Consider the following 136,533-nt stretch of genomic DNA (forward strand, 5'->3'; position numbering starts at 1 on the left):
CAAGTGAAAGTTCTTTGAAAATGATTGTGAAATGCTAACACACATGCACATGGTGTTGTTCACGTGGTGGTGTTGGCACATTTGCAAAGGAGAAAGAGTTGGAGTTGATGTTTATCAATTTGGGGAAGCAAGAAAGGCTTTTCGGTGTTCTTCGGAGATTAGGTTGGCTCTTGGAGTGAAATACTGTTTTGATCCATTGTGTTTTGGATCAAATATTCAGTTGGGTTGTGTAGCCCTCTGAATAACCTTTCCATAGAGTCCAAGATCACCAAGTTTGGACATTGGAGCTAAGAGTTATGACCGTTTTACCGAGATACATTTCTGCTGGAAATAGACCTGCGGACGGTCCGCTCTTTGGGGGCGGACGGTCCGCCGTTATCTCGGATGAGCTCGAACAGAACCTTTTTTGGCTCTGTTGGTGGTCCAAAATGAACTGTGGACCGTCCGGTCCATGGGGGCGGACGGTCCGCCTTTAAAAGCTGAAACGGGCGCAGAAACTTGTTAGTTCTGTCTTGGGTGTCCAAATTGTACCACGAACGGTCCGGCCCTTTGGGGCAGACAGTCCGCCTCCTACTGAAAATTCTGGGACAGAAACACTGCGGTTTCTGTGTGTGCTCACTTTTTGAACAGCGGACAGTCCGCCGGTCACTTCCAGATTTAGTCAGAGACGTTTGCAAATCGGTTGGTTCGAAGTTTTGAACCGCGGACGGTCCGCCCCAGGGGTGCGGACAGTCCGCCCGGGGCTCTAACGGTCGATTCTGACACATAATCATTGCAGTTCTAGCCGTTGGTTTTGAATGGCGGATTGTCCGGTCTCTGTGAGGCGGACAGTCCAAGAAAGCTCTGTTTTCACGGGATTTGAGTGTAACGGCTAGTTTGGGGCCTCCCTCTATAAATAGAGGGTGTGGCCGGCCATTTGAGGTTGCTGAGCACCTTGGGGACTTGGTGTCCATGTGTGAAAGTGCTTGAGAGCCCTCTACTCACTCTAACTTGATAGTAATCATCCGATCGAGTGAGAGAGCGATTCTAGTGCGATTGCTTTGAGAGATTGCATCGAGTGGCACTAGGTGATCGTGTTGCAAGCCCGTGTGCTTGTTACTCTTGGAGGTTGCCACCTCCTAGACGGCTTGGTGGCAAGAGGCTCTGTTGAAGCCCGCAAGAAGATTGTGCGGTGCTCCGGAGAAGAGATTGTGAGGGGTATTGTGCTCACCCCGCGGGAGCCGCGAAGAGCAACTCTAGTTGAGCGAGACGTGAAGAGCAACAAGTGGTTCGGCCGGATCATGTGCTAAAGCTCGGTGTGGGCACTCCACGTGGGAGAGTGTGACTTGAGAGTCACCACTAGCAAGAGGATCGGCGGCAACCTTGGAGCTTGTCTCAACGGGGATTAGCTTGGTGGCAACCAAGTGAACCTCGAGATAAAAATCACCGTGTCAATTTTGTCTACTCTTCTTGATGGTTTGCATTCTCCAAATCACAAGCCTTGTATTTACATTCATATATATCTTGTGCTTGTGTAGTTGCTCTCTAGTGATTAGTTAGCTTGTGTAGCTTGCTAATCATATTCTTGCTTGTGTAGCTAGAAGTAGAGATCCTAGTGTAACTAGTTAGCTTGTGTAGTTTAATTAGTTGCTCTTGCTTAGATTGTGTAGCTAAGCAAGTTGAGCTCTTGGGTTTGGATTGTGTATCCTTGTCCTTGAGCATCTAATGAGCTTAGGTTTGGCTTTGTGCTTTTGCTCATTAGAATTGTGTAGGAGCTCCCCTTGTTTGTGAATTACTAGTGCTTAGGCTTGTGTGGCTTGGCATTAGAATTGTTAGGAGAGCTCTTGCTAGCTTGGCACTCCATTTGCTTTGTGTAGGATCTTTTTGGAGGTGCCTTAGAGTCATAGTTAGAGGGGTGAAGTCTTGGCTAAGCGAATAGTTTCAATTCCGCATAAGTTTCGGTTAGCCGGCGCAATTAGTTTTAGAAAGGACTATTCACCCCCCTCTAGTCCGCCATCTCGACCCTACAGTCTTGTACTATTCGGATTGCCATGTGGCCAACCTTGCTGTTGCCTCATCAGCTTCCTTTGTTCAACTCTTCTACGATGATCTGCATCGGACCTCGCATACTTCTCTACTTCAGTGTACAGGAGAGATGTGAGGCTAGCTGGCTCGGTAGTAGCCCGGCAATGCACTTCTCTATTGTTGCCTTTTCTGAGAAGTTTGGTGTCTGCACTTTCTTCTGAACGAACCTTCGGAGGTAGTCAGGTAGAGGCTCCCGGTCCATCTGGAAGCATTGGAATTCTTCTGCAGAGGTTATGGCTACTTTCTTGAAGACTTGGAAGTCTTGCTTTAGCCTGTCCCTGAGGTGGAACCAGCATGTAATTGACAGTGGGGGGAGGTAGGAGTACCATGTTGCGACTGGACCCTCGCAAGCCATGATAAACGATTTGGCCATGATGGGGTCATCTCCTCCGGCCGAGGCTATTGTTGTCTCGTAAGTCATGAGGAACTGGGTTGGATCCACAGAGCCATTGTACTTTGGCAACTGTGTGGGCTTGTAGCCGAAGGGCCAGGGTGTGAGCTGAAGCTGTGGGGATAGCGGTGAAGGTGGATCGAAGGGAGAGTTTGGTCGGTAATGCTGCTCTTGATATTGGTTTTGCTCCTAGCGAAGGTTGTTGATTTGGGCATGATGGGAAGCTTCTATTTGACCTGCATCTTGGTGACTCTCGCAAGCCTTTTGGAGTTGCTCAACCTCGGATTGCATCTTGGCAAGCTTGTGTCTGGCCTCGGCCAGCTTCTTTGCCTGTGTTACTGCCCGTTACTTTGTTGCCAGCTGAGCATTGAGGTTGGCTTTTTGCCTCTCGAGGGCCTAGAGCTTGAGAGCAGTTTGTGTGTATTCATCTTTCTGCTCGGGTTGTGTGTCGTCATCCTCGGTGAACTCTGTGTCTTGGTTGATCAATGCGGCCTTGTTCTTCTCTTGACCAGGACGCTGCACCTGGACTTGCATGTCTGCTCCAGTGGTTTGGGCAAGGTTTGTCTCTAGGGGAACAACAGTTTGGACTACGACGGTGTGGAGGTTTGAAGTTTCTGCCTTGGTGGTGGGTTGGTTGGTGTTCTTTCTCTTTGTGGGAGCCATTGGGATTGTTTCTCGAACTGGAACATGGTGGGCGCCACTGTTGAGATCTTCGCACCCGAAGATTGCAAAGATACCAAACAGACAAAGGAAACTAAATACTCAGAGACCTTCAGATAATAACTCAGAGAGCTTTTTCTAATGATCAAAAAGTTGTTATAGTGTAGAAAGCTGGGGGTATTTATACCCGCAACCCTCGCGGTACATTTACATCCTTGCCCATACATTTCACCTTATATCAGCACTTTCGGAGCCCCTAACTAGTTTTTTCTCGCTTAGCAGTTGAAGAGTCGTTTACGTCACGTAAGCTCCTCCGAGTCATAATCGGCACGCTTCCGCCGGTCCTTCGAAGGTTCCTGGGGCTTGGGGGCGTTTCGTTCTTGGGGCCATGTCCTGTCAACTCGGGATCGGAGGTCGTTGGCGTCTTCAACCTTCGCTCACAGGTAGCAAGGGGACCTTCGATCGGACCCTCGCGAGAATGTACCTTCGGAAGAGACCTTCGACCTGTGAACCAACAGAAAGAGCGGCAGATGAGCCGAAGGTTATGGAATGGGTTAGTAGTAGTCGTTATTGCTCCTGTAACCTCCGGGTATGGCGCCTCCGGAGGTAGCGATCCCCAACACAACAGTAGTTAATTTCTGCTACTTATACCCCACAAGTACATGTGTGTGCACAATATTCCTAGCATGACTTTTTGCCCAGGAACACAAAATCCATAAACTAAACTTGTTTACAGATTTGCTGTCCGCACCTAGAAGCTATTATGTCATATACTTGGCCTGTCAGAACATAGAAATAGAGAGGGTGGACCTACAGAATATTATGCTGATTGTTATTGGTTCGTGGATCCAAAGGTAGCAGCCCGACCTGCTACGTAAATGGACTGCACCGTCACTGGAAGCGACAGGCGAACGGCCCTCTATCAGATGCTCGTGTTTGACCAGCCGATAGCACGAACCCTGAATAATCCTAGCTGCTGCAGAGCGCAGACCCCGCGAGGCGCGAGCAGAGAGTTTGGCTGACACGTCTCTGATCCTTTGCGTCACTGCGTGCATACCAGCGAATCGCATCGGCCGGGCAACCCAGAGCTACCAAGGTCAGACTATTATCGAACGGAATGACGGTGCCCAACCCGGGCAGGCACGAATGAGGGAGGTGCCAGAATGACGCCTCGGCAGCGGCAGAGCGAACATCAGCAGACAGCTCCCTGTCCTCAGCTCTGAACCTGACGAAGACAGATGATGTTCGGGCACCGCGTATCCCCCCCCCCCCCCCCCCCCCCCCAGGAAGTCGCTGCGTACCGCAACCACTCCGGCTGATGATCAGATGAACAGCATGACATATAACCTGCTGTAAGCAAGGCCGAAACACACTGGCCAGATCATCGGTTTGTTATAGTCAGTTTATAGTTTTTAGTGAACCAAGGAGCAGAAACGTGGAGATGAATGAGCACGAAGTTGACAATGGAGACGGCATCTATTTGGCGTGATGGTAGTACTTTGATACTTACAACGCTATGATGCGTTATATTACAAATGTATACATTTTGCTGCCATTCAAAATGCAAAAATAAGTGTAAGCAGGAGGAGGAGGCGAGATTAAAAAACTCGTGCTCCCACACAGGCTAATATACAACATGTTAGTACTTCATTCGTTTCAAACTGTAAATCGTGTGAACTTCGTACTAGGTGAAAGTTCTTTATTGGAAAATTCTGACCAAATTTATAAATAAAGAAATGTATAAATATCTCTAGTATCAAACTAGATTAGACCATATTTGGGTTAATTGGATTCATGCCATTACAATTATCCGAGTTCACTGAACTGCCATTACAATTCGTCATATTAGAATCATGCCATTACAATTTTACAACTCTACGAAGCATGCCACTACGTACCCCTTCGTTGTGTTTCTGAAAAATTTTGGACCAAAATATCCTTGGTCTTCTTCTTCCTCTAATCCCCTTCTCTCCTCCATCTCTCTCCATGGCGTTCGGATCTCCGATGGTCGCCCGATTGCTAGCTCTCGCGGAGGGGAGGTCGCGCTCTAGCACGGCCGTCGCAGCGAATGCCCACACGCTGCTGGGCACCCGAACCTCGCGCGCAGGCCGCTCTCCGTGCGTCGCTCCGGCGCCGGTGGCCCCGCCCTTGCGCGGCTGCGACGCCGCCGCGCGCCGCTCCCAAGCGACTGCGCCACGCAGTGTCCCAGCCCGCCCGCCCGCAGCCTCGCCGCCCTCGCGCACGCCATGCCCCGAGCATCGCGCCTGACCCGCCGCACGCTGCCTCGCTGGGGCGACGCCGCACACGCCCGCTACTTGGGCGCAGCGCATGGGTGAGCCGACTGGCATCCGCAGCAGCAACGTGGCCGACGCCTTCCCCTTCTTCAGCAGCTTGACGCTGCTCCCTTCACCGCCCTGCCAAGCAAACCAGCAAGCTCCCCCTCCACCCACCTGCTGCTGCTGCCGCCGCCGAGGCGAACCATCCAAAAACCCAAGCACCAGGCAGGAATCGCCGGCTGCGGGAGCAAGCAAAGCATCCCTACCCCAGCATCGGATCCGCGGCCTGTCCATGGCGGATCTGGAGGCGGCGGAGACGGCGTGGCCCCCCGGACCTACCTCCTGCTGCGCGCGCTGAATCAATACTCCCTGCGGAGGGGTCTGCTCATGGAGAGAGAGAGAGGAAGGGGAGAGGGGATGAGAGGAAGAAGAAAGATAGGGGTATTTTGGTCCATAAAATATAAGAAACACAGCGAAGAGTACGTAGTGGCATGTTTCGAAAAGTTATAAAATTATAGTGGCACAGTTTCAACATGACGAATTGTAATGACAGATCAGTGAACTCGGAGAATTATAATGGCATGATCCAATTAACTCTAAATATTTTCATAGTGCATTTATTGATACTATAGATGTTAATATCTATTAAAATTTGTTCGATTTCAAATAAATTTAACTTAGAGCAAAGCTAAAATCACCCATAATTTAGAATGGAGAAAGTACTTGCTAACTGCCACGAGCACATTCAGAACCACTATGCCACGAGCAAGTAGCGCGTATATTAAGGCACATTATTGATAGTTGGGCACCGTTGACACTGTCTACTCCTTCCGTTTCAAAATGTAGCATATGTTACCTTGCACATAAACCCTATACGGCTGATCAAACAGACAGCTTACGTGGGTTGTAACTTGTTATCAATGGTGAAACACCTGGCCAGACCGGTCTAGTCAGTCTCGTTTTCAATTTACTCTACCAGACAAATGAACGCAAATTGACAATAGAAATGTTGGTGTGCTAGTACGCACGACGTTAGGTGTATAATTTTGTATGTATGCTATGTGATGCGGTGCATTTATATTTAAGCAAAGATCTCGTTCAAAAATCAAAATGCATATGCCATCTAACTATCGCAAAAATCTGATTTTCAACCTTCAACTACGAAACCGGACAACATAGGCCATCTAACTGTCAAAACCGAGCAAATTTGAACCTTGTGGTGGTTTTGAAGATGGTTTTGTATTATCTAAAAAATTAAATAAATCTAATTAGATTTAAAAATCAAAACTAATTCACTTTAAATCAGAAAAATATGAAACTAGTACCAAAATTTTTCTAAAAATGTAAACTATCTATTATTACTCCATTTGAATCTTAGTTATTAAAAATAATAGGCATAACTGCAAGTAGCCAAATATTATGAACATAAAAAATTAGATCTGAATAGCTCACAAGTCATGTGACAATAGATAGATTACATTTTTATAAAACTTTTGATACCCATTTCATAATTTTTTGACTTACAATGAATTACTTATAAATTTTTAGTGTAAAATTGAATATTTTTAATTCTCACAAAATGGAAAACTACCTTCAAAACCACCCCAGGGGCCAAATTTGCCCGGCTTGACAGTTGGATGGCCTATGTTGTCCGGTTTTGTAGTTGAAGGTTGAAAATCGAACTTTTATGTTAGTTGGAGGGTATAAATCGGACTTTCCCCTTAAATTAATGTAAGCAGCAAGTGGAGATGAACTTCGAAAGCTACACGAAAGTACTGTGCTAGCTGCCTTTCAGCGCTTTTGCATGCACGGTGGCTAAGGATAGCTCTCTAGAAGGCCAAACGGGCGTGCCTTATGGCCGCAATGGAGGTGACACATATATGGTCCGACACGATAGATTTAGTACCAGTGCCAGCACAACACGATTATGGTGTCGTGCGTGGGCTAAAATTCTAGCACACGGTCCGGCACGGGCATAACACAATTAATGGCAGGCACGGTTCAACATGACCTACAAGCTTTTCATAAACACAGCCCATCTTCTCTGAACCCTAATCCCCATCTCTCACTCCCTCGAAGACATGAACCAGTTGTCTCTCTCTCACGCCTGATCTTTAAGTCTCTAAGCGAGGCACGATGCCGTCGCGCCCTCACCTTCCCAACCACTTCGTACTCCTCTTTCGCGCGCACTCTCCTGTTCCTCTCTCACGCGCCTGAGCCTCTTTCGCGCATGATGACATCGGGAACGGAAACGGGAACGGGAAAGTCGGACGAAAAAACAAAATCGATATTACAGGATATCGGGAACGGAATCCATCGGTCGGGAGCATGCCGATTACGATCGGAAATCGGTAACTCAAAATGGGAAAATGCATACAACCACTTCAAACATTTAACTCAGATAAAATAATTACAACTATGCATAAATAATATGGAAACAAGACTCGTATAACTAAGCAACACAGGTAAAGTGGATCACGAATTCACAATTCAGGTTGTAACACATGCACACAACAATTCACGTTTCCAACATAGCCAACACAGGCGATGACGACAAATACGGGAATTCCCGTGGGAATTTTCTCGGCTGAAAATGGAAACCGTGAAAACGGTCGGGAAAACACCCCAACCATTTCCGTTTCCGTTCCCGCCCGTTTTCCCGTTTTGTTTTCTCATTTTCCTGTTTTTCCCACGGAAACAGTTTACGGTCGGTTTAGACGGTAAACGGAGCCGGTCGGGACGGGATTTTCCTGTCCCGTTTTCAACCCTAATGATGAGACGACTCTGCTCCTTTTAATTGTATAAGATAAGGCTGTGTGATGACATTCAAGCCTGTAGATGGAACACACTAGAACAATAATATTATATTATTGTAATTTAAACGAACTCCAATATTATTAGAATATAAAAATACAACAATATTTTTATTGAATAAAAACTATTGCAGAAAAAAATCAGCTGCGACCCATATAAACCTTTCTACCGTAACAACGCACGAATATATTATTTACTAGCACACGATGTACAACTGTATCTCAAAAAAGAATGCAACTTTCACTTATAGCATTAATATTTTTGTTATAAAATAAGTGTCATTAGATTAATTATGTAATATATTTTATATTAAATCTATTTGGAAGCATAAACATTATTGATCTTTTATATAAATATAGTCAAACTTTAAATTATTTGACTCTTCGAAAAGAGGGAGTTGCATTTTTTGAGACGAGAGAGTAATAGTTTTGGCGTCACTAGGAAGACATAAGAGTATGCGTGTGTGTATCTGTCCCAGGATTTCAATATGCGAGCGTGTGATGAGAGCCCTGCTGCTGACATGTGCAAAACTGTCGGTCGCTTGACAAACTGCTGGCGGCCGGATGTAGCCTGAAGCTCTTGTCAACGAACTTAACAGCCCAACTTTTTTTTTTAAATAAAGGCAGGAGCACTGTCACATCATATAAGAAGAAGCATTTGTACATAACGTGTCGAAGCGAACACCATCACCACACGAACAACGCACGCAAATAACCACACAACAAAATACTATATCGCCACAATCTGGGAGAGGAGTCAAAAGTAAGTCATCGCAAACCGCGCCGTCATCACCAACGCTGTGCCACGCTAAAAGCCGCAACCCACTGCAAGCTCAAGAGGCCACCTGAACTCCTCCACCATGGGCTATCACCATCGAGCCGCACACACGATCGTCGATCTCTCTGCTCCGGCGTTGCTTCGGCAGAACACTCCTGTCGCAGCACCAATGAAACCACCATCCTGGCCACTCTGCGTGGGGGCCTCACCTCACCCACCGCCTCACACTCCTCTGCCAAGGACTCGGATACCTGAGACTGCTCTGAGAGCAATACCTCCACCCAGACGTCACCGAGATCACCACTGCACCAAGCGTGCCAACTCAAGGCTACACACCCAAGGCCCTCTGCGCCTCCCTGCCAACACGGACCAAGCGTACCACCACAGCCGCAACGCACAAGGCAACACAACCAGCCGACCACCACCACTGCCACAGATCGAGACGGGTCTCCAGATGCGGCGCCTCCAAGAAGGGCACGACGCCAATGACGCCATCGTCACACGTCCACAGCGGACTGGGATTTCACCCTGGGATCTCCGTGCTGCAAGGACATGGTAACCCTCAATGATGCCCCCAGCGGGGAAAGCGACGCCCCGAGGGCGCCGCCACCATTGCCACCAACGGTGGAGGCTTGCGCCTGGAAAACATCATTCCCGTTGCACGCCCTCGACCAATGACAGAAGCCTGCACCCCACCGCAACCACGACACCACAACCGGGAGAAACCCGGCACAGCCCGAGGCGCCACCACGGCACCACCAGCAAGCACTTGTCAGCCCCGACCCACCACCAAGGCGGCGCCGGACCAGCAACGCCGTCGAGGAGGAGAAGAAGGGCACCACCATCTTGCCGAAGCGCCTGTTGCCCGCACGCAGGACACCTCCAGCCCCACCAGCTCCTAGCCGACAAGGCCCGGAGCAGGCAGACCTAGCGGGTCCCGGCCGCAGCCATTGCCGGTGCCACTGCATTGGCCAGAGCCGTCGCCGGCTGCCAACTCCCTGCGCACTCCCACGCCGCCCGCCGCCGCAGGAGCCCACCCGCGCCAGCCACTGTCGCCGCCCCCTTCAGAATGCCAGCAGCCGCCCCCGCCACCCACCAGCGCGCCGGATCTGGATGCCCAAGCCTCCGCCGCCGCCAGGACGCCGGCGAGAGGCGCCCCGGGCGACCGGACGGCCACGCCCGCCCCAAGCCGCCGGAGGAAGGGGAGAGGGTGCCCGCCGCCGCCTTCACCGCGGCCGCGCGGCTTGCCGGCGGACCGCTCGGGCGGCGGCACGGCTGTGGGGGCGCGGGAGAAGCTGGGCGGCGGCAAGGGTTGGGCGCCGCCGCCGCCGCTCCGCCGCCCTCGTGGGAGGCGACGCGAGCGGCCGAAAGGGTCCAACAGCGCAACTTTGGTCAGAGGTAGTTTTGGCAACTATAGAGCTGATTATTGCTGCGAGATGCCGCATGCATGCATGCGCTTGTCGATGGCGGCGGCCCGAGTTCAGCTGTTACATCATCCTGCCAAGTCAAGGTGCAGAGGTGATCATCCTCGGCCTTGGCCATTTTTCCATGCCGAATATTTGTTCCAGTTCCAATGGCAACGCCTGCGTTAAAACCCCCAGCCGGCAGCGACGCGCTTCACAGGCACAAACCCAGGGCCCCCTTCCAATCCCTCACTCCCTCGCTGGCTACTCTAGCTGGTTCGCTCATGGGCAAGCACGCCCCCGCGGCGCCGCAGCAAACGCACGCGTTTCCCGCCTGGGCGCGGACGCCCGCCGCGTGCGAGGCGGCCTACGCCGTGTCGGCCGCGTGGGGCCTCTCGTCCGACGAGGCCGTCGCGCGCCGCGAGGCGTACGGCCCCAACGAGCTCGGCGAGCACCCGTCCCCGTCGCTCCTCTCGCTGCTCCTCGCCCAGTTCGACGACACCCTCGTCCGCGTCCTCCTCGCCGCGGCCGCCGTCTCCTTCGCGCTCGCCTACCTCGACGACGCGGCCTCGTCCTTCGTCGAGCCCCTCGTCATCTTCCTCATCCTGCTCGTGAATGCCGCCGTCGGCGCGTGGCAGGAGACCAGCGCCGAGCGCGCGCTCGCCGCGCTCAAGGAGATACAGTGCGAGCACGCCGCCGTGCGCCGCGACGGTGTGCTGGTGACCCGCGTCCCGGCGAGGGAGCTGGTGCCCGGGGACGTCGTCGAGCTCCGCGCCGGGGACAGGGTCCCCGCGGACGTGCGCGTGATGTCGCTCGTGTCTTCCACGCTGCGGGCGGAGCAGGCGTCGCTCACCGGGGAGAGCGAGGCGGTCAACAAGACCGCGCGCGCGGTAGCCGCGGAGGACGCGGAGATACAGGCCAAGGAGTGCATGCTGTTCGCCGGCACCACGGTGGCCAACGGGAGCTGCGTCGCCCTCGTAGTGGCCACCGGCATGGCCACAGAGATCGGCCGCATCCACAGCCAGATACACGACGCGTCGCAAGCCGACGACGACACGCCGCTCAAGCGCAAGCTCAACGAGTTCGGCGAGGCGCTCACCGCCATCATCGGCGCCATCTGCGCGCTCGTCTGGATCATCAACATCCGCTACTTCTTGACCTGGGAGTACGACGCCGGCAGCGGCAGGTGGTGGCGGCCCACGAGGGTGGGCTTCTCCTTCGAGCGCTGCGCCTACTACTTCAAGATCGCCGTGGCGCTCGCGGTGGCCGCGATCCCGGAGGGCCTCCCCACCGTGATCACCACGTGCCTCGGGCTCGGCACGCGCAAGATGGCGCACAAGAACGCGCTCGTGCGCAGGCTCCCCAGCGTGGAGACGCTGGGCTGCACCACCGTCATCTGCTCCGACAAGACGGGTACGCTCACCACGAACCAGATGTCCGCCGTGCGCCTGGTCGCAATGCCGAGTAAGGGAGGCGAGCAGCTGAGGAGCTTCCGTGTCGAGGGCACAACGTATGACCCAACGGACGGGCGCATCGACGGCTGGCCGGAGCCTGGCGCCATAGACGGGAACTTGGCGATGGTGGCGAGGATAGCCGCCGTCTGCAACGACGCCAGCATTTCGATGTCCGGGCACCATTATGTGGCTAGTGGAATGCCAACGGAAGCAGCTCTGAAGGTGAGAATTTCTGGTCTGTTTCTTACTACAAATTTGAATTAGCTGTTGAAATTTTCTTTGATTTTGTGGAGTTTGGACTTTGATTCACTGAAACTAAATATAGCAAAGTGAGTAAAAGTGCAAGCTAAATTTGAAATACCATCTAAACTGAACAAAATGGTCAAGCACGGACTATATAGTGACTTTGGAACCTAAAAGGGGAACCTTAGTCCAATGATATCGAAGAATATGTTCAAAAGTCTGCAGCTCAAATGCTTCACGATATTCTGTTTCAGTGGGGGCAAAGTGTAGCAGAAGCTGGTTCCTTAGCATCTATATATTGACATGTGATTAAACGCCAAGTTGCAATTTAGGTGAAAATCTGCAATCACTACTGATTAGTCGACTTAGACCACTAGATGAAATGTCGACTTAGACCACTAGATTGAGTTTATACAAATGCCAGACATCTATGTTCATGATTCATAAAATGAAGTTGAGTGACATATGATACTTCTGCTATAGTGTTTGATATCCAATGCTACTGTACACGTACTTGATTGATGCGTATTTACATGACAATTTGTGCAGTTTCTAATATTTATTTTCTGGTCTTGCTTTCTTCATTGAGAAAAGGTTTTGGTGGAGAAAATGGGACTCCCTGGTGATTCTGCGTCTTCTCTCAAATCTTCTGAATTAATGTGTACGAGAGCTACTCTTTAGTTTTCCTTTCCAATCTATTTGTAAGTCACATTGCTAGAATAAAGGACTAAGAATAACAATTTCTTCTTCTCCTCCTTTTATCAAAACCAGGTTGCTGCCAGTGGTGGAATCAAATTTATTGCAGGGTTGCAACTTTGGAATTTGACCGCACACGTAAGTCCATGGGAGTCATTGTTACATCACACTCAGGAAAGAATGCATTACTTGTCAAGGTACTAGTATCTCTTATGGCATTGTTTTTATCGGCTCATCTGACATAATGTACTGCAAATATATTCCAAAACGTCACCATATAAGTTATGAAAATGTAATTGGGATGTAGCTCTATCAATATTATAAGCCAGTATGACATTATTCACAGTAAAGCATTTGCCAATACATATGTGTATCAAATCCTGAAAAGCCACTAATATAAAATAGACTAAACTTAAGCATTGCAACACAACCATGACAGGGAGCCGTGGAGAATCTTTTGGAGAGGTGCACCTACATGCAACTGCTTGATGGCACTGTTGTAGAGATGGACGACACATCTAGAGGCCTCATTTTGGAATCGCTCCGGGAGATGTCAAGGAGTGCTTTGCGCTGCCTGGGCTTTGCATACAAGGATGAGACCCCAGAATTTGCCACCTATGACGGTGAAGAACATCCTGCTCACAAGCTTCTGCTTGATCATTCCAACTATTCATCCATTGAGAACAACCTAATCTTCGCTGGATTTGTTGGTCTAAGGGTGTGTTGAGTTACTATCTTCATTGTCATACAATTCACAATTCAGCAATCCTGCAAGACCTCTAATAGCATCCGATTTTTATATATGACAGGACCCACCGCGTGAAGAGGTTCCTGGAGCAATTGAGAAATGCAAAGCTGCAGGCATCCGTGTAATAGTGATAACTGGAGATAACAAGGAGACAGCTGAGGCTATCTGCCGGGAAATAGGAGTTTTCAGCAGGGATGAGGACCTCCGCGGCAAGAGCTTCACAGGGAGAGAGTTCATGTCGATAACTGATAAGAAATCTAAGCTGAGACAGCAAGGCGGGCTCTTGTTCTCCCGAGCTGAGCCAAAGCACAAGCAAGAGATCGTAAGGCTGCTAAAAGAAGATGGGGAGGTTGTTGCCATGACCGGAGATGGCGTTAACGATGCTCCTGCCCTGAAGCTGGCTGACATTGGCATAGCGATGGGCATCGCCGGCACCGAGGTACCTTTGATAATGCCTTTTCTCACAACCCTTCAGTTTAACAAACACTTGGTGGACCATGTCTGATGAAAGGAATTAAACTGACTCTTTTCATGTAGAAAGAAATATGCTTCAATTTGTTTTGTATATATTTCCTATGTCTTGTGGGCATCATCCATTGTGCCAAATCTGTTATTGTTCTGATAACGAATGAAAACAGAAGAAAAAAAATTAGGTGATTTTTTATTAAAAAGAAATAAGTTCAGAATCTCTCGCTAGCCTTTACTGACTGCAGTATATATGCGCCCAATATTTAGTGCTAAAATAAATATTGTAAAAAAAATATCAGTTAACGTCCCTCGGCCATTTTTTTTAGTTTCATGGTGCACTTCATCACTTTATATCACTCGAAATCAAAGCTCAAAAGAAAATTTTATTTCCAGGTTGCTAAGGAAGCATCTGATATGGTACTAGCAGATGACAATTTCAAAACAATTGTCGCAGCTGTTGGTGAAGGAAGATCTATCTACAACAACATGAAAGCATTCATAAGGTTTTCAGCATCATCGAGTCCTGGTTCTCGTTAAAAGTTGTACCTTCAAGTTGCTATATCTTAACATGTCATTATTTTTTTGTATGACTAAATCAAAACAATTGCTTGTATACATATAAAATAGCATGTAGATTGTTCACTTACTATCAGGAGCTGTTGTTGCAGATACATGATCTCATCAAACATCGGTGAGGTGGCCTCCATATTCCTTACAGCTGCCTTGGGTATTCCAGAAGGGCTCATTCCTGTTCAGCTTCTATGGGTTAACCTTGTCACTGATGGCCCACCAGCCACTGCACTGGGGTTTAACCCCCCAGATAAGGATATCATGAAGAAACCTCCACGACGAAGTGAGGATTCCCTGATCAGTGCGTGGGTCTTATTCCGCTACATGGTATGTGCTTCCAGTCTTCCACTACCACCTGAAACCTGTAGGACAGTAGCACAAATCTGAGAAGGCTGAAATTGCTAAAACTTGTAGCGAGGATTCACAGTAACCTGAATTCTTGTCTGATGAGCAGGTCATTGGGCTCTATGTTGGTGTGGCAACTGTTGGTGCATTTGTCGTCTGGTACACACACGGATCTTTCCTGGGGATAAATCTTGGCGCTGACGGCCATACTCTTGTGACATATAGCCAGCTCTCGAACTGGGGCCAGTGCTCCTCCTGGGAGGGCTTCAAGGCAGAACCGTTCATCGCAGGGGATCGTGTGTTCTCCTTTGACGCCAATCCCTGTGACTACTTCACCGAGGGAAAGGTGAAGGCCACGACGATCTCCCTCTCCGTGCTGGTCGCCATCGAGATGTTCAACTCCCTGAACGCGCTGTCTGACGATGCAAGCCTACTGACCATGCCCCCTTGGGTCAACCCATGGCTCCTCCTGGCCATGTCACTGTCGTTCGGTCTGCACTTCTTGATCCTGTATACACCGCTCTTCGCGTCAGCGTTCGGTATCGTGCCCCTGAGCTTCAATGAGTGGATACTGGTCATGGTCGTGGCGTTTCCGGTGATCATCATCGATGAGGTCCTCAAACTCGTGCGGCGGTGCATGCTTCGCCTAGGTAGACCGTCCATGAAGCTCAAGGCCGACTGAACCTCCCCCCTGAACTCTGAATATGTGCTGAAACGGGTAAAGGTAGACATTAAATTTGATCAGAGTATGGCAGGAAAGCTAAAGTACAACAATATGTGTACATATTGGTCTACCATGTGCATAAGTAATTACCACAAGTCGCTTCCAAGCAGTCCTCCATGTAACCCAAATTGCTGAGATGCCTTTTTTTTCACCATTATTTGCCTTATGACACCCTGCAGATGGAAAATATTTCCTAGGTCTGATGATCACTTAGGTCTGCTGACCGACCCAGTAGCAGGGATGGAGAACACAGGCGCCCGTTGGCACGGTGGCCAAACAAACAACCGGACCGGGGGGGGGGGGGGGGGGGCGGTACCGGAGCCGGAGCAAGGGTGGACGGTGTGCTGGCGCACGGCGGACTCCGATGGATCGACTGGATGGAAGTGGATGCAAGCGGCTGGTCTGGAAGTGTCTCCCCTGTCAGTCTGCTGTCCGCTCTATATTTGTCCTCTCATATGTTGTTCAGATTGAGGTATGAAGAGTATCAGAAAGGCAGAAACTTGCTTTCAGAAAGCCCGGCTAATGGAACCCCACAACCAGAGTCTACCAGATCATTGAAACGCGGGCGTTATCAATTAGTCATATAGAAAATATCAAGATAAATATTACCTGAAAGCCAACAGCCTACACTATAACAGAACCTGATGATCACCCAATATCTTTATTCAGAACCAATTCAGGGAAGGAACCAAGCAAAGGAGCAGGATAGCTCACGCTTGGCCTGCTGCTTACAGGGCCAGATGGATTAAGCGAATTACAGCACGCATCAACAAGTACGCTGAGTTGCTCACAAGATGCTTCTACGGGGTTCTCATTTGGTTACCCAACCACGCATAAAAATCTAAGAAGCCGGATAGTGACGCTGATCCACGAACAAGCACGCAGCTCTTCTGAAGAAGAGCAACTCTAACAGATTGATTTTTCTCTTTTTTTTTATAGAGAAATCTTCCATCACAATTTTAATTTATTGGAGAGATATGCTCCAGCAGATTGATTTTTCCCTTTCCACTTTAATTCATAAGTCGTCAGGATATTCTCATGCATGTGAATTTTGTGGCTAGAAAAAATGGATATAAAGGGAGAAAGAAAGAGAGAAGATGAAATTTCCCTTTAAAAAGGAGAGGGGAGGGAAATAAAGGGGAAAGAAGAAAAAAAAAATCAATCTGTTAGACCTAAATTTTTCCCCCTAAATCCCCTTTATGGCTAAAAAGTAGAAACAACCACCGTCTGATCCCAGCTATGCCATGGCTTTACAGGTCACAGCACCAATAAGCTTATCAATACCATCCACAAAGCAACCCATCCGTGGTCAAAATAGAGCATGGAAAGAGCAAGAACCCAAAACAAGACTTGGTAAAATGGCAACAGTATTTGAATTCCCTTACTTTGCGACACAAGAAATCTTGTTATCAAAAGTCTCGTCGGCAGCTTCCGAAGAGAAGGAAAGAGTGAAACAAGATTTACCACAATACATAGACATATATTAGCTAAGCCCTGAATCTGTATAGTATGATCAACATGACATTGAGGAGAAATCGAATGGGATATGACTGTATTCCCATGTCATTGGGCACTCCCCGTGGTCTTCTAGAGCTCAAATTCCTCCTCACGGAGCGCCATCTCTGCAGCTTCCTCCTCATCATCGTCGAGGGCAAAGTATTGGTTCCTCTCTGCTGGCCTGAACATGTAAAACATGAACATGTAGAATGCCATGGTGGCCACCTCCTCAGCCACAACACTCACCCATCTGTACTTGTAGTTGGTGATTGTCTTGAGGGCATACACAATGATCCTTGTGAAGTACAAGTATCCAATCACGACGACATAAAACTGGCGGAAGAGCGTGAGCTTGGCAAGGGTTCTGGCCGCCTTGCCGTCTGTCTTGGATGACTCCCGCAACGAGCGCATCGACCACACAACTGGGAAGAGCACAGCGCAGCAGCAGGCAACATCAACAAACAGGAAGATCTGGTTCCATGTCACCCATCCCTGCAAGAATGGCCCTGTCTCGCCGACCACAGCAGCAGCGATGTTAGCTGCGACCTGCAACGGGATCACCACCATGAGCACCTTCTTCTCCTTGTCCTGCAAGAATGGCTTGAGGAACGACCACCCGGTCCCGATCAGAGCGATCACAGCGAACAAGATCACACCCTTGACGAGCTGGAACAGGTAGAACATGACGTCCCAGCCGTGCGGTGTCCCGGCGGTGCGGATGTAGTGCTGGTCCTCGGCCGCCGAGATGCAGTAGAGCATACGCGCGACGAGCAGGCCGGTCATGAGGTGGTGGATGCGGTGCGCGGAGAGGCGGTTGCGGTGGAGAGTGATGTAGAGCCAACCGGCCAGGAACGCGACGTAGCAGACGGCGAAGAAGGCGTAGATCGCCGGGACGGAGGCCATGCCGACGGAGAGGAAGTCCTTGGTGCCGTCCGGGTTGGTGTTGTACATGTCGGTGCGGACCTCCATGGAGACTTTGGTCTCCTGCGCGCAGCTGGCGAAGAAGAGGCTGTACTCGTCGGGGTGGGTGATGGGGAAGGCCTTGTTGTAGTTGCCGGCCGCGTCGAGGTCGGCGAAGGTGAAGAGCGGTATGACGTAGGGGCTGGAGAGAACGCAGTTGGGGGAGGACTCCGGGTTGGGGTTCAGATCCGTGGGCGGCGGCTGCTCGTAGATGGCCTCGAAGAGCGCCTCGTCGGAGAGGAGGAAGAAGCCGAGCTGCGAGGGGTCCGGCTTGGCGAGCGTTGAGGTTGAGGAGGCCCTGGCGGCGGTGACAAAGACGGACACCATGCCGTGGGGGCCGAAGCCGAACTTCTCGAAGAGGATGGAGCCGCGGGGGTCGTCCCTGAAGAACTCCTTCTTGATCTCCGCCACCGCCGGACGGATTAGGACCCCGGCGACGGCGAGGAGGAGGAGGGCCGCGCGGGCGGCGGCGGCGGCGCGGGCCATCGCGGCGAGATCTGGGTGGAGCGAGCGTGGGGGAGGGGAGGCGAGGCGAGGCGAGGCGGAGCGGTGGTGCGCGACGCGAATTGGCCGGACGGACGGGCCGAGGGGTGGAGACTTCTCTCCTTTCTGGTGGGCTTTGGGAGGGTGCGGGGCGAGGGGCCCATGCGGCGTCGGATCCGCTTCGAGATTGGTGACGCCCGTGTGGTGGGAGACTTTGACCGGGGGGCGACGCTTAGCAGGGAAGCAACGCCGGGGCGCGTCGTGTCGGTTGGAGCGTCCGATCGTGATCGCACGGCGTAGGTACGGCCTCGAAGCACGCTGCCGGCCAATGAGATGCCGGCGAGGACGTCTATGGAGTGCGATTCGCAGCTGCTAGGAAGGTTGGCAGCAATATCTAGAAGGACAAATAGGTTGACGAAGAGACGACGGCCTACCGGGTCAAGCAAAAATTTTGTCTCCAAAATTTTTTTGGCCAAAATTTTTTGTCTCCAAATTTTTTTTGGACGGGGCCATTTAGTTCCCAAAATTTTTTGGACAAAATTTTTTGTCTCCAAATTTTTTTTTGGACGGGGCCGTTTAGTTCTCAAAATTTTTTGTCTCCCCTTTGAACACATGCATGAAATATTAAATATAGTTAAACAATAAAACTAATTGTACAGTTTGAATGTACACGATGAGACGAATCTTTTGAGCCTAATTAATGCGTGATTAGCCATAGGTGCTACAGTAAATCACATGTGCTAATGATGCGGTCAAATGCCTCAAAAGATTCGTCTCGTGGTTTCCAAGCGAGTTCTGAAATAAGTTTTTTAATCAGTGCCCGAAAAGCCCTCCCGACATCTAGTCAAACAATCGATGTGACCTTTAAACCAAAAAATTTCACTAACTAAACACCCTCCAAGTTGCCCGACGTGGCGGAGACGCCGAGACCGAGAGCTGTGTCTGCTTCAGGCCAGGGCCTCCAAACGCGGCGGCGACCGGAAGATCGACGAGCTAACTGGAGTAGATGGACCAGAAGAAAGTTGGGTCTTGTTTGGCTATTCCACGATTTTAGCGGCATGTTTTCCGAGAAGAAAATCTCGCATGTATGGTGTACTAAATGAAGTCTATTTGTAAAAATTTTTTAGGGATGGATGTAACTTTTCGCGACGAATCTAATGATGGTAATTAATCGATGATTGGCTACAGTGATGCTATAATAACGATTCTCTAATCGCGCGGTCAAAGGACTTGTTAGATTCTTTAAAGTCACTAGCACGGAGTTCTGAAGTTGGTTTTGTAAACTGTCTTTGTTTGACACCATAATTTTTAGAAACCAAGTTTCCCCGCTTTATTTCACTGAAACAAAGCACCGAGTGTCGCAAATTCTGTTACAGCAAGTTCAAGTTCAGTGTATTCTAAGCGCGCCCACTATCAAGCAAAACATTATAGCTAGGCTGTTCCGTGCTTAGCCTCTCAACAGGGCAGTTTGGAAGCTGAACAATAGGTTGTTCAGTTGGTGTCCTGACAGCTTCTGAAGCCTTCCCAGCTGATGGCCCCAAACTTGACGAGACCAGCTCCCTGGATCTCGGAGGCCCATCTTGCAGACGTAGTGGTTGGCGCAGTTTGAGCTCCAGCGCCTCCAAGACACTCGCCAAATCCACCAGATACGCCTCCTTGCATAGTAGTTGCCAGTTCCTCAAAGTCCCGAGCAGCTTGTACAGTAATACCTTCTCGCTTCGCCATGTCTTTCCCTGAAAACAAAGATCATTGCGTAACTTCCAAATAGACCACATTAATGCGGCACAAGTCATGTTCATAATAGCATGTCTGTTATTACTCAGCCACCATCTAGCCACCGATTCATAATCAGCACCAAGATTAACATCAAAAATTTCAGAGAGATGGCGCCACATAACAGAGGCAACACAGCAACCGAAAAAAAGATGATGAACAGATTCATTTTCATTACAGAAGAGGCAAGTAATATCCTCAACATGTCTTCTTTTGGCTAAATTCGTTCTAGTTAAAGTTTTGTTGTTAGAAAGCAACCAAAGGAAGATGTGAATCCTTGTTGGCACACAAAGCTTCCAAACAGCCGGCGTATGTGCTGGTAGAATACCCCTGAAACTAATAGTTCTATACATACTTTGCACAGAAAACTTTCCACTGCCATCAAAAGCCCAAAAGATAGAATCACAATCCTCAGTAAAGGTGATTGATTCCGCAATAGAAACTAAATCCAACCAGGACAGCATAAGTCTGTTAGAGATCCTTCTCCTAAAGGAGATTTTCAGCTCATTACCATCCCAGACCTCAGCAATGCTAACATTTTTTTCATTTGCAATAACATAGAGTTCCCAGAATTGAGTGGCAAGACTACAATCGCCCAGCCAATGATCTTCCCAGAATCTAATGGATTTACCATCCCCAACCTTCCACCTGGCCCCTAGTGTAGCAGCCTTACTAGCTCAGAGGACTCCTTTTTAAAAAGGAGAGACACCTACTTCAGGACAACAGAAAATATTTGGTTTAGCAATATTATATTTGTGGTCAATGATTTTTTTCCAAATTATTTTGGTTTAGCAATATTATATTTGTGGTCAATGATTTTTTTTCCAAATAACATGATCACTAAGGTGATATCTATTAATCCAGGATGCTAATTGTAACAGCCCACGGGCCAGATGGGCCGGGCCGAATCCCGGGTTACTGTAGCTCGGCTACTGTAACGCCGAAAAAAATACTGTAACGTCGGAGGTTTAGTCCCATACTGAGAAGAGAAGGAAACCCAGACCAATTTAAATACCGAGCCCTGGGAAGCTAGTTAATTCCAGATCGATCCTTTTTGCGCGAAGCAAGGATGAAAGCGCAAGAGGATTAATTAGCAGGTGTGGTTTACTCAACATGTAGAGTAGATCTTAGCCGTTATCCCAGGCCGGGTCGTTACAGTGGTATCAGAGCCGACTCTCGCGGTTTCATGCCACATACGGGCAGAAGTGTGCGGGCATGAGCACGGGCGCGTGCGGGCGCAGATGCCACCGGCATGTGGACAGACGTGTGCGAGGCACGGACGTCGCATAGGGACCGTTGGCACTGAACGCATGGACGTGGCACATGGGACAGTTAGCACTAGACGTATGAGACGTGGCCAAGAGAGGAGATCCTGGTATTTAGGTTGGTCTGGTACTCGACGAGGACGTCGAGTCCTAAGGGGGGGTGATTGTAACAGCCCACGGGCCAGATGGGCCGGGCCGAATCCCGGGTTACAGTAGCTCGTCTACTGTAATGCCGAAAAAAATACTGTATCGTCGGAGGTTTAGTCCCATACTGAGAAGAGAAGGAAACCCAGACCAATTTAAATACCGAGCCCTAGGAAGCTAGTTAATTCCGGATCGATTCTTTTTGCGCGAAGCGAGGACGAAAGCGCAAGAGGATTAATTAGCAGGTGTGATTTACTCAACGTGTAGAGTAGATCTTAGCCGTTATCTCGGGCCGGGTCGTTACACTAATAAACAAAGATTAATGTTTCTCAAATCTGGAATATCCCAGCCCCCAAAATCCTTTTTCTGAGCTAAGCTTTGCCAATTAGATAAGTGGTACTTACTTTTATTTTCAGCATCATTCTAGAGAAAGTTTGCCATTTGAGAATTAATGTTCTCAATGGTCCATTTAGGGAATTTGATCACTGAGAGAAGATAGATAGGAATACTTGCTAGACATGATTTCAATAAGATGAGCTTCCCTGCAGGAGACAGAAGTTTCCCCTTCCAACCCGCAATCCTTTTAATCAGCTTGTCTACAACAGGTTGGATATCTTCTCTTTTCAGATTGGTGTAGTGAAGGGGAACCCCTAGGTTTTTGATAGGAAAATTTCCAAAATTGCAGCAAAACAGTTGTAGGGTCAATATGGCGGACTAGAGGAGGGGTGAATAGTCCTTTCTAAAACTAATTGCGCCGGCTAAACGAAACTTATGCGGAATTGAAACTATTCGCTTAGCCAAGACTTCACCCCTCTAACTATGACTCTAAGGCACCTCCAAAAGGATCCTACACAAAGCAAATGGAGTGCCAAGCTAGTAAGAGCTCTCCTAACAATTCTAATGCCAAGTCATACAAGGCTAAGCACTAGTACTTCACAAACCGGGGGAGCTCCTACACAATTCTAATGAGAAAAACACAAAACCAAACCTAAGCTCACTAGATGCTCAAGGACAAGGATACATAATCCAAATCCAAGAGCTCAACTTGCTTAGCTACACAATCTAAGCACGAGCAACTAATTAAGCTACACAAGCTAACTAGTTACACTAGGATCTTTACTTCTAGCTACACAAGCAAGAAAATGAATAGCAAGCTACACAAGCTAACTAATTATTAGAGAGCAACTACACAAGCACAAGATATAGATGAATGTAAATACAAGGCTTATGATTTGGAGAATGCAAACCACCGAGAAGAGTAGACAAGATTGACACGGTGATTTTTATCCCGAGGTTCACTTGGTTGCCACCAAGCCAATCCCCGTTGAGACAAGCTCCAAGGTTGCCGCCGATCCTCTTGCTATTGGTGACTCTCAAGTCACACTCTTCCACGTGGAGTGCTCACACCGAACTCTAGCACATGATCCGGTCGGACCACTTGTTGCTCTTCATGTCTCGCTCAACTAGAGTTGCTCTTCGCGGCTCCCGCGGGGTGAGCACAATACCCCTCACAATCTCTTCTCCGGAGCACCGCACAATCTTCTTGCGGGCTTCAACGGAGCCTCTTGCCACCAAGCCGTCTAGGAGGTGGCAACCTCCAAGAGTAACAAGCACACCGGCTTGCAACACGATCACCTAGTGCCACTCGATGCAATCTCTCAAAGCAATCGCACTAGAATCGCTCTCTCACTCGATCGGATGATTACTATCAAGTTAGAGTGAGTAGAGGGCTCTCAAGCACTCTCACACATGGACACCAAGTCCCCAAGGTGCTCAGCCCCTCAAATGGCCGGCCACACCCTCTATTTATAGAGGGAGGCCCCAAACTAGCCGTTACACTCAAATCCCGTGAAAACAGAGTTTTCGCGGACTGTCCGCCTCACAGAGACCGGACCGTCCGCCATTCAAAACCAACGGCTAGAACTGCAATGATTATGTGTCAGAGTCGACCGTTAGAGCCCCGGGCAGACTGTCCGCGCCCCTGGGGCGGACTGTCCGCGGTTCAAAACTTCGAACCAACCGATTTGCAAACGTCTCTGACTAAATCTGGAAGTGACCGGCAGACTGTCCGCCATTTAAAACATGAGCACACACAAAAACCGTAGTGTTTCTGTCCCAGAATTTTCAGTAGGAGGCGGACCGTCCGCTCCGAAGGACCGGACGGTCCGCAGTTCATTTTGGACCCCCAAGACAGAACTACCGAGTTTCTGCGCCCGTTTCAGCTTTTGAAGGCGGACCGTCCGCCCCCATGGACCGGACGGTCCGCAGTTCATTATGGACCACCAACAGAGCCAAAAACGGTTCTGTTCGAGCTCATCCGAGATAACGGCGGACCGTCCGCCCCCTTGAGCGGACCGTCCGCAGGTATATTTCCAGCAGAAATGTACCTCGGTAAAACGGCCATAACTCTTAGCTCCGATGTCCAAATTAGGTGATCTTGGACTCTATGGAAAGCTAATTCAGAGGGATACACAACCCAACTAAATACTTGATCTAAAACACAATGGATCAAAGCAGTATTCCACTCCAAGAGACCACTTAATTTCCGGAGAAAACCGAAAAACCTTTCTTGCTTCCCAAAGTTGATCAACATCAACTCCAACTCTTTCTCCTTTACAAATGTGCCAACACCACCATGTGAACAACACCATGTGCATGTGTGTTAGCATTTCACAATCATTTTCAAAGGATTTTCACTTGATCTCACCACGCCACTCGATCCTAGCAACACCCCTCTTGATAGTACGGCCATCTATCCTAAATCCGGTCATGCACTTCTCTACACAACCTTTGACCGGTGAAAAAAAATGCCCTACAAGTCATACCTTTGCCTTGCGCATTTCATTTCATCTTCCCAAATGTTGATGCCACACAAGCACCAAACTCCATCAAGCCTTTTGATCATCTTCATGAGTCAACACTTGGCTTGATCTTTCTTGAATGATATGATCCACTCCATATCATCACATGACCTCTTCGGTCCATCGATCTTGACCTTGCTCGCTCTTCACCGTTGCCTCGGTCCATCGGCGCCAAATCTTGCCCAAGCTTCACCGCCTCGCGGTCCCTCGCTTCAAAGCCTTGACTTGACCTTCTCCATTGCAACCGGTCCATCAAGCCAAGCCTTGTCTTGATCTTCTCCACTTTGGTCACATAACTCCATGTCATGTCTCATATGCAATGAGCTTCTCGATCACACTATATGAGCATAGCATTAATTCTTAGTCATTTCTCCTCCATGGCACATGTTGCTCATACTAGTGTCTTTGTGTGGACTAATCTCCTGTGTATCTCAACATAAACACTGATTAGTCCACCTAAGTTGTCACTCAATTACCAAAACCAAATAAGGGCCTTTCAACAGTCTAACAAAATTATTATCTTCCTCTTCAGAGGTTCCTAACGTCAGCAGATCACTGTGCTAAAAAACGTCAGCAGATCACTCTTGCTATAATTAACTTTCATACCCGAAAGATTTTCAAAACATGCTAGTAGCCATTTAAAATGGGCAGCCTTAGTGATATCATTCTTAAAGAACAAGAGTGTGTCATCTGCATATTGCAGGCTGACCACCCCACCTTCAAAGGCCTCTGTAAGTAAACCTTCAATAAGGCCTAGATTTGCTGTCTTAATCAGCATTTTAGTAAAAACATCCACCACTAGGTTGAAAAGAAGGGGGGAGAGGGTCTCCTTCGTTTGACACCATAATTAACGGTCAAAATATCACTTAGCACGCTAAAATCCTAGCATGAGCCAATCGAGACCTTGGGAAGTTAGGACGTGAGCACTTGCATATGTGCGGTGTGCTAAAAAAATTGCATATATGCTGGCAGTTCATAGAGGTGAATGTAGGTGTGTTTGTGAATGTGTGGCTCGTGTGCCTTCCGCGGTTGGATGAGGCTGGTGCCATCACGGTTTTGGATTCACGCCTTTGTTGCGGGGTCTCCTGGACGTGTCCGTCCGCTTCGGCACCTCCGTCGATTGCATTGGGCGCTCTGTGGCGTGCGGATGAAAACGGTGGCGGGGGCAGCGAATAGAGCACGCACGGCGGAGATGAGGAAATGGGTTTGAGCCTTTGAGGAGGCACCATGCCACCATCAATAAGGATTTGTTTAGTCCATTTTGTATTTTGTATTTTTGTGTTTTTGGAAAGAAATTTTTAATATTTGAAGTAAACTACGAAACGAATCTAATGAGACTAATTAATTCATCATTAGAGCTTATTTACTGTACCAATTTAATGTCTAATCACTTTCTAATTAGATTTATTAGATTCGTCTCGCGATTTACAGTCTATTTGTGTAATGTGATTTATTTTTTAACTATATTTAGTATACCAAGCGATTTATAAAAATTTTAAATTTTACGTTTTAGAACCTAAACCAGGCCTAAGGGTCGGTGAGGCTGAGCCGCTGAGGCGTCGGCGCGCCCCTACGTGGCTATGTCCGCCCGCCGGGCTCTCCGCGCCGACGAAAAGAAGTAACGCGTGCGAAAAGGAAGCACGCAATGGCCCATGGACCGTGCTTATCAGGTTGGTGATGGGTACCTGGGCTCTCGCGGGCTTTGCTTTTGTTGATGGAGAATGTAGAGGAGAGAGTGGTCCGGCCGGGTCTCTATTTTATTAGGTGGGCCGCGAAAAAGCAAAGATGGACTGTGGGCTGCGAAACGGAGGCCGCGAAAACAGCAAAGAGTGGGCCGAGAAACGGAGGCCGAAGCAGCCGCAGAACTTGTGACCCGTCCCCTCTCAAAAAAAAAAAAAACTTGTGACCCGTCCCCGTTTTCACCCGGCCTCTTCCAAAACTCCTCGAGCCACCTGCTTGTGAGAAAACGGCCCTACGTTGTTGTTGGATCATCGTTTCGTTCAAAACTAGAAATAGGCGCGGCTTTGCCGCGCCCTCCCGAAGACCAGCTCAAAGTGTATACCTTATGACCTAAAAGGATTACAAACCTCCTACACAGTTTTTTTATGATTATTATACGGTACAATTCAGACAATCACAACACATGCACACTCACCCCTATGAATACACATACGCAAATCCTACTCATATGAGTATCTTTGAATACTGAGCTGGCAAATCCTCGAGATTGACTTTAATAAATACCCCGTATAAAATATTTTTTATAATTACACAATAAAACTCAGAAAGTCGCAATAAACGCACACTCACCCTTATAAACACACGTACACAAACCCTACCCCTATGAGCATCTTCGAAAGACTAAGCCGGCAAATCCTCGTGATTGACTTTAATAGTCACCCGTATATAGTATTATGTCTTTAATAAGCAGATTCGTTGCTATTGATAATAGACTTAGGTAAGCAAAAGTAGTATTTCTTTATTCATATAAAAAATGAAGGCAGTAACCGAAACTTTCATAGCTAATGAGTATATAGAAAATCTTTTCTGAAAATTTGAATATATTCAGATTGAGAGAACATTGAGGTGCTTTATTTATCACAAGATAGCTAATGAGTATATAGATTTGGCAAGCACCGTTCACTATACAAGATCTAAAGAAGTACAATGCCAACAAGCAGGTAAGGCAAACGTTTTATGAAAATTCTAGTAATGAGTAACATAATACGTATCTCTGACCTACAATATGAAAAGAAAAGTTCAGTCTCGTTAATGCTGTTACAGCGGTGATTGCCGACTGCAGACCGTGCAGATTCTTCAAGTGGCAGCTGTTACAGCGGCTGATCCTATTTGCAAGCATATCCTATTCGCTGCAAAGATGAATCGGCGTTGTACTTGGTGGCTACATGCAGCTATGTGAAAATGGTCTGGCGACAGCTCGCATGGTGGGGGACTTTCTCCTTGCCTACAGGGCGACATGCATGCGTGCGGAAGCATCCATGATTTGTGGGAGCAGCTGGTTCAGGTGGGCAACGGCAGACCTCGAATCGCACATATAATCCACGGGAGCGCTTCATCCGGAGGTAGGTGAGGCCCTCTGCCCCTCTTAGGATTCCTTCCGCGCCGTCGTGTCGATCTGCAACTGCAGCTGTGCGAGCTGCGGAACCGTGGCTCTGTTTTGTGTGGGAGAGGAGGGTGGCCTGGTGGAGGACACGACAGTAGTGGAGTGGGGGCGCCTGGGGGTAGGGGCGGGCGGTGCGCTGGCATGTCGACGGCCGCTAGCTGAAGCACTGCGCCTGCGCGAGGACGGCACGCACGGGGAGACGACCCGAGACGAAGGCTCTGGAAACCGTAGCCGCAATGCTCTTTTTTGGACGGTCCGATCAAGATCAAACGGTGGCGAATACGAAGTGACGTGGCCGAATAAGGAGCAAGAGTCCATGGAGCTGATTTCGTTCATTAGAGATTAGAGATTACTTGTATTTTCAGGTATCAAAGCTGGCCCAAGAGTGGTGATTATATTTTGCATTTGGTCAATAACTCAATACTGCGTCCCTTCAGTTCTGGTCGAGTGATCGGGGAGGAAAATGTGAAATGTGGGAAGGAAGCAGACCCGGATTTTGAAATTGAATTTGGAGTGATCTGAAGCTGAGCCGTTGCCTCCTTTCCTGTGTGCAATGCTTTGCAGTGCTGGTGACCATTTTCACTTCATGGTGGTCTATCCTCTCGAGTGCATTGACCCAGGACCCAACTACGCATGTCTCGGCGTTCCCTCGAATCCACGTCCCTCTCTGGCTGAACGTGCAATGGAAGCCACGCCAGATTTGTTTTTTATTTCGAAAGGCAGCGCCCGATTTGGTGTCTACCGCAATCTTCTCTGCCTGTCAAATACAAGTCTCTGCTGCACTCTGGTATCAAAGCTGGCTATAGCGTGTCGCCGTGTCTTGTATTTGGTCAATCTGCAGTGAGAACGCTTCCTGGCAGCATGCTGTTCTTCCTGGAGGAGGATTTCACTATTTCAGATCCCAGCTATCAATTTTTAGAAGAAAAAGAAAAAGCGAGTCCTACAGTCAAAGCTGATAGCTGCATGTAGCCAACCTAGGAAAAATGTTGCTCATCTGTACTCAGGGGTGGAGCTAGGAATTTATTTTTTTCATTATTAAGGGGGCCAACCATGCTAATTTATATAAAAATTTAATCAAAATTCAAAATTTCAATGTAAATTTGGGAGCCAGGGGGCCGGCCCCGGCCCCCCCCCCTGTCTACGCCCCTGGCTGTACTTCCCCATTTTGTTGATCAGTGTTAGGTTCTCTAACCCTATCTTATTATGCACTGCCTGGGAATGCCCAGCAGGAAATCGACCCTGGTCAGATGATATGGTTAGATTTTGTCCCTTGATATCGTGAAGTTGGAGTTACTGAAAAGGAACTGTCAAAGACATTGTTGGAAATAGGTGAGGTTCTCTCGGCCATGTAGTTAAATCAGGCCATCTGTTTGGTGCAAGATTCATGCATTGAACATTGTACAACAAGGCAACAACAATTTGAATTTGCAATTCTGAGGATCTGATCTTGTAACATGATCGTCGTCGGTGAAGCTAGTCCTCGAGCCATTGTCCGTTTTATTCTTAGTAGGAACCAGAACATGAATGAATTTCTCAGCTAGTTCTGAAGAAAATGTCCGAGCTGAGCTACCAGAACCAAGTAGAATCGAAGGCACAACTCGCCAAGTGGTCCATCTCTCTAGCGTATGCGCTGCGTCAGTATGCAACACACATCCTTTCCCGAAAGCAGGAGTGGCGTGTTCAGTGCAAACACAGGACAGGTAGCATGGTGTTGGTGCGTGTACCATACTGTACAAACATCGATAAAACAAAATCTCCACAGCTGCAACTTTTAATAAAATAAGCGTTTTCCCTCCTTGAAGAGAGGCATTTGTTCCATCCGTCTAAAATAAGTTATCTTCCCAAGCAACTAGTTCCGTCACATCGCAGAATATGTCTGCTGTACAAAGCAATCTTGCGGGGGTTTTTTTGACACGTTCTCCATCAACAGAACCTGCTTAATGCCATAAGCAACACGGAGTAATCATGATCAGCAGAATCTGGAGAAATAAGCAGCAGTCAAAACTCATCACAAACTTTCCGTCTGTAGGTTACTAGAGAGACCCCAGAATTGCTGCGAGAGCAGAAGCTCTGTGCTTCGGTTCCAAGTTTGGAGAAGCGGCAAAGAACACCTCGACCTCTATGAGCTTTGAGGGACCGAAACTGGCGACCAGAGGGGGATGAATGGGAGCCGATTAAAATTTCTTCGAAATTTGAAAGGTCGACCTATGTCTCAAAATCACCGCAAGCCCTCGAAACTAAGTCAGCGAGAATAGCTATGAACAAGCTATCTCGAAGCAGAAGACCCAGGTCACAGCGCGGAAGCAAAGGCGAGAGAAACTTCTCAAACCGCAGCACAACACACACAGACCGGTCTGACCGGTGCACTGGACCGGTCTGACCGGTCGGACAATTCAAACTCAGAGTGACCGGTCTGACCGGTCTCGCCCACCGGTCTGACCGATGTCGTCCAGGAAACCCGCAAACAAACCTTCAAACCACGAATCTCGAGCAACCGAAGTCCAAATCCAACCAAACTTAGAGGAAAGCTTCGTAACCACCCCGTGAACCTATCCCCAAAAGATCTCACCCAAAAGATTCCCGGATAGAGAGAAATCGAGGAAGGATCAAAGAGGATTGGGGTTTTCTCAAGAACACAAAATCGCCAATTCGTGAGAACCCATGATTCCAGAGGGTTTGGCTCTAGGCTATATGCATAGGAATCGTTCCAAAGAGTTCATCAAACCACGAAATCAAAGGTTGTTCTCCTCCAAACAAGAAACACACCAAAAGAGGAGAATTGAACCCAAAACGCAAGAGAGAAGGGGAGGACGAGATGCTCAGCACACACAAGTGAATCTCAAACAAATTTCATCCATTAATCTCAGAGGAATTCACCTATACAAAGGCTAGAGCCATCTGCCCATCATCCACCCTCTAGATTGGAGAGAAAAGCTATAATCTAAACTCTCTTTGCGTTGGAGACCTTGGCCCTAACCTGAGCAGGGGGAAGAGGGAAGGAAAAACCGAAAAGGACTCAAGAGACTCGAAGCCCTCCACCTGGAAAAGGGGGGGCTTATATACCCGGCTGCTGCGGCTAGACCGGTCAGACCGGCCCAGGGGACCGGTCAGACCGGTCGGGTCTGCAGCAGCCCGTTGTACAGACTTGATCGACGGCGGAGCTCCTTTCTTCGACTCGAAGTCTCTGATGCGATGCCGCCACGTCGACGAAGTACCGGTCCGCGGTTTTGGAGGGTCCGCGAAACCCGGGTAAGTGGCCGGTTTTGAGAAAACCACCAAAACTCCACGCGCGGGAAGATTCCCGCCTCCACGCCGTGGCCCTAGACGCCGTTCCTGCCTCGGCCTTCTGATGGCCCTAGACCCCGCCCGACGCCCGTCACCTCCTCGCCCGCAGCGAGGCCCTAGACGCCGTCGACGCCCGTCACCTCCATCAGTCCCGAGACCGATGCCCGTGCCTCCACGACTTGATGTCTTAAACCGCCGTCCGCCTCCTTGGTTTTGTGGCGCAAACCAAGAAACCCACCTTCCGTCGCCGCTTGCGCCCTCGATCCAGGAGTGGACGCCACAGCTGCCGCCCGATCCGAGCTCCGGTCCCGGCTGCCCTTCACCGCCGTCCACCGCACGGTCCATCGGCCACAGCACCTCCACGGTAGCTCCCCGTCGACACTCGACGCCCGTGTACCTGCAATCCAAAGACCAAGAGTACGATCACACCGCACGGTTGAGAATTCACTCATCACATGCAGGATAGAGTACTCACATTCCTCAATCTCCCCATTGATGAGTGCATTGTCAACACACCACAAACGAACCAAGAGAAGTGAAACCAGAGAAGAACAAAGAAGCACGAAAGAGAAGAACTTAAGCAAGTGACGAAAATCTTAGAAAGGCAAGAACAGTCACTTACTCAATCAAAATCGATCCCTTAAGACAAGGGCAACGGCTCGACGCAATCGATCAAAAACCAAAACATGACTCCTCAAAGACAGAGGTAGCTCTCGACGCAGTCATGCTAGAAGTGGAAGGAAAACGAGAAAAACCAGGAGCCAGAAACAGAGCAGACACTCCCCAAGCAAAGTTTTTCCCTCACACAAGTGCAACTCTCCCAAAATGATGCACTCCCAAAACCCTGTGCATAACAAGTTTTTCAAGAATCAAACAAGTCTCCCCCTTGTTCGATCACTTCTCCCAAAAATTCTCCCACTTGTTGGCACATGCACACATCAAGCCTAAAAAGACCTAAAGCTCCCCCCTGAAGCTGAGACTCCCACTGAACAGATGCTATGCAATGAATGCAATGCAGGAGGTGTAAGTGAAAGCATTCAGGGATACAAAGATATAAGCGACATCTAGTCACAAGCACGTGTGCATCCATAAACAAGACCTGTATCTAGCTCAACAGAGTATATCAAATCAGTCTAGAGCTAGGCAAGATCAGTTTAGGAGAAATAAAAACATCACCCATGATCTAGCACTAATAAGTAGGGAATGGAAAGCAATGCTAATCATACTCATACATGTGATCCAAACTCAGCCAAAACAAGTTGCCAACATTCATTTTTCAATCAAATTTATAGCAATCAATTCTTAATGCCAGGGGTTGAAAGCTTGTCATGCTTTACTTAGCAACGAGGCCAAGCCTATGCCCAAAAAAAATCAGAAGCTTAAAGCACTCGTTTCAGTTATGCATAGCCTTGCCCGGGTTCTCATAAGTGCAAAGTGAGCCGTCCCGAAAGCTTGATCAGTGCGACAAGCAATCCGACCTAGATCTTTTCAATCCATTTCAAGAACAGTTCAAGCAATTTTATCAAATTTAGATCATTTCAAGTATGAATTGTTGAACGAAAAGCTACACTAGCATGAATAAGATAGCAAAGCATATCAACACACCTTAACATGCTAGTAGCCAAGACAGGGTGATCATGTTTTCAGATTTTTCAAATCAAAATAGCTTAACTCAGATGATGTCATATACACAGTGGAGCAAGCTATACATGATCTAATTTATCAACTTACACTAGCAGCCATTAGAAGATCATAGCAATGTATACAAGAATGCTAGTGCAAGTGAGGCAATGCAAAATGCAAATATGTACAATGCATATGCACAATGCAACTACCAAACCTAGAACAAAGAGAAGGACAAGTAAAACCTACAAAGCTAACCAAAGAAAAGTCAGCGATCAAAAGGGGTAACAAATCCCAAGCTCCCCTCGCAAGCGAGCAAAGGTGTCCTGCTCTAGCGGTTTGGTTAGGATATCTGCGGTTTGCCTCTCTGAAGGGACATGGATCAGGTCTATGTGTCCTCTCTCATGGTTGTCTCGCAGGAAATGGAATCGGATGTCTATGTGCTTGGTTCTGGAGTATAGGACAGGGTTCTTTGCAATGCTAATGGCTGACATGTTGTCTACAAAGATGGGAACCCTACCGAAACTCAAACCATAATCCTACAAGGTTTGCTTCATCCAAAGGATCTGAGAGCAACAGCTAGTAGCGGCAACATACTCAGCTTCTGTGGAAGAAAGTGCTACGCTAGCCTGCTTGCGAGAGGACCAAGACACCAAAGATGTACCGAGAAATTGACAAGTGCCGGATGTTGACTTGCGATCCAACCGACACCCACCGAAATCAGCATCAGAAAAGCCCACCAAAACCAGAGAAGAATCCGCAGAGTACCAAAGACCAAATTCAGGGGTGAATTTAAGATACCTGAAGATGCGTTTCACCACCTGCCTGTGGGAGGTGCGCGGAGAAGCCTGATACCGCGCACAGAGGCAGACGCCGAACTGGATGTCCGGTCGCGTCGCCGTCAGGTACAGGAGAGAGCCGATCATGCTCCTGTACTCCTTCTGGTCCACCGCCTCGCCGTCCAAGTCCTCATCAAGCGCCGTAGGTGTGCTGATCAGAGTCGGCTGAGGAGACAAGTCACTCATGTCGAACTTCCGCAGCAAGTCTCTAGTGTACTTGGCTTGATGGACAAAAGTGGCCTGAGGAGTTTGCTTGATCTGCAGCCCGAGGAAGAACTGCAACTCACCCATCATGCTCATCTCCAACTCCCTGGACATATGCTCAGAAAATTTAGAGACAAGAGCGTGAGAAGAGCCACCAAAGATAATATCATCCACATATATCTGAACTAAAAGAAAGTCAGTGCCAGATCGCATGAGGAACAAAGTTTTATCCACACATCCCATTTTAAAACCCTGAGCCAGCAAAAAGGTTTTCAATCTATCATACCAAGCTCTAGGCGCCTGTTTCAAACCGTAAAGAGCTTTCTGAAGTTTATAAACACAGTTTGGAAACTTGGGATTTTCGAAACCAGGGGGTTGTTTCACATAAACCTCTTATTCGATAAAACCATTCAAGAAGGTAGATTTAACGTCTATTTGGAAAACTTTAAAACCCTTGGAAGCAGCAAATGTAAGAAAGATTCGAATAGCTTCCAAATGAGCAACAGGGGCAAAAGTTTCCTCAAAATCAATACCCTCTTTTTGGCAAAACCCCTGGGCAACAAGACGAGCCTTGTTTCGAACAACCAACCCATCCTCACCCTGCTTGTTTTTGAAAACCCACTTCGTTTCGATGGGATTACAAGCAGGTGGAGGCTCGACCAAAACCCAAACTTGGTTTCTTTCAAAATTTTCAAGTTCCTCATGCATGACATTGACCCAATTAGAATTAGAAAGAGCGTGTCCAATATATTTAGGCTCAAAAGAGGCAACAAACGCTGAATGAGCAAAGCCAGCGATACTCGTTACCTTGGACCTGGTGACTCGCTCGTTGAGATCACCTAGCATTTGTTGAGGTGGATGACGATGCTGAATATGTCGAGGTGCTTCCCGCGTCGAAGTCGCCTCCTCCTCAACCAAGTCTGGTGTCTCTTCAGGTGCAGCTGGTGAAGCCTGAATCACCTCCTCGATCAGCCCCCGTGAAATAGACGTAGTCGGATCGGGGCCGTCATCATCGTCCGAGCTCGTGGCGGAGGCAACTGGGTCCACAGCATGCGTGGTAGCCTCAGCCTCGCCCTCCGCAACTTCTTCCTCCTCATCTTCAAAGATGGAAGTGCCGAGCTCATCATCTCCTGCAACTTCAAAGACAGAAGAATTGCACGGTGCAGTCTCGTCGAAAGTGACTTCACAAGTCTCTCTGACGATGTTAGTATCAATAATCAGCACACGGTAAGCTCTGGAGTGAGAAGCATAACCGAGAAAAAAGCCGTCAGACGAGCGAGACTCAAATTTATCAAGATTTCCATCTTTCAGCACAAAGCACCGGCAATCGAAAACTCTGAGATGGTCAACATGGGACTGTCATCCAAACCGCAACTCATAAGAAGTCCTGTGCATGAAAGCATGCAAGAAAATGCGGTTGGATACGTAACAAGCAGTGTTAACCGCCTCAGCCCAGTATTTGCGAGGAGTCCTATGCTCATCGAGCATCATCCTTGTCATCTCAACCAGCGTCCGATTCTTCCGCTCTACAACTCCATTCTGCTGTGGAGTGTAAGGAGAAAAATACTGGTGTTCAAGCCCTTGATCACTGCAAAAGGCGTCAAAACGAGCATTTTTGAATTCTGTGCCATTATCACTGCGAATCGCTCGCATGGCCTGGGGTAGCTCGTTTTTCAACCTCAAGATCAAGTCTCGAACAAACTCGAAAGCCTCATCCTTGGTTTTCATGAAAAAGACCCAAGAATAGCGAGAAAAGTCGTCCACGATCACAAGAACGTACCACTTCCCACCAACAGACATCACCCTAGAAGGACCGACCGTGTCCATGTGTAGCAACTCTCCAGGGTGAGAGGTCATCACCTGATTAACAGGTGGATGAGAAGTAGCAATCATCTTCCCGTGGTGACACGGATGGCAAATAAGGTCCTTGTCAAACTTCAATTTGGGCAATCCTCAGATTAGGCCAAGTGAGCTAAGTCTCGACAAAAAATCGAAGCTCAAATGTCCAAGTCTCCTATGCCACTTCCACAAATTAGAAGAAGGACCAGCCAACAAGCAACGAGAAGGGCCAAGAGGGGTTCCAGAGAAGTCAACCAAGAAAACCCGATCGCGAGGTGTAATCCGGCAAACCAAATCTCCTCTGGAATCCAAAACACGCGAACAGCCCTCCTTGAAGCGAACCTCAAACCCCTCATCAAGAAGTTGTGAAACAGAGAGCAAATTAAAGTCAAGATTCGAAACCAAAGCAACTTCTCTCAGGGTAAAGCGGTCAGAAACTCAAACAGCGCCAAGTCCACGTACCTTTCCTATTCCATTATCCCCGAACACAATGTACTCCTTTGAGCGCATCGGGGTGAGGCTGGAGAACCATTTGTCATCCCAGTCATGTGGCGCGAACAACCGGAGTCCATGATCCACCTGTTCTCCAAGCCTCCAACCTGCACATCAGTAGTGAGACAAAGGGTGAGCAAATGTCTCAACACTGGGGTTAGCAAAGTGAGAAGCAAACCAGTGTCGAGCCATTTGCTCTACCGAAGGGTTAGCAAAACCAGTCAAAGCGTATCCCCCGTCCCGTCTACCGCGTGACTGATGAACACCACCGCGAGGAAAGCGTGGAGCCTCAAAACCTCCTCCAAAGCCTCGGTCCCGTGGTCCATAGCCGTACTGAAAACGACCAGGAGCACGGCCGGCAAAACAACCACCCGCTGGAGAATGTAACCACCACCGTCTCCCTGAACTCCACCTACACGGCGCGCCCTAGCATCTTGCCTACCACCACGCGCGAGAAGGACCATGCACCCGAGCAGAGTACATGTCCGCATTCCATCTCTCCTGCTCTCGCCTCACAGCATGCTTCATCCTGAAGCAAAACTCCTCCAGGTGACCTTCCCTGTCACAGAACTCGCAGTGGTACCTCACCTCACGCTTGGGAGGTGGAGGCCTAACCTGTGGACGGGGAGGAGCAGCCCCCTTCTTCTGGACAACCTGGGCTGCTGTAGCAGGGAGCGTGTCGAGGGGATTCCTCAGCTCATTGGGCTTTGGAACCCAAACCTGCTTCTGCGGAGGTGCTTTCGGCGGTTCTTTAAGCACACCATCCGCGGGGTCAACAAGCGAAGGCTGCGTGCTCGTGCTAGCAGTGTTTCCAGCAGCCTTGCCAATCTTACCATACAACCTGTAAAAGTCTGACTTCGTGTATGTGTAACCGACCCCAAACCCATCACCACGCTTGAACAACTTAATCATCATGCCCAACTGCGGCTCACTGCTAGAAACCCAACTCAGAATCGCCCTAAGATATGTATTCTCATTCTCTAAGTTGGCTTTCTCTACCGCAAGACTATCTAAATCAGCAATCAAACCAGGACAAACAGAGCAATCAATAGGTGGGCTAGACTCTACGACCTTAGTCTTCCCAAAAGACTTGATCAAAGCATTCTTCTCATCTAGCTCCGACCTAAGCGTGGGACAAAGCTTATAAGCACCAAGCAAAACTGGCCTAGACTTCATCTCCTCTAGCTTGCACACAGCAGTAGCAAACTTGGACTGCAACGAAGCTAGATCGGACTTAAAGATAGGACACTCATCACATTTAAGCACATCGCTAACAATAGGAGTGTCCTTAACCAGTTCTAGTTCATGCTTGGCCTTAGCGAGCTCATGAGACACGTCAGAAAGCGAAGTCTTAGTAGCATCTAAGTTCGCGATGTTCTCATCGTGCTTGGCACGGAGAGCAACAAGATCATTCATGTGAGATATACAGCCAGCGCACTCATCCTCACTAGATTTCTCCCTAGCACAAGCCAGCTCAGCCCTAAGCTTTCTACGCTCTCTAGCTGCTTCCTTAAGCAGCCTTTTCTGGTTGTCGAGAGCGGCGTACAACTCCCTAACCTCTGTATCTAGCAGGTTGATCATGGAGTTTACCTCTGAATCACTCTCGGATCCAGGAGAAGAGTCGGCGTGCATCGGTGTAGCAGGTCCACCTGAAGACGCTCGTGCACCATCGGCTCGCCCGCCATGTGCAGAAACTCTTGCGCAGACCGGCCGCCAAGCAAAGGCCGATGAAGCCGGTGGCTCCCTTGTCCCGCTTCTTCTTCTTCTTGTCATCGTCGTCGGAAGTCGGTGAAGAAGGGCGGTCGGTGTCAGAGCTCTTGTCGAGGTCGCTGATCTGCGCCAGGAAGGCCTTCTCCCGCTTCTTGGCCTTGTACTGGAAGCGCTTATTGAGCGACTCCTTGTCGAAGTGTCCTCCCCGATCACGACTGCGGTGCTTGTGGCGCCGACGCTCCTTTTTGGAGCCTCCCTCGTCGCGGTCGCGGTGGCGGTAGTAGTCGAAGTGGTTGTTCTGGCCACCGCCGGACTTCTTGGGGCAATCGGCGATGAAGTGGTTCAAATCGCCGCAGTTATAGCACCCGGGGTTCTTCTTCCTCTGCTTGTTGTGATAGACGCGCTGGAACTTGCTGATGAGGAGGCACAAGTCGTCGTCGCCCAGCGTCTCCAGCTGTTCATCTGAAACAGAAGGCAAAGAGGCAAGAGAAAAGCCAAGAGCAGAGTTAGCGTTAAGGCTCGATCCACCTGGGCACCATTGAGCTTGGCTCGTGTCTGATTATCCACCTCCGTGGCCTTGAGCTTGCTGAAAAGCTCGTTCACCGTCAGAGTCTCATAACCAGCAGACTCAATAATGGTGTTCACCTTGAGATCCCACACAGAGCGATCAAGTACGTAGAGCAACTTGAGGGCCTTCTCGTGCTCTGTGTACTCAAGGGCATCAGCAGATCTGTTCGCATTGACTTTGTTCACAATCGACTGAACATCAAGTCAATGCTCTCACCCGGCTCCTGTGTGAAGTTCTCGTACTCACGCCGGTGAGTCTCGAACAGTCTGGCCTTGACCTAAGGTGTGCCCTCGTGGTAGTTCTCAAGGCACGTCCAAATCTTGTGGGCTTCCTAAAAACCCTGGACGCGTGAGAACTCCGCACGAGAAACGCCAGCGAACAGGGCATTGACAGCCCTGGCGTTAGCCTTGTGCTCAGTCACTTGAAGAGGAGTGACCCGAGCGGCAAGCACCACGTAAGCCTGATTCTTGGTAATATCCCAGACCTCGGCTCCCATGCTCTGCAAGAAGGCTCTCATGCAAACCTTCCAGTAGACATAGTCCTCGCCGGAAAACACCAGGATCTTCCCAAGACTCGCCATGGTCGCCAAGTGGTTTTCGAACCGGTTAAGGTACTGAAAACCTTAACCAGGCTCTGATACCAATTGAGGGACCGAAACTGGCAACCAGAGGGGGGGTGAATGGGAGCCGATCAAAATTTCTTCGAAATTTGAAACGTCGGCATATGTCCCAAAATCATCGCAAGCCCTCGAACCTAGGTCAGCGAGAATAGCTATGAACAAGCTATCTCGAAGCAGAAGACCCAGGTCGCAGCGCGAAAGCAAAAGCGAGAGAAACTTCTCAAACCGCAGCGCAGCACACACAAACCGGTCTGACCGGTGCACTAGACCGGTCTGACCGGTCGGGCAATTCAAACTCAGACTGACCGGTCTGACCGGTCTCGCCCACCGATCTGACCGGTGTCGTCCAGAAAACCCGCAAACAAACCTTCAAACCACGAATCTCGAGCAAACGAAGTCCAAATCCAACCAAACTTGGAGGAAAACTTCGTAACCACCCCGTGAACCTATCCCCAAAATATCTCACCCAAAAGATTCACGGATCGAGAGAAATCGAGGAAAAATCAAAGAGGATTGGGGTTTTCTCAAGAACACAAAATCGCCAATTCATGAGAACCCATGATTCCAGGGGGTTTGACTCTAGGCTATATGCATAGGAATCGTTTCAAAGAGTTCATCAAACCACGAAATCAAAGGTTGTTCTCCTCCAAACAAGAAACACACCAAAAGAGGAGAATTGAACCCAAAACGTAAGAGAGAAGGGGAGGACGAGATGCTCAGCACACACAAGTGAATCTCAAACAAATTTCATCCATTAATCTCAGAAGAATTCACCTATACAAAGGCTAGAGCCATCCGCCCATCATCCACCCTCTAGATTGGAGAGAAAAGCTATAATCTAAACTCCCTTTGCGTTGGAGACCTTGCCCCTAACCTAAGCAGGGGAAAGGGGGGAGGAAAAACCGAAAAGGACTCAAGAGACTCGAAGCCCTCCACCTAGAAAAGAGGGGGCTTATATACCCGGCTGCTGCAGCCAGACCGGTCAGACCGGTCGGGTCTGCAGCAGCCCGCTGCACAAACTCGATCGACGGCGGAGCTACTTTCTTCGACTCGAAGTCTCTGATGCGATGCCGCCACGTCGACGAAGTACCGGTCCGCGGTTTTGGAGGATCCGCGAAATCCGGGTAGGTGGCCGGTTTTGAGAAAACCGCCAAAACTCCACGCGCGGGAAGATTCCCGCCTCCACGCCGTGGCCCTAGACGCCGTTCCTACCTCGGCCTTCTGACGGCCCTAGACGCCTCCCGACGCCCGTCACCTCCTCGCCCGCAGCGAGGCCATAGACGCAGTCGACGCCTATCGCCTCCGTCAGTCCCGAGACCGACGCCCGTGCCTTCACGACTTGACGTCTTCAACCGCCGTCCGCCTCCTTGGTTTTGTGGCGCAAACCAAGAAACCCGCCTTCCGTCGCCGCTTGCGCCCTCGATCCAGGAGTGGACGCCACAGCTGCCGCCCGGTCCAAGCTCCGGTCCCGGCTGCCCTTCACCGCCGTCCACCGCACGGTCCATCGGTGTAACACCCCTGTGTTAATCGTCTCGCTAATCATGAGTTAACTCGCTAAGTGTGGACTCAAATTCGTCGTTAGCGTTAATCGGGTTCGCATAGTAATCTTTGTTTTAGTGTTGTTCCATCTCGTTTTTGTCCTTGATCTGAGCTTCAAATCAACTTCCGCCCAAAACGAAAGTTGTAGATCTTTTAATCCTCTACAACTTCTATTTTGGCCAAATTTCATATTCCCATATGAAATTTGGAGTTTCAACTGGTCAAACTCGGGCTAAAATCATTAAACGAGTGAACAGTGTCTCCACTGTGCTCGTCACTGTGACGCCCCGACGCCATACCGGCGACTGTGGCCGGCGGCGAGCTTCCACGCGTCAGCCATCGCGTTTGAGCGCCGCTCTTCACCTCGCGGACGACCTCGAAGCTTCTCGTGCCGTCCCAATCCTCCTTTCTCCTCCTCAGTGCACGACGAGCCGAGCTCGAGCGAGCAGAACCGAGCGAAACCGCCGCCGCTCGTCGCTCCGGCCAACCCTCGCCGCCCCACCTCAATCCGTTGCCCTCCGAGCTGCGCGACCTCGCCCCGAAGCTCCTCCATCCCTCCACGAACACGGCCGTGCCTACCCCGGCCGAAATCGACCAGCAGACCGCCGTCCACCATTGAAGGTCCGCCCCGAGCTTCGCCCCTCTCATCGACGACCACCTTCCGGCCATCCTCCGCCACAAATCGACCCCCGGTGAGCTTTCCCACGGCCTCCTCCTACTCCCCGACCTATTCCCCACCCGAAGCCGCGCCGCCGCGGAACGCGCCGCCCGCCGCCCGCGTGTGCCGCCGGGCCTCCCTGTGCCCGCCCGCGGGCCAACACCGCGCGCCCCGCCGCTGCTTGACCTTCCTGGTGCTCGCCCCGCCCCGCCTTGCCGCCGGTTGGCCTTGCCGCCGCCGGAACGCAGCCGCCGCCGCCGCCCGTGGCCATGCACCGCCGTGAGCCGCCGCGCAAGCCCCCCCTGCGCCTCCCCATGCGCCGCCGGCCGCCCTGCCCCCTGGCCGCCTGGGGCCTCGGCTCGGCCGCTGCAGCGCCGCCGGTCAGCCCCGCCGGCGGGGAGCGCTGCCGCGGGCTGCCAGCCAGCGTGCGCCGCCCTGCGACCGAAGCAGGGGAGCGGGAGCAGCTGGGCCGGCGCCCACTGTCCAGTGGGGCCCGGCTGTCAGCGCCCCCCTTTTTTACCTTTTATGTTTTCAATTTTATTCCTTTATTTTCTGCTGAAAGTTCATAATTGCGTAGAAAATCACAGAAAAATGCGAAAAAATGCCAAACAAGTTTTGTTAAGTTTCTAAAATCATGATCTTCAGAGGAAAAATAGCTGTGCAGGTCAATTGTCACTTTTTCCCTGCTAAAAATCCGGTTTGCGTTAAACCTAGTTTATTTATTACCGGTTGTTCTAGGGCTCTAAAAATTATGGAAAATTCGCAGTGGCTTACTCATTTCATGTGTAGTCCACTGTAAAAGTTTCATGACCTGTTGCTATGCACTTTTGTGTAGATCTATTTATATTCCTTTTTCCTTGCTAGGGTTTGTTAATTGCTTTGTATCGTTTTGAAATGTATCTTTTCGTAAGCACTCATGCTTCGCGCTGAGTTCTAATTTGTGCATGGCATATTTTTATTCGTGTAGATGCCGCGAACGAAGCTGTCCACGAACTAGTTGCTGAGCCAGTCCAAGAGCCACGAGCAGAAGAGCCGCAGAAGGACGCCGTTGAGCCCACTCCAGAGGTTTTCGTTAACCCCGCTGACCTGCAAGGCAAGCCCCGGAGCATAACCATAATTTAAATTATTCAATGTCTATTTAAGTATTTGTGCATTTAAGTTTTAGGAGTTATATGAAACCCTAGTATGCATGTTCTCCCTAGGTACCCATGAGTCCATACTAGTGTGCAGGTATCGTTAGCAATGCTCTGCTAAGTAGGATTTTGGTAGAAGTCGAGTGATTGCTGTCACTCGCGAGTTTTAGGATCTTGATTCCTTAGCGTTGGCTATGAAATGAGTTGTTGAGTAAAGAGAAATGGAGACCGGGCGGAAATGAGTTGTATTAATGGTATGGAATAAATGAGAACATGACCTTCCGCCTGTGTCGATTGAGGACCGTACCGTTGTTGGCCCTGATGACCGAGTTTGAACAGTACTAACCACATACCGGAAGTAGGAGGAAGTCGAAACCGGTAAGCTGTGTACCACTTTACAGCGGTGATTTGAATTCTGTCATGCTACGCTGGGCGTGGGAGTTGGCGGGTGTTGGATAGGATGCCGCCTCCGGGTTCTCCGGGAGTTCACCGCGAGGGGCCCATCACCTGGGTTTTAGCAGGCGTAGTTCAGATGCAGTGGTAATGTGGAAACAGTTGACGCGCGTGGCCCGACGGGGCTTACATATGTCGTGTGAGTTAGGTCCACCTTACAAGGTTAAATCGGATCGATTCGCCATCTCTCTCGGTTAAGAGAACCTTGGTCACTGCGTCACATCGTAGTAAGAAAGTGGAATGAAAATGGAATGGAAAAGACTGGTTTGTGAGTTCTGAAAGATAATCTGCTCCACCATGTGTGCTCTAGATGTTTAGGCGAATTTAGTTAATACTTGGTATACTAAATGGAGCTAAAATATTGAAAGTAAGGATTCACTTCTAGCAGCATTTCAGCAAAAGAACTCCCGAACCAAAAGCTTTGCATGTCTAGGTAATGGGCTAAGTATACCCAAAGTCGGGTAAGCCTTGCTGAGTATTAGTATACTCAGGGTTGTTGTTGTAACCCTTTTTAAGCAGGTTGTGTCCCCGCTGACTTCGAGGAGATCTGTGCGTCCTAGATTGGATAGCCGCTTCCTCCGGGTTGGACCGTCGAGTGGGCCCCGTCTTCCCCGTGAAGATTGGGCAGGTTGGCATCACATCGGTGGGCAGAATGTGGAGCTCACCCTTTTATCGTCGTCGTGGCTATCGTTTTGTATTTCGAACTCAGTTTTAAACTTCCGCTGTGCGTTTGAACTCTGTTGTTTGTATTTAAACCTTTTATGTAAAACCGGTGTTGTAAATTATTTTGAAGATTTCTGTATGCTGGTATCACCTGTGCTCGTCTTCGTACGGGTCTAAGTGCAATTGTGATCCTGGAGTACAGTAGTTTAATCGGGATTTTACCCGACAGCCTGTCAGGTTACACCGTTTTAAGTGCACAGTAACTTGATTAAGTATTAAGATGATGGTTAGTGCATTTAAGCCGGTTTAATTTGGACGGTGCTGCTACAATCGGCCACAGCACCTCCACAGCAGCTCCCCGTCGACACTCGACGCCCGTGTAGCTGCAATCAAAAGACCAAGCGTACGATCACACCGTACGGTTGACAATTCACTCATCATAGGCAGGATAGAGTACTCACATTCCTGAAGCTTTCAGGGACCGGGCCCTCCTTTCCAATCTCTGCATGGCGCAAAAAGAATTGGACTCCCACCATGAAGTGTCCGGCAGCTGTGGTCTGGAACGGGAAAGAAAATTCAGCACATACAGGTAAAGCACACTGCAGCTTGTTAAGCTGCTGTGCGAGATAAGATAAAAACCCCTCTACACTAAGTTAATCGTTTAGGCTTTACACTGTCGTCTATCACGCGCAATGAATCTTCAGGTACAATCATGTCAATGCAGCATGTCACTAAGCTAGTGAGAGAGAAAGGTGGTTATGAATTGAGAAGTCTGGCTCTGGCAGCCGCGGTGGTAAAGGGTCTTAATTTTTTGTCTAGATAATCTAAAGACCGAACCGTAAAGGGTCGGACTCTAATCTTATACAATTTTAAACTAAAAATATTAAAAACCAAGTAGGATTGTGAAGAGAGCATCAAGACCATTGCTCATTACCACCCTTAGCCACTGTGCACTATTTCTACAATATCTCTGAGTGCTAGAAGGTTTGCAATGGTAAAGGGTGACTTTTTTTCAGAGTTGGTCTCTAGAAAAAAAAAAGTCTTTTCAAGTTCCAACCACCAGCAACCACCTAATTAGTGTCTGCAAAAGAATTCATTTACCTTTAGGCCTGCAATTCAGTGGGCTAACTCTTCGGGGTTAAAAACTGGGTACGGCGAAATTTCGTTAAGTAGTGTGTTAGGCACTTGATCCACACCTAACCTAGCTAGCTGACATCCCTTTCTAATTAGCTCTCACCTGAAAAAGAATACAGACCTATAAGTTGTCAATGTGTTAGCTTAGATAATAAAATCACAGGTTAAGGTTGGGTTGCTATTCTTAAGATATCTTTAAGCAAATTATGGAACGTTGCTTAGTGCTCTAGCTGGTGGCAAGGGATATAAAGCAGGCTCAGAAGCATATCATAAAGTCAGTCTCACGAATTTGCATGTAAAGATGTATCTTACAGAGAACAAGAAAGGTGCAGAAACTGAGGTATTTTCCCCCAGCAGGTTTCTGGGAGATCTGCTCAAGAAAAAAAAGAGTCAGCAGGAAAAAAAATCGAGAAGATTTTATTAAATAAAATCGTGCAGAAGAAAAAAAACAAGCTAGAAACCTCAAACAAATCCACCTTTGAAACAGCATAAATTTAGACAGACTATAATGCACAAATGCCTCGATCGGAGCTAACGCACACGCAATGTCAATAATTACACCAAACTCCAACGAGACAAAGTTGACAATGGATCCAGGAATGGAACGGCAGAGCATGCTCAGTTTGGACAGCTAACTTAAACAAGGGGCCTAATCTGTTGCTACTGATGTCACCCTCACACTTACAAAGGTGGACATAAAGATGAACAAACAAATGGCACCTTGCTCCATGTTTTGAGGGCATGCGTTCTTCCTTTTAGATTTAAAATAAAACACTTATACATGACAGGTCAATCATCAAATTATTCTACCTTTCAGATGAAACTTTAACCGTGGAAAACTTAATTTTTATAAACAAGAAGGCCTTTAAATTCCAAGTTTCAATCCAAGCTACCATCATGCAACCCAAGCATTTGAAAAACAACTTTCAACACTTGCTTGAAAGAATATGAAGCTTCCAAGTGTATCTGTCCAGTTTACAGGCAGACCAACTGGTGTGCAGGTCCCACATATCGGTAGACATTTTGCGAATAATCTATCGATAAAGTGATCACCTCGTAAGCCTATATCTTAATGGTTGCCTTGTAACCCTACACATCCAAACAAAACAAGTAGCTTCAGTCATGGAAAGAGGAGAAGCATGCCAAGGAACAGGTAAAATAACCTAATCACGTAAAAGCATTGCCACCACATATAGATCAATAATAGAGAAAACAGTTACTCCACACCAGAATACTGCATTACATATAGCCGCGACAGAAAGAGGATTAGATGCAGACAAAAGGCGGATCATAGGGGCACAGGTAGAGGGTCCCTTGTAAGAAGTATAAGCCAATTTATAAACATCTATAGCGACAGGAATTCTGCTTTAAAGCATGCCAAAACCTCTTCCACTTCCTTCCTAAAACGCAACCACCACCTCTGCCAAGACCAACCCAAACCAGAAAACACGACTCACCAAACTCATAAGGTGAGGCAAGAACAATGGCAAAACATAGCCCCCAAAGCCATGACCAACCACTCCAAGAAGAGGACTACATAGATATAGATTTGAGCTCACCAGCAGCAGATGTGGCCATCACCAAGGCAAGCTTGTTCTGCTACGCTATGGCAACCTCCCCACAACACTCGCGAGAGTTTGAATTCCACATGCCAGCTCCACTTGACCAGTGGGAGCCCGAAGCATCCCCAGCAGATGAGCTCTTCTACAAGGGCAAGCTGCTACCGCTCCATCTTCCACCACGCATTCAGATGGTTGAGAAGCTCCTTGAGAGTGCAGCTGAAAAGGGCTTACTCTCAGCAAGCACTGCCCCAGCAACACCATACCAGTCATGCAATGCATCAGCAGCAAATTCATGCTATGCCAGTGGTGAGCTCAATGCGGAGTACTACTTCCATGAGTGCATATCCGCTGGTAGTGATGCTGCCGAGGAGGCAGCAGCCTGTGAGAAGAAGCCATGGTCGAAGAAGCTCAAGTTCATCAGGCATCTTAACCTTGGTCTCAAGTTCAAGGCGTCAAAAGCTTACTTGAAGACAATATTTGCCACTAAAGGAGGGAATCCAGATAACAAGAATGGTGTACCTAGAGCAGATGAGCTATCGAATTCACAGTTCAAGACCTGGAGGAAGAACTCAATTAGCCATATCAGAAGCAACAGGTACATAGCCTCACCCGTCAGCAATAGAACCACACTAGGTAGCAAGCTTAAAGAGGATGAGTGCGGCCATAGAAGATCCTTCTCCAGCGTCATTATCAGATATTCATCATCAAACAAGCCATCCTCAGTTTCATCATCATCATGCTCTTCATCAAATTCATCCTCCTTCTCCATCCCAAGCTCAAAAGATTCCGGTGTAGGACCGGTGCTGAGGAGGAGCAGCAGTGCAAGTTCAGAGATGGACAATCCAATTCAGGGTGCAATAGCATACTGTAAAAAGTCACAACAGCTGGCCTCAGTGAGGAAAAGTGCAAGTGACGCAGGTTTCCGGTTCATGTCATCATCAGCATCAAAAATAGCAGCAGAATCTGAAGACACATAGGGTATATTTGATATTGGTCGAAATATCAATGTTCCCCAATAATTCTGTGCTCTTTTCATCTTGATCTTTCTGCAGATATGATATATGTTTCATATTGTGACCTTCACAATAGATGTAGCCATTTTCTGTTTAAGGACAAACAGTTTTAATATGCAACAAATATTGAAAAATTCCCTCTCTTTTTTAAAAACTAGAGTATAGCATTTCTTATGTCTGTTATGTACCAGAGAAAAATCCACCAAAAACTAAACATAACATGCATAATATTTTCTCTAATCAGTGTCTCTAGCCACATTATCTGTTGTGACCAAAATGAAAGGTAATATAAACAAAATCATAAGTCAGAGACATAAATAGCCTGGCACAGCGAATTGTTTTTTGGTTGGTGGCATTTAGTGATGGTCATACATATCCACATGTGTAAATGAGTTTCTGATTCAGCCCTATCTAATTACTGTTCCTTGAACACGTCACAAAATGTTCTTAGAAATATCTTTGAGGAGACACCCCTTGCTCATTTAGAGGTCGCTGCTAGGTGATCAGGTTGTTTGTTCCAGATCAAGTCATGTTGTGTTCTAAGTGACACACGCGTTTGTTCTTGTGTTTCTTCTTAATGCAATGTTATAGCAGGGACCATATTTAGGAAGCACACAAGGCATTCATGGTCGACACTTAATAAGAAGTTAAAGTTAACCTTTTTTTTCCTCAAGGTTTCATCACAAGGTAGCTAGATCAATTTATAGTATAAATCTAACAGTCCCAGCTGTCTTTTCCCTGAAATAACTCTGGCTGTCTAGTGACTTTAGTTTAACTGGAGAACATAGTTCAATTTGTTCACTTACCTTTGGGGATCAGGAAAGCTGCAAAGCAATGGACAAGATCAACCTCATTTCCATCATGTTGAATTTCCAACTCAGTAGTTTTCCTCATTTAAGCACCTAGCAATGTTGAGACTACAACAACAGATCAGACATAGGGCGTGTTTGGTTCGCTGCCTAAGGCGCCACAGCCTAACCTTAGGCGCGCCATAGCATCGGAGGCATGCGTTTGGTGAACAGCTAAAGTTAGTCGGCCACACTTTCTTAGGCGCGGTTCCATCGACATGCCACACAATTTTCACGCCGCACCTGCGGCGGTCGATTTGAGCACCGCACCTGCGGCAGCATGCTAACCTTAGGCGTGGTGGCGCCTTAGGTAGCAAACCAAACATGCCTATAATATATCAGCACAGGCATCAAGCAATTACATTAAAGAACACTTCTTGTCAGAGTCTATCCTATATGGAAACAAAAGAAACCAAACAAGGGAGCATTCCTTAGCTTCAAAGCAGGACATATACTTAAGAAATGGCCAAGTTAAGACAGGAATCCTTAAACTAAGAGAGCATGCTGACAAAAGGCAGGGCAAGATTAAAGCAAAAGGTAAGCAGAGTTATCCACTACATTGATGATGTTGAGCAGTGTTAGGACTGGCAGCAACATAATATGGCCTACTTTACACCTCCCTGCCTCTTAAGCACCAGTAGTTAGCCAATGTTTTCTTTGTTTTTTAGATAAATCTTATGTTGTTTTGCATGGCACAAGTTTCCTCTTTTTGCCTTTCTAGTCCTGCAAAAAAAAAGTATGTTTGCATTGCAGTGCCAACTTGTGCCACTGACTTTGATTTTTTTTTATGGAAATGCCGACTCTCTGATTAGTTAGAAAAGTAACTTGTGACAGACCGAAGTAATCTTATATCCAGTGATTGGTACCTGCACCAAAGTCTACCAGAACATGTGCATCCCACTGACCATTTCAGATTCAACAAGGTGAATATCATAAACAGTATCATACTATCATTATGGATACAGTACACATAAAACTGCACATGCTCTTGCTGGCAAGGTGAGTATTCAGTGCACTTCAGTGTTACATAAACTAGTGGCAGAAATTTTCATAGGTTCAACATAAGCAGAGGAATAAAACCAAAATTACATCCAGAGTGAACTAGTGATCCATAATATCAATTTGTTTCCAGCCTCGATCAACCAAAAACTCTTGAAAATATGCACTTAATTTAGCCCAATAAGTTTTGCTACATTATCCAGTAGCAGTATATAAAAAAATTATTATTGAAAGAAAAAATAGCATAAATCAAAATTACATCCAGAGTATACTAGTAATCCTTAACATCACTTGGTTTGCAGCAATGATAAAAAAAAGACTCTAACTTGAAAATAAGCATTTAGTTTAGCCCAATAAGCATTTAAATTAACATCCTACAGTTGCAGTACACAAGAGATCACTATTAAAAGATGAAATAGCATGTTATGAACAGTCTAAGTGCTTAAAAGAAACTAAAACCCTGTCAAGGCCTGAAGTCGCATTACCAAATTAAAGAAACAAGCTCAGAACTAGAAATGAAGTACAGGAGTACCTGGATAATGCTTGAGACTTTGCAGCAGCATAACAAATTACATATAAGTGCATACATTGAATGAACAAGATGATCTGTCATGCAATCTGGAAAGGGGGAGTTGCACATAACTTAAAACACTTTAGGGATTAAGTAGCTGACATCAGCCCATCGCTTTGTTTTAAAATATGAGTAATCCTCAGAAGGATAAAGCATAGAAGCAAATCTCAGAAAGAAAAAATAAAATTTGTAACTCACATGTACAATAGATTGAGCACATTTGGTGCCATCAAATTCCTCAACTGTAGGAGCCTTGCACAATGGGCAAGTCCTGTGTGGAATTTTTGTTACAGAAGGAATTGTAAAAAATATATATATGTAAGCTATTGTATCTGTTAGCGAGTACATACTCGAATCTGGTGAGAGACAGAGTCCAGACACCCTTTATTTTTACAAGGCATAGACTGGGTTAAGTTCAGTATCTGAGAGCTCAGTATTGTCATACAAGGAGCTTGAGCCACTTCTTCTTGACATCTTCTCCTTTTTTCTGATCTTCCTCATACGCTTTGATTTCACTACATAGTATGTCATTGTACCAAGTACGCCAGCCATTGTGACACCACCTATCAAAGATACCAGTATTGCTGCCCACTGGAAGTGGCGGCCTAGTACAATATAGCAGGAGGCAATGAAAGAAATTGTAGTGCAAACAGATGCTATCCACATAAGTTTGTTGATCACCTCAACAACCCTTCGCTCAGACTTGGTTTCTCCCCTGACAACTGTTATTTGAACTACAACTACCGCCAATGATGTAAACAGAGCTACGGCATTGAAGATGAAGAAAATCTTAAAGGAGGTAGCCTGAACAACAACTGCAAGTCCATCGTTGTCATTTCCACCAGGTACAGTGAATATAGCTGCAAAAGCAACAGTTGCAAACAGCACCGCAACAACAGTTACAGAATTTGTGGCATTGTTGATGCCTTCTCTGTGCAACTTTCTGAGTTCTTTAGCAATGCCATGAACATTTTTGTTTGTTTTTCTTGTTTGCTCCAGTTGTGTATGGACATCTTTCTTTATCTCTGTCACTGTCTTCCGCAGCTCATCTCGAGGTTGATTCAGCTCCCTAGATCTGAGAGCACCATGTTGTGATAAAATATCCTTAATTTCACAAGACTCTTCACATACTGGCAACCCTTCAGCTATATCGTATGCAGTCTTGTGGTCTCTGGTCAGTGCATTGACATGAGTATCTGGTAGCCGCAAGAGAACACTAACTATCTGTAGAAGATAGGAAACAAAGAAAACATTAAGTCCAACGAAAGTTGAATAATCATAGTTAATTAGGCACAAGTAAATGTTTATCCTATCAAACAGTCTTATGTATGTTAAGGTAAAATAAGGTTGTTTTTTAGATATTTCCACAATATGATTAACAAAATAGTGAGACTAAGAAAGTATTTGCACATTTCGTGCTAGACAATCTGATCATTCTGAAGAATAAGAAAGTGACGCAGTGACTTTTTAGGTCACAGAAGGATGTCATTGGTAATCAAACACGATATGTTTCAAATTTCAAAGCCAGTTTTCCCAAGAGAGAAGTAAACCCTAAGTCCCCGAATTGAAAGTTGCTATTTAACAGTGAGGTATAAGGAGCACGTCAAGTTATTTTGTTTTCTTGATATGCATTAAACCTATGAGTTGGCCTAATCTGAGTCGCTATTTTATTTTTTTATTGATGGAATTTCTTTAAAACTGGAAGCAGAATGTCGATGCATAGAAGTGTCTAACAAGAAAGGAGAGAAAGCCATGATCATCGAGGGGAATTATAAGAAGCTATTAACAAACACATGCACAATGCAGGTATAACAGTATTTTAAAAAGATTGTAAATACCTCTGCTCGCTTTTTTCTTGTTGCGACATGCAAAGCTGTGTTCCCATTTTTATCTGGCAGCATTACAATTGCTGGATCAGCATCCACTAGAGGTCTAAGAACATCACAGCTTGTTCCCTTTACGGCCATATGAAGAGCAGTTTGACCTTTCTTGTCATTTCTTCTTGCTAACTGAGGATCTTTCTCAAGTAGTGCTTTCACAATTCCAATATGTCCCTGCCGAGCAGCAAAATGTAGGGCATTTTTTCCATTATCTCTGGCCATTTCCGCCAATCCAAAGTCATCTTGTTCCAGCAACAGTTCAACAACTTCAATATGGCCCCTCATAGCTGCTGATATAAGTGGAGTAGTATTTCCAGGACCAAGTGTCTTGGCAAGCATCCTGTCACGAAGTAACATTTCCTGCACAACAGCTGAAAAAAAGTGCTCCTATTCATTAGATCAATTTGCTCACTGCTAAATGTTCATATAACGACAACTGCCATAAAGATATTTTGTAGAGTAAGTATATGCATATGGATTATATAATCCTAAATTTCCTTGGATATGAGCGAAAAGGTTATATTAGCTTCACAAATACCACGTGAAAAATTAGCATGAACGGATTTATCACAAACTATCCAGAATATGCTGAACACATCAAAGGGCCACACTTTGATTTGGCTATGTCCTGATGCCACTAGAAACAGTTCCTACCATACCAAAAGTCCCGCTTCCAGATCGCTCACACATAAAACTTAGCACACCAAACTATTCTACAGTAATGTCTTCAAAAGTGCATCACATTTTGCATAGTGATTGCTGTCTGAATTCTAAAGTATGAGGGGCTTTGAAGAGAAACAGTTTGTACATCTCTCGCAAGTGCACACATATTGAGGCACTGAGCTCATAGGTTAACAAGGGGGGCTAGTTTCTGATAGCTATTCGTTAAAGAAAATGGATAAATGAACAATTAATCATAGCAGAATTCTGTACAAATAGAGAATATATGATTGTTATGGATATGTATCTATTTTGTATCATATCTTATTGCCTAGTAAGTTGAAAAAAAACATAAAATATCATATTCTCACCAGTACTGTGTGTTATGTGCATAACGCTACTATCAAAGTTACCAAATCGGCACACAGTATGTGTCTACTCCTATTTGGTTCAAACTGAGAAGAGTCTATTTTCCTTGTCAATGGATTTGCCAATTGTAGCAGAAGTTATCCAAAACCTATTACTGATAAAAAAACTCAGAGTGATCAAATTTAATTATCCATGAAATTTTGGTAATAGCCGGGGTGCTAAAGTGCCACTAGCCCACACCCAGGAAAGCACCAGACAAGCAACAGGGAGCTCGATGCTCCGAATTGTACTAAACAGATACACGAATGGTAACAGAGCGCTGTAAAGGATAGCAGCTCACCATGACGGCCTTCCCTCGCCGCGACGTGCAGTGCGTCGTAGCCCGACCTATTCTTTGCCGCCAGCCCCTCGGCGTCGAGGTGCCGGAGCAGTTCCACCACCACCTCGAGGTGCCCCCTCTCCGCCGCGGCGACCAGAGGCGTCTCCCCAGCCTCGTTCGGCTCCGCGGCCACCGCGCGCCGAGCCTCCTCGAGCTCCTCCGGCCCCTCCCCGGTGGCCACGGCCGCCGCGGCCTCGTGCAGCGCGCGCCGCAGCGCCGCGGCGTCCCCGCCCCGCGCCGCCACGTGGAGGTCGGTGTCGTTGTGCCGCCCCGTCACCTGCCGCACGTACCGCCCCCGCTTCCCGCTCCCCGAGACAGACATCACCTTCGCCGGGCGAGCACCGGACACCCCACCATCCTCTGCACCCAGACGCACCCAAAAAAAAAAATCAATCAGCGCCATGCGACGCCGGAGGGAGGCTAAGCATCGAACATTTGACAGACCACCACTCCGTCGCCCGCCGGACTTACCCTCGTGGATCTCGAGCGACATCGCGAGAGGCGGAATGGAGTCCCCGTGGTGGCGTGAAGGGTTTTCCAAGGTAGGGTTTGGGCGGGGCGCGCGCTTTAAGAGGAGTGAGCGGCCGCGACCCGCGAGGCGCCGGCGGCGTCGTCAAGGAGGAAGGCGGGAGGAAGGAGGCGTGGGGGAGGACAAGGACGAGATGGTAACGTCTCCCTTGGCTTTTTGGGGAGCTTTTCCCTTTTGCCGTGGAGGTTTTGGTGGGGTTCAGCCGGGGGCGGGAGCAGATGGGGGAGGGACCACCGGTTGGGACCACCGGTCAGCCACACGGGAGCGTCACGACTCACGAGCCACGAGGTGGTGAGTGAGAAGCAGCACGGTAGCTTCAGGGAGACAGGGAGTGCGGCCTGCGGCGTCGCTCGGAACGTCGACGTCACGGGTCTCCGAGAAGGATGAGTCCAAGACGAAGAGCGCGAGACTGCCGACGTGGAGGGGACTAGCTTGTAACGTTCTCCGTCACACTCACACCGGGAGTTTATGGGCTCGAGGCACGTTCCGTTTTGTTTTCTACTTTTCTAGGATGGCGGCCGCCTTTGCCGTCCTTGACGATAGTTTAATTAGCGATAGTTATAGTGCGGTAGAGTCACGGAGACACTGATCGATGGATGGTTTGTACCTTGTGACCAGTCTGTCATGGGTCCTCTACTCCTCTGCCCATCGAGACGCTGATTGGCAGGTCGTATAGGTATAAGTAGCAGTAGAACTAAACAATTAAGGGCGTGTTTAGTTGTTTATATGTAAAAATTTTGCAAAGAAATCTTGCTAATTTGAAGTACTAAATAAAGTCTATTTATAAATTTTTTTTTCATAGATGAGTTGTAAATCGCGAGACGAATCTAATGATGCTAATTAATCCATGATTAATCTATAATTAGCCGATGGTTACTGTAGCATTATCGTTGCAAATTATGGATTAAGTAGGCTCATTAGATTCGTCTCGCGATTTACAATCCATCCATGCAAAAAGTTTTATAAATAGACTTCATTTAGTACTCCATACATGTGTTAAAATATTTGATGTGACATTTTTTTTGCGTTTACGGAATTTACGGGTAAAAATCTAAACAGGGTCTAAGGTCCTGTTTGGGACCGCAGTCCAAAAAAACGCGGCACATATAAGCCTTAAGCGGCTCGAACCTCGCTTCTCGCGATTTTGGGACTCCACGTTCTAACTGCCGCTTATTTCGTTGCCGGCGGCCAGGCAACGCGCGTCGAACGCGAAGAGTTTGGCGGGATTAATCTGATTATTTGGCTTATAATCGAAGCAACCGCGGAAACAAACAGGGCCTAAAATAACATTCTACTTGTACAAAATAGTGCAATTCTCGCTTCTCAATAAGACAAACAATTTAAATTTTAATAAAAATATATAAAAATAATAACATCCATAATATAGAATAAGTACCATTAAATTAGTTATGAAATATATTTTTATAGTAAATTTATTTGAAGACATAGACTTTAATACTATTTAATTTTAAACTAGTTTGATCAGTACGGATTCTATAACTATATTATTTGTGGACGAAGGAAGTACCATGAACAAGATACCAGCCTCAAAATATTATTTTAGCAACGACAGCCGTCGGGATGGATCTTACGACTATAGATGGCAACGGGTAAAATCAGTGCGGATAGTAACTTTATAAACCCGTACCCGCATGCTAAAATCCGTATCCGCACCCGTGCCCGCAATCCGCAACGGGTAGAAAACGACACCCGTACCCGCTACCCGCGGATACCCGTATGCCCGCGGATTACCCATATGCCCGCGCGCAGGAGCAAGACTTGCAGGACGAAGACACCGGTGCTGGATGCGAGCGCCGCCGGACTGCCGAAGAGTGGCCTGGGCGCGGGCGTCGCGCAGCCCTCGAGCGCCGCCGTCGTGGGGCCTGGGTGCGGCCGTCGATCGCCACAGGCGTGGGGCCGGGACACCGCCGACGCGGGGCCTGGGCGCGGCCGGCGCGTGCGCTTGGGTGCGGCGTCGAGCCCCACCGTCGTGGGGGCCTGGGCACGGCCGTCAGCTGCCGCCGGCGCGGGTGCATGGGGGAGGAGGAGCGGCGGCCCATGGGAGGGGACTCGGGGTCTCACGAAGGGGCTGAGGGGGACTGGGCGACGGCCGACTGGGGGTGGCGGCCGAGAGGGGTAGAAGTGGAGAGGTCGGGAGGAAATGAGTGAACCCTAGAGATCTGTTATATATACAAGAGTATTAGGGTCCACATGTCAGCGGGTTTGCGGGTTCGGATATCAAATTTCTAAACCCATTATAGAATACCCGTCGGGTTTAAAATCGTACCCGTGCCCGTACCCGCGGGTACAAAACACGACCCGAATCCACGCCTAGCGGGTCGGATATCCGCGGATTTGCGGGTATTTCGTACCCGTTGCCATCTTTACTTACGACATTGAATAAGCTTGCACGTGCAAAAAAAATTAAAAAAAGAAACAATGCTACTTTTTGTAGAAGCAATTAACTTCAGGTGGAGTAAATGGCTTCTTGGGCCGGCCCGAAACGCTTGCGCCACGCAAATCGGAACGGCCCGAGCAATTAGCAAGTCCAAAACAGCAGCGGTAACCGTTTCGGCCTGCGCGCCTTCAACAAATACCTCACCCGCGCGTCGCTGTTCGTCCCTCGTCCATTGCCATCGCTATGGCGCCTCCGCCCTGCGACGGACAGCTCGGGAGCGAGCTGACGACGGAGGACGCGAGGTCCCTTCTCCCGTATGCCACCGTGGACTCCTCGCTGCGCGCCCTGGCCGGGCAGGCCGAGGGCTTCGGCCGGCACGCCATCGGCGGCCTCCACGGCGACGTCTACCATGTCACCACCCTCGAAGGTAATCCACTAATCCCCATCACTCACTCATCCATCGTGTAGTAGAGCTTAGAACTACAGTGTGACCGCCACAGCACATTGCCAAACGGATTCTGCAGACGACGGCCCGGGCTCGCTCCGGGAGGGATGCCGGAAGCCCGAGCCGCTATGGATCGTCTTCGACGTGTCCGGCACCATCCGCCTCTCCTCGGGCGTGCGCGTGTCGTCCTACAAGACCGTCGACGGCCGCGGGCGGCGCGTGAGGCTCGCCGGCGGGGGGCTGGAACTCCGGGAGTGCGAGCACGTGATCCTGTGCGGGCTGGAGATCGCGGGCGGCCGCGGCCACGACGCCGACGCGGTGCAGATCAAGCCCCGGTCCCGGCACGTCTGGGTCGACCGCTGCACCCTGCGCGACTTCGCCGACGGCCTCGTCGACATCACCAACGGCAGCACGGACGTGACGGTCTCTCGGTGCCACCTCGCCGCGCACGACAAGGCCGTGCTCGTCGGGGGCAGCAGCGCCCACGTCGAGGACCGCCGCATCCGGGTCACCATCCACCACTGCTTCTTCGACGGCACGCGGCAGAGGCACCCGCGCGTCAGGTTCGGCCGGGTGCACCTCTACAACAACTACACCAGGGGATGGGGCATCTACGCTGTCTGCGCCAGCGTCGAATCGCAGGTCAACATGACCATTTTGGATTTTTGTTTGCAACATTCGTGTCCCGTTAACCGAGTACCATCGTCTGGAACTACCACAGATTATCTCCCAGTGCAACATTTACGAGGCGGGTGAGAAGAAGAATGTCTTCAGGTACATGGAAGAACAGGTAATTTTTTTTTCATTCGAATATTCAGCACTCCGGCCCTTGAATGGTCGATTACTATATCTTAAGGGTAAAGTCCGTTTTTCAACCCTAAACTATCAAAATCGTCCGATTTTGGTCATTGAACTTCGAAACCGGACATCCTACACCTCGAACTAACGAAACCGTTCGAAAAACAACTTGGGCTCAGCCTAAGACGGTTTTGTTACAGTACAATTTTCGAATTTTTAGAATTTCACACCTCTCAATTAAATAACGGAGAAAGCATAGTTAATGTTGTCTAAAAATCATGATATTTTGCTGGGAGGTAGAACAAGAGATAAGGAATCTATTTTGCCTAGACGTGATACATTAGACATAATGGAATTTGAATTATAAAATTTTAAAAATGGATAGAATTCAAAATTCCTTGAATTTTTTAGGGAACCTAAACCTTTGATAAAAATTAATTAAAAATATGATAATACATGATTTTTTATTTAGTTTAATAAGGTACTTTTTATTGTCCCAAGTTCTATAGAAAATTCACAAATTAAAATGTGAGGAATCAAATTTGAGCGTTATGAAGGAATTCAAAAACTTTCAAAAAAACTTGGACCAACAAAAATACATTATTAAAATAAATAAAAAAATATGAATTATCATATTTTTAATGCATTTTTAGCAAAGGTTTAGCTGACCTAAAAATTCAAGGAATTTTGAATTCTACCCATTTTTAAAATTTTATAATTCAAATTCCATTATGTCTAATGTATCACATCTTACCAAAATAGATTTCTTGTCTCTTGTTTTATCTCCCAGCAAAATATCATGATTTTTAGACAATATTAACAATACTTTCTCCATTATTTAATTGAGAGAGGTGTAAATCCTAGAAATTTGAAAATTGTACTGTAGGAAACCCGTATTAGGCTGAGTCCAGGTTGTTTTTCAAACGGTTTCGTTAGTTCGAGGCGTAGGATGTCCGGTTTCATAGTTCAAGGACCAAAATCGGATGATCCTGATATTTCAGGAGCTTCAACTGAACAAGCTTTGAACTGGTGATGGATGCAGGCATCAGACAAAGATCAAATCTCAAGCGGGCGCATCCGGTCCGAAGGCGATCTGTTCCTGAATGATGCCCAGCAGTGCGCTGCCGATGCTGCAGGAGATGAGCTGTGGGACTTCGAGGTCCAGGACTTCTACCAATCGTGTTCGGTTCAGCCCACGTCAATGGCGCTCAAGGTGCTCCTGCAGTGCTGCACCGGCTGGCAGCCGGTTCCGTTGCCACCAGATGTCTCCTCCACAGAAGGTGCTGCTGACCTTGCTGATCCTACGGCCTGAAAGGCTGAAACGCGAACCGCGGCAAGACTCTACTTCAATAAAAGTAAACTATACTGATAGCATATCCAACAATACCATAGTACTCGTTGTAATACCAACTCTTGTAAATATGAAAAATATTAAATTATAGCCATGGCACATTGGACATTTGACATCTTCCATATAGTCATGAAAAAAATAGGAGAAGCAGTTCTACCGAACGGTTTTCAAAACGACTTTATATCCATAAGAGAAGCTGCTCCATCAAAGAGGCCACAACAAGAATTATTTTAGCCACATCTACAGGCTGGAGCCTTGCTAATCTATCCCAAAGTCGATTGCCTACAATACAAAATAAATGATTCAAACAAATGTACGTTGCCGCTGCTCCTCTTCGCTCAGAAAAAACAGAAGCCCTAAGGCACAATACTAAATAGGGAACTTCTCTATTAGATGCATTGGACGCGATACACACTAATCGATTTCAAATATACAGAGGAACAAAATGGAAGACAGAGAAATCAATAGAAATAGCTAGAGAAAATGGAAGATAAAGAAAAGAGTTAGAAACAACAGTAAAGATATATATGGAACTATCTATCACCGAGATGACAAAACTCTAAAGTATGCCAATTTATGCAGTCATACGGGCTAAAAACTAATAAATTTTGCAGTAACCAAAGTGGGAAAAATAATAATAGATTTAGTTAAATAAAATATTTAAAACATATATGCATTAATATAGCACACATATATAAGTTTTGCATAAGATTTATTTACCAAAGTCAGCAGGAGGCCCAAACTAATTTTTTAACATAACTTTTTTTTTGTCTAATCTATGATCATTTTTATTTCGCTCCCATGATGATTAATATCTAGATCTGCTAGATGCTACTTAAGTGTTGTAACAACTACACTAGATATGTTTTCGCTAAATATAATCAAAATATTACAAGATACAAATCGAACTCCAACATCTAAGAGACAGATTGTTGGCAAACATAACTAACACATACATATAAATGTATTTCATAACTACTTATAAAAAACTTTATATAAATACAAATGTCGGGTACAACGATTAGGGACACCCTAATCGGGGTACTAAAATCACTCTGAAAAACGCAAAACACATGTTAAGCGACTGGGCCCACTAAGGCCCACGGCCTGCTTCCCATCCGGAAGAAAGGAAAGGACTCAAATAAGCCCAGCGAGCGGCCCATTTGCATCCCCCTCGAACCCGCGGAACGATCTCCGCCTCGCTCGAGGGCCCCTCTCGGGCCCGCTGGACAATCTCCGCCTCGCTCGAGGGTGGCGGATCTACCCTCGAGCGGGTGACTCATCTCCGCCTCGCTCGGGGGCTCCCCTCGGGACCCTCGACCGCGCAACATATCTCCGCCTCGCTCGAGGGTAGCGAACCTACCCTCGAGGGAGTAACTCATTTCCGCTTCGCTCGAGGCCACCCCTCGGCACAAAGGACGAACAGCCCCGCCGCCCAATCGCTCGCCGTACGAAGGCATTAAAGGCCAGCCACTCCGCCACGGCGCCAAGGACAGGCGGCGTCAGGCCGCCACTCCCACAGTGGATGTGACCGGGGTCCCATCCGCTGACTTCGGTCACCGCTCCGCCATCCCGGATGTTGTAGCAGCATAGTGGGACCTGCGACGCGGGACAAGACAGGCTCGGCACTGCTCCCGTTACTTTTCTGCCTACACCGACCATCCGGATCTGCCTCCCACTGGGGAAGGGGTCCGGCGACGTCACGTGTCCTTCCAAGAGGGGCGCTCAGCACGCACGGACGGAGCCCCGGACCTCCCCCCTTGAGGAGTCCGGGACCTCCACGCGTCCCTTGGACCTCCTAGTGTGCACGCCCGCACTCCGACCAGAGGGCCCGGGGCCGCCGCGCGTCCCGTTGCCGCTACCGCTACTGCTGGCGCATGCAGGACCCTGGCCCGTAGGGCCCACTGAACACCACCGCGCCGTATATAGAAGACCATACACCAGCAACGACCACGCCGCCTGCAGGGGCTGGCAGGACGACCGGCGCGATCTTCGCAGGACCAAGGACGATATCCAGGACGACTGCGACGCACGGCGCCTTCCCGCAGTGTACTTCCTATAGTGCCCGACCACTGTACCCCCGCGATTCAGGGGAAACGACGACTTCCACGCCCCCACTCATGTGCACCGCCCCTCCTTGTAACTATAAAAGGAGGAGGCGGGCTTCCTTTAGCCGGGGGCTCTGGTTTTTCTCTCGCTCTAAGGACGCTCAGACGCCCCCTGACGTGATCCGTCGTCACTTACGCTCCGGCATTCCTATTCGCCACGTTCAACCCCTCTTCTAGTAGAGACTTGGGAGCTTCCCTCCCTCTCTCACCTCGCTTGTATCCCCTACTACAAGCACTCCGGGTGCAAGATAATACAGTGCCCTCGCACACCCCCTTTGCTGGACGTACGGCCCCGCGGCCGGAACCAGGATAAAACCGTGCGTTACTGTGTTGCCTCTTGCATCATCATCTGGGACGAGGAAACACGCAACATTTACTCGTTGGGATCCGGGCCCCTGGGTCGGGACACCGACAGTTGGCGCGCCAGGTAGGGGCCCTGCGTAACATTTTCTCTCTTTTTCCCATTTGATCTCCAGGGATGGCGAGCAGATCCAACCCATACCCTATGGGTGTTTCGGATCCGCTCCCGGCGGGACATAGGATCCAGTTCAGGAGTCTCGAGTTTAGAGCAACCGGCAACGGTTACCTCATGCAGCTCCTCTCGCCCGGACGCAACCCCGTCACCTAGACTTCACCAGCCCGGCGCAACAGGCGCTCGGGCGGAGCGGCGTCGCACGACACGCCACAACTCCCCAACGTGGGTCGAGGCTGGCATGTCGCGACTCAGCATCATGACTAGCAGGGCCACTGCTTCGTCATCACGTGCCTCGGCGTCATCTGCGCCAGCATCGTCACCTGCTGCAGCACTAGTGCCTCCCAGGGGGGCTCGACTTCGGCGTCGCCCTTCCCATTCGGGATGCGCAACGCTGCCGCCCACGCCTCGTCAACCAGCGCTAACTTTATCGAGCATGAGGGTCTCCTGACGAATCCTATCCCGAGACGGCGAGCTCGATCGCCGACGACATCAACTTCTTCATGAACAACTTCACGGCCGAGGAGGCCGAGGACTACTCTGGGGTTCGCGACCCCGACGCTCTTCGCTCGTTCCGGCTGGCGACGGCTTACTGCCTCACCTGCTCCGAAGACTCCAGCGAGGGGGATTTCGATCCTTCTCGGAGTGCTTCATGGCGGACCTTGCGGATGAGCAAAACGACAACGCCCCGAGCAACGACGGGGACGGCGGGGCGGACGTGCAGGCAAACCAACCGGTGGTCCCGCCTGTAGCCCCTTCCTCGTCAAGCTCGTCGGCGCGACAAGCTCAGCTGGCACAGCTCAATGAGCTTCAAGCCAAGCTCGACGAGCAACGTCAACAAACCCAGGAGCAGCGCGCCGCACTCGAGCAGCAGCGTACTGCGCGTGGTGCACACGCCCAGGTGGCGGGACGTGTTGCCCGAGAGCGCATCCTGGCCGACAACAACATCGACAAATCTCCGGAACTGAAGACGGCCGGCGAAAAACTCGTCGCTGCGGCCTATCTACTCCAAGCCATGCCCGAGCCATCGACGCCTTCGGGTCGCAACCTGCGCCGCGAGGCACAGGAGCTCATCGAGCAAGCTGCCGTGCAGCAGGCCGAGAGTTCCGCGTCTCGTATGCGCTCGAAATACCCGGAGCAGCCTGGTGGGACTGCGCACCAGGACCGCGAGGTATCTGTGCACACACCACCAGCAGGGAAGGGCAAGGCAGCCGTAGCGCCCGGCGCGAAGGCACCCTCGGTGCACGAGTGCATCGGGAGAGTTCCCGTATGGGAGCGAATCCGTGACATGCGCTGGCATGCCGGCGACGGCGACGCCCGCTGCATCATCGACGGCAAGAGGTACACCCCTCGACGGGGTGGACGCTTCGACCCCGAGCACGACAGGGGTGAGTCCTCGGAGCCCCCGGGCACCCGGGTGTTTAGCCGGGAGATCCGAACTGCATCTTTTCCCCCGCGCTTTCTACAACCCAACACCCTCGTCAAATACTCGGGCGAGACTGATCCTGCAGTCTGGCTCAACGACTACCGCCTAGCGTGCCAGCTAGGCGGTGCGACGGAGGACACTGTCATCACCCGCAACCTTCCTCTTCATCTTGCTGACGCCACACGAACGTGGCTCGAGCACCTGCCTGCGGATCAGATCCACAACTGGGCCGACTTGGTCCATATCTTCGTGGGCAATTTCCAGGGCACGTACGTGCGCCCTGGGAACTCTTGGGACCTCAAAGGGTGTCGCCAAAAGCCCCGCGAGTCCCTGCGTGACTACGTGTGACGCTTCTCCAAGCAATGCACCGAGCTCCCCAGCGTTACCCACGTCGAGGTCATCAACGCTTTCCTCGAGGGTACGACGTGCAGGAACCTGGTGCATGAGCTCGCGAGAAGCCGACCCGTCAACACCAATGAGTTGTTCGACGCTGCCATCAACTACACCGCCGGCGAGGAGGCTGTTGGTGCCATCTTCGACGACAAATCGAGCAAGCGCAAGGACGATGCGCCCGTGGAGGGCAGCAACGTCAAGCCCAACGCCCCCGCCAAGAAACTGAAGCGGGGGAGGAAGGGAAAGAAGCCGGTCCCACTGAACCAGCGCGGGTCGGGGCAGGCAGAGGACTCCGAGGAGGCCTTCGCTGCCGCCCCAGACCGCAAAGGACCTCGAGGCCTCCCTCGAGGTGGTGGTGGCCAATTCGATGACATGCTTAAGAAGCCGTGCCCTTACCACAAGGGCCCGGTCAATCATACCCTCGAGCAGTGCGAAATGCTCAAGAAGTATTACAATCGCATCGCGCATCGCGACGAAGACAAGAAGAAGGATGCGGGCGACAAAGGTGGAGATGACGAGTTCCCCCCAGTGGAGAACGCCTTCATCTTTGGAGGAGTAACGTCAAACTTGACTTCTCGGCAGCGCAAGCGTGAGCGCCGGGAAGTTTTCTCCGTCACCAAAGCCATGCCATCCTACCTCGACTGGTCAAAGGACACTTTCCTTTGGCCGCGAGGACCACCCCGACTATGTCCCGCATCCTGGACGGTACCCGCTCGTTGTCGACCCCATCATCGGCAACACCCGCTTCTCCAAGGTGCTCATGGACGGAGGCAGCAGCCTCAACATCATGTACGCCCACACCTTGGAGCTCATGGGGATCGGACTGGACAAGCTTCGCCCCAGCAAGTCGCCATTCCACGGCGTCGCGCCGGGAAAGCGAGTCCAACCCCTTGGCCAGATCGATCTGCCTGTCTGCTTCGGCACGGCAGCTAACTTCCGCAAGGAGGTACTCACTTTTGAGGTGGTGGGGTTTCGAGGATCCTACCATGCCATCCTTGGTCATCCTAGCTACGCCAAGTTCATGGCCGTCCCCAACTACACCTACCTCAAGCTCAAAATGCCGGGTCCAAAGGGCGTCATCACCATCGGCTCTTCGTTCGAGCACGCCTACGAGTGCGACGTTGATTGCGTTGAGCGCGCGGAAGCTCAAGCGGAGGACGAGGCCCTCATAGCCACCCTCGACAAAATGGCAAGCGAGGCCTTGGACTCCACGTACCGACACGCCGGGAGCTTCGAACCCGCCGAGGGTATCAAGAAGGTGCCCCTCGATCCGAGCCACTCCGACGACAAGGCGTTGCAGATCAGCGCCACCCTCGACGGCAAATAGGAAGTGGTGCTCGTCGATTTTCTCCGCGCCAACGCAAACATCTTTGCGTGGAGCCCCTCGGACATGCCTGGCATACCGAGCGAGGTCGCCGAGCACTCCCTTGATGTCCGACCCAACTCCAAGCTGGTGAAGCAGCACCTACGACGCTTCGACGAGCTCAAGCGTCGGGTGATCGGCGAGGAGTTGCAGAAACTTCTGGCGGCCGGATTCATCAAAGAGGTATTCCATCCTGAGTGGCTAGCTAATCCAGTATTAGTGAAGAAAAAGAGTGGGAACTGGAGGATGTGCGTAGATTACACTAGTTTAAATAAGACATGTCCGAATGTTCTATTTCCTTTGCCACGAATTGATTAGATTGTAGATTCTACTGCGGGGTGTGAACTTTTATCCTTTCTTGATGCTTACTCCGGTTACCACCAAATCAAGATGAACGAGTCCGACCAGCTCGCGACTTCTTTTATCACACCTTTAGGCATGCACTGCTACGTTACGATGCCCTTCGGCCTCAGAAACGCTGGAGCTACCTATCAACGGTGCATGCTCCACGTTTTCGGAGACCATCTCGGGCGCAGCGTAGAGGCATATGTCGATGACGTCGTTGTAAAATCCAGGAAGGCGGACGACCTGGTTGCCGATCTCAAGATCGCATTCGATTGTCTATGGGCCAAAGGGGTAAAACTTAACCCCGAGAAGTGCGTGTTCGGGGTGCCTCGAGGCATGCTCTTGGGCTTCATTGTCTCCCAGCGGGGCATCGAACCCAACCCTGACAAAGTCTCGGCCATCACTCGGATGGGATCGATCCGAGACCTAAAGGGGGTACAGAGGGTCATGGGATGCCTAGCGTCCCTTAGCCAGTTCATCTCGCGTCTCGGCGAGAAAGGCTTACCCCTGTATCGACTCTTGAGGAAAACCGAACGCTTCATGTGGACCCCCGAAGCCCAAGAAGCCCTCGAAAGGCTAAAGGCGTCGCTCACCCGCGCCCCCATTCTCACACCACCCACGGACGGCGAGCCCCTCTACCTGTACGTAGCTGCGACGACCCAAGTGGTCAGCGCGGTGATCGTGGTCGAAAGACAAGAGGAGGGCCATGCATTGCCCGTCCAGCGGCCGGTGTACTACATCAGCGAGGTGTTGTCTGAAACTAAGACACGCTATCCGCAGATTCAAAAGCTGCTCTACGTAGTGGTTCTGGCTCGGCGCAAGCTGCGCCACTACTTCGAGGCCCATCCCGTCACCGTGGTCTCGTCTTTTCCTTTGGGAGAGATATGCCACAACTGGGAAGCCGAGGGTAGAATTGCCAAATGGTATGTGGAGCTGATGGGAGAGACACTCACCTACGCCCCCCACAAGGCGATCAAGTCCCAAATCTTGGCTGACTTCGTGGCTGAGTGGACAGACACTCAGCTACCCCCATCGCAAATCTAGGGCAAATGCTGGACTATGTACTTTGACGGGTCGGTGATGAAAACCGGCGCCGGTGCCGGCCTCCTTTTCATCTCACCCCTCAGAGAACATATGCGATACGTGATACGCCTACACTTCCCTGCGTCAAACAACATGGCGGAGCATGAGGCCCTCCTCAGTGGCCTCCGCATCGCCATCGAGCTCGGCGTCAAACGCCTCAACGTACGCGGTGACTCTCAACTCATCGTCGATCAAGTAATGAAGGAGTCTAGCTATCACGACCCGAAGATGGAGGCGTACTGCAATGCAGTGCGCCGCCTCGAAGACAAGTTCGACGGCCTAGAGCTCAATCATGTCCCGCGCAAGTACAACAAGGACGCCGACGAATTAGCCAAGATCACGTCGGGGCGGACCACCGTCCCCCCGAACATCTTTGCTCGCGACATCACCAAGCCCTCCGCCGAATTCAAGGATCCGGCGGAGCCGGGCCCCTCGTCCACCGGGTCCCCCAGCGGGAACCCCCCGGCGGACGGGGTCTAGCCCATGAACATTGACTTCGAGACCACCTCCGCGGACGAGGCCGAAGCAATGGAAGTCAACGAGGCCCCCACTTTGCGAGACTGGTGCGTCCAGTACCTTGACTAGATGATTCGAGGGGCCCTACCCTCGAACCGCGCTCAGGCGCGGTGCCTCGCTAGGCGGGCCAAGTCCTTCATCCTAATCGACGAAGTGCTATACAAGCGCAGTCCCTCGGGCGTTATGCAGCGATGCATCCCCATCCCTGAGGGCAAGGAGCTGATCCGCGACATCCATGCCGGCATCTGCGGCCATCACGCCGCGCCGCGCACCCTCGTGGGTAACACGTTTCGGCAAGGTTTTTACTGGCCCACCGCGGTCGCCGACGCCACCGACGTTGTGCGGACCTGCGAGGGTTGCCAGTTTTATGCGCGAAAAACACACCTCCCGGCCCATGCTCTGCAGACCATCCCCATCACGTGGCCATTTGCCGTGTGGGGACTAGACCTCATCGGTCCGCTGAAGAAGGTGCCCGGGGGCTTCACCCACTTGCCGGTGGCGGTCGACAAATTCTCCATCATCGGCAAGATCAAATCCGAGCAAGCAGTTCTATTCTTCACCGACATCGTCTTCAGGTTCGGGGTCCCGAACTCGATCATCACCGACAACGGCACCCAGTTCATAGGCAAGAAGTTCTTGGTGTTCTGCGACAGTTTCCACATACGTGTGGACTGGTCGGCTGTGGCACACCCACAGACGAACGGGCAAGTGGAGCGTGCCAATGGCAGGATTCTCCAAGGACTGAAGCCGAGAATCTTCAACAAGCTGAACAAGTTTGGCCGAAGATGGCTCACGGAACTACCCTCGGTCATTTGGAGCCTGAGGATGACCCCAAGCAGAGCCACGGGCTTTTCCCCATTCTTCCTCGTCCAAGGCGCCGAGGCCATTCTCCCCACTGACTTGGAGTATGGGTCGCCAAGGCTCAAGGCATACAAAGAGCAACAAAACTAGCAAGCTCGCGAAGACTCGCTGGATCAAGTGGAAGAGGCTCGAGATGTGGCACTCCTACACTCTGCGCGCTACCAGCAATCCTTGCGAAGGTATCAAGCGCAGAGGGTCCGGCGCCGAGACCTCAACGAAGGAGACTTGGTGCTAAGGCTTCGACAGGACAACAGGGGCCACCACAAGCTCTCACCACCATGGGAAGGACCGTACATAATCGCCGAGGTGCTCAAACCCAGCACGTATAAGCTGGCAAACGAAAAATGCGAAGTCCTCACCAACGCTTGGAACATACAACAGCTACGTCGCTTCTATCCTTAAAATTTCAAGCTATTTGTACATTGTTTGTACTCACATTTTCAATTTCCTGAAATAATAAAGAAGTACGCTTTACTTGTTTATTTTTGGGAACCATCCGGGCCCTCGAAGGATAGGATGCGCGCTAACACTGAGGTACGCTCGGCTTTACCCTCGGCAAAGCCAAGCCTCGCTCGGGGGCTACTACGGGGGGAACCCCCGAACATCCCCAAAAAGTCGCAAATGTTTTTCGAAATATTTCCGTCTCGACCCTAAGCTTCTTGTATCCATGGAAAAAACGGACGCGAGGCGTAAGCAACTACGGCACGGGGCCGGCCGAGTCGTGGGGCCGCCTACGCCTCTGGGATACGGCACCCCCCTCACCACCCTACGCCTACGTTGCTTATGAACGCGAACTTCCTCGCATATGTTTATCTAAGTCGCATACGAAGAACACGAAAATAAAGTAAAGAAACATAGGCTCGAACGCACAAGGCCTCGACGGGCCACACATTCGAATTACGAAAATAAATCTCTTATATTCATAGGATGCGATTACAAAGCACGACTATGATATATTCACTAATCTATTACATGGGCTTCGAGGCCCAGTTTTCCTACAGGCTACCATCCCCCCTTGCGGGCCCTCAGGGGCGTCGAATTCGGCGATGGGAGGGATGTCTGCTTCGAGCTTCTCGGCGAGGACGGTGGCGAACTCCTCCGCGGCTGCGTCGGCTTCATCCATGATGGCCGACGCGGCATCCGCATCATTATCATCGGGAACGACGTACCCCGACAACACCCTCTGGAGATCCATGAGGTAATGCGTCGAGGCCATGGCGAGAGCCCGCAAGACACCGAGGTGGAAGGTGCTCTTGGCGTGTTCGGCATTCCGACCGCCTAGCGCGCGCAGGCGACTGATCACCGAACTGCCCGAGACGGCACCCTCCCCCTCGAGCTCTTGACACACACTCACGGCGGTTTGCTCCAGCTCAGGAAACTCCATATGTGCCGCCGTGAGCACAGTGTGGACCGCTTCCTTCGCCGCGGTCTCATCCGCCACCTTCTGCCTCAGCTCTGAGCAAAGGAAATCAACGTCAGCTACGAAAAGAAACAAATCGACGAAAACTCGAAGGTACTCACCCATGATGTTCCTCTGCGCCTCCTCCCTCTGGGCTCGAGCGGCCTCTTCGAGCGAGGACAAGGAGGCTTCCTTCTCCTTAAGGGTAGCCTCCATGTTCTGGAGGGCCACCTCCTTCTCCTCGAGGGCCTCGCCCTGTTCCCGGAGGGTCCCGGTGAGCGCAACCACGGCCACCTCCTTGTGGAGGAGCTCGGCCTTCTGCTGCTTGAGCGATGTCCCGAGGCGCTGCAGCTCGGCACTCTGCGCTTTGGCCTCCTGAGTCTTCTCCTCGAGTGCTGCCCGGAGGCGCTGCAGCTCGGCAGTTTGCGCCTCGGCCTCCCGAGCCTTTTGCTCTGCCGCGGCCCTCTAGACGTCCCGCTCACCGGTAACCCGCGCCAGCTCCTCCTCTAGCACCTGCTAATGTGCTCCCAGATCCGCCATTTTCGTGTTGGCTTCGATGTTCTTGAGCACCAGCTCGGCGTTGTGCTGCCCGAGCTGGCTCATCTGGGAGTACAGCCGGGTCATCTCGGCGCTCTTTTCGCGTGAGATTTCCCTCAGCTGTTGCAAAGGGGAGGGCGTGGGTGAAGACATGTTAAAGTTAAACCGAATCTGAGCAATTTTCGGGGGGGGGGGGGGGAAGTATTTACCTGGCTGACCTGGTAATCCGCATTCTGATGGAGCTGGAAGGCACGGTCGAGGGCTTGCAAGATCTCGTGACCGACACTCATTTGCGCATTCCAGGCCTCCTCCTCCTCTTGCTCCTTGCGGAGGAACTCCAAGGGGACCCCGGACGATCGCCCCGAGATGGCCCCCCTCGGAAGTCCCCGCCTCGAGCGTGCCCGCGCTGGCCAACGCGAACTCGGCGATGTGCGCGGCGGCGCTTGCCGCAGCAGCAGGGTCGATGTCCATCGAGTCCCCATACTCCTCGCTGCTGTCCGACAGCTCCACCACCACCGCCGCGCTCCGTTGCGCCGTTGGCACGGGCACTACCGCGACAATACCCTCGTCCCGGGCCTCGTTGGGCTCCGAGACGGGGGCTCCCTCCACCACTGGCGCCCCTTGCGCCGTCTCTTCCTCTGCGACGCCCTCGCCCTCGGCCCTCGGGGGCTCGGGGACGAGGGTGTCCTCCTCTGCTTGGCCGGCAGGGCGCTCCTGCGCGCCCCCGCCAGTTTCTCCTTCCATATCCGGTCAGGCGGCGCTGGCCGCGTCGCCCTGACCGGCCTCAACTTCAGTGACTGCCAGGGTGGCGCCGTCCACGCCGCCCTGGCCGGCCTCCTCGGTGTCGGCAGCCTGAGCGGCTGCTTCGGCCGGCGTCGCCCTCCTCTTGTACTCGGGCTTGCTGGGCCGCCTGGGCCCCTCGGGCCACGGCCGCCCGCAGCTTCGCCGCCTCCGCCACGAGGTCCACGGCAGGCAGGGTCTGCGGCGCCGTGTGCGGCGTGCTGCGTGCCCCAGTCTTGAGAGCCTTGGTCGGGGCAAGCTGCACCGCATCCTTGGGGACGGCCCCGGGGCTGGAAATCAAGGAACGCAAGTTAAGGACAACAAGATCGAGAAATCCACCAAACACGCAACAAAAACGAAATCCAAATTACTTACCCAGATCGAGCACTCATGCTCCGCTTCCTCGTGGCGCTTCTTCGAGCCTGAGGCACCATGCCGCCCCTCGAAGACTGCCCTGAGGGCGCCCCCTAGTGTCGGCCTGGTGACTCGAGGCTGGCAGCGCGGACGACTCCGCGCCCGCCGCAGCCTCGTCGCAACGGATCGGCACCTGGGGCGCGGGCGTCTCCTCACCGGCTACCGGAGGTGACGACTCCCGCTCAGCCCCCTCGAGGGATGGGTGTGCCGAGGACTCTGCCATGGCCCTTGTCTCCTCCGCCGCCGCCGGCTCCCCCTCGTCATCGTCCCACAGGTAGAACGGAGGGGGGCCTCGCGCCCGCAGCTTCCCCGTCGCCCCTTGGAGCGTGGTCCTCGGCGTCCGAGGCCACCTCCTCGTCCTCCTCCGAGGACTCGGGCGTGGCGGGCCGCGGTTTCCCCTCCGCGCGAGCGAGCTTGCACGCTTTGTCGTGCTTCGCCTTCCTTTTCCTCTTCCTCTCGACCTTTGCCTCCGCCGCGTCCTTCCGCCTTTTCATCTTCTCCGCGTGGAGGCGATTGATCAGGCGTTGTTCCGGGACCGGGGGCTTTGAGATGCCGCTCCTCAACCCCTGCAAAGCACGCCCGAGATGGAGTCAGGAAAAGAGGGCTACACAACACACGCCGCATTCGAAGTCAAAACTTACCAGAGAAATGTACCCCGGCTCGGGGCGCATCTTGATCCTCCAAAGATCCTCGGGATTTTGGGGGAACTCCGCCACCGCATACTTCGCCCTCCGGGCGGCGGTGGTGCGGGAGAGCAGCTTGTTCAACGTCCTCGAGCCTTCCACCTGGCTCCCGGGGGTAAGCTGGAAGATCGGCAGGGCCCTTTCCACGAGGAGAATCACCCTCTGCTGATGGAAGTTCACGATGACGGCCGCCGCCGTCAACCCCTTCTTCGCCAGACGCGCCAGCGCGTCGGTGAGGCCCTCGAGCTTGGCTTGTTGCGCTGGGGGCGACACCCCCCAGTCCCACTTCGGCGGTCGCTCCCGGAGAACTCTGTTAGTGAACGCCGAGAGCGCGCCCCTGTAGTTCCAAAGGTAGAACCACCCTCGACTCCACCCGGCATTGTTCGTCGTCATCTTGCTCGAGATGTAAAAATTCCTCCGGGTCGGGCGGACGTGGAGCGTCAGGCCACCGGCGCGCGCGAACTGCCTCGGTTGTCCCCGCGCATTCTTGACGAAGAGTTCGCCACGGAACAGATGGATCCAGAGGTCCCAGTGGGCTTCAATGCCGAGGTACCTGTAAGGATCACCGGGGTGTCCGACCCTAGAGGGGGAGGGGGTGAATAGGGTCGCTAATCGCTTTTCTATCCTAGGGCTCAATCTAATTGCATAAGATAAACCTAACACGTCCTACACAAGCTAGTTATGACTAAGGTTTATCTATGCTACCCTCTACTTACCCCAAAAGACTTGCAACCTATAGCCAATCCTAATCAAACTAACTAGGAAAGTAAAGGAAGCAAGAAAGAGTAAATGCGGAAACGTAATGCGGTAAGTAAAGCGGTAAGGGATAGGATATGCAAACTCCCGAGTAGACACGGTCATGTAACGTGGTTCGGCACAAACGCCTACGTCCACGGGACACCGAGGCTCTTCCGATCACCGTCTTGCACTACGCCACCAAGGCGATGCCGGCAAGCAAAGGCAAGTGCGCACAAGACACCGAGTCTAGTGCACCGCCACCGTCTCTCTCGGTCACCCGGCCGAAATCCACTACGGAGCTTCTCCACCAAGGAGGGGGCCTCCTCTTCCCCCGCACAAAGTGTCGTTGCCACTCCACACCAAGACGGAGGGTCACACGACGGATCACAAGTTGCTTGCCGCAGCAAGACTTCTCTCAAGGGAGCTCTCGCAAGAACTAATCCCTAAACAAGCACTAAGCACTCTCACAAGTGTGCTTAAGCCTATATGATGTACAATGAAGCTCTATGGTGGTTGGAGATGTTCTTGGGTGTGTATGGGATGTCTAGCAACTCCAGCACACTTCAAATGGACGGGGTGAGGCGTATATAGGCCACCAAGTCTTGTAGCCGTTGCTCCAACGGTCAGCTGAAAAACTGCGTATCACCGGAAGAACCGATGCATCTTGGTGGGGTAGCGTCGGTTCATCCGGTCACTCACAACATGAAGTAGCCGTTGAAGTCCTGACAGCTGACGCAGAGACCACCGGTTGAACCGATGCAATGCACCGATGCCTCACCGGTTCAACCGGTGCTGAAAGAATCTTCTCCTGGACGCTGACGTCATTACACCGGTGGTATGCACCGATGCACCGTCGGTTGAACCGGTGCTGAAGAAACTTCTCCTGGGCACTTGACATCGTCTCTGGTACAAAGGACACCCAATGCACCGATGCCCTATTTTGGACCGTCGGTTCAACCGGTGCCTATAGGCTGACTTGGCTTCGATTCCCTTCTGCACCAAGGTATTATGGCGTCGGTTCTTCCGACTACCACCGGATGCTCCGATGCCCTGGCGTCGGTTCTTCCGGTGCTCCTGAATCGAAGAGCTTTCAGGGCGCTGCCCTGAGACCCGCGAGGGGCGGCTCCCCCTCGACCCCCGTCCGCTAACCGGGTAGCGGAACCCCCGTAGGGGCGGCCCTTTGGGCCTAGCTACGCCTATCTTCTCTTTGTCATCACTTGAACCTAAAAGCCTGAGAATGGTCATCTTTAACAATCATATTAGTCCAAGTGTTGTGTGTGTCATCAATCGCCAAAACATTATATTGAAATATGGCACGAGAGGCCATTTTCGCTACAGTACCCCTCGTAGACGGCGACGAAGACCGCCACCTGCGAGATGGAGTTGGGGCTGAAGTTGTGCAGCTCCAATCCGTAGTACTCACACAAAGCCCTCATAAACCTAATGACGGGGATGCCGAAACCTCGCTCGTGAAGACGCACGAAGCTCACAACGTAGCCTTGCGGGGGCTTCGGCTTGGTCTCGTCCGGATGCAGGGAAATCCACGCCTACGCCCCCGAGTCGGTGTTCCGTGGCAGCAGCCGGTCGGCGACCAGCTGCTCCAGAACCGCCATGGTGGCGGAGGACTTGCCCCACGACAAAGGCTCCTGGATGTCCGACATCTCTGCGAGTCTAGGGGGGATGCGGGAGTGAAGGCTCTGAAATGGCTAAGGTGCTCTCTCCCTCTCTCTTTCTCCTTATTCTTCCTCCTTTTCGCTCTTGGCTACGGGTTCAGGATGCAACAGAGGTGGAGAAGGCAAAGTGGGATGAAGGCAAATGGCCAGGTGAGCCCAAACAACCCATTCCTCTTCGCTTTATTTCACCGCGACGGGCGTGCTCGCCGCCACAGCCCAAATCTACCGCATTGAATGCGGTAGAGTTCGCTGTCACTGATGGCTGGGCCCCACGACCGCGGAGTCTCCCACGTGCGCACGCAGCAATAACTGCGGCACGATAACCAGCGGGCACGGCGCGACTGTTGCACTATCCCATCCGTCAGCCGCCGCCCACGCCGCTTCGTCTGTCCGAGGCTGTCACCTGAAAAGGCGCACCCACACCGCACCGCACGAATCAGGCCACGTCGCCCACCACCAGCGGAAGACCCACGCGCGTGACTCGTGACCTTGCGTCGTTTTCGAATCAAGACGGAATATTCCTTCGGGGGTCTCTTTACCCTCGAAGGAATCGCATTCCGAGGCCTTACTTATCTGGGGTTCGAAGCCTGGCCCTTCAGGGGGTTCGACAGGCGCCCCAGATTGCCAGAGTCATGGACTGCAGGGATGTGCCATACAAGCTACCCTCGAACGCGAAGTTCGAGACATCCTACGCAGTGTTCAAGGCCACTCGAGGGTGCCTAGAAGGGGGGATCCCATCGAGGGAGAGCATCGAGCCCTCGAACCCTACCGAATGGGTCCGAGCCCCGCCTACCGAACCCTCGCGAGCACTTTATGAGACGTGTCCATGGACCAAGAGCCGACCCCTATCGAACGGGGCACGGACATCCGCTTGAACAACCCGCTAATAGCTCACTGAAGCAGCCATAGCTCGCGGCCCGGGCATGGGTAGCATGGTGCGCTTCACCCCTCCTCCCTGCGGAAGGGCGACGAGGGTCGTAATCGAAGTCGAGGTTTCCCCTGAACGCCTTCACACGGGCCTAGGCTCGGGGGCTCCTCGCACACCATGGTTCAAACCGCGCCCTCGAATAAGTCGACGACTGTCAATTGTGAAGCTCCACGTGTCTAACCAAACCCTCCGTTGTTGACGTGCGCTCTCCTGATGATTAAGCTGAACGCCGGGCCACTGTACCAGCACTGAGAATGCCGAGGCCGGCTGAAAGAGTGCCTATGCTGGCTGAAAAAGACGCTGGACGGCCACCCCAATAAAGCTACCCAGTGGGACAATGTTTATAGCCCTTGGACGAGCACAAACTCTCCTCCAAGGCCTCGGGGGCTACACCTGCGGGTGCGCTGACGCGCCCCCGCGGAGGAGACTTCACACATATTCGAGGGTCGTAACTCTCTGTACACCCCTATACCCTCGGTAATCCTCCCCGTAGAGGAGAAAGGGGACTTTATTGCTCAAATGCAAATAAAGATTACAAAGGGTTACCGGCGCGAAGCCATCGAAAGATACAAACACGTTGCCAACTACGTGGCAATTTTCCCTATCTTGGGGAGGAGCGAGCGACGAAGAAAGGCACCGAGCCCCTGGCTGACGCAATAGTGAGGCTGCTAGGGATGCGAGGAGCAGCCCCCAGGCCGCACGGGTCCAGCGGGAGGCTCTCCTCGCAAGCCTTCTCCTAGCGTCTCCTCCATCAAAGACCACGCGGGGGGTCGAGCTGGCGGACAGCGCTCTCCGCACCGTCTCCCCGAGAGCAACCTTGTCGCCGGGGGGGGGGGGGGGGGACGATGCGAAAAACAGCCGCCAGACCTGGCGCCAGCGCCACGGTAAGGCGTCTCCATCCCCCTTCAGGCTAGGGGACATCACAGGAGCAGGACCCCACGGGCCCAATGCTCTTCTGCTGATCCCACTTAAGCTGAGGGATGGAGGGCACACCCACTCCGGTCTCCCCCCCCGCTCGCAAGCATTCTTCTAGCGCCAAAAGCCTAAAAAAGCCAGGCCACCCCATCTGAGGGCCGGTCACAAAAAGGCAAAGGAAACATTACAAGATTTAGGCGATGCTGGAAGAGAGAGCTGGGAGGCTGGAGAAGAAAGGGAACCCCACGACCCCTATTTATAGCCGCGCCGGGCACAAAGCTTCAAGCTTGTCGAAGAGCGGAGGCTTGTATCGCCCGTGACGACGCGGCACTCCACGAGCAAAGGATGTCCTCGGTCACCGCGCCGAGACACGACCGAACGAAATAAAGCGGAGCTGAGCCCCTGGACGCTAAGCGGTGCAGCATCGGCTCTGGCCGGCTACCCTCGAACGGCGCGCCGCAAAGCTACCAGGAACGCCGGGGCCAAGGCCCTACGTGCGGGACAGCGCGATGAAAGCACCAGCTGCCAAGCAGCGGGCGCCACCGTCGCCCTGGCCCCCCTCAGCGCGCAGACACGTCTTGTCCTTTAAACAAACAAACAAAGAGGCGCGCGCCTCGAAGTACTCCTCCCGCGGGCGTACTACCCCAACCGGCGTGTTGTCACATCCGTCGGGCTGGCGCTCACGCGCGTCTGGCGGGTGCGCGGCATTGATTGATCACGTCAAAAGGGGAAATCGCTGAATCACCCTTTGGCCGAATCCCCTGACTCGACCAAAGCCTCGGGGGCTACTGTCGGGTACCACAATTAGGGACACCCTAATCGGGGTACTAAGATCACTCTGAAAAACGTAAAACACATGTTAAGCGACTAGACCCACTAAGGCCCACGGCCTGCTTCCCATCCGGAAGAAAGGAAAGGACTCAAATAAGCCCAGCGAGCGGCCCATTCGCATCCCCCTCGAACCCGCAGAACGATCTCCGCCTCGCTCGAGGGTCCCTCTCGGGCCCGCTGGACAATCTCCGCCTCGCTCGAGGGTGGCGGATCTACCCTCGAGCGGGTGACTCATCTCGGCCTCGCTCGGGGGCTCCCCTCGGGACCCTCGACCGCGCAACATATCTCTGCCTCGCTCGAGGGTAGCGAACCTACCCTCGAGGGACTAACTCATTTCCGCTTCGCTCGAGGCCACCCCTCGGCACAAAGGACGAACAGCCCCGCCGCCCAACCGCTCACCGTACGAAGGCATTAAAGGCCAGCAACTCCGCCACGGCGTCCAGGACAGGCGGCGTCAGGCCGCCACTCCCACAGTGGATGTGACCGGGGTCCCATCTGCTGACTTCGGTCACCGCTCCGCCATCCCGGATGTTGTAGCAGCACAGTGGGACCTGCGACGCGGGACAAGACAGGCTCGGCACTGCTCCCGTTACTTTTCTGCCTACACCGACCATCCGGATCCGCCTCCCACTGGGGAAGGGGTCCGGCGACGTCACGTGTCCTTCCAAGAGGGGCGCTCAGCACGCACGGACGGAGCCCCGGACCTCCCCCTTTGAGGAGTCCGGGACCTCCACTCGTCCCCCGGACCTCCTAGTGTGCACGCCCGCACTCCGACCAGAGGGCCCGGGGCCGCCGCGCGTCCCGCTGCTGCTACCGCTACCGCTGGCGCATGCAGGACCCTGGCCCGCAGGGCCCACTGAACACCACCGCGCCGTATATAGAAGACCATACACCAGCAACGACCACGCCGCCTGCAGGGGCTGGCAGGACGACCGGCGCGATCTTCGCAGGACCAAGGACGATATCCAGGACGACTGCGACGCACGCCGCCTTCCCACAGTGTACTTCCTATAGTGCCCGACCACTGTACCCCCGCGATTCAGGGGAAAACGACGACTTCCACGCCCCCAGTGATGTGCACCGCCCCTCCTTGTAACTATAAAAGGAGGAGGCGGGCTTCCTTTAGCCGGGGGCTCTGGTTTTTCTCTCGCTCTAAGGACGCTCAGACGCCCCCCCGACGTGATCCGTCGTCACTTTTGCTCCGGCATTCCTATTCGTCACGTTCAACCCCTCTTCTAGTAGAGACTTGGGAGCTTCCCTCCCTCTCTCGCCTCGCTTGTATCCCCTACTACAAGCACTCCGGGTGCAAGATAATACAGTGCCCTCGCACACCCCCTTTGCTGGACGTACGGCCCCGCGGCCGGAACCAGGATAAACCGTGCGTTACTGTGTTGCCTCTTGCATTATCATCTGGGACGAGGAAACACGCAGCATTTAATCGTTGGGATCCGGGCCCCCGGGTCGGGACACCGACAACAAATATGTACAGTATGCATCCGTATTCAAGGTGACCCAAAATTAAATTCAATCCTCAAATTTAGATTTTGCAGGTTAAAATACTAAAATATGCAACTATAATATAGAATAAAGCAACATAAAAATTGATAATTGATATGAACTCCTATGCATAGAAAGCTGCAGATAGTATTCAACAAGAGCAATCGAGAGGCAAATAAATTATCAAATACATCCCTTCTGTCAATGTAAAACTTTTTAAAGATTTAAATAAAAAACTAGCTACCCGCGCTATTAGCGCGGGCCACCTTGCTAATAAATATGACGAATACTGTGTTTCGAAAAAATGAATAAAATATGTTCAATACTTGAATGAAAACGCAGGAGACGTGCATGGTTCTCTGAATTTCTGAATGAGTGCGTTGCATTTCTTTTCTAACCAAATCAGTGGGTGAACTTTTCTTCCCGTTGGAAGTTTGGAACATGATCGTCACGAAGAAAACTGTGAATCAATAGTGCTACCTGCTATCAATAGTCCGAGTGCCCGTGGTTTTCCAATCCGCCGAGGTTTGTTTTGGCCATTTGCAGTTTGCAGTTTTAAACATAAACCAGAGCTTTCGTCAGCAAACAAGTATACAAAAACGTGTGCTCCCACTGGCTTGCTTCAGTTTTAAATAATCTAATAACCAGAGCTTCAGATTAAATCTTCTCATAACAGTGTGCTGCAATCAGTCTTCTCATAACAAGATCGTCACGAAGAAAACTGTGAATCAATAGTGCCACCTGATATCAATAGTCCGCTCGCAGAGACTCTGAGTGCACGTGGTTTTCCAAGCCGCCGAGGTTTGTTTTGGACATTTTCAGTTTTAAACACAAACCAGAGCTTTCATCAGCACACTGGTATACAGAAACGTGTCTTCCCACTGGCTTGCTTCAGATTAAATAATCTGTTAAGCAAAAGGATTTAGAGTTGAGAACCCTCAGGATTCCTTAGTCCTAAAGATTCATTTTGTTGTGCTGGTATACTGATTTCTGTGTTCAAGGGACAGTATATATGCAATGTACAGGCACTCGACATGTCAGAGTTCACAAGCTGTAGAGGCAGCCAATTAGTCATGGTATGTTCAGGAGCAAGAGCAAACCGCCCTAATTAGTTCATGTTAGTTTACATCTTATGATCCAAGTTGAATTGTTGATCCTGACTTCTCATTTCTGCAGGATCATCACAGTGAGGATATTAAGTATGAAGAGGTTGGTTCCTTTTATCTGGTGCACGGACTGTGGTCGGTTTATCATCTGATCACTTGTATTTGCTGAGACCTTCACTTTCTGCAGGAATTTATCGTGAACTCCAGGGGCACCAAGCTGTTCACTTGCAGATGGATACCGCAGAATTTTCAGCCTAAAGCTTTGATCTTCATCTGTCATGGTACTACTACCTTCAACCCGTGTCTGTACAAGCAGTTCCCAGCACAAAAATCAGACACACTACTGCCATTCTTGATTTCTCTTCTGCAGGAATTGCAGCAGAGTGCAGCATATCAATGAGAGGTATCACTATCACCCTCTAGTTTTGTTAATTTGGCAGGAGTTTTTGAACAGGAGGTGTGGATCAAATATAGTAGGAAATAATAAGATGCACAAAAAACCATTCAGATGCCGCAGCTCGGATGGTGCGGGCTGGATATGGCGTTTATGGGATAGATCATGAGGGCCATGGCAGATCATCTGGACGGAGGTGCTACATACCAAATTTCAGCGACATCGTCACAGACTGCTCCGATAGTTTCATGAGTATTTGCGGTATGAATTGAATGGCATTGTTTCACTGAGTAGACGCACATTCTGAACCATGATTATGGTACCTGAATTCAGAGAAGCCAGAGAACAGGGAAAAGAAGAGGTTCCTTTACGGCATCTCTATGGGCGGAAGTGTGGCTCTTCTCCTCCATAAGAAGTCGCCAGACTACTGGGATGGTGCCATCTTGCTTGCTCCTATGTGCAAGGTCTGGGCATAGCAAGATGAATGAAATGCTTGCTTTCAGCTTCCCTCTCAAGCCTGTGGTATTGGACTTGTTATGTGCCTGTCGGAACATTTTCATTTCTGCGTCTAATCTCACAGTTCCTGTTTTCTGAACCAATGATGTCAGGTCTCTGATGACATGAAGCCTCATCCAATAGTCGTCAGCGCTCTGACAATGATTTGTGCTGTCGTGCCTAGTTGGAGGATCATACCCACACCTGACATCATTGACAAAGTCTGCAAAGATCCAGAGATGAGAAAAGAGGTTAAGATACTAAATTAGCACAAAGTAGAAAGCGAGGCAGCGACTACATAATTACAATTGAGTTCGTATTTAGTACCTTTTCTTTTGGATATCTATATACAGGTTCGTTCCAATCCATATATATACAGAGGAAAGCTCCCCTTGAAAACTTGTCATGAACTCCTGATGGTCAGCCTAGATATTGAGAAGAACTTGAATCAGGCAATTCCCTTTTGCTCTCATCCTGGTTGGGGAACTATTCTGCTGTTTGAAAGCATGGTAAAGAATTTCAGTTATTCAGGTGACGATGCCATTCCTGGTCCTGCACGGTGGAGATGACATCGTGACGGATCCCTCCGTCAGCAAGCTGCTGTTCGAGAAAGCATCAAGCAGGGACAAAACCTTCAAGCTCTACCCCGGGATGTGGCATGCGCTAACAGCTGAATTCCCTAATGATGTTGAGCGTGTGTACTCTGACATAATCACTTGGCTAGAGGAAAGGGCAAATAATTGTGCAGCTAGTGTTTCAGAAATGACAAATGAGTAGCGCATCTGGTGTCTAAGAGATGCTAAATATATGGTAACAAATATGTCACGTGGGATTCACTTATTACTTTGTAACAAATAATGCAACGTTTAAGGATGGTGTGCTGTTCAGTATTATTGGATCTCTATCACTAAGGATGGTGTGCTGTTCAGTATTATTGGATCTCTATCACTTTGTAAAAGAAAATCAGACGCTCCAGCATATGTTGCAAAAATTAAGTGTCAATGTTGCAACCATTATTTTTTACATGTTTCGCGTGGATGTTGCATGAAACATAGTGTTCATGTTAAGATGGGAATTTTCTAGTAGTTGAACGACACAGTTTTTTTAACATATTATTTTTTCCATCTTACAGTGATCTTTGATGTTGATATTGCACTAGTTAATTTTCAATGTTTCTGTGGAGTGTCCGTTGAATCGGACGTTCATACGCTAGCAGCGCTGTTTGTAAGAAGGGATTCACTGGTTGCCCCGTGCCCGAGTGGATGGCGAGCTCACTCGCCGTAGGCCTTGTTTGTTTCCACTTTTCTCAGACAAGTTTGGATTATTAGTTACTAGTAAGGTGCTTGTGCTAACCCTACGGGTGCATTTCAGAAGTACAATAAACAACACATTATCCATAGTTCAAAATGGGAAATACATGTTTCACACAAAAAATATGTAATTAGAGTTATATGTTGATATTAAGCGTGCCCGTGCTAACGCCCATCCTATTGGCAACAAATTACAAGTATATTTGTCGCTGCAGAGAATGGGCGACTACTAAACTACTCGATTGCTCGTTTGTTATGCGCTTGATTGGATATGGTCTAGCACGCAAAGACTCGAGGATTTAGACTGGTTCGGGCCGGAAATACCCTACGTCCAGTATGGGGGTGGTGTTCTCGCTCTATTGCTCTCGAGCCCAGGTGCTCAAAGTTCAGAGGGGAGTTTACAAGCCTTTCAAGCAGTGTGCTTTCTTGGAGTCAAACCTCTAGGAGTCCAACCCTTTCCTACGTGGGGGCTTCCCCTTTTATAGTTCAAGGTGGGGCCCCCTATTTACATACATCTATCGTGGTGTCTTGGTCACGCCCGGGGGTCATTCGTCTTCGTCAGTCGTCGGGGCCCACTTGGTCGGTCGGGAGTGGAGAGGCTTGAGCCTGGTTGGTTTTCTTGGGCAACGGGTTGTCTAGGTGTTGTCCCGTCCACGGTCAGTCGGGGTGGCCTTGCCACTCGGCCGGTCGCTCGGAGGTCGTCTCCCATCCTATCTGCCCGTACCTGCTCCTCCGTCCGTAGCGCTACCGCGCGTCCTTCCGGCATGGCTTCTGTCTGAAGGATGGCACGCCCGCTGAGGGGTGCCCTGCCACGGTCAGGCGGTGCTGTCCGGTCACACCTGCTGGCGTAATGGAGTGGTGCGCAGGGTAAGCTATTATTACAGCGTGGGACGCAGTGCTCGTTGACACTCTCTCCCGTTGCGTCATGCGGCCTGCACGGCCTGCACTTTGCCCCTGTCAGGGGGTCCTGTGGATCACGTACGCACGGTGTGAGGAGAGGAGTGGGCGTTGTGGGAACCTGTACGGGACCAGGCTTGACCGGCACGCCTGTTGTACGGGGCGTCAGTCTTGGAGCGCACGGCCCGGGTTGCTCAGTACGGCGCTGACCCGGGGGCGCTAGGTCGGGAGGCCTCCACGTGTCCCCGGAGGGTCGGCTTTCGGCTGTGTTGGGTGCTGAGGAAAGGCAGTCGCCCGAACCGATTGGTGGGCTGTGCTGCGGTGAGCCCAGCGGGCTGTTGGGCTGATACTGTCTGAGGCGGGCCCGTTGGGGACCCTGGGTTTACACCCCCATAAGAGGCCCCCGAGTGGCTTTGCGATTTTTTGTAGTCGTGAAGCCACTGGACTCGGCTTGATGGTTCCCGGTCGGGGCGTCCCATCCGCCTGTTCGCGTGCTTAGCTTTTGGCGGGTGGCAGAGCTGGCGTGACGGAGGCGTGCCGGTCTTGATGGCCGGCTGGAGGGCTGGCACCACGGAATCTCGAGGCCTGTTGGCGTGTCCCATCACGGCGCTGAGGGTGCATCGGCTTCTCCTCCGCTGGGAGTTGCCTCTTATTTGTGGGGTGTATGGTGGTGGAACCCCGAGTGGCGCAACGGTTGCTCGGCGTGCTAGGCCCGGTCCTCTAGAATTGAAGAGGGGTGTGCGGTTTGATGAGGACTTTTGGTGCACCATGTTTGACCGGTCCGTTGGGTGTCGCGTCCGTTCGTGCCCACATTCGCCTATAAATAGGGGTGTTGTGGACAATTGGTTCCACACAAGAAACAGATCATGGAGATCTTTCTGGTAGTTCTCTTCGTCACACCCCATGCCCGTCCTCCAGACGAGGGCGGGCACATCCTATGTCTCTGGTGCTAGAAGAATGCTTGCGAGTGGCGGAGGATCTTCCTTAGGTGGGGGCACGATATCGTGCTCCTTCCGCTAACCGCCGGCCAGCGCCGAGGAGTTCGAAGGCGGCTTGCCTGCCTGTTCCCTTTCCAACAGGTGTGGGGGATGGCCAACCTTTGTTTGTGGCCTCTTTGGTCTCTCCTTAGCACCGGCCTGGTGACCCGATGGCCGCGGACCCGACCAGCCATGGGGGTCGCCCCTGCCCGTCTCACTTGCTGGTGCCGCTCCCCCGATATTTCGGGTGGGTGCACCACGCTATACTGACACGATGTCGTGGACCTGCTGCCTCACTTTCCAGTTCCATCTAGAAGGCGGCGTGGTTTGGCACTGCACTTAGTAGCAGCGGGGGACGGTCGGGGCTCTCCGTTCTGCTGGCAGAGTGGTCTTGTGTCCTGACGGGTTCCCACATCTCCGGCCGGAGGCGGGCGATTTTCCGGGTGGTGAAGGGAAGGTGAACGACTTAGGCAAGATGACCATGGGTCACCTTCCCCGCCCTGAGGAAGACAATAGGAAGCAACATCATCGGGTTGTTCGGGCCTGCGTCAGCTTCGAAGACTCTTGACGACGGCATCGCCTGCTTCCTCCACCGCCGGGGATCTCTCAGCGCGGTTGATGCTAGGAGAAGGCTTGCGAGGATGCTAGAAGAAGTCTTGCGACATTCTTTGGACATGTCCTCTGCCTTCACATGTAGCAGCCGCTGCTTTAGTCCTCTGTTGTTGCTCCCTTGTGGGAGTAAATGGATTTGATCCATTGTACCAACTGCTCTCCTGAGTCGGAGGCAGCTAGCTTTTGTCTGTTGTAATGGCTCTTGGCCGATTGTCTTGAGAAGAACATGAATAAAATTGCTCGGAGGCATTTTCATTCCGCATGATTTATTGCGATGTTTTTTGTTCTTTTACCTCAATGATTGATGTACTCTACTATGAGTGACGTCTGCCCTTACCACGAGTGACAAGGTCGACGGAGTCCGCTGGAGGTGTCAATCGGATGCGGTGCTTGCATCGGTTGTCGACTGTTTCTCACACAATCGCCTCGTCTTGGCTTTTGACAGTGTGAACCCGCTGGGTCAGTCAGTGTTCGAGAGGAGGTCGGGAGTGGACTGGGCCTTGGCAAGATGCAACGGGTCGACTGGGCTGCTGGGCTTGGCCCGTTCTTCTAACCGGTTGGGCCACGGGCCGGCCACGCGCGCCGCTGCGCCGCTTCGGGCTTCGTGCCGGCTTGTGGGACCCAACAGGCTAGACCTCCCAGGCTTTTAAGGTGCAGAGGGAGAGGGTTTCTTTCCTCCCTGCTCGGCCCTCACCTTCTTTTTCGCCGCCTCCAGCATCCACTCTGTCCCTCATCCTTGTCCTTTGCCGTTTTCATCATCGCCTCTTCTCCGGCGTCCGTCGCGTCAGAGCCAAGAGGCGGCGATGTCGTTGTGGAGGCTGTCCACGCTGACCGAGGCCCAGCTCGAGAATCTGGCCGTGGAGGGGTCGATTCCCCCGAAGGGGGTATCGCACTGGAGGGCACCGCTGTCGGGGGATGTCGTCCCACACCCACGTCCTGATGAGGTGGTTACCTTCTGCATCTTCTACGCGCGGGGTCTCGGGCATCCTGGCCACCCCTTCCTGCTAGGCTTGCTGGAAGAGTGGAAGATTGGATTGCACTGCCTCAACCCCACTGGGATGCTGCACATTGTCAGCTTTGTAACAGTGTGCGAGGCATTCCTCGGGATAGATCCGCACGTGGGTCTGTTCCGGGAGATGTTCGTCGGTCGCCCGGTCACACTGAAGCGAGAAGCCGGCGCTTCGCATTCGGACACGGTGATCATGCTCGTCGGTGGCTTCGGCCTGTAGCAGAAGCCTGGGAAAGCCTCGTACCCCCGGTACACTCCCGTGGACAACAACCGGGGGTGGCATGACGAATGGTTCTACATTCGGAATCTGGCCGGTAGGGAGGAGGCATTCCCGGTGTTCACCAGGAACGCCTTGGAGAAGCAGGACAGCTGGACCTGGGGGGCCTCCAAAAGGAGGAAGAATCGCGTGGAGGCGATCGAGGAGGTGCTGAAGGGCCTTGTGGTGCATGGCCTGGACGGTGCTCGTGTCTTCGCCACCATCTTCCTTCGCAAGGTGCGTGTCCTTTCTGCGTTCCTGGGGAAGATGTGGGACTAAGAGCACGGCGAGTCGCAGGAAGAGCTCCGAGGTTCTAGCGGCTCAGGGCTTTGGAGGTGGCTCGATGGCCTGATAACGGGGGAGACCCGTCGCACCATCATCGGGCTGTCTCCATTTTGGCCAGGGTCGCCCCCCAACCTGGTAAGCGCTCGATCTGTTTTCCACCTCCTGTCTTCCGCAATTTTTTGTTTCTGCCTGTTTCATACCTGGTCATGGCTGCAGGGTCTTGGCAAGCCCAAGCCCGTTCCCCACCGCAACAAGGGGCCGAAAGGGGCCGCTCGTCAAGCTGAGCAGCAGAGGAAGGCTGCGGAAAAGAAGTGGAAGAAGGCGCTCCGCGCTCGGGAGTTTGACGACCGCCAGAGAGAGGTCGCGAAGCTCATCCGCGAGGGGATGGACCCCGTGGAGGCGCAGGATTTGGTGGACGCCCGCCCCTTGGAGCACCCAGAGTCCTGGTCCAAGGAAGAGGAGGCGGCGGCGTCGGGATCGCTTTTGGATGGGGGCTCTGGCTCCGCGGCTTCCCTATGCGAGACGAGCGGGTCCAGGGTCCTCAAGCAAGCTCGTGACGATGCAGCGCCCGAGTCGGTGAAGCGGCTCCGGGGCAAAAGTTCAGGTGCACCGAAGTCCGTAGGTGGTAGTCTTCGGGATGATGACTGCACCCTCTCCTTGGGCCGCAGGGGAGATGGTGGGCCGCCATCGCCTGACATGGTGGTCACCGCAACGCGCTCGCCCACGGTATCGGTGGCCAAGGCTACCCCGGCAAGGGCCGCGGCGAGGACGTAAGTGTTATGTTTGCCTTGGTACTTGGAAAGGCAGTTTTTAGTGATGCGCCTTTTCATCCTTGTGACGCAGGGTTTCGTCCGGGTTTCATCCAATGGCTGGACCGGTGGAATGGTCCGCGCACCCCTCGCTGGCAGGCCTGCTTGCTAATCTCCGAGAAGGGGCGCGGCCCTGGTGACGCTTGTGTCGCGGGAGGTAACGCTAGCTATACCAGGCCCTGTCTTTTTGTCGGTCGGCGCGGCGACAATGTTTGTGCCGTTTTTCGCGAACCGCGCGGACGTCCCCATCGGAGGTCCTCTCTCCTCGTCGTCTGTGGAAGAACTCACCATGCCGCCAGGGCCACCGGTGATGGAGGGCTCGCTGGTCTCTTTTTGTCCACCCAACGGGCCACTGGGATGGTCATCGCGCGACGATGCTGGCAAGATGCGGTTCGTCCTGGATGACTCGTGGGAGGACAAGCTCTGGCGACATATGGGGTGGTAGGGCCTTGAGGCTCAGGAGATGCTTACTTCTACCGAGGACCGCATCGCCCTGCTGCTGGGAGAGGTCCAACGAGCCAAGAACTCATTACCTCTGGTCTGCCACCCGCCGTCTGTTGGCATTTCTTAGCGTTATCACTAGGAGTAGTTAGGTCCTAGCAACGGTGCCTCGAAGATGCCGTGTGGTATGTCTTAACGTTTACAGAAGGATCCGCAAGCGCACAGATATACCGTTGTAGCATTTCACCCGGAAGTATTCAGTGTATCGTTATTTATATTTTCCCAAGGGATGGCTAGGTTGTGTAAAGTGTATTTACTTAGTTACATAACCATGACACGTATGAGCAAGATGAAGACCAGTATGAGCAAGATGAAGACCACTAACTATACAGGGGTAAGTGATAAATGATAAGGATAATCATGGGTAATGTGACACACACAGAATAGCCAACTCTCATGAATAAAGAATAAACAAACAATCCTAAGGTTAGTGGGAGCATAGGCAAAGATTCCTGTTATACTAATTATGTTAGCAGATAAGTTACGTTAGCTGCGTTGTTTAGAGCTGCAGCTGCCGGGAAATTAGGGACATCGGGGAGAATGACCCGCACTGGAGAACATCCAGTCATGTTTCATCTTTGCATGAACTCCTACACCGTACCCGAACGTCGGGGGGTACGCTAACCGAGAAGCAGCTTCCCAGCGGACCGACAAGGCTGTCACCATCTGTGGTCTACCCCAGTCACACTATGGAGCACCATCATATCCGAAGGATCCCGCATACCCGAGCACCATGCCCGCATATGAGCTCACTACCCTAGCACCCCCGGATCCCCCACCCTTCAGATGGACAGGTAAGATGCTAAGGCAAGCCCGAAAGCACAACGAACAGATATCTTTACCCAGATCATCTGATCTAAGCATGTGTAAGGATCACCGGGGTGTCCGACCCTAGAGGGGGAGGGGGTGAATAGGGTCGCTAATCGCTTTTCTATCCTAGGGCTCAATCTAATTGCATAAGATAAACCTAACACGTCCTACACAAGCTAGTTATGACTAAGGTTTATCTATGCTACCCTCTACTTACCCCAAAAGACTTGCAACCTATAGCCAATCCTAATCAAACTAACTAGGAAAGTAAAGGTAAGCAAGAAAGAGTAAATGCGGAAACGTAATGCGGTAAGTAAAGCGGTAAGGGAGAGGATATGCAAACTCCCGAGTAGACACGGTCATGTAACGTGGTTCGGCACAAACGCCTACGTCCACGGGACACCGAGGCTCTTCCGATCACCGTCTTGCACTACGCCACCAAGGCGATGCCGGCAAGCAAAGGCAAGTGCGCACAAGACACCGAGTCTAGTGCACCGCCACCGTCTCTCTCGGTCACCCGGCCGAAATCCACTACGGAGCTTCTCCACCAAGGAGGGGGCCTCCTCTTCCCCCGCACAAAGTGTCGTTGCCACTCCACACCAAGACGGAGGGTCACACGACGGATCACAAGTTGCTTGCCGCAGCAAGACTTCTCTCAAGGGAGCTCTCGCAAGAACTAATCCCTAAACAAGCACTAAGCACTCTCACAAGTGTGCTTAAGCCTATATGATGTACAATGAAGCTCTATGGTGGTTGGAGATGTTCTTGGGTGTGTTTGGGATGTTCAGCAACTCCAGCACACTTCAAATGGACGGGGTGAGGCATATATATAGGCTACCAAGTCTTGTAGCCGTTGCTCCAACGGTTAGCTGAAAATCTGCGTATCACCGGAAGAACCGATGCCTCTTGGTGGGGTAGCGTCGGTTCATCCGGTCACTCACAACATGAAGTAGCCGTTGAAGTCCTGATAGCTGACGCAGAGACCACCGGTTGAACCGATGCAATGCACCGATGCCTCACCGGTTCAACCGGTGCTGAAAGAATCTTCTCCTGGATGCTGACGTCATTACACCGGTGGTATGCACCGATGCACCGTCGGTTGAACCGGTGCTGAAGAAACTTCTTCTGGGCACTTGACATCGTCTCTGGTACAAAGGACGGCCATTGCACCGATGCCCTATTTTGGACCGTCGGTTCAACCGGTGCCTATAGGCTGACTTGGCTTCGATTCCCTTCTGCACCAAAGTATCAAGGCGTCGGTTCTTCCGACTACCATCGGATGGTCCGATGCCCTGGCGTCGGTTCTTCCGGTGCTCCTGAATCGAAGAGCTTTCAGGGCGCTGCCCTGAGACCCACGAGGGGCGGCTCCCCCTCGACCCCCGTAGGGGCAGTCCATCGGGCCTTGCTACGCCTATCTTCTCTTTCTCTTTGTCATTACTTGAACCTAAAAGCCTGAGAATGATCATCTTAACAATCATATTAGTCCAAGTGTTGTGTTGTCATTCGATCACCAAAATCACTCGAAATGGCATCAATGGTGCCATGTTCGTTACAGCATGCAACTAGTATAACTTGATAAAGCACAGCTCAAGGCTAAACAAGCTACGAACATAGCAAGATAACCAAGAATGAACTCTAAATGATTAATATAAAGAAACTCAGAATACAAAGCCATACCAGAGGCCGAGGATTGCTCGCCAACCCTGAGGACGACTGGATTCGCTAAGAGATGAAGTACTAGCCTAGCTCCACTACCCTAAGGAGTACTCACAAGAGAGTGTAGAGAGAGGCTTCCAAGTGGTGTGTGTTGAGAGAGTAGTGGGAGGCCCCTTATATAGTGCTTGAGGTCGGTTCCCGCCAAATTTATACGTGGAAACATGGCCAACCGCCTTCAGGAGGATAAGATCGAGCTTCCCGCCAAAACTCAGCCCGTTTGGCTGCTAGGTGGGGTCGGCCGCCCCCCCTTTTGCGCCAAACTCCACCGACCTTTGCTGGTTCACTGCTCTGTGGGTCCTGATGCTAGATGGTCGGTGCCGGGGCTTGGTTAGTCGGTTTGCTCTGATTTGTGGGCCTCCTTTTCTCATGTTACGTAGGACACGATCGTCTGTGACTTCTGTCTGTATATTCGTCGTGTTTTTGTCTTATTCCGGACTTGTGCTCCTGAAATCATAAATTCTCGAAAACAACTATAGATCTAGGTTAGTGATACAAATGTGCGAGTAAGAGGTATAGTTTTCCTTCTTTATTGAGTATAGTTGACGGTCATATTTTGCACTTAACGACCGTCAACAACACCCTCAAGCTAGCCTTTTGCTCGTCCCTAAGCAAAACAAGGCACTCGTTGTTGATCAGAAGTTGCTACTATGTTGAATTTCCAACTCATACTTAGACACAACCAAATGCTTCTTACCTTGATTTTGAATAACTTGGCCTTATGTTCTTACCTCTTACCTTACTCCTGTGGTGCTTATAGCTTCACCTCATCTTTGGCGGTTGAGAGTCAGAACGGTATCATAGAGTGCTCATATTTCTTTCTCTTTAGCTCAACCGTCAATCCGGTGGTTTTGTAAAGTTTTTCAAAAGAAATTTATAAAGTTCCTCGGATGATCTCTCGGATCGCTTAATGTGTATAATTCCTTACCAAGGCTTTTTATTATGCCTTTCTTCCTCAACCTATCTCTAATGACTTTATTTTTGTGGAGCTGAAGGTATGGAGGATTTGAAGGTATACTTGCTTCTCATATTTTGCTAAGTCAAAGACCGGATCCAAAGGAGAAACAAGTTATAAACCTTGATCAAGATGTGCAAGTGTGTGGATTGTGGCAGTCCCGCCTAAATTAATCCGGCTCAAGTGCGCTAACCATCACCGAAACGGCAACCAGGGTTTACACGCACTTAAAACGGAGTAATCCGGTAGTGGTGTCGTGTAAAATCCCGATTAAACCACTTGAAACAGGATTGACAAAGCAGTTTAGAGAATACAATATTCCGCAAATTTTACAGCACAGAGTATGAAACTGAATTATTATTACAAACCAAGTTTGAATTTATAAATGTACAACATAGTTCAAGTTTGACGGAAAACAAACAATAGTCTAGCGACGAAACCATACGTCATGATGAAGCCCGTACATGACGTCAACCAGATCCTCAGATGTAGCACCTGAAAAACAAAGCCACAAGCAAGGCTGAGTATACTAATACTCAGCAAGGCTTACCTGACTAAAGGTATACTTAGCCCTTAATCTAGACATGCAAGGCTTTTGGCTTGAAAGGTTTGATTTGCCGAAAAGCAGTAAAGATTAGATCCTTAATTTCAGGTTTTAGCTTCCAAATTCTAGTTCAATTAACCATTCTAGGTGCGCATCTATTCAATAGCATACATGGCGGGAAACAATTATCTTTCATTATCCAACCAGCCATATTCATCGTCATCATCTTCCACTTCTTACTCTATGTGATAAAAGGGTTAAGCAGTCTCATTGTCTGTGAGCGGCGGAACGATTCGAATCGATTTTGTTAACTTGGCCAGGCAGACCTAAACACATGTCACGTGGTTACTCCCAGAGTCACACGTGCAACTTTTCCCTTCAATTCCCGCTTCATGGAACAGGCCCACCGCCCTCGACTACAGAGCCCGGCTCTACACCCGTCATCCCAGATGAGACCAAAGTCAAGACAGTGGGGAGGTATGTTCCGGCCTCAGTTCAATCTAGTACTTAAGCTTACCGATTACTATATTCTCGGCATGTGTCTAGTACGTTCAAATGCATAACCACCACTACCACACACTGCGGCCTTAGCATTTTCTTCACTAAACAGACGGGGTCTCATCCAGAAACATAGTACCCTGACCCGCCCGTAAACCTTATATTCTGCAGTTTGTAGTAAAGAACCTATCATCTTGCGAGCGGCAGGAAACCACTCGACTTTTACCGGTCCTAATTAGCAGGGCATCTACTCGCACTTAACTTCTAGTAATCAGTACCTGGGTACCTAGGATCATGCATCTAAGGTTCCAGTCAACTCCTGTAAACGTAAATGCACAGATACATAATAGGAACATAATTTAAATAGCATTTAAAATACTGGGATTGATGCACCGGGGCTTGCATGGGATTAACACTAGGTCCGTGTTAGTTAGAGAATAATTGCTCGGCGAGCATCTTCCTTCGGTCGTGCACATCGGGATCCATCCGTCCATCTTCTAAACATGTCCACCATTCACCGTCTTCTGGCTCGGCTTCAATCGTCACATCCTTCACGTGGTTCATCTATCGTGCCTAAATGAAATGCAACAATGCATATGTATGAATGCAAAGTTCCGAGTTGTTTAGCGATTTAGGTGTTATTATTTTTCCTTCACGATAAAGTTGTAGTCCAACATAAAGTGAGTTGGTATAGGAAACTTGTCAATTAATATTTCCTGGGCAGTCATTTATAGAGTAGTAATTTTATCTATACTAATTCTCTAGGCTGGGTGTGTTGCTTTTCTTTTATATTAGTACATAAAAAGCATTTGTACCCAAAAATAATTCTCTAGGCTAGGGAATGTAAGTGCTGGTAATGATCTTTTAACTAAAGATTGTATTCCTTAATATGAGCTTTCTATAAAATTTTCAGAACTAAAAGAGCTATATAACAGGCATGAAAAATAAGATACTAATCCATTGCATGGATTAAGATGAATTTCCACAGGCTAAACTACTGATTTACCGAGGCTAAAATTCTTCTAGCATGTTTCTAACCTCAAGTGGAAACTCCAACAAAAATATGAGATTTTTTTCTAGGCATAAAAATCTATTTTTCATGATTTATTATATTTCTCCCTACCATAAATTGGCGAGGTCAGTTAGTCCTGCCTAAAAAAAAATTCTCTAATTTTTTTCTATGGCATCTATAACACAAATTAGGGTCGCTGTAAAAATTTCAGTCCAAAATACATAGTGTAGAATCTGTATTAAATAAATCACTTTATCCTAGAAATAAATCAAGATTTAATTAAACCTATAGTTAAACATGTCTAATGATCATGAAATTTTTACACTAACACTATAATCATAGGTACAATCTACCATAAAAATTTACTGGCATGACATGGCTCCAAACATTAGTTATTAAAAAGATATGAACAACTAGCATTTATGCACTATTAAACATAAATCTATTTTTGCAGCAAAAAATTCCAACTAAACCTTGTCATGTTATGGGTCTAGATTGTAGATATTTTGATATGAATTCCAAAAAGTATTTATTTGCTATTTTAGGATTTTTCTATGATTTTTAATTGAATTTGCAAACTCACTATAAAAATTTAAATACAAAACTGGATATTACAACAGGGTCCCTGGATTCGCAGAAAACCCCCTAGAAGATTTGGGGCTTTGCAATCCAGCCCCTGGCCGGACTAAAACAGGGGACGACGCGCAGGGAGGGCGGCGCCGGCCGTTTCCGGCGGCGAGGGGTCCGGGGTCGAGGAGGTAGAAGGGACCTAGAGCTACCTCTGGGTGGTTTTGGCGCGGCTCGGGGTGGCCTGTGGTGGTGGGTCGACTGGCGTAGGCGGCCGACGGCGGCGGTTCATGACGGAGGCGGCGCTCCGACGGCCGATTCGGGGCGGGCTCGAGCCTGGGAGGACCAGTGTGGACCGGTGAAGCTCGCTGGGGGTTTGGGTTTGGCGGAGGAAGGCCGGAGCTAGGGGCTCCACGGCGAGTCAGTGGCGGCGGGGGCTTTGTGCCGCGGCGGCGGCTCATTGGCGGCGGGGGCTTTGTGCCGCGGCGGCGGCTCATTGGCGGCGCAGAGGTGGGGCGGCCGGGTTTGGGAGGTTCGCTGGGAGGCGGTGGTCATGCTGGGGTACTTGATTTTGGGAAGGAGAGGGTGGTGGCGAGGGGCGCTGTGGTGGCCGTGGGCGGTGGCGGCCATGGCTCACGGCGGAGCTCGGGCACGCAGAGGCGAGCCCGATTCGGCTCGAAGATTGGAAGGGAGTGGAGAGGGAGGTCAGGAACATCTACTGCGCGAGCTCAAGGGGGAGGAGAAGGCCGAGGGCGTAGGTGAGATGAAGAAGAGGCGCATGGCACGACTCGGCGCGTCGACCGTTCTCGTCGTGCGTGCAGGGAGGCGGCGCCGCGTGGCGAGGTCGAGAAGCGTCGGGGAGGAACCGGGGGCATGGCACGTGGCCGACCAGTGGACGGGACGCCGTCCCCGATGTTCGCCGGCAGCGAACGGCGTCGTCACGGCAAGAAACAGGGAGGAGAGAGGAGAGATGGTGGTGAGGGCAAAACCGTAATTAGATCGAAGTTCAAAATTCATTTTGTCAACTCAATTTTTCTCTTTCTACATGGCCTCAAATGAAAAACTTTTGAATACCAAACTTGCTCAAAATTTCGAGATCTACAACTTTTGTTTTAGGCAAAAGTTTATTTGAGGCTTGGTTCGAAAGATCAAATTTTTCTCCCATTTTTGTGTGGCAACTCGAAAAACTTTGAACACAAAAATTGTTCGTCTTTTGAAATCCTACAACTTTGGTTTTGGGTTAAAGTCCATATGAGCAATGGTTTAAAATTTATTTTTAAAACCTGTTCGTTACAATTTGAAAGATAATTTAAACTTTTCGAAACTGTAATTTGAAGAACTCGTCATTTCCTGTACAAAATTTTACTTTCTCACTTTGACTTCAACTAGACTTTGGTTTATCGTGACATTAGTGACATGCCAACTCAATTTCTTATGCATGATGACAGGTTTAAATTCTCCTGCTTAACATTTTAAAAACCTGGGTCGTCACATGGATATTTTTGGTGGATGGTGTATGAACTCCTTTCTATGCACCATCTATCTATTTTTTTCTTTCTTTTTGGATAAGGGGCAATCTTTTTTTGACATGCCTAAGCATGTGGTATGAAGCGTCCCCTCATAGGAGAAGACTTAAATATAATACAAACATCAGTCGCTGGAGGCTGATGACACATTTATTACATCAGATGGTTCATTACCGTACAACCCTACGCGGTAATGGGCAGAGAAGCGCCACTATCGCGAGGATTACAACCCACACCCACACAATGATATTAATTATAAAAAGGGGGTCATCAGAGTCTTGCGCCATGCGGTATCTCCTGCGGGTGACCCTAATCCACAGGCAAGGCTGGGTGCAGGACGGTACCCCTACTCAGCGTCGTCAGGAACGAAGTCTGGATCTTCCTCTGTAAAAATAAATGATGGGGTGAGTACAAACGTACTCAGCAAGTCCAACCACACCCACAGAGGGGGTATAAACAGAATATAATGCACAGGATGAATCAAGGATAAGACTAGGGTTTAATTTGCGGAAAGCAATATTTTATGCAGGGGTTCATTTGAAAGAAAGCATTTCCAAAACCAGTTTCCTTGTACCGAGTAACACGAAGGGTTGATCCACACAGGATCCAAGTTTTAAGCTGCTACCAGACTCCTCATCCGCCGTAGCACACGGCACAACTGCCGGACACTTTTCCAAAATAACTCACGCCAACCCATCCCAAAATAAACACTAGTTATGTGACCACACCGTAACTCACCCAGTACCGTGGGCACGGCTATTCGAATAGATTTCAACTCTGCAGAGGTGTGCAACTTTACCCACAAGTGGGGTACCACAGCTCGAACACCGTAGTGTCAGTGTAGATCCCAACAAAGCCATTACCCACCTTAGCTAGACCTGACTAGCCATCACGGGATGCACCAAAGGGTCATTGACCTATCACAGAGGTTTTAACCGGGGCATAAGTCACACAGAGCTAATCCCTTCTCCTTGATCACCCGTTGCTCTCAGGTCTCCTGATGGCTATCATACTAACTAGTGGGGTTTATGCTAAGCCGTTGCCCATTCAACGGTCGAGTGGATTGCACGATAGTGGAGTTAGGTGAGATGACACACCAACTCGGTCCTTACTTGTGACAAGATGGATATCTCCCTTCCTTACCCTGTCACACAGGCACGAGCACACCAAACGACAAATCACACAGAAATGCCATCCATCCCGTCTAGACTCATCTTTCGAAATTCCACTTTTATCCCTTCCCACACATGCACACATTTTCTTTATAAAACAAGTTGTATTGTGTGTAAGATACTAAGCGTTCTAGCGGCGATTAACGTCTAAACAAAACACATTCAGACATTAATCTAGGTGGTCAAGGAATGGTTATAACAAATCAAGGGGTGGCTATCCAACCGTGTTTTCTGTAGGCAAAACATATGCAATTTTGTAAAACAGGCAAATAGGTTGTGTTTATAAAAACTAGAACAAAAGCATGCATCAAAGGATGTGATTGAACTTGCCATCTTCAAAGCTATCCGGGAGGTCCTGGTCGAAGTACTATTCTTCGGGCTCAGGGTCGCGGAACTGGTCCTCGTTCGCTTGCTCGTAGTACTGCTCGTTGACGGGTTCTCCCCCGTTCACACCGTGATCTACGACGCATACAAACAAACACACAATCAAGAAAAAGAAATAAAGGTTTTATCGTTGAGCTCGAATCAGAGAAATTTAAGATATGGAGATAGAAACAATATTTTTAGGAGATTTTCAAATGGCATGGCCGAAATTATTTTAGAAATAGCATGGTACAGTTAGGGAGTGATTGGAGGATTTTTGGCGCATGAAATGATAAGTCAAAAAGGTATTTAAGGGTTAAACCGGGGTTCAAGGAGAGGTGAAAATAGGATGAATGGATAGTATATGATTTTAGAAGAATTTAGGAAAAAGAATTATCAACAACGGAGTTTAGACGGAGAAGTTATGGTTGTGTAGGGATTGACAGCTAATAAAATTCAGAAAATGAGTTGACATAAATGTGTGGAAGTTTCACGAGCTTTTGGATTTTCATGATCGATCTGGATGGGTTTTGGGCCTTTTGATTAGTACGTGGGCTGATGATTCTTGGTTGGGTTGGTCGAAGAAATAACAACAAAGAAGGGAGGGAGAGAGACACGGACAGAGGGACGGAGCAGGGGTTCGTGCTCCTCCACTCGTCCGCCATGGGAGACGCCGAAGCTCTCTGGAGCTTCGTCGTACGGCGATTTCGGCCACCAGTCCCAAATCCAAGGGCATGGGAAGAAAGAGGAGGGAAAGGGGATTCCGTTCAGGTGGCTCCGGTCATAGGAGTAGGGGTCGAAGGTGGCCCGCCCCGAGCAGCTACGGCCGCGGCAATGGGAGCTCGTGGGGAGCTCGCTGGTGGCATGGAGAGGGAAAGGCGCGGCTTGGGGCAGGTTGAGGAGGGTTTGGGAGTGCTCACCGTCGGAGCAATCGAGCTGTGATGGCCTTGTGGAGGAGATCGACGACATGGCCTTGTGGAGGAGATCGACGACGGCGTTCGTGGCTCTGTTCGTGGAGCAGGGAGAGGGACTGAGAGGGACAGAGAGCTGGCGGCGTGGTGCAGCTCGGGGAGCTCGGTGGGGGCGAGGAGAGCAGACTGGGGCGCCTTTTATAGGCGAGGCGATGGAGGAGGGGGGCATGGTGACCGGCCGGCCGGCGAGCTTCCCGGCAGCCATTAATGGTGTTTGGCCTCGTCGGGGTGTCGCGGAGCGGCGGCGCGATTTGCGGCGGCGTACAGGACGACGAGACGGCTCAGGCAGCGGCGAGCGGCGCGCCGGGCATCCCGCGGAGCTTGGAACGCGTGGGCACGGGGGGTGCTGCAGCGCGTGGCACAGGGAGTCCTTGTCCGTGCGTGAGCAGGCAGCAGGGAAGAGAAGGAAGGAGAAGGAAAGAGAAAAGAAAAAGGAGAAGGAGAAAAAGGAAAAAGGGAGAAAAGAAAAAAGGAAAAAGGAAAAAAGGAAATAGGAGAAAAAGAAGAGGAGGCGCCGGCGGGATTCGCGGCGACAGTCGCGAGCCGGGCGTGGCGTCGACGAGAAGCGATGCGCACGAGAAATGAGGAGACAGGCAAAGTTTTAAATGATGATTGATTTCGGTGTCGGGACGGAGATTAGATTTTTGGTGTCCGGGCGATGAATTGCCGGAAAAGATTCGAGCTCAGCGATGAAAATATTTTGAAAAATATTTTTAGCGAGTAATTTATTTTGGTGAATTTTTCGGGATGTTACAAACCTACCCCACTTAAAATGAATCTCGTCCTCGAGATTCGGCTGGTTCCTAAAGAGATGTGGAAATTACTTTCTTCAGAGCATCTTCACGTTCCCATGTCGCTTCTTCTACTCCATGTCTGCTCCACTGGACTCTGCCACGTGTTCTATCACTTCTACTGGCACGTGTTCTGCCTCGGGTACCCTCAAACACCTCCTTAATTGCGAGACATGAAACACTGGGTGTATATCCGACATTTCTTCTGGTAGCTCCAAACGGTAGGCTACGGCTCCGACTTTCTTCAGAACTCGGTATGGTCCAATGTACCGAGGGGCCAACTTTCCTTATACTTGAAATCTTCGAGTTCCCCGAATAGGTGAAACTTTAAGGTAGACGAACTCTCCCGGGTTGAAGCTTATTTCTCGTCTCTTCTTGTCTCCGTAGCTTTTCTGTCGAGATTGGGCGGCCTTCAGCTTTTCTCTAATCTCAGCCACTCTTTCTTCCGCTTCCTTTATGAGTGCAGGTCCCATTAGGGCACGTTCTCCAACTTCTGACCACATCAGGGGAGTTCTACATTTTCTCCCATAAAGAGCTTCGAATGGTGACATTCCTAGACTTGCCTGGTAACAGTTGTTATATGAGAATTCTGCATAGGGTAAACTTTGTTCCCAATCTTTGCCATAGGTGAGGACACATGCTCTCAACATATCCTCCATGATTTGATTTACCCTTTCTATTTGACCATCCGTTTGCGGGTGATAAGCGGAGCTGAAATCTAATTTGGTGCCCATGGCTTTATGCAAACTTTTCCAAAACCGATAGGTGAATTGTGTCCCTCTATCTGTGTAACACCCTAATTTAAATTTCAGCATTTATTAATAAATTAAATTGGCTTTATTTAATTTTCTAAGGTTTATTATGTTTAGTTGGCATTTAATCTAATTTTTGTTCCTTAATTAATTAAAATTTATCATAGGTTTAAATTTTTGTTGCATTCATGCTGGTGCATACTTTTATTTGAGTGTGGTTTGAATTCAAATTCAAATTTGAATTCAAACTATGTTTGAATTAGATTTAGAAAGGAGAGAAATAGAAATTAGAAACAAAATCCAAAACCCAGAAAGCCCAAAGCCCAGCCAAAACCCGACCCAAGTCAACCCAGCACCGGCCCACTCCTCCCTCTTCCTTCCCGGGCGGCCCAGCCCGCACGCCACCTTCAGCCCGCGAGCGCATCACTCCTCCACGCGCGGCCCAATCCGCTCCGGCCCAGCGCCTCAGCCAGCCCAGCATCCCCCGCTCGCGCAGCAGCTCGCCCGCCCGCGCGCGCGTCACCCCGCTGAACCCCCGGGCCCATCCGTCGGCACCGATCCCCCACCGCAGCGTCGCCCCTCCTCTCGCTGGCACGCCGGCCCCACCTGGCAGCCTCGTCACCTCCCCCTCTCCACTGCGCCAACGGAACCCGCTCTTCTCGCCGGAGATCGCGCCGCGCCCTCCATGGTGCGCATCCCCAGGATCCCCGCCGGCCCCCCCTTTAATTGGCCCGCATCCCTGCGCCCCTCCTTCCCTCACGCCGCCTCCCCAACCCTAGCAGCCGCCCGGAGTCGCGCCGCCGCACCCCCGGAGTCAGAGCAGGAGCTCCGCCGCCGCGTTCCCGGCGCTCCCCGACGCCCCAACCACGGCAAGCCGCCGGGAGAGCTCTGCTCGGAGGCCACGAACTCCCCCGAGCCCGCTACCTCTACTCCAAGCCCTGCGTCGACCCGTCGCCACGCCCCGTCGAGCTCCGCCGCCAGGCTCACGCCGCCGGCACCCTGCGCCACACCATCCCCCGAATTCGAACCTCGGTGAGAATATCCTCCGCCCGCGCTCCCTTTTGGCGTGTTAGTGCAGTCCGTAGCCCCTTCTCGCGGCCGAACACCGTGCTCCGGCGAGCTAGCGCCGCCTCGCTCCGCCACAAGCCCCGTCCGAGCCCCGAGCAGCCTTCCCTTCGCCCCCAGTGGACTGCGCATGCCGCTGGCTACCTCTCCGGCCAAACCACGGCCCAAACCGGGCCCCAGGGCGCCGCCTAGACCTTCTCCGGCGGGTTCCCCTGCGCGCCGCCGCGGGATTCCTTGCCGGCGGTATCGCGCCGCCGCCCCCACGCCCCTTTCGCCCTGACCCGTTCGATCCGATGTGAACGGCCTAGATTAGATCTAGGACCGGGCCACCCTGAGCCGTCGGATCTAGATCCAAGCGCCCTGAAACAAAGATAACGGTTCGCCCTGGCGTTTTTGTTAAAGAGACCTCCACCTTCCTTGAAATCAACCCGCGGTCCATCGGTATAGAAAAATATTTACGTACAGGTCCTGTTTTTAATGTTTAGACCCCTGCCCTTTCCGGAAATAGTGCCCGCCGTCCCTGTCCTTGTGTTTTTGCACGTTAGCCCCTATAGCTATGCTTTAATTATGTTTTAGCCCTCGGTTTTAGCAGAAAAGCCCCTGGAACTTAGTTTTTCTCGCAGATAAGCCCCTAGAACTTGTTTTTAGCCTAGATTACGCGTTTTAGCTCCGTTTTTAGCGTTCTTTATGTCAACGCGATCGTTGTAACGCGTAGAATAATTCTAGAGTAGTTTTGTGCGCTGTTTTCATGTATTGTTGTACTGTTCTTAGTTTTTGTTAATGTTTGTTTGTATGCTTATTGTTGTGCATTGTTTTGGCCATGTGTTCGTGAGTAGACGCTGATCCAGTTGAGGAGCCCCAGTACCAGTACCCGGAGCAGCCGTCTTCCGAGCACTTTGAGCAGCAGCAGGAGCAGTACGAGGAAGGCAAGTATAACATGAACAACCTATCATCTTTAAATACAATTTCATACTGCATTTTAATACTGTATGCCTATAAGGATTTCCTAGCCACTTTATATCCTTTATATATACCTTTGGGTTGCATTTTGGTTAGTTGTGCTAGGTTGCTGCGCTATAACACACTTTGGTCCTTTTTAATTAAATTGATTAATGGTTTACTTGAACTTAATTCTGAGAGTGGCACTCTGTGTGGCTTGAGTGGCTCACTTCTCGTTAAAAGATGGTTTTTGTAGAAACATGGTTTAGGGGGCCAGCACGGTGCTTAGTGCTTGGTTGGCCACTCTCCATAAGGACCGGTTCATAGAGCGACAACCTGGGACAACAGCGCTACCACAAGGCTAGAATGGGATAGACTTGGCGTAATAATTAGATCTTTTTGGTTTGGAGTAACTTACCTGCGGGGCAAGAGTAGTAAGCTTCAATGGTCCCTGCTCCTCCGGCTTGGTCTGTGCTTGGATTGCGCTCCTGTGCTTGTACCCCCGGAGGTGGGCCCCATCGTCGCCGACCTAACTCTCGCGGTTACGCCTTACCAACGAGATTCTTTTTAAAGGCCTCGTAGTGAGTCGCTGGCCATCTCACCTAAGGAAGTGTGATGAACAACTGGCGTAGCTCACGACTTGTGGGTAAAGATGTGCAACCTCTGCAGAGTGTAAAACTGGTATACTAGCCGTGCTCACGGTTATGAGCGGCCCAGATCCTCCTTTTGATTAGTGAAGTTATCTCCTTCCGACGAGGGAGGTGCTTCTCGGGGTTTACCTTGGTGGCTTGGTTTCGGTTTGGTTCTCAGTAGTTTCTTAATTAATTCTGATTAATCACTATGTAACCGGGTTAATGGTAATTCATCAACTCATAGTAAATAGCTTTAATAAAATTTTGCCAACACTTAAAAGCTAATGCAGTTGAGTTAGCCAGCCTAGAGCCTCATAGTTTGTGTTATACTTGTTGAGTACAAGTTGTGTACTCACTCTTGCCTCTTCTCTACTTTTTCCTCTTGGCTACGCTACTGCTGCTCAGTTCCTGCCGACACGAGGGAGTTCGTCCAGCGTTACCAGGACTACGAGGACTTCTAGGTGCTTCGTCTCCCAGTCGACGTCCCTGTGGCGCCCTGCTTCAGCTTCGGAGAGCTTTATCGTATTTTTGTACTTCGCTTCCGCTGTATCAGACATTTTGTCATTATTGTAATAAATAACATTCGTATTGCTTTATTATGTCTTTTTACGTGATATGTGCTATGATATACTGTTCATTCTGTTGTATATACATGTGACTTGATCCTGGCACGTATATGATTGCTCGGTTTATGTTCTTTTATAAACCGGGTGTTACAGAGTGGTATCAAAGCCGTATCGACTGTAGGACGAAGCCTAGATAGAACTGGTCGAGTTTTAGGACTCCTTCTCTCCAATCCTTGACTGCTGAAACTATTTTACTATTATACCCCTTGACTTCTATGACTTTTTACCCGTCTTGCCTTGATTTCTCTCTCTGAAGAATAGATTTCGTAGATTTTGGCCTGAATCAGTCATCTGACCACCATGAGTTAGCTAGGTGACCCTTTTATAATAATACGATAGCACGTTCTGCGACGCGTTGTGTTAGTCGAGTCTATTGCTAAACTCGGCTAAGTTGTGAAAATTGTCTGCTTGTTATTATGCTACATGTTTGATTTGGATTTTTGACTGATTGCATAGCTTAGTAGCTTAATTTTGTTTAAAGAAAATCACTCTGATGTTAAAGTTAACTAATTAATAAAATGAGTTAGATCGTTGGGGGTAAAACAGTCAACTCTATCCTGTCTACTTTATCATGACTGAGTCTTTTTCCGCAAAGAGTTATCATATCCATCTGAATTTATTCCTGCAATATCCTTACTCGTGAAATCTTTTGTTCAAATCAGATGGTGAACACCAGGAGCACCGGTTCAGGTTCTGGCCAGCAGCAGGGTCAGAACAACCAGGGTACTGGGATCCCGATGCCTCCGCCCTTGACTCCGGAGCAGTACTTCCAGCTCCAGATGCAGATGATGGCTACCCTGAACAACACTGTTCAGGCTCTTCAGCACGCTCACACTCAGCCTCCGCCTCCTCCGCCGCCGCAGCCTCGCGACAGGCGTGCTGAGTTCCTGAGGGGTCACCCGCCGACGTTCTCTCACATGTCCGACCCTCTTCAGGCTGACGACTGGCTCCGTGCAGTGGAGCGTCAGCTGGACATCGCCCAGTGCGATGATCGTGAGCGCGTCTTGTACGCAGCAGGACAGCTGCGAGGGGCAGCTTTGGACTGGTGGGAGTCCCACCCAGTTCACGATCGCGAGTCTCTCACCTGGCTCCAGTTCAGGGAGCGTTTTCGCAGCCACAACGTCCCCGCGGGCGTTATGAAGATGAAACAGAAGGAGTTCCTTGCACTGAAGCAGGTAATCTTAAGTATAATTATTCAGCGTTTTCTTTTGAGCTAATGCCCCTTGTTCTATCCTTATGAATCTTGAGTTAATCTTCCGATATCTATCTGTCTTTGTCAATTCAGGGGACTATGTCGGTCACGGAGTATCGTGATCGCTTTCTTCAGCTGGCAAGCTACGCCCCTGCAGAGGTTGCGGATGACCGCAAGAAGCAGGAGCACTTCATGGAGGGCCTTGAGGACTACCTCCAGTACGCGCTGCTCAACCTCCGCTTCGACGACTTCAACCATTTGGTTGACAGTGCGCTCAACACTGAGCGTAAGCACCTGGAGATGGAGGACAAGAAGAGGAAGGTTGTCCCCGTTGCTTCCGGCAGCAACACTCGTCCTCGACTCCAGCAGCCCCAGCAGTACCAGCAGCAGTACCAGCCTCCTCAGCAGTACCAGCAGAGGCCACCGCAGCAGTACCCGCCTCGACAGCAGCAGGCAGGTCAGGGCCAGAGGTTACCAGCACCTCCGGCTCGTGCTCCACCAGCTCCACCGGCACCACAGGCTCCACGTCCGGCAGCTCCTACCGGACAGCAGGCTCAGGGACCTCCTCGCACCTGCTTTCACTGCGGCCAGCCGGGGCACTACGCCAACGCTTGCCCCCGGAAGGCGCAGGCGGGACAGCAGGGGCGCCCAGCTCAGCCCAGGGCGCCAGCACAGGGCAGGGTGAACCACGTGACGGCCGAGTCAGCGGCCGAGGCTCTCAACGTGGTTATTGGTACGTTCATGGTTAATTCATATCCAGCTACAGTGCTTTTTGATACTGGTGCTACGCATTCCTTCATTACTCAGTCTTTTGTTGAGCATCATGGTATTCATACTAGCACATTAAAGAGGTGCCTGTTAGTATCTTCACCGGGAGGACAGTTGAGGTCTCACACTTACTGCCCGAGAGTCAGTGTTTCTTTGAGGGGAGTAGAGTTCTGTACTGATCTGATGGTGCTAGACACCAAGGGCATTGATGTCATTCTGGGAATGGAGACTCTGGCCAAATGGGGAGTCCGGATAGATTGTGCTCAGAGGACAGTCTTGCTATCAGCTTCCAGTGGCCAAGAGGTTGTTATCAGTGCAGTAGAGCCTTCTGGATTTCTTCATCAGATGGAGGCTAGACCCACGGACGGTATTCGCGTGGTGTCTGAATTCCCGGATGTCTTTCCGGATGATCTGCCAGGTATGCCGCCTGAACGCGCCATTGAGTTTTGTATTGATCTCTTGCCTGGCACAGCTCCTATTGCAAAGCGGCCCTACCGTATGGCACCTATAGAGCATGAAGAAGTTAAGAAGACTATTGATGAGTTGCTAGCCAAGGGCTATATCCGTCGCAGCTTCTCTCCTTGGGCTTTTCCATTATTGCTGGTAGATAAGAAGGATGGCTCGAAGAGGATGTGTGTGGATTATCGGGAGCTGAATGCAGTCACTATCAAGAACAAGCATCCACTGCCCCGTATTGAGGATCTCTTCGATTTGCTTCGAGGTGCTCGTATATTCTCGAAGATTGATCTTCGTTCGGGCTATTTTCAGCTGAGGATTCGTCCTGGGGATATTCCGAAGACGACATTCACCTGCAAGTACGGGCTATATGAGTATACAGTCATGTCCTTCGGCTTGACTAATGCCCCGGCTTACTTCATGCATCTGATGAACATGGTCTTCATGGATTATCTGGATGTCTTCGTGGTGATTTTCATTGATGATATTCTGATCTTCTCCAAGACAGAAGAAGAGCATGAGGAGCATCTGAGACTTGTATTGCAGAGATTGAGAGAGCATCAGCTGTATGCCAAGTTCAGCAAGTGCGAGTTCTGGATTGACGAGGTTCCATTCCTCAGTCATGTTATCTCTCAAGGAGGCATTGCTGTTGATCCGAGCAAGGTGAAAGATGTGCTCGAGTGGGAGACACCGCAGACAGTGAAGGAAGTCAGGTCTTTCCTGGGCTTAGCTGGATATTATCGGAGGTTCATTGAGAATTTCTCCAAGATCGCGAAGCCTTTGACTTCTTTGCTAGAGAAGAATGTGGCATTCATATGGACTGATGAGCGTCAGATGCCTTGATGAGCTGAAGAAGAGGTTGACTACGGCGCCAGTCCTGACTCTGCCAGACCAGACGAAGAGGTTCACGGTGTATTGTGATGCTTCGAAGGATGGTCTTGGTTGTGTTCTGATGCAGGAGGGCAGAGTGATTGCTTATGCTTCACGGCAGTTACGTCGGCATGAGCTGAATTATCCTACTCATGATCTTGAGTTAGCCGCAGTTGTGCATGCTCTGAAGATTTGGAGGCATTACTTGTATGGGCAGCGGTGTGATATCTACACTGATCACAAGAGCCTCAAGTATATTTTCACGCAGAATGAGCTGAACATGCAGCAGAGAAGATGGCTAGAGTTGGTCAAGGACTATGATTTGGAGATCCACTATCATCCGGGCAAGGCCAATGTTGTAGCAGATGCTCTGAGCAGAAGAAGTTATGTCAACATGGCCGTGGCTTTCCAGATGCCTCCAGAGTTATGCGAGGAGTTCGAGCAGTTGAGTCTGGGCTTCTTGCATCATACTTCCAGTGCAGCATTTGAGGCCGTACCGACTCTAGAGTCAGAGATCAGGCAGCATCAGAAAGATGATGAGAAGCTGCAGGAGATTCGTGAGTTGCTCAAGAAGGGCAAGGCTCCTCATTTCAGAGAGGACGATCAGGGTACCTTGTGGTACAAGAACCGGATCTGTGTTCCAGATGTGAAGGATCTTCGGAAGTTGATTCTGAGTGAGGCCCATGATACAGCATACTCTATCCATCCGGGCAGCACGAAGATGTACTATGATCTGAAGGAACGTTTCTGGTGGTATGGGATGAAGCGTTCAGTGGCAGAGTACGTGGCTATTTGTGACACCTGTCAGCGTGTCAAGGCTGAGCATCAGAGGCCAGCAGGTCTATTACAGCCTTTGAAGATTCCAGAGTGGAAATGGGAGGAAATCACTATGGACTTCATTGTTGGATTGCCTCGTACTCAGAAAGGGTACAACTCTATATGGGTAGTAGTGGATCGATTGACGAAGGTTGCTCACTTCATTCCAGTGAACACTACTTACTCCGGTGCTAGACTTGCAGAGTTGTACATCTCTCGGATTGTCTGCTTGCATGGTGTGCCCAAGAAGATTATATCCGACAGAGGGTCTCAGTTCACCTCTCGTTTCTGGGAGCAGCTTCATGATTCGTTGGATACGAAGCTGCGTTTCAGTACGGCTTATCACCCTCAGACAGATGGGCAGACAGAGAGAACCAACCAAGTGTTGGAGGATATGCTGAGAGCTTGTGCTATTCAGTATGGTACTAGTTGGGATAAGTGCCTGTCATATGCTGAGTTTTCATATAACAACAGCTACCAGGCCAGTCTGAAGAAGTCACCCTTTGAGGCTTTGTATGGCAGAAAGTGCAGGACTCCTCTCTATTGGGATCAGATTGGTGAAAAGCAGCTCTTCGGTCCTTAGATCATAGATGATGCAGAGCAGATGGTTCAGGCTGTGCGAGAAAATCTGAGGATTGCACAGAGCAGACAGAAGAGCTATGCTGATGGCAAACGGAGAGACCTGACTTTCAGTGTTGGTGATTATGTGTACCTGAAGGTGTCTCCGATGAGAGGAATCCGCAGATTTAATGTCAAAGGGAAGTTAGCACCTCGGTATGTGGGGCCATTCAAGGTGCTAGAGCGGAAAGGCGAAGTTGCTTATCGCCTGGAGTTACCTCTCAGCCTCTCAGGAGTTCATGATGTCTTCCATATATCTCAGCTGAAGAGGTGTTTGCGAGTACCCGAGGAGCAGGCACCCCTGGATGGAGTCGATGTGCAGGAAGACCTGACTTATACTGAGCATCCGGTGAAGATTTTGGAGACATCGGAGAGGGTTACTCGGAACAAGCGCATCAAGATGTGCAGAGTTCAGTGGAGTCACCACAGTGAAGCTGAGGCTACTTGGGAGCGAGAAGATGAGTTGAAGAAGACATATCCAGATCTCCTTGCTAGCCAGCCCAGCTAAATCTCGGGGACGAGATTTCTTTAAGGGGGTAGGGTCTGTAACACCCTAATTTAAATTTCAGCATTTATTAATAAATTAAATTGGCTTTATTTAATTTTCTAAGGTTTATTGTGTTTAGTTGGCATTTAATCTAATTTTTGTTCCTTAATTAATTAAAATTTATCATAGGTTTAAATTTTTGTTGCATTCATGCTGGTGCATACTTTTATTTGAGTGTGGTTTGAATTCAAATTCAAATTTGAATTCAAACTATGTTTGAATTAGATTTAGAAAGGAGAGAAATAGAAATTAGAAACAAAATCCAAAACCCAGAAAGCCCAAAGCCCAGCCAAAACCCGACCCAAGTCAACCCAGCACCGGCCCACTCCTCTCTCTTCCTTCCCGGGCGGCCCAGCCCGCACGCCACCTTCAGCCCGCGAGCGCATCACTCCTCCACGCGCGGCCCAATCCGCTCCGGCCCAGCGCCTCAGCCAGCCCAGCATCCCCCGCTCGCGCAGCAGCTCGCCCGCCCGCACGCGCGTCACCCCGCTGAACCCCCGGGCCCATCCGTCGGCACCGATCCCCCACCGCAGCGTCGCCCCTCCTCTCGCTGGCACGCCGGCCCCACCTGGCAGCCTCGTCACCTCCCCCTCTCCACTGCGCCAACGGAACCCGCTCTTCTCGCCGGAGATCGCGCCGCGCCCTCCATGGTGCGCATCCCCAGGATCCCCGCCGGCCCCCCCCTTTAATTGGCCCGCATCCCTGCGCCCCTCCTTCCCTCACGCCGCCTCCCCAACCCTAGCAGCCGCCCGGAGTCGCGCCGCCGCACCCCCGGAGTCAGAGCAGGAGCTCCGCCGCCGCGTTCCCGGCGCTCCCCGACGCCCCAACCACGGCAAGCCACCGGGAGAGCTCTGCTCGGAGGCCACGAACTCCCCCGAGCCCGCTACCTCTACTCCAAGCCCTGCGTCGACCCGTCGCCACGCCCCGTCGAGCTCCGCCGCCAGGCTCACGCCGCCGGCACCCTGCGCCACACCATCCCCCGAATTCGAACCTCGGTGAGAATATCCTCCGCCCGCGCTCCCTTTTGGCGTGTTAGTGTAGTCCGTAGCCCCTTCTCGCGGCCGAACACCGTGCTCCGGCGAGCTAGCGCCGCCTCGCTCCGCCACAAGCCCCGTCCGAGCCCCGAGCAGCCTTCCCTTCGCCCCCAGTGGACTGCGCATGCCGCTGGCTACCTCCCCGGCCAAACCACGGCCCAAACCGGGCCCCAGGGCGCCGCCTAGACCTTCTCCGGCGGGTTCCCCTGCGCGCCGCCGCGGGATTCCTCGCCGGCGGTATCGCGCCGCCGCCCCCACGCCCCTTTCGCCCTGACCCGTTCGATCCGAGGTGAACGGCCTAGATTAGATCTAGGACCGGGCCACCCTGAGCCGTCGGATCTAGATCCAAGCGCCCTGAAACAAAGATAACGGTTCGCCCTGGCGTTTTTGTTAAAGAGACCTCCACCTTCCTTGAAATCAACCCGCGGTCCATCGGTATAGAAAAATATTTACGTACAGGTCCTGTTTTTAATGTTTAGGCCCCTGCCCTTTCCGGAAATAGTGCCCGCCGTCCCTGTCCTTGTGTTTTTGCACGTTAGCCCCTATAGCTATGCTTTAATTACGTTTTAGCCCTCGGTTTTAGCAGAAAAGCACCTGGAACTTAGTTTTTCTCGCAGATAAGCCCCTAGAACTTGTTTTTAGCCTAGATTACGCGTTTTAGCTCCGTTTTTAGCGTTCTTTATGTCCACGCGATCGTTGTAACGCGTAGAATAGTTCTAGAGTAGTTTTGTGCGCTGTTTTCATGTATTGTTGTACTGTTCTTAGTTTTTGTTAATGTTTGTTTGTATGCTTATTGTTGTGCATTGTTTTGGCCATGTGTTCGTGAGTAGACGCTGATCCAGTTGAGGAGCCCCAGTACCAGTACCCGGAGCAGCCGTCTTCCGAGCACTTTGAGCAGCAGCAGGAGCAGTACGAGGAAGGCAAGTATAACATGAACAACCTATCATCTTTAAATACAATTTCATACTGCATTTTAATACTGTATGCCTATAAGGATTTCCTAGCCACTTTATATCCTTTATATATACCTTTGGGTTGCATTTTGGTTAGTTGTGCTAGGTTGCTGCGCTATAACACACTTTGGTCCTTTTTAATTAAATTGATTAATGGTTTACTTGAACTTAATTCTGAGAGTGGCACTCTGTGTGGCTTGAGTGGCTCACTTCTCGTTAAAAGATGGTTTTTGTAGAAACATGGTTTAGGGGGCCAGCACGGTGCTTAGTGCTTGGTTGGCCACTCTCCATAAGGACCGGTTCATAGAGCGACAACCTGGGACAACAGCGCTACCACAAGGCTAGAATGGGATAGACTTGGCGTAATAATTAGATCTTTTTGGTTTGGAGTAACTTACCTGCGGGGCAAGAGTAGTAAGCTTCAATGGTCCCTGCTCCTCCGGCTTGGTCTGTGCTTGGATTGCGCTCCTGTGCTTGTACCCCCGGAGGTGGGCCCCATCGTCGCCGACCTAATTCTCGCGGTTACGCCTTACCAACGAGATTCTTTTTAAAGGCCTCGTAGTGAGTCGCTGGCCATCTCACCTAAGGAAGTGTGATGAACAACTGGCGTAGCTCACGACTTGTGGGTAAAGATGTGCAACCTCTGCAGAGTGTAAAACTGGTATACTAGCCGTGCTCACGGTTATGAGCGGCCCAGATCCTCCTTTTGATTAGTGAAGTTATCTCCTTCCGACGAGGGAGGTGCTTCTCGGGGTTTACCTTGGTGGCTTGGTTTCGGTTTGGTTCTCAGTAGTTTCTTAATTAATTCTGATTAATCACTATGTAACCGGGTTAATGGTAATTCATCAACTCATAGTAAATAGCTTTAATAAAATTTTGCCAACACTTAAAAGCTAATGCAGTTGAGTTAGCCAGCCTAGAGCCTCATAGTTTGTGTTATACTTGTTGAGTACAAGTTGTGTACTCACTCTTGCCTCTTCTCTACTTTTTCCTCTTGGCTACGCTACTGCTGCTCAGTTCCTGCCGACACGAGGGAGTTCGTCCAGCGTTACCAGGACTACGAGGACTTCTAGGTGCTTCGTCTCCCAGTCGACGTCCCTGTGGCGCCCTGCTTCAGCTTCGGAGAGCTTTATCGTATTTTTGTACTTCGCTTCCGCTGTATCAGACATTTTGTCATTATTGTAATAAATAACATTCGTATTGCTTTATTATGTCTTTTTACGTGATATGTGCTATGATATACTATTCATTCTGTTGTATATACGTGTGACTTGATCCTGGCACGTATATGATTGCTCGGTTTATGTTCTTTTATAAACCGGGTGTTACAATCTGAAACAATTCTGCTAGGCACTTCATGTAACTTTACTATATTTTCTACATAAATTTTGGCTAGCTTTTCTCCACCATAATTGGTCCGCACGGGTATGAAGTGAGCCGCTTTAGTGAGTCGGTCCACTATTACCCATATGGAGTCGTGTCCTTTCTATGTTTTGGGCAAACCCACTACAAAGTCTATTCCTATCTCATCCCATTTCCAAACCGGGATGGGTAGGGGCTCCAATAATCTTGGTGGATGCTGGGTGGATGGAGTAGGCCGATTTATGGGCTTCATCCATGATTATTTGTCGGAAGTCTCCTTTCCGGGGCACACAAATTCTATCTTTATACCATAAGGTTCCCTCATTATCCACTCTAAAATCTGGCGCCTTATTTTCTCCAGTTTGTGTTCGGATTCCCATCAAGTCCTTGTCCAAATTTTGAGCCTTTCTGATTCTGTCTTCTAGTGTGGATTGGACGTTCAGCACGTGGCTAGAGCCTCGAGGGACAATGTGCACATTCAATCGTGTCATTTCCTCTCGCAGATGATCATCCTTGGGTCCATAGGATTTCCGGCTTAAGGCATCGGCCACATTAGCCTTGCCAGGGTGGTAATGAATTCCCACATTATAATCCTTACCCAGTTCTAACCACCTTCTTTGCCTCAAATTCAAATCTGGCTGGGTGAAAATATACTTCAAACTCTTGTGGTCGGTATAAATCGCACACTTATTCCCAATCAAAAAATGTCTCCAAATCTTAAGAGCATGCACTATGGCTGCAAATTCCAACTCATGGGTTGGATAATTCTGCTCATGGGGCCTGAGTTGGCGGGAAGCGTATGCAACAACTTTCCCGTCTTGCATCAGTACACAACCCAATCCTGGTCGGGATGCATCACAATAGATGACAAAATCCCGATGAATGTCTGGTAGGGTCAGCACTGGGGCAGTTGTCAATCTTTTCTTTAATTCTTGAAAACTTCTCTCACATGACTCTGTCCAGGTGAATTTCTAATCCTTCTTGAGCAGCTCGGTCATGGGCCGGGCTATCTTGGAAAATCCTTTAATGAATCTCCGATAATACCCAGCTAATCTAAGAAAACTTCTGATTTCACTAACACTGGTCGGTTGCTGCCATTTGGAAACTGCTTCGACCTTCTCTGGGTCCACTGCTACTCCTTCTGCGGTTAGGATATGTCCAACAAAAGCTACTTTCTCAAGCCAGAATTCACACTTGCTGAATTTGGCATATAGCTTATGTACTCTCAACTTTTCCAGTACTACCCGCAGATGTTGCTCATGTTACTGAACACTCTTGGAGTAAATAAGTATGTCGTCGATGAAGACTACGACAAACTTATCTAACTCATCCATAAACACCTTGTTCATGAGATTCATGAAATACGCAGGTGCATTAGTTAGTCCAAAAGACATCACGGTGAACTCAAACTACCCGTATCAGGTGACAAAGGCTGTCTTTGGGATGTCGCTTTCTCTAATCTTGAGCTGAAAATATCCTGACCTCAAATCAATCTTGGAGAAGTACTTGGCTCCTTTTAGTTGATCGAAAAGGTCATCAATCCTGGGGAGGGGGTACTTATTCTTGATGGTAACTTCGTTCAGCGCCCGGTAATCTACACACAACCTCATACTTCCATCCTTCTTCTTGACAAATAGGACTGGGGCTCCCCAAGGCAACGAGCTTGGTCTGATGAAGCTAATTCGTTGTAATTCTTCTAGTTGCTTCTTTAATTCTGCCAATTCGGAGGCTGCCATCCTATAGGGTCTCTTGGCTATAGGGGCGGTTCCAGGGACAAGGTCGATGACAAACTCTATATCCCTATCTGGTGGCATTCCAGGGAGTTCCTCCGGGAAAACATCTGGGTACTCATTTACTACTGGGACTTCTTCTAAGGACTTGGCTTCCATGCTAAACACCATTGGGTCTGATCCACTTACCCGGGTATGGCAGGTCACTCGTACTCCTTCTGGGTTTGTTAGGTGTACCACCTTGTCAGTACAACCTATGAGACCATTGTGTCGGCTTAACCAGTTCATTCCAAGGATCACGTCTATTCTCTTAGACTTAAGTACTACTAAGTCTGCTAAAAATTCTACCCCACTTAAATTGATTCTTACCCGTAGACAACCTAGTTGACACTTGATGTCACCTCCAGGCGTCCGGGTTAATAGGGGTGTTTTTAGTAGTACTGTAGGTATATTGTGCCTTTCCACAAAACTCGAGGATATGAACGAGTGTGATGCTCCAGAATCAAATAGTACTGTTGCAAGAGTTGAGCTGACTAGGTACTCACCGAGCACTACACCCTGAGCTCCTTGAGCCTCCTGCGCGTTGATGTGGTTGATGCGGGCTCGTCCAAATGACTGCTGGGGCTGCCTCATCTGCTGACTGTTGTTGTTTGTGTTGTTGTTGCGGATGGGCACTCGGTTAGCACCTGACAGAACTGGCCTTGGTCCATTTACTGTATTGGAGAAGGCTGATGTAGCCGGCTTGTTCTTTGCATATGGGCAGTTAGCAATGAAATGCCCTATCTCTCGGCAGTTGAAACAGACCCTAGCATTGCTGTTGTTGGTGGTGACTTGACTGGCATTGCTCGGCAGGGCTCTCATGGTGTTCTGGCTCCTGAGCTGTGTATTAGGGGCCTGTGGGCCTGTCACCTGAGACTGAGTCCTATACTGCATTGGGGCCTGGGATCTTGGTGCAGTGTAGCTGAAGCTTCTTGGTTTCTGGAAGCGATCCTGTTGGCGGGACTTGCTTTCCAGAAATTTGCGCTTGTTATCCTTCCTTTCTTCAATTTTGGCCCTTTCTGTAAGAATGGCCTTGTTCATCAGGGTGTTAAAGTCCAGGTAGATCTGAGGGGTAAGCAGGGTCCGGAGTTCTGGGTTCAATCCCTTCTTGAACATGTCCTGCTTCTTCTCATCATCATTCACTTCTTCTGGTGCATATCGAGCCAACTCCATGAACTGATGGGTGTACTCTTCCACCGACATACTTCCTTGCTGTAATGCGCGGAATTCATCCGCCTTGCGCTTCATTGTGGGCGAGGGAATATGATATCGGCGGAACTCCTTCACAAACTCTTTCCATGTGATGGTGGAGGCATCTTCGGCAGCGGCACAGTAATTTTCCCACCAGGCTAAGGCAGTCCCAGTGAGTTGGTGTGCTGCCAGATGAACTTTGTCCCGATCTTGGCATTCGAACGGCTCAAGCTTCCTCTGGATTACACGTAGACAGTCATCTGCATCCAAGGGGTTGCTGGATCCGGCAAAGGTGGGCGGCTTGGTCCTCAGAAAAGCTGCCAGCTTATCATTCATGGTTTGCTCTCGAGGCCGCTTGTTTACGAGGGCATTGGCTAGTGTTTCTAGGATGAGGGTCTAGTTGTAGATTATCTGTGCCAGATCTCCGAGGGGTGGTGGTGGTGGTGGCAGTGGCCCTTCTACTTGGTTTTCTCCTCTGTCCTGGCTCACTTCCTGTTCTTCCCGGGGAGGGTTCTGCCCTTTAGGCTGTGCTCCTGCATCAGCGGCTACAGGGTTCCGGATGCAGGAGGCCCTTGTAACGCTTCGGGAAGCCATCTGTAGATTGGGTAGAGTTTTTGTGAGATTGGGATTAAGTGATGTTTAAGTTGTTTAATTCGTATCTTTGAAAAGGCAGAATCTACTTTTTGCTGATAAGCACACAAGCACACAAACATAGCAAACCACAAGCACACACAACTTTATTACCGCAAGGGAGGGTACAACACGGGGCAAGACTAAAACGTGTACTACACGTCTGGGTACAGGTTCACACTTAAGGTTACAACTTAAACCAAAGGGGACTTGGGAGGGTGCAACACTAGGATGGCGTCGGTCATTCTACTCGTGGGGCGAGCCTTCTTCCGAGGCGGAACGTGCTTCCAGGGGAACAGACAACTCACCGTCTTCTAGGTTTCCATTTTCCAGGGGTTGTGTAGCAGCTTCTCTTTCATTGGCAGCAGTAGACCTTTCAGGGTTCTCGGGTGGGGCTTGTGGGGTTATCACGAGTGGTCCCCATCCTATGACGGGTGTCCCGAGTAGAACATGGTCTTCCCCAATTGCCGGGACTGAGGTTCCACTTCTGGTCCATTCTTGCATACGCCGGTCTCGGGCTTGCCGGAGGCTCTCCTGAGCAACTGCTTCACTGCTGACTGCAGCTGCAGCTCTTGCCTCAGCTTGGGCTGCTCGTATCTGTTACAGTCTCATCGCGAGCTCTGCTTGCTCGGCTCGATGGGTCTGCTCCCTCAGAATGTTGGCTTGCTCGTCAAAGAGCTGATCCAAGGAGGCTAGGTAAGTAGCCACTTGGTACAGTGGGTCTTCTTCATGGCGGCGCCGTTCCAGACTTCTCATGCGTGCTTCCCAAACTGGGGTTCTGATGGCCGGTGGAAAGAACCTCATTGGTGTGGGAGCGAGGTGTCTTTCAAAAATCCGGCACAGGTAACGGAGCGCCTTTCTGACGGCCAAGGGATAGGTGTCTTGGTGCCTAAACGCTGTAGCGGTCACTCGCCATGGTTGGATGTTGGGGTAGCGGTCACTCCTGGCGATGACCAGGATCACCCTACAGCGGAGGATACCATGGTGCTCGTACTCTCTGTTGTAGTACCTTGGGCGTTCCGTAACACCAAGGCTTTCCAGGGCGTTGATCAACAGGCTGGGGAAACCAGGTGCAGCTTGGCAATTGCCCTGGGTCCATCCTTCCTCAGCCATCTGAAAACAAAGATAGGGCGAACAATTTTTGCACGAGTATTTGGGTACAAAGGGGACATATGGTATTTATTACTGCAACATGGGGGATACAGATTTCATGAATACATAGCTATTAGGATAGGGTTCTAGCTTGGAGTGCTACTCCTATCATGGGGACTCTTCCTCGATCCTGACAGGGCGCTTCTTCAGTGGAAGACACTGACCCATCACATCGTCTTCAGTCTGAGTACCCTTATCCCAATGGGTTTCTTCGGGTTCTTCCTCTTCAGTCTGAGTGCCTATATCCCAATGGGTTTCTTCGGGTTCTTCCTCTTCAGTCTGAGTGCCTATATCCCAATGGGTTTCCTCCTCTATCCACCCGCCTATTCCTGCATTTGGGCTTGGAGAGCGTCTAGAGAATACTCGGCGCGTGCGGCTCTTGTTCGTTGTTGCTCCAGTTCTTGTGTTGCCCTTTCTGCCCTGTGGATTTGTTGCTTCAATTGTGCCGCTTGCTCGCGGTAAAGTTCATCCAGGCCGGTGAGGTAGATGGATAGGTGGGAGACCATATCTTCCAGGTCTTCTTCTTCTCTTCCGAGTCCTCTCATCCGGGCAATCCATGAGCGTCCTCTTCCTTCAGTGGGCGGGAAAAATCCCATAGGAGTCCGCTGAAGGTGGTGCTTGTAGATCACACGTAGACGTCGTAGGGCTTTTCGAGCGGCCTTTCAGTAGGTGTCAGGGAAACAAAATCCCGTGGTGGAGATGAACCAGGGATCCACATCAGGGTAGCGGGTGCTCTTTCCCACGAAAATCATTACGTCGCACCGAAGAGTGCCCCTGGAGTCGTACTCCCGGTAGACGTACTCTGGTGGGTCCACCACTCCAATACGTTCCAGGCTGAGCATCAATAACTTAGGAAGGCCGGGCTCTACGTGATAGATTTCGCCAATCCATCCATTGTCAGCCATCTGGAACAGGGCAAGAACCAGTGGTGAGTGTTTGTGTGAAAGAAGGATTAAGGAAAGAAAAGTCATAGTGTGAAAGGCCTGAAAAAGGGTTTCGCTCGTAGGGTCACGTCCTACAGCCAACCTACGGCTCTGATACCACCTGAAGCGTCCCCTCATAGGAGAAGACTTAAATATGATACAAACATCAGTCCCAGGAGGCTGATGACACATTTATTACATCAGATGGTTCATTACCGTACAACCCTATGCGTTAATGGGCAGAGAAGCGCCACTATCGCGAGGATTACAACCCACACCCACACAACGATATTAATTATAAAAAGAGGGTCATCAGAGTCTTGCGTCATGCGGTATCTCCTGCGGGTGAACCTAATCCACAGACAAGGCTGGGTGCAGGACGGTTCCCCTACTCAGCGTCGTCAGGAACGAAGTCTGGATCTTCCTCTGTAAAAATAAATGATGGGGTGAGTACAAACGTACTCAGCAAGTCCAACCACACCCACAGAGGGGGTATAAACAGAATATACTGCACAGGATGAATCAAGGATAAGGCTAGGGTTTAATTTGCGGAAAGCAATAATTTATGCAGGGGTTCAATTGAAAGAAAGCATTTCCAAATCCAGTTTCCTTGTACCAAGTAACACGAAGGGTTGATCCACATAGGATCCAAGTTTTAAGCTGCTACCGGACTCCTCATCCGCCGTAGCACATGTCACAACTGCCGGACACTTTTCCAAAATAACTCACGCCAACCTATCCCAAAATAAACACTAGTTATGTGACCACACCGTAACTCGCCCAGTACCGTGGGCATGGCTATTCGAATAGATTTTAACTCTGTAGAGGTGTGCAACTTTACCCACAAGCGGGGTACCACAGCTCGAACACCGTAGTGTCTGTGTAGATCCCAACAAAGCCATTACCCACCTTAGCTAGACCTGACTAGCCATCACGGGATGCACCAAAGGGTCATTGACCCATCATAGAGGTTTTAACCGGGGCATAAGTCACACAGAGCTAATCCCTTCTCCTTGATCACCCGTTGCTCTCAGGTCTCCTGATGGCTATCAGACTAACTAGTGGGGTTTATGCTAAGCCGTTGCCTATTCAACGGTCGAGTGGATTGCACGATAGTGGAGTTAGGTGAGATGACACACCAACTCGGTCCTTAGTTGTGACAAGATGGATATCTCCTTTCCTTGCTCTGCCACACAGGCACGAGCACACCAAACGGTAAATCACACAAAAATGCCATCCATCCCGTCTAGACTCATCATTCGAAATTCCACTTTTATCCCTTCCCACACACGCACACCTTTTATTTATAAAACAAGTTGTATTGTGTGTAAGATACTAAGCGTTCTAGCGGCGATTAACGTCCAAACAAAACACATTCAGACATTAATCTAGGTGGTCAAGGAATGGTTATAACAAATCAAGGGGTGGCTATCCAACCGTGTTTTCAGCAGGCAAAATATATGCAATTTTGTAAAATATGCCAATAGGTTGTGTTTATAAAAACTAGGACAAAAGCATGCATCAAAGGATGGGATTGAACTTGCCGTCTTCAAAGCCTTCCGGGAGGTCCTGGTCGAAGTACTATCCTTCGGGCTCGGGGTCGCGGAACTGGTCCTCGTTCGCTTGCTCGTAGTACTGCTCGTCGACGGGTTCTCCCCCGTTCACACCGTGATCCACGACGCATACAAACAAACACACAATCAAGAAAAAGAAATAAAGGTTTTATCATTGAGCTCGAATCAGAGAAATTTAAGATATGGAGATAGAAACAATATTTTTGGGAGATTTTCTAATGGCATGGCCGAAATTATTTTAGAAATAGCGTGGTAAAGTTTGGGAGTGATTGGAGGATTTTTGGCGCATGAAATGATAAGTCAAAAAAGTGTTTAAGGGTTAAACCGGGGTTCAAGGAGAGGTGAAAATAGGATGAATGGATAGTATATGATTTTAGAAGAATTTAGGAAAAAGAATTATCAACAACGGAGTTTAGATGGAGAAGTTATGGTTGTGTAGGGATTGACAGCTAATAAAATTCAGAAAATGAGTTGACATAAACGTGTGGAAGTTTCACGAGCTTTTGGATTTCTCATGATCGATCTGGATGGGTTTTGGCCCTTTTGATTAGTACGTGGGCTGATGATTCTTGGTTGGGCTGGTGGAGGAAATAACAACAGAGAAGGGAGGGAGAGAGAGACACGGACAGAGGGACAGAGCAGGGGTTCGTGCTCCTCCGCTCGTCCGCCATGGGAGACACCGAAGCTCTCTGGAGCTTCGCCGTACGGTGATTTCGGCCACCAGTCCCAAATCCAAGGGCATGGGAAGAAAGAGGAGGGAAAGGGGATTCCGTTTAGGTGGCTCCGGTCGTACGAGAAGGGGTCAAAGGTGGCCCGCCCCGAGCAACTACGGCCGCGGCCATGGGAGCTCGTGGGGAGCTCGCTGGTGGCATGGAGAGGGAAAGACGCGGCATGGGGCAGGTTGAGGAGGGTTTGGGAGTGCTCACCGTTGAAGCAATCAAGCTGTGATGGCCTTGTGGAGGAGATCGACGACGGCGTTCGTGGCTCTGTTCGTGGAGCAGGGAGAGGGACTGAGAGGGACTGAGAGCTGGCGGCGTGGTGCAGCTCGGGGAGCTCGGTGGGGGCGAGGAGAGCAGACTGGGGCGCCTTTTATAGGCGAGGCGAGGCGGTGGAGGAGGGGGCACGGTGGCCGGCCGCAGCTCGGGGAGCTCGGTGGGGGCGAGGAGAGCAGACTGGGGCGCCTTTTATAGGCGAGGCGAGGCGGTGGAGGAGGGGGGCACGGTGGCCGGCCGCAGCTCGGGGAGCTCGGTGGGGGAGAGGAGAGCAGACTGGGGCGCCTTTTATAGGCGAGGCGAGGCGGTGGAGGAGGGGGGCACAGTGGCCGGCCGGCCGGCGAGCTTCCCAGCAGCCATTAATGGCGTTTGGCCTCGTCGGGGTGTCGTGGAGCGGCGGCGCGATTTGCGGCGGTGTACAGGACGACGAGATGGCTCAGGCAGCGGTGAGCGGCGCGCCGGGCATCCCGTGGCGCGTGGAACGCGTGGGCACGGGTGGTGGTGCAGCGCGTGGCACAGGGAGTCCTTGTCCGTGCGTGAGCAGGCAGCAGGGAAGAGAAGGAAGGCGAAGGAAAGAGAAAAGAAAAAGGAGAAAGAGAAAAAAGAAAAAGGGAGAAAAGAAAAAGGGGAAAAGAAAAAAGGAAAGAGGAGAAAAAGAAGTGGAGGCGCCGGCGGGATTCGCGGCGACGGTCGCGAGCCGGGTGTGGCGTCGACGAGAAGCGATGCGCATGAGAAATGGGGAGACAGGCAAAGTTTTAAATGATGATTGATTTCGGTGTCGGGACGGAGATTAGATTTTTGGTGTCCGGGCGATGAATTGCCAGAAAAGATTCGAGCTCAGCGATGAAAATATTTTGAAAAATATTTTTAGCGAGTAATTTATTTTGGTGAATTTTTCGGGATGTTACATGATATACTTTCTTTGGGTATGCATCTTTTCTTCTTTTTTTTTGACATGCCATAGCATGTGGCATACCTTCTTTGGATATGCATCTTTTATTTTGTATTTGCATAGCCCCCATATCCTTGGCATATTTTTGAGAGAGAGTGGTGTCATACATGGACATGGAGTTTTATTTTGTTGATGGATGGAATTTTAATTTCTAGTGTAGAAGCATAGCATGTGGTGAAACTATGTACGTGATCTTGATCATGGGAGTATGAAATGAATCTCACTAAGGGTCACAACAATTTAACAAAACTCAATGAGATAGCAAGTTGCATATGTGGATGGTTTGCAATAAAAACAACATATGGCTTTGTATAGGAATTTCATATCATCGAGGAACTTTATTATATTTTTTTGTGTTTTCAAAAATTAAATACTCCGGATGTCAAATATCACATAGGAGAAGGTCATAGCAACTCTACTTAACCATATCATAGCTCACAACAACTTAGATTTGGATCATGCTTTCTGCTACCCACAAGTTTCAAGTTTAAGGTATGAACATTTTAAGCCACCAAACCCAAAACTAGGTAGAGCATAAAGTTGTAACTAAGCATATGAAGGAAATTAACAGAGCAACTATTCATCATCTCAACAAGGAAAACTTACACCATAGTTACTACACATATTAAAAGAGAATATTTTTGGTGTTTTCTAAGTTTTGCAAATTTTTATTTGTTTTTTAGTTATGCAAATTTTTATGGATTTTCTGATTTTGCAAATTTTTATGGGTTTTCATGCAAGGTTATGAAAGCAGTAAATAGAAATTATACAAGTTACTTCTCGTGGGGGTCCTCTCCCAAGTTAGCTTCGGGCTCACTACGACTGATCGGGGTTGAAACCCATCCAACGGCAGTACGCCCTCCACTCCTCCTGTCGTTGCAACTGCGACTGCTCCATGTTGTGGAGTCTCTCGCTAGTGTAACGCTGCCATGCTTGGGTACTGTCGATGTGTTGGTTCAACGTCTCTTGTATGTTGTCGCCTTGCACCCGCAGCTCACCTAGCTGCTGGGTGATGGCACCGAAATCTCGTTACGAAGACGTCCGTCTGATGAGGTTCGAGGCTCCACCGGAGCTGGAACTAGTGGACCGGCGGCCTGGTGCCTGCCGTGTCCACTCCTCAGTGCTGGCACTGTGCCATGACGAACCACCGGCCTCATGGTGATGTAGCTGCTGAGACGGTGGTGTCGGCTCTGCCTCTCTTCTGGTCCTGTTTCTTGTCATCCTGCCAGTCAAACCAGAAAAATCTATGTCTCCGACCCCCTTCTCGTGGAACGAGAGGGATGGTTAGCGAATGGCAATTATACAAATGGAACTCCGTATTGGGCAGCGGAATCTCATTTGTATAGCCCATGTAAAAGAAAATCAAAAAATCATTCGGGCCTTTCTTAAGTGTGCGTCCTTGGATCAAATAGTCCTCATCAATACGCACGGTCGCCCTCAATGAAAGGAATAAAATTCCCCTCTAAGGCACCGATGCGTGTAGCGATGCGGGTAATCAAAGAAGTGCACTCAATAGGACCCGTCATCTTGAAATTCGAAAGCCATTGCCTAACCAAAGCTTGCGCGGGGGAGATTTTGATCTTGTTGACCATGGCATAGTCCTCATCGATACGCACGGTCGCCCTCAATGAAAGGAATAAAATTCCCCTCTAAGGCACCGATTCGTGTAGCGATGCGGGTAATCAAAGAAGTGAACTCAATAGGACCCGTCATCTTGAAATTCGAAAGCCATTGCCTAACCAAAGCTTGCGCGGGGGAGATTTTGATCTTGTTGACCATGGCATAGAGAATGAGCAACTCATCGTTGCGCACGGGTCGGACATCATCTCTTGGGAAGAGAGTGATGGTCAATCACTTGTGCATCAACTGAAGAGTTGGATTATGAATATCGCTGCACCGAGGTGCAAACTTGCCATGGACAACTTAACCCGAAATCCGGCCCCAAAACTCATGACGATTAAAACCTCGGCAAGCTTGGTCCAAAGAAATAGGCCAGCGTTTGTTGAAATTGAGGTGGCCGGCAAAAGTTTTCCAAGAAAGCAAATATTCTTTCCCGAAAAGTCGAAAATAAACCCCGTTTTCCACCTCCCGAAGAGTGCAAAGAAATTGGATGGTGAGGAGTCGAGAACCATACTCCTCAATGGGAATGAAGTTATCCCATCAAATTGCATATGCCAAACGTTAGAGAAGTCTTCGTACATACCTGTTTTGATGAGGAGGTCTGGATCGAAGGCTCGGGTGTGGACGAAGCTTCTATTCTTGAGGATGGCGTAGCCTTGTCATTCACGATCATCTCACAAGTCGAGGTATGGTGCATCTTCCGCATCAATCTCTATGACTCCGGCTTGCGGTTCGGCTTGCATCTCTTCGTGTTGTTTTTCTTCTTCATAGTCCATCGTGCTTGGTGTAGGCGTAGGTTCGGGTGTGTACGAGCTGGAGCCACCCCGAGAACAGAATGAGCTTCCACCCGTCATCTTCTTGAATGCGCCGGACACCTTCCGCCCTAAGCCTTTCATGATGGAGCAAACACAAGTGCCACTCGAAATGGGTTACGTTAGTGGAACCGAATTGAATGTTCTTACCCGTGAGTTGCTCCTTCTTTCTTGCAGCAAAGAAATGAGAGAGACAGAGGTCTCTTGAATTCAAATCTTGAGCAAAAATCCAATGAAAACCCGGGAGCAAAGTTTGAGAGAGAGTGAGTGAATGAGAGTTGAGTGTGAGAGCTCAACACCCACACCTCGGCCTCTATTTAAAAGGAGAATGGCCGGGCACCGTTGGAAGAAGCCAGGCACAACGGCTAGTGATCGTTGGAAAAAGCTGGGCCCACTAGCTGTTGGCAGGGGCCGGCCAACCGTAGGGTTCGGCCGAACCCTAGGTGGGCCACCCTGCTAACAGCCAAGGCCCACTGCCCTTCTAATAGTCAAAAACATTTAAAACTTTGGTGCCAGCCAAACTTGACTTCAAAAAGATGTTCAAAATTATTTTTCAAAGGATTTTCATGCTCGGAAATATTTTTGGATTTTTGTGAAAGGAAGAAAAAGTGCTAGAAAAGTTTCTAGCATGCAAGGGTGTTTTGAAAATTTAAACATGCAGTGGGAAAAACCGAAAAAGGTCGAGAAAAGTAAAATGATGGAGGGTGATTATGAGATACGTACTGATTTACCTTCGGCAAGGGCTCGTCGTTTAGAGTCTGACGAGCGGGACCTTTCTCCTGCTGTGTTCACCATTGCTCGGCTCGTCCTGGAGAATTGGACGAGGACGAGCTTGCGACCCTATGCCACATCTTCTTTGCACGTCTCCTTTTTTATCGTGTGGTCGTAGGTTCTGGTATTGGGGCATCTGGTGCATCCCAAATTGCCTGCCCTTCATCATCCTGTTGGTTCAGGATGTGCTGCTCTTCCCTTTGTTTGAATTTGAAGAACATGTCCTCCTTTCCGACGCGGAAGCGGATTTCTCTTCTTCCTACGTCGATCCTTGCTCTGGCGGCCCTCAGGAATGGTCGCCCAAGAATGAGCTCGATTTTGAGGTCACCCTCTATGTCCATTACCACAAAGTCTGCAAGGACAAAGGAGTCTCGCACACGGACTAGGACATTCTTGGCTATCCCTTTGGGATACCGGATTATAGAGTCTGCGAGCTGCACACATATGTATGTTGGGGAGAGAGTAGGGTATAAAAGTTTCTCGTATATCACCCTGGGCATAATGTTGACACTGGCCCCCAGGTCGCAGAGTGCGTGCTCATAGTATTGATCAAAAATTGAGCAGCTGATCATGGGGACTCCTGGGTCTTCTTGTACTGCTGCTACCAGGCCATCCCAAGTGCCATTCTTTGGGGGATTGTACCTGCCTGCATTCTTAGTTCGAGAAGTCTGCCGGGGGAGGTTGCCCCACCCAGTAGACACCATATTTGCAGTTTCAACGGGAGATTCGGGTTGCCCCGGAATCTTCCCGTCTTCAGAGACAGGAGCAGCAGTAGCTAATTGAGCCAGTTGTGTTTCTATCATTTTGTTGAAACTTAGTTGATTTTTATGAGTAGAAGAAAGAGTTTCAAAATTGGCATGTATGCTCTCCAAAATTTTATCGTTGGCAGCAAGCTTTCTGTTTAAAGATTCATTGATTTTAGCTTGGTTCGAATTGAAATTGGAATTTGAGTTATAGTTGTTACCTCCTCCTTGGAATGGTGGGCGTGATTGACCCCACTCCTGGCCTCCTTGTGGACGGAACCTAGTGTTGTTGTTGATGTACGCTGCATCTTCACGGGTCTCGGGGTAGTCATTCCCCGAATGTCCACCGTCACCACAAACCTCGCATGTAAAGTACGAGTTCATGGCATGGACGGGAACAGGCATCTGTGGCCGGTTCCCTTCATCAATCTTCTTTAGTAGGAGGTCCAGCTTGGTGGCGAGCATATCCGTCTCCTTGATGGTGTGCATTCTGCCTTTTGGTTCTGGGCTGGGAATGCTCCTCATTCCAGCCCTGGTTAGAGACCATCTTTTCGATTAAGGCCGTAGCCTTGGCAATAGTGAGATCAAGATAGGCTCCTCCAGCAGCAGCACCAAGATAGACTCTGGATGTAGTCGTTAGCCCGTTGTAGAAGCTTTGTAGCACGAGCCACTCGTTCATCCCATGATGAGGACAGGCGAGTATGTACTCTTCCACGTAGGGCATTGGTTTTGCCCAACGAGAAGAATTTGGCGTGGAACGCCATGGAACACTTGTCCCACGTGCTGACGGCTTCCTTGTTCTGATAAAACCACTGTTTCGCCTTCCCCAGGAGGGAGAAAGGAAATAGGCAGAGTCTGATGGCATCAGCTGTAACGCCCTGTATGGTTACGGTCTTGCATAACTCCAGAAAATTCTGGAGATGGGCATTAGCGTCCTCATTCGGCTTGCCACATAATGGACTAGCCTGCACCATGTTTATGTGGCTAGACTTCAGCTCAAAGTTCACGTCCCCAACATCAACGTTGGGTCCAGTTGCCACATTTGCAGCTAAGGGGACGCAGAAGTCGCGGAGAGTCTTCTCAGCCATGAGTTCAGTTGATGGTGCTTGGGAAGGTGGTTCGCTTGTCGACTGCGAGATCAGAGGAGGAACGACACGAGGTCGGACCCTTCTCACGAGATTCTCGGGATTTTCAACAAAATTTGTTGGCAAGGAGAAACTAGACATACACTACCCTGTTTTCATCCAAAAAGGAGAAAACAAAAAGATAAACACATTAGCCTGTATAAGCAGTAGCTGTCTCTTACTTATATTGCCATGTTTATGTTCTTTAGTAAATATACTTTACACCTAGTGACATCCCCGGCAACGGCGCCAGAAATACTTGTTGGCATTTCTTAGCGTCATCACTAGGAGTGGTTAGTTCCTAGCAACGGCGCCTCGAAGATGCCGTGTGGTATGTCTTAACGTTTACAGAAGGATCCGCAAGCGCACGGATATACCACTGACTATACAGAGGTAAATGATAAATGATAAAGGTAATCATGGGTAATGTGACACACACAGAACAGCCAACTCTCATGAATAAAGAATAAACAAACAATCCTAAGGTTAGTGGGAGCATAGGCAAAGATTCCTGTTATACTAATCATGTTAGCAGATAAGTTGCGTTAGCTGCGTTGCTTAGAGCTGTAAGTGTCGGGAAATTAGGGACATTGGGGAGAATGACCCGCACTGGAAAACAGCCAGTCCCGTTTCATCTTTGCATGAACTCCTATACCGTACCCGAACGTTGGGGAGTATGCTAATCGAGAAGCAGCTTCCCGGCAGACCGACAGGGCTGTCACCACCTGCGGTCTACCCCAGTCACACCGTGGAGCACTGTCATATCCGAAAGATCCCGCATACCCTGGCACCATGCTCGCATATGAGGTCACTACCCTTGCACCCCCGGGCCCCCACCCTTCGGATGGACAGGTAAGATGCTAAGACAAGCCTGAAAGCACAACGAACCGATATCCTTACCCAGATCATCTGGTCTAAGCATGCAACTAGTATAACTTGATAAAGCACAGCTTAAGGCTAAACAAGCTACGAACATAGCAATATAACCAAGAACGAACTCTGAATGATTAATATAAAGAAAGTCGGAATACAATGCCATACCAGAGGCCGAGGATTGCTCGCCGACCCCGAGGACAACTGGATTCGCTAAGATATGAAGTACTAGCCTAGCTCCACTACCCTAAGGAGTACAAGTCACAAGAGAGTGTAGAGAGAGAGGCTTCCAAGTGGTGTGTGTTGAGAGAGTAGTGGGAGGCCCCTTATATAGTGCTTGAGGTCGGTTCCCGCCAAAGTTATACATGGAAACATGGTCAACTGCCTTCAGGAGGATAAGATCGAGCTTCCCGCCAAAACTCAGCCCGTTTGGCTGCTAGGTGGGGTCGGCCGACCCCCCCATTGGCGCCAAACTCCACCGACCTTTGCTGGTTCACTGCTCTATGGGTCCTAATGTCAGATGGTCAGTGCCGGGGCTTGGTTAGTCGGTTTGCTCTGGTTTGTGGGCCTCCTTTGCTCATGTTACGCAGGACACGATTGTATGTGACTTCTGTCTGCGTATTCGTTGTGTTTTCGTCTTATTCCGGAATTGTGCTCCTGAAATCATAAATTCTCGAAAACAACTATGGAGCTAGGTTAGTGATACAAATATACGAGTAAGAGTTATAGTTTTCCTTCTTTATTAAGTATAGTTGACGGTCATATTTCGCACTTAACGACTGTCAACACCGTCGGGGTGAGCCTTATTTTTGCTGGGTCTTCTTCTCTTAACCGCTGGCGTTCTTTGTGGTCATACGCCCTCTTTTTGTCTTTCAGGTGTTGGAGAAGATCTCCAAGAGGAAGTCAACCTTCCTGCGGGAGGAGTACGGCCGCGGGGTGATGGGCAAAGCGGCGCGCCGAGAGCTTGCGAAGCGGTTGCACTCTGCAGAGGCCGCGCGTGCCTCAGACGCTCAGGAGCATAACCATAGTCTCGCGGCTGTGGAGGCCCAGTTGGAGGAGAAGCAGGCCCTTCTCACCCGTGCAGAGGAGCGGGTGAGACAGTTAGAGGCCGACCTGGCGATCCAAGAGACGGGACACCAAGCGATGGAGGGAGCGGTGACTGGTAATTTCCTCGCACTCCTTTCTTTCAATCATGTTTGCAGCGTGATTTCATAATGTTGCCATTTCTCGTGCAGAGATGACTAGTCAGAACCAGTCCCTGCGCTGTTAGCTTGATCAGTTGCGGTCGTCTGGAGAGAGATTTGCTCCTGTGTCCTTGGCACTCTGCCATCCAGTCCCCTGCAAGGATGACCTTCAGAAAATCCCTGGGGAGCTGGCCGCGCTGACAACTTTGGCGGCCTACCATAGGGCCTCGACTGCGCTGAGCGTCGTGGTGCTGTGGCATTCGGAGCTGGATCTGGCAGGCCATGACGGTGATCTCTCCGCCGGGCGACCGTACGTCGATGCCCTCGTGGTGGCAAGGAAGCTAGAGCCTATTGCTGTCAAGATTGCGCAGGGTCTGCCTTTTGCAATGGTGAGGGATGTCCGACGCGTTGAGCAGGAGCTGGAGGTGAGCGATGGGGGCGCCGGAGTCATGGCGGATGCATCGTCAAATGGTGGATCGGTCGTTCCTCCCTCGGGCATGGATCCGCCATTGCAAAAATAAATAGCTTGTATTAGTTTTTGCTTTGTGTGAGGCAAATGGTAGAGGAAAGAACAATTCGCGCTTGTGGACAAAGTAAATTTTTGCTTTTCCAAACGAGCTCCGCCGTTCGATTCTCTGCTTGCTCGTGAACGTTCTTGCCCTCTGCATCCTTTCTTTTGAAATAGCGTGCTGATCGTAGGATACGACGTGTAACCAGGAGCTGGCCCAGAGGCGTCAGTCGCTAGTCACCGTAGACCGTAACACGGATTCAATCGATCGGGTAGTTCGGGAAAAACATTTGAGTGTAATAGAAATGTGAAGTGGTAGATAGGAGTGTGTGTCATGTGACAAGAGGAAACGGTGCGCGTGCGCTGGACGGTTCATCCCAGTGAGGCCCCCGAGCGCCTTGGCCTGAGAGTGCTCAGGTCAAGGGGCTACAGAGGCAAAAAATAGCGAAAAATAGGATGGTCGAAGACCATGGTCTGGCCCCCTAGCGCTCCGAGCCAAGTGCAGCTGGGTCGGGGTGCCAGAAACCACAAAGCGTGTGTGCTGCGGAAAGTAAAGTGCAGGTATCGGGCCCCCGAGCGCTTCCGAGCCGGGAGTGACCGGGTCGGGGCGCCGGAAAAGGCCGCTATGCTATGCAGGGAGAAAAAATCAACAGGTGTCGGGCCCCCGAGTGCTCCGAGCCGGAAATGGCCGGGTCGGGGCGCTAGAGCGATCCGTTGTGCTATTACGGGAAAAAAATGATGCAACTGCTCTATGTTCCAAGTGTTGGTCAGAGTGTTACCGTCAGGATCTTTTAGTCTGTAGGTGCTTGGGCGTATGACTTCTGCGATAGTGTAGGGTCCCTCCCATGGCGGCGAGAGCTTGTGCTTGTCCTTCGTCGATATGATTCATCGCAAGACTAGATCTCCGACCTGCAGCATCCTCTCCCGTATCCTCCTCTCGTGGTACCTACGCAAAGTTTGTTGGTAACGGGCTGATCGGTTTAATGTTGCCAAATGGGCTTCCTCTAAGAGCTCCATAACATCCCTCTGGGCTTCGGCTGCCATTGCTGTGTCAAAGGCTTTGACTCTCGGCGCGCCGTAGTCCAGGTCAGAAGGGAGTACAACCTCGAAACCATATGTTAGGAAGAAGGGGGTTAGCCCCGTCGAGCGGTTAGGCGTGGTGCGCAAGCTCCAGAGCACTGCCGGCAGTTCGTCCACCCAATGACCCGAGAATTTTTTGAGCTGGTCAAAAATTCGCGGTTTGAGCCCTTAGAGGATTAGGCCATTAGCTCTTTCGACTTGCCCATTGGTGCGCGGGTGTCCGGCTAATGCCCAATCTATCCGGATCCCGTATCCTTTCACGAAATCTTGGAAGTATTGGCCCGTGAAGTTGGTTTCATTGTCGGTGATGATGGAATTGGGCACGCCAAACCTGTAGATAATGTCCAAGAAGAACTTGACGGCCTCCTTGGAATCAATCATAGTGATTGGTTTTGCCTCTATCCATTTGGTGAACTTGTCGATTGTGACAAGCAAGTGTGTGAACCCTCCTGGTGCCTTTCATAGTGGCCCGACCATGTCCAGACCCCCCATGGCAAATGGTCATGTTATGGGAATGGTCTGTATGGCTTGGGCTGGCAAGTGGGTTTGTTTCGTGTAGAACTGGCAGCCCTTGCATGCGCGGCCAATTTCCTCCGTGTTGCGTAGGGCCGTGGGCCAGTAGAAGCCTTGTCAGAAGGCTTTTCCAACTAGGGAGCGTGGTGCAGCATTGTGTCCACAGATCCCAGCGTGTATCTCAAGGAGGAGCTCCTTGCCCTAGGCAATAGACATGCACTTCATGACAATACCAGTTTCTGAGGGGCTGCGTTTGTAGAGTTCGTCGTTGATTACAGCGAATGTTTTTGCTCATCGGGCAATCCGGCGAGCTGCATGGCGATCCTCAAGGAGAACTTCCTGGAGGAGGTAAGCCAGTAGGTTGGCTCTCCAGTCCGTGTTGTCTGCTTGGCCTGGGTCAGGCTGACCGGTGGCCAGGCATTGCGGGCCCCCGGGTGCTTGGTCGGGGGCTGGGTCAGTGGGAGCATGCTCTGCTTTCTCCGCATGCTCTATTTTCTCTGCTGGGGTCTTTTCTGTAATCGGCGGCTTCTCTCGCGCTGATGGCATGTTCAGGTCATTGACGAAAACACCACTAGGCACCGACGGGCGTTCGGCGGCCATCTTTGCTAGAGCATCTGCGTCGGGGTTTTGTTTTCGCGGGATGTGGTGAAACTTCAAACCCCAGAATTTTCCTTCCAGTTCTCGGACTTCTTGGCAGTATGCGTCCATGAGAGGACTCTCACAGTTGGAGTTCTTCATGACTTGGTCGACCACCAGCTTTGAGTCACCGTAGACGTAGAGGCGAGTCGCCCCGATGTCAATGGCTATACGAAGGCCGCTGATCAGTGCCTCGTACTCGGCGACGTTGTTGGATGTGGGGAGGTAGAGGTGAACCGCATATCGGAATTTGCCTCCCTCTGGGGAGACCAAGACCACTCCGGCCCCCGTGCCGGGTCCCATTACCGACCCATTGAAATAGAGGGTCTAGTACTCATGGAGATTTCTGGGGTCGGGGCTTGGACTTCCGTCCACTCGGCGATGAAGTCGGACAGGGCCTGAGACTTTATCGCCGTGCGTGGCACGAACTTGTTGTCATAGCCCATCAGCTCGACCGCCCATTTGGAGATCCGTCCTACGGCATCGCGATTGCGGACTACCTCACCGAGTGGGAACGAAGTGATGACCAACACCTCGTGCTTGGTAAAGTAGTGTTGTAACTTCTTGGTTGCCATGATGATGGCGTAAAGCAGTTTCTATTTCTGTGGGTACCGCGACTTGGTGCCGGTCAGTACCTCACTGACAAAGTACTTGGGTTGTTGGAGTTTGAGGGCGTGTCCCGGCTCTTCCCTTTCTACCACAAAAGCGGCACTGACCACATGGTTAGTGGTGGCTAGGTAGAGCAGAAGGGGCTCGCAAGGGTCCGGTGCGATGAGCACAGGAGCAGAGGACTGGAGACTCTTCAGTCGGTCGAGGGCTGCCTGCGCCTCCTCTGTTCAAACAAAGGTGTCGGACTTCTTGAGGAGTTTGTACGGTGGTAGTCCTCGTTCGCCCAGTTGGGCGATGAACCGGCTGAGGGCTGCTAGGCACCTAGTCAACCTCTGGACGCCCTTGACGCCTCGGATCGGACCCATGTTGGTTATGGCCGCAATTTTGTCACTGTTAGCTTCGATGCCACGCTCAGACACCATGTATCTGAGGAGTTTGCCTTTGGGGACCCCGAACGTATACTTCTCGGGGTTCAACTTGATGTTGAACCTCTTGAGGTTAGCGACTGTGGCGCTCAAGGTAGCGGCCAGGTCATCTACGCATAGTGTCTTGATGACGATGTCATCGACATAGACCGCGACCATTGCCCGAGGAGGATCCGCTCGGTCGGAGTCAGTTGGCGGATTGATCTGGTCGGAGAAGCAGGCCTGCATGCAACGCTGGTACGTCGTGCCCGCATTCTTAAGCCCGAATGGCATAGAGACGTAGCAATAAGAGCCGAACGGGGTGATGAAGGATGTCGCGAGCTGGTCGGATTCCATCATCGCTATCTGGTGGTAGCCCGAGTAAGCGTCTAGAAAAGATAAGATCTCGCATCCGGAAGTGGAATCGATTATCTAATCTATCCTAGGCAAAGGAAAAGAGTCTTTGGGGCACGCCTTGTTCATGATGGTGTAATCAAGACATATCCTCCATTAACCATTTTTCTTCTTTACAAGGACTGGGTTGGAGAGCCAGTCGGAGTGGTAGACTTCTTTTATGAAGCCTGCAGTTAACAGTTTAGCTATCTCCTTTCCTATGGCCCCGTGCCTCTAGTCGCAGTCGTTGCTGGACGGGCTTGGATCCCGGTAAAATACGGAGCTCGTGCTCGGCGACCTCCCTTGGGATGCCCGACATGTCGGACGGCTTCCAGGCAAAAGTGTCCTTGTTGGCACGGAGGAAGTTGACTAGCGCAAGTTCCTATTTGGCCGACAGCTGGGAGCCGACTTGCACCATCTTGGACGGGTCGGCGTCGTCGACCACAACCGACTTGTTCTCCTCGGTCGAGACGAAGGTTGGTGCCTGGCTAGGCTTGCCAGGGTCGGGGCGACACTCGGCGGTCGTGGCGCAAAGCTGGCTGAGCTGCGCCGAGTTCGTAGCAGTGGTGGCGAGATCGAAGTGCTCACGACTGGTGACGTAGTCCTGCTCGAAGGAGCCGCTCACGGTGATAACACCGTTTGGCCCTGGCAGCTTGAACTTGAGGTAGGTGTAGTTGGGCACCGCCATGAACTTGGCATAGGCGGGGCGCCCGAGAATGGCGTGATACGCCCCCTTCCAATCTACCACCTCGAAAGTGAGGCTCTCAGTGTGGTAGTTGGTCCTGCTGCCGAATGTGACCGGCAGGTCGAGGTTGCCGAGTGTGTATGCTTTCATACCCGGCAGGATGGCATAGAAGGGGAAGAGAGAGGCCCGCAGGCAGGCCTGCGGGATCCCCATGGCCTCAAGAGTGTCGATGTACAGGATGTTGAGGCTACTGCCCCCGTCCATCAGCACCTTAGACATGTGCATGTTGCTGACGACGGGGTCGACGACGAGTGGCTAGCTCCCCGGTCGAGGGATACTGACCGGGTGGTCGTCCTGGTCGAAGATGATGGGCGTGGACACCCATTTCAGCTTCCTGGGGACGGCGCTTCCCGCGACGCAGACTTCACGAAGTCGCACCTTCTGCTGGCGCCTGGAATAGTCGTCTTTCAGGCCGCCGATGATGATGAGGCACCGGTCCACCTGGGGCAACGATTCCTCCGCCGGCTTCTCCTTGTCCTGGTCGGGGGGGAGGCTGCTTGTCGCGACCGTCACCGTCGGACTTGGCCATCCTATGGAGAAGGCGCTTCATCATGTCATAATCCTTGAACTTGTGACTCATCGGATAGCCGTGGTTGGTGCATGGCTTCTCCTGGAGCTCGTCGAAGTGATTGTTCCTGGGAGGGCGCTTATCTTGCCGATCGGCCGCCGCGACTTCGCCGGCGGCGGGTGGCTAGCGGTTCTTCTTGTTCTTCCTCCCCTCGCGGCCCGTCGAGGGCCCGTCGGGGCTGTCCCGCTTCGCCTTCACTGTGGGTTGCTCCCGCACAAAGACGGCCCCCACCGTCTCCTCGCCGGAGGCATGGTTGGTGGCGATGTCTAGAAGCTCGCGAGTGGTACGCGGCTTCTGGCACCCTAGTTTGTGAACCAGGGTTTTGCAGCTCGTCCCGCTGAGGAACGCACTGATGACGTCGGCGTCGACGACGTCAGGGAGCGAGTTGCATTGCTTGGAGAAGCGCCGGATGTAGTCGTGCAGGGTCTCACCGCGCTCCTACTTGCAAGTCTTGAGGTCCCAAGAGTTGCCGGGTCAGACATACGTACCTTGAAAGTTTCCAACAAAAACTTTCCGGAGGTCAGCCCAGCTGCCGATGGTGTTGGCGGGCAAGAACTCCAGCCAGGCACGGACGTTTTCTCCTAGGCAGATTGGGAGATATTGGATGACGAACTGGTCGTCGTTCGCTCCTCCGGCTCGGCACGCGAGCCGGTAATCATCCATCCATACACCGAGATTCGTCTCCCCAGTGTATTTTGCAACATTTGCCGATGGCCGAAAACGCTAGGGAAGAGTGCCTTGCGGATCGCCCTGGTGAAGGTGCGCGGTCCCGGAAGGTCCGGGCTCGAACTCCGGTCGTGATCGACGTCTGGGTCACAGGGGCATCCCCCACGCCGGAGCGGCGAGCACTCCGGGTTCGGAGCGTATACCTACGCGTCTTTCGGACGGGCGGCTGCGCGGTCGACATCAGTGTGATGTCGAGCCTGTTGTCAGCCTTGGATCATGATGTGCGCATCGTGGTTGGGGCCGACGCGACCGTGAATCGATGGCCTTGGTGGGAGAGGAGCTGGTGCTGGCACAGGGGCCGGTGCGCCGCCCGCATCGGCATGCGGTGCCGGCGGGGCGCGCTGCACCTCAAACGGATCCCGCCCTGGACGACTTGCGCCGCCGGCCGGGCACGAGGCAGCGGCCTGGCGGCGTTGCAGGGAGGAACTTGCCGCTTGTTGAACGGTGGCGAGTTCCACCAGGTTTTCAACCTGGCGGTGGAGGTCCCTCTGCGCCAGGTCTTGCGGCTCTGGCAGTGTCTGCAGAAGGATCGCTGTCGCGGCTATGTTCTGGCCCACGCGGAACTCTTGCGGGAGTTGCATGCGGGCGTGTCTTGTGACGGCACCACCTCTGGCGGCGGCTCGCTGGGAGCGGCAGCCATGGCACACACGTGACGCGGCGCAGAGGCGCCCTCCAGGTAGTTGTCCCCCGTGCTAGAGGAGTCACTCAGGGGATTCTCATAACACATGAGGTCGTAGACGGAGTCGGGTTAGCTTCCCGCCATGCCCATGAACTGGGACGTGGGCAGGTGCCCATGCCTGACCTTGCGTGTCTCCCGAGCATAGGTGCCCGCGGAGTTGCGTAGGCCGTGTGGCAGCTGCTCGGAGAACGAGCGTGGTGGCGGCAGCGGTGGCCCGCCCGCGAGCTGCCGAGAGACGTTAGCCAAGGAATAAAGGACCAAGTTGACGTCCTCGGCGACCGGGTTAGACACCATCATGAGCGCGATGCGGCAGAGCACCGCACGGGTAGGTTGTGAAGGCCTGCGCTTCCTGATGTGCCAGCAAACCGATCGCTTGTCAGAGACCGCCGGAGCGGCTTCCTCCTAGTGGAGGCGGAGTGCACCGAGCTAGTCGGTGACGAACTCCAGACTTCCGAATTGGAAGGTCTGGGAAGGCAGGAACGGTGGAGGCACCCATGATCCATCGCGGGGGATTGCGGGGGACTCCAGGGAACCAAAGCGGATCGTCTCGCCCTGGCTCGCCTCTGGAGCGGCGAATGGGGTGACCGAAATCATCCGATCGCCGAAGCAGTGGACGCACAAAGCCCTCCCCACGGACGGCGCCAAACTGTCATTGCAGAAAATGGGCGACTACTAAACTACTTGATTGCTCGTATGTTGTGCGCTTGATCAGATATGGTCTAGCACGCAAAGACTCGAGGATTTAGACTGGTTCGGGCCGGAAATGCCCTACGTCCAATGTGGGGGTGGTGTTCTCGCTCTATTGCTCTCGAGCCCGTGCTCAAAGTTTAGAGGGGAGTTTACAAGCCTTTCAAGCAGTGTGCTTTCTTGGAGTCGAACCTCTAGGAGTCAAACCCTTTCCTACGTGGGGGGCTTCCCTTTTCATAGTTCAAGGTGGGACCCCCTATTTACATACATCTATCGTGGTGTCTTGGTCACGCCCGGAGGGCCTTCGTCTTCGTCAGTTGTCGGGGCCCACTTGGTCGGTCGGGAGTGGAGAGGCTTGAGTCTGGTTGGTTTTCTTTGGCAACGGGTTGTCTAGGTGTTGTCCCGTCCCCGGTCAGTCGGGGTGGCCTTGCCACTCGGCTGGTCACTCAGAGGTCGTCTCCCATCCTGACCGCCCATACCTACTCCTCTGTCCGTAGCGCTGCCACGTGTCCTTCCAGCATGGCTTCTGTCTGAAGGACGGCACGCCCGCTGAGGGGTGCCCTGCCACGGTCAGGCGGTGCTGTCCGGTCACACCTGCTAGCATAATGGAGTGGTGCGCAGGGTAAGCTATCATTACGGCGTGGGAGGCAGTGCTCGTTGACGCTCTCTCCCGTTGCGTCGTGCGGCCTGCACGGCCTGCATTGTGCCCCTGTCAGGGGGTCCTGTGGATCACGTACGCGCGGCGTGAGGAGAGGAGTGGGCGTCGTGGGAGCCTGTACAGGACCAGGCTTGACCGGCACGCTCATTGTACGGGGCGACAGTCTTGGAGCGCACAGCCCGGGTTGCTCAGTACGGCGCTGACCCGAGGGCGCTAGGTCGGGAGGTCTCCACGTGTCCCCGGAGGGCCGGCTTTCGGCTATGTTGGGTGCTGAGGAAAGGCAGCCGCCCGTACCGGTTGGTGGGCTGTGCTGCGGTGAGCCCAACGGGTTGTTGGGCCGATACTGTCTGAGGCGGGCCCGTTAGGGACCCTGAGTTTACACCCCCATCAATATTATTTTGTTAATAGGAAAGTTGAAGGTAGGTTTTACATAGGAGCTCCCTCATGTAGCATATTTCATAAATTGATCTCACAACTTTATTTTCCTAAATGTACCTACCAATATCTTTCCAAGAGACATTTGGAACTTCAACAATATTAATTCAGAATCAAAAGTAAGTAGTCAATACAAAAGCAAGTCAAATAGCCAGTCACCGACATGGTACTCATGGTTTCATGAAGCACAGATGGGTTGCTTGTTCCAAGTGCAGTCTTGAAATGGTCATTAGTAACAGCCATCGATCAGGATGAGAATGGGCCGGCCCGGATTTGGCCTTGGACCTGGCCCCCATGGCCTCAAGGCCAACTTATGAGGTCATGGGCCGATCCAAATTAATATTTTACTTATGGCCTTGATGGCCCAATGGACATTATGGATCGGCCCAATCAAAAGAGTTAGTTTACGTTTTCAAAAGAAAAAATCGTGAATGGAAAAGAAGTTAGTGTTTACGTTTTCAAAAGGAATGTTACTGCAAGCACCAGAAGGAACATTGCATATGTATTAATCTACCTTCGACTATGCCATAGGAACCACCGAACCAGATGAAGGCGGCAATCAACCAATTGCATATGTATTAATTCCATTCTGATGGCAAAACACAAGACATTAAATTTTATCCATGCATATCAAATCAGCGCTTAACCATCATTATACAAATCCTAATTTTAGGCAGCTACAGTCCAAGCAAATTTAGCTACTGGCAAGCACGGAATCAAGCACAAAAGTCCTATAGTTCGTGGATCTAGCACAAACACTCAAGTGGAGGCCATGCGGGTACTAGGGCGGCAACCTTCTTCACGGCGAGACGCTGCAGCTTTGGCAGGTCCTCCTTTAGGGGAGGGCGAGCTGCCGAGTTGCCGCTGCCGAGGGGAGGACGGCGCGCCCGCTGTCGCCTACTCACTTATGAATGAGGTCGCGTGGGGGAAGTGCCACGCCACGGATCGGGTCAACAAATTTCGGCTCTAAATGGATCGTTTCTCATTTGAGGCCGACCCGGTGACTCATTGGCCTTGCTATTATGGGTCGGGCCAGTGACCCAATGGGTCGACCCGGCCCATTCTCATCTTGAGCCATCGAGTTCTATCTCAGATCTATTTCATACTCAAGATCTATGATGTCCACCTTCTCACAAACGTTCTGTTTAAAAAATATGAGAGAAGAAACAAGCTACTAAAGATATATAACAAAAAAGGTGTCAAATTATGTCATCACCAGATCAACAATTCTGCGTCATGTGTTGCTGAACAACCTTCACAAATCACAATGTTCTTAAAACTTAGTCCTACGTGGAAGCTGTGGAAAAATGCAGTGAAAGTCTAGGTCATGATTATAGCAATTAGGCTTACCGATTCTCATGTGCTTGCCTCCTAGCAATCCTGCCGAGAGCCAAAGTTTTGAAGAAACTCTTGATAATTTGAATCCATCCTCTGTCTGATTTGTTAGAGAAGTCATAACATGCAAAACATCTTTTTTCACATTGTAGGGCAGACTGATGCTTGGATGAAAAATATTAGCCTTGAATATATATACTTGCAACTTTCATAACCCCCTTACCTATACTTGGTTAATAAAAATTTGATTTACTCCTGCAAAGCTTGCTTGCATCCAGGGGAGGAACACAAACGTGTGTGTGCCGAAGCAACAGCCATATTCAAGTTTTTTTTCCTTTTTAATTTACCCATAACCCATGCCTACACACCGCAGCATACTAAAATTGATCCCAGTTTATCAAACATGGGTTCCAAAATTTTCAATCATCGATGACGACACTGTACACTCTTATCTGGTCCTAGATAATTGAGAATTGATGTTAAAATGACTGAAAACCCAACTTGTAATTTCAAATATATGTGTGTCCTGTTACTTGTAAGTTTGAAATGTATGTTTCTCCCAAAACGATTCATGCAGTTTAGGCCGTAATCATACCAAATTTACTAACTCAAATGAATTTCACAAGAAAGTAACTGAAGGACTTTCTAGTTAGTTCTGAATGGAGAGGGCTTTACAATATCGTCGAGTAGTGACCAAGCTTGGGAAGAGTTAAAATACTTTGGCTATCCATGGAGGTTTTTGACCTCGCAGCTTGGGCGGGCAGTCAGACCACTGCCATCG

General features: G+C 50.5%; 7 protein-coding genes across 11 annotated transcripts; 4 read left to right on the forward strand and 3 right to left on the reverse strand.

Moving 5' to 3' along the window:
* The first annotated feature begins 10,669 nt into the window (after positions 1-10,669).
* LOC120675046 (calcium-transporting ATPase 1, endoplasmic reticulum-type-like) lies at positions 10,670-15,902 on the forward strand. The gene is made up of 8 exons (XM_039956137.1): positions 10,670-12,061; positions 12,677-12,743; positions 12,854-12,975; positions 13,218-13,496; positions 13,588-13,965; positions 14,388-14,497; positions 14,663-14,891; positions 15,019-15,902. The coding sequence occupies exons 1-8, from the start codon at positions 10,670-10,672 to the stop codon at positions 15,589-15,591; spliced, it is 3,150 nt and encodes a 1,049-aa protein (XP_039812071.1). The 3' UTR covers positions 15,592-15,902.
* A 1,077-nt stretch (positions 15,903-16,979) lies between these two features.
* LOC120673102 (protein CANDIDATE G-PROTEIN COUPLED RECEPTOR 7-like) lies at positions 16,980-18,667 on the reverse strand. Its single transcript, XM_039953792.1, has one exon. It carries the CDS (start codon positions 18,574-18,576, stop codon positions 17,221-17,223), a length of 1,356 nt encoding a protein of 451 aa, XP_039809726.1. The 5' UTR covers positions 18,577-18,667; the 3' UTR covers positions 16,980-17,220.
* A 26,656-nt stretch (positions 18,668-45,323) lies between these two features.
* Positions 45,324-53,445, reverse strand: LOC120673599 (ankyrin repeat-containing protein NPR4-like). 5 transcript variants are annotated; one of them, XR_005674699.1, is made up of 9 exons: positions 53,252-53,445; positions 52,742-53,140; positions 51,331-51,743; positions 49,843-50,716; positions 49,691-49,763; positions 47,881-49,539; positions 46,581-47,163; positions 46,059-46,440; positions 45,324-45,588 (listed from the first exon to the last, which is right to left on the reverse strand). XR_005674699.1 is itself a non-coding variant. In XM_039954522.1 (5 exons), the coding sequence occupies exons 1-4, from the start codon at positions 53,271-53,273 to the stop codon at positions 49,883-49,885; spliced, it is 1,668 nt and encodes a 555-aa protein (XP_039810456.1). In that variant the 5' UTR covers positions 53,274-53,445; the 3' UTR covers positions 49,674-49,763; positions 49,843-49,882. The 5 variants fall into 5 exon arrangements, 2 of the variants coding, with proteins under 2 accessions (XP_039810455.1, XP_039810456.1); XR_005674698.1 differs by lacking the exons at positions 45,324-45,588; positions 46,059-46,440; positions 46,581-47,163 and having other exon boundaries at positions 47,573-47,991; positions 49,454-49,539; positions 49,691-50,716; XR_005674697.1 differs by lacking the exons at positions 45,324-45,588; positions 46,059-46,440; positions 46,581-47,163 and having other exon boundaries at positions 47,573-49,539; positions 49,691-50,716.
* On the forward strand, positions 45,875-47,189 carry LOC120673601 (probable membrane-associated kinase regulator 4). Its single transcript, XM_039954523.1, has one exon. It carries the CDS (start codon positions 45,983-45,985, stop codon positions 47,036-47,038), a length of 1,056 nt encoding a protein of 351 aa, XP_039810457.1. The 5' UTR covers positions 45,875-45,982; the 3' UTR covers positions 47,039-47,189.
* Positions 53,446-55,950: 2,505 nt separating the features above from the next.
* Positions 55,951-58,262, forward strand: LOC120675047 (putative pectate lyase 21). Its single transcript, XM_039956138.1, has 4 exons — positions 55,951-56,134; positions 56,232-56,794; positions 56,874-56,942; positions 57,993-58,262. The coding sequence occupies exons 1-4, from the start codon at positions 55,951-55,953 to the stop codon at positions 58,260-58,262; spliced, it is 1,086 nt and encodes a 361-aa protein (XP_039812072.1).
* A 20,035-nt stretch (positions 58,263-78,297) lies between these two features.
* LOC120675048 (caffeoylshikimate esterase-like) lies at positions 78,298-79,827 on the forward strand. Its single transcript, XM_039956139.1, has 8 exons — positions 78,298-78,339; positions 78,440-78,472; positions 78,557-78,650; positions 78,740-78,772; positions 78,878-79,024; positions 79,097-79,227; positions 79,372-79,509; positions 79,612-79,827. Exons 1-8 carry the CDS (start codon positions 78,298-78,300, stop codon positions 79,825-79,827), a joined length of 834 nt encoding a protein of 277 aa, XP_039812073.1.
* A 50,474-nt stretch (positions 79,828-130,301) lies between these two features.
* Positions 130,302-130,889, reverse strand: LOC120675049. Its single transcript, XM_039956141.1, has one exon. It carries the CDS (start codon positions 130,887-130,889, stop codon positions 130,302-130,304), a length of 588 nt encoding a protein of 195 aa, XP_039812075.1.
* Between the last annotated feature and the right edge of the window lie 5,644 nt (positions 130,890-136,533).

This window comes from Panicum virgatum, chromosome 5N, assembly GCF_016808335.1.
Source record: "Panicum virgatum strain AP13 chromosome 5N, P.virgatum_v5, whole genome shotgun sequence".
NCBI lineage: Eukaryota > Viridiplantae > Streptophyta > Magnoliopsida > Poales > Poaceae > Panicum > Panicum virgatum.

Bases quoted from the DNA above. Each gene is read 5' to 3' on its own strand.
- LOC120675046 (XM_039956137.1), top strand. From the start codon at position 10,670: ATGGGCAAGCACGCCCCCGCGGCGCCGCAGCAAACGCACGCGTTTCCC. The intron at 12,062-12,676 runs GTGAGAATTTCT...CATTGAGAAAAG, and splicing joins CAACGGAAGCAGCTCTGAAG to GTTTTGGTGGAGAAAATGGG. The intron at 14,892-15,018 runs GTATGTGCTTCC...TCTGATGAGCAG, and splicing joins GGGTCTTATTCCGCTACATG to GTCATTGGGCTCTATGTTGG.
- LOC120673102 (XM_039953792.1), bottom strand. From the start codon at position 18,576: ATGGCCCGCGCCGCCGCCGCCGCCCGCGCGGCCCTCCTCCTCCTCGCC.
- LOC120673601 (XM_039954523.1), top strand. From the start codon at position 45,983: ATGGCAAAACATAGCCCCCAAAGCCATGACCAACCACTCCAAGAAGAG.
- LOC120673599 (XM_039954521.1), bottom strand. From the start codon at position 53,273: ATGTCGCTCGAGATCCACGAGG. The intron at 51,744-52,741 runs GTGAGCTGCTAT...ACTTTTTTTCAG, and splicing joins GGCGAGGGAAGGCCGTCATG to CTGTTGTGCAGGAAATGTTA. The intron at 50,717-51,330 runs GTATTTACAATC...TATCTTCTACAG, and splicing joins CAAGAAAAAAGCGAGCAGAG to ATAGTTAGTGTTCTCTTGCG.
- LOC120675047 (XM_039956138.1), top strand. From the start codon at position 55,951: ATGGCGCCTCCGCCCTGCGACGGACAGCTCGGGAGCGAGCTGACGACG. The intron at 56,135-56,231 runs GTAATCCACTAA...CGGATTCTGCAG, and splicing joins CCATGTCACCACCCTCGAAG to ACGACGGCCCGGGCTCGCTC. The intron at 56,943-57,992 runs GTAATTTTTTTT...TGATGGATGCAG, and splicing joins TCAGGTACATGGAAGAACAG to GCATCAGACAAAGATCAAAT.
- LOC120675048 (XM_039956139.1), top strand. From the start codon at position 78,298: ATGTCAGAGTTCACAAGCTGTAGAGGCAGCCAATTAGTCATG. The intron at 78,473-78,556 runs GTTGGTTCCTTT...CACTTTCTGCAG, and splicing joins AGGATATTAAGTATGAAGAG to GAATTTATCGTGAACTCCAG. The intron at 78,773-78,877 runs GTATCACTATCA...AAAACCATTCAG, and splicing joins GTGCAGCATATCAATGAGAG to ATGCCGCAGCTCGGATGGTG.
- LOC120675049 (XM_039956141.1), bottom strand. From the start codon at position 130,889: ATGCACATGTCTAAGGTGCTGATGGACGGGGGCAGTAGCCTCAACATC.